Source organism: Eucalyptus grandis, chromosome 5 (genome assembly GCF_016545825.1).
Source record: "Eucalyptus grandis isolate ANBG69807.140 chromosome 5, ASM1654582v1, whole genome shotgun sequence".
NCBI lineage: Eukaryota > Viridiplantae > Streptophyta > Magnoliopsida > Myrtales > Myrtaceae > Eucalyptus > Eucalyptus grandis.
The window spans coordinates 40,805,340-40,923,396 of record NC_052616.1 but is presented as its reverse complement, the minus strand read 5'-3'; the positions used below and the strand labels follow the sequence as shown (position 1 = coordinate 40,923,396).

The 118,057-nt window shown below is 39.5% G+C and overlaps 7 protein-coding genes across 7 annotated transcripts; 2 read left to right on the top strand and 5 right to left on the bottom strand.

Moving 5' to 3' along the window:
• Nucleotides 1-16,864: 16,864 nt before the first annotated feature.
• LOC120293186 (ER lumen protein-retaining receptor A) lies at nucleotides 16,865-23,067 on the bottom strand. The gene is made up of 6 exons (XM_039312122.1): nucleotides 22,855-23,067; nucleotides 22,222-22,487; nucleotides 19,858-19,973; nucleotides 17,633-17,706; nucleotides 17,482-17,545; nucleotides 16,865-17,399 (listed from the first exon to the last, which is right to left on the bottom strand). The coding sequence occupies exons 1-6, from the start codon at nucleotides 22,943-22,945 to the stop codon at nucleotides 17,363-17,365; spliced, it is 648 nt and encodes a 215-aa protein (XP_039168056.1). The 5' UTR covers nucleotides 22,946-23,067; the 3' UTR covers nucleotides 16,865-17,362.
• A 10,030-nt stretch (nucleotides 23,068-33,097) lies between these two features.
• LOC120293247 (ubiquitin domain-containing protein 1-like) lies at nucleotides 33,098-37,274 on the top strand. Its single transcript, XM_039312267.1, has 4 exons — nucleotides 33,098-33,281; nucleotides 34,375-34,497; nucleotides 36,702-36,821; nucleotides 36,939-37,274. Exons 1-4 carry the CDS (start codon nucleotides 33,248-33,250, stop codon nucleotides 37,001-37,003), a joined length of 342 nt encoding a protein of 113 aa, XP_039168201.1. The 5' UTR covers nucleotides 33,098-33,247; the 3' UTR covers nucleotides 37,004-37,274.
• A 4,098-nt stretch (nucleotides 37,275-41,372) lies between these two features.
• LOC108959577 (TMV resistance protein N-like) lies at nucleotides 41,373-43,478 on the bottom strand. Its single transcript, XM_039313702.1, has 3 exons — nucleotides 42,979-43,478; nucleotides 41,854-42,477; nucleotides 41,373-41,751 (listed from the first exon to the last, which is right to left on the bottom strand). Exons 1-3 carry the CDS (start codon nucleotides 43,476-43,478, stop codon nucleotides 41,373-41,375), a joined length of 1,503 nt encoding a protein of 500 aa, XP_039169636.1.
• Nucleotides 43,479-62,146: 18,668 nt separating this feature from the next.
• LOC108957142 (disease resistance protein RPV1-like) lies at nucleotides 62,147-63,715 on the bottom strand. The gene has a single exon (XM_039313701.1). It carries the CDS (start codon nucleotides 63,713-63,715, stop codon nucleotides 62,147-62,149), a length of 1,569 nt encoding a protein of 522 aa, XP_039169635.1.
• Nucleotides 63,716-64,703: 988 nt separating this feature from the next.
• Nucleotides 64,704-65,458, bottom strand: LOC120293900 (disease resistance protein RUN1-like). The gene is made up of 2 exons (XM_039313700.1): nucleotides 64,768-65,458; nucleotides 64,704-64,711 (listed from the first exon to the last, which is right to left on the bottom strand). Exons 1-2 carry the CDS (start codon nucleotides 65,456-65,458, stop codon nucleotides 64,704-64,706), a joined length of 699 nt encoding a protein of 232 aa, XP_039169634.1.
• Nucleotides 65,459-65,572: 114 nt separating this feature from the next.
• Nucleotides 65,573-67,494, bottom strand: LOC104446952 (toll/interleukin-1 receptor-like protein). Its single transcript, XM_010060741.3, has 2 exons — nucleotides 66,535-67,494; nucleotides 65,573-65,654 (listed from the first exon to the last, which is right to left on the bottom strand). Exons 1-2 carry the CDS (start codon nucleotides 67,038-67,040, stop codon nucleotides 65,573-65,575), a joined length of 588 nt encoding a protein of 195 aa, XP_010059043.2. The 5' UTR covers nucleotides 67,041-67,494.
• Nucleotides 67,495-96,970: 29,476 nt separating this feature from the next.
• LOC104446963 (ankyrin repeat-containing protein ITN1-like) lies at nucleotides 96,971-99,529 on the top strand. The gene is made up of 2 exons (XM_039313699.1): nucleotides 96,971-97,666; nucleotides 98,711-99,529. The coding sequence occupies exons 1-2, from the start codon at nucleotides 97,100-97,102 to the stop codon at nucleotides 99,527-99,529; spliced, it is 1,386 nt and encodes a 461-aa protein (XP_039169633.1). The 5' UTR covers nucleotides 96,971-97,099.
• Nucleotides 99,530-118,057: the final 18,528 nt, after the last annotated feature.

Here is a 118,057-nt window from a genome sequence, read left to right as displayed (position 1 = left end):
CGCGTCTTGCACGAGGCATGTTTGTGAAAAAGCCGACACGAGCCCTGACCACCACCGCTTCCTTCGCCGATAGCTACGAGGCTTGAAACCATGGAGGGCCGCGCCCTCGCTGATCTGGGCGAGGGCGGCCGCACCCTCACCCGCCACGAGCGAGGGCTGCTGCGCCTCGCCTATGGTTGACGAGGGCGCAGGCCCTTGCTGGCCAAGGGGCGAGGGTTTCAGCCCTCGCCTAGATTTGGCGGGGGCGAGACGCCCTCGCCGGTGGCCGGCGAGGGCGCGGGGCCCTCGCCCGACCAGCTCGTGGCGGCGACCTCGCCGGCCAAGGGTAAGTAGAAAAGAAAAAAAAAAAAAAAGAAAAAAAAGGAAAAAATAATTTAAAAAATATGAAAAATATAAAAATTATAAAATTTGTTCACGTGGCGCCACAAAAGACCGCCAGCGGCCACGTCAGCAATTTCTAGCTTAAATTAGCCGGATGGACTGAATTGGTACCAATGTAAAAAGGTTTAGGACTAAAATAGTTCAATTAAAAAGTTTAGGACTAAATTGGTACCAATGTAAAAGGTTTAGGACTATTTTGATACTTTTCCCTTATTATTGTGTTACCGCTGAGCCATTCTTTGGTTCGCCGAAAATCCTCGCTTTGACATCCAAACAGCTTTGTAGCCTCAGTTCAAGTTCGCTTCGCTGGACCATATACAAAAAATAGCAAGACGCCGTTCAAAGAGAAAAGGACGATGTTGATGCATCTATTATCGACAGGTAACTTTGGATTCTCTTTGACTTCTGATTTAAGAACTAGAACTATGAGTTATGCCTTTTGTGTTTCATCGGCCATTGGTTCATTAAAGAATAAGAATCATGTCCTCGAGCTGTCACGCTTAAGAAGTTGATAGTCCTGCTTGATTATTATTGACATGTGGTAGTGGAAATAATGAGATTTTTTTTTTAACAAGAGTTTGGCAGTAGACAATGCTAGCTTGAACGCCTCCTGATTGACCCTTTAGTCGAACAAATAAATCATGTTTACAATGAGATTTTTTTTTTTTTTCCATATGAGCTGTGGATGTCACTACATTAACTTGTGCATGTGACAAACATTAACTTGTGCGTGCCAGAAAGCTCTGCTAGTTTTACGATTCTATGGCCAACATATGTGGATGGTTTAAATGTTGGAATTTTGCGAAAAATGGGCATAGGTAAAATTAAATAAAAACAATCTGCAGCAGAAGCAGAATACTCATGCATGAATTTCCAAAGCATGTTATGCGTATTTTAATAAGAAGGGAAAAATGTTAAAAAGTCACAATTTTTTTTTGCATTTGTGCCAATTTAGTCATAAACATTTTTGCTTGATGCCAATTCAATCATTTTCGGCTAATTTTGGTTGGATTTTGCTGACTGAGCGCTGGTTAGTTGATATGGCATGATCGGTCTTGACGTAGATAATTTTTAATAATATTTTTGAATTTTCTTTTTCTTTTTCATTTTCTTTTTTCTTTTTTCCTTCTCTTCCTTTCTCTAGCTGGTCGCCAAACCTCAATGACTAGCTAGAGGCAATGGCCGGCGAGGCTCACCTCGACCTCACCGGCCACTAGCGAGTTTGACCTCAATCTTGCTAGCCGTCACCTCGGGTCGATCATCGAGGTTCAATGACCGGCTGGAGAAAGGAGGAGGAGAAGGAAAAAGAAAAAATAATTAAAAATATTATTAAAAGTTGTCTATGTTAGCGTCGATCGTGCCACGTCGCCCGATAGATGCCCAGTCAGCAAAATTCGGCCAAAATTAGCCAGAAAGGTTTGAATTGGCGTTAAGCAAAAATATTTAGGACTAAATTGGTACAAATACAAAAGATTTAGAACTTTTTTTTTTAACACTTTTCCCTTAATAAGAAGCATTTGGAAATGAAAAAAGGAGGGCTAATTGCATTACCTTTGTGCCGTGCCCATAATAATTTGGCTCGACGTTCTTCGATCTAAACCACAAACAACCGATCTTGTAGCATATCTAATGTATTTAGGTTTTGATATTCTTTATTTTCTACCCTACAAATGTCAGACCTCTAGTTTCGACACATCATCAATCATGTGTTGAACTATAGAGAGAAATTTGAGAGAGTTCACCACTTCGATTATGCTAGCAGTTGTTCTTATGTGTGTCTTGTTTTATTGATGTCAATCATCTCTCGTTTGTCTCTCATTATCAATCTCATATCCAACTTATTTAAATCAGTTCAGCCATTAACTCTGAAACCGCGTCAGAGCATTAATTTGGCCATTAATTCTATAACTGTTATAGAGCATTAATCTAGGCATTAATTCTATAACTATTACACAATTTTAATTCGACTGTTAAGTCTGAAACCGCTTCAGAACATTAATTTGGTCATTGATTCTAAAACCATTTCAAAACATTAAACTCGCCACTGATTCTGAAATCGTTTCAAAACATTAAATTGGCCATTTCGAATTTGTTTCTTAACATCAATCTACCCTTTGATTTTGAAACTATTTCAAATCATTAGTTAGGCTATTGATTCTTAACTCGTTTCAAATCTTTACTTTGGTTTTCTGATTCCGAGCCCGTTTTAAAACATTAATCTTCAGCTCAACTATATTTGATTGCCGCAATTGCAAATACATTACAAATGTCTATCTCGTTCAAAGATCTTTTTGAATCTATTATGGTGTATGACATCCCTAAGTTTATCATTGAATTGGCATTAGGATTTGAACTAACACATTTATATAACAAAGAGAACCGACTATCCCGATCAATCTCCATGTCCTATGATTCATGAGCAACATTTTGCAATATGTCATGGCTACCTAGATAGTGTAAATGTTTTAAGAACATAATAAAACTGTCAGTTTCGGCTATCATGTAATTCAATTTTTCTATCTTACTATATCTCAATTGAAAAAAGGCCATGGAATTATTAGTTAAACCACCAATTTGATCATATAAATAAGCCCGATTGACATGTGTTTCAACGATATATAAACTATTCATTTTCGGTTATAGCCTCGGTCAAGGATTTCAATATTATGTCATAATTAGATCGCATTGGACATCATTATTGTATCTTGTATATAATAGGGAGATAGATTTCATATTGTGCACGCATGTGCCTTCTTAGATGAAAAAACTATGACTATTAGGTATAGTCAGTTCAATGAAGCGTAAATATTTGCACTTATGAACCATAGCCATCTAACATAAAAGTCAACATCACACCTCAAGTTTAGGAATTTGACACAAAACCAAAGCCTGAATAATTAGTCATTGACCCCGCCAAAAACTTCAATGTTGCTAATTGTTGTATGCATACTTGTCTAAGACAAGCACCCATATTCTAACTCAGGTATCATAATACCTAATGACTTATGACTTATTATCCCCGTGGGTATTTAATACTCAATGATGAAACTTGAGAACATGCTAATCTTAACAGGACCATCAAAATTCCTTCAATGGTTTATCGATCAAGAACTATTTAAAAACTTAGTTTAATTGTAAACTTCTCATTTATATTTTTAACATTTTAAAAATAGGTTCAGACACAACTGATCTTATAAAATGATCCATATAATTAAGATAATGAATCAATACATCTTTGCCATTAAATAATATAACTGAAATTCCTAATATGCAATTATTACATGGTTGCCTAGCCATATAGCAAACACTAAATACATAAAATTCACCTCACTAGGTCACTAAGATTGAAGGTTATGTACATGATGCTGGGAAGGCACGCTGAAAAATTCCACCAGGACGTAGAACGAGGTGAAATTCAACATAAAAGATATTGAAGAAAGCACGTGACTAGATAGGTGTGTCAACGCCCTACTTCACCACTCATAGTGGAAGTGCTAAATTTTCTACTATTGATATAACAAGATTAGAGGGTTGATGAAATCCTAAGAGACTTCTTGCATGTATTCAACAATACAAACTGGCTGGCCGGCCACCTCCCCTTTCGGGGAGACCTGTCATTTCCCCGTACCACGCCCCTGTATTTTAAGGGGGAAAGCGTCGTGGGGATCAAGACTGCCAGCCCTACCCCCGAAGGGGTTGTGGCCGGGTCTGGCATATTTTTCGTGGCCCAAATCCCTGTCTCTATCCAATTTTTTTCTAGATGTCATAGCCTTTTAAGGTCATGCTAAGGACCACATCACTCATAGTGGAAGTGCTAAATTTTCTGCTATTGATATAACAGGATTAGAGGGTTGATGAAATCCTAAGAGACTTCTTGCATGTATTCAACGATGCAAACTGATGATTTGACTGCCAATGATAATCTATTAGGCAACCATGCTATTCTAGTTTTATAGATGAACGAATGAGGAGGGTAATCCCTTCCTTAAATGAAGTAGTGGTGGCCATAAAGGCGAAATTCCATAAAAGTTAGAAGGATGCTCGTATGTTTGTTTGGCATCCACTATCGTGGATTTGACATGCAAGTGAGAGGGCTCAAAACTTATATCGTTGAATATTTCAAAAATTCAACTTTCATTTCATATTTCTAAAATTTGTTTCAAGTGGAATCCGTATTTGATGATGAGTTGGCTTTGAAATATATATGCTGCACCTAGCCAATTAGATAAGATGAGCTTTTTACCCATATATGAAAATGATATTCTTATCGTGTAGTGGCCAATAATCTGCATGATCTTTGCTTCATGAAAAAAGCACACCACGTCTTATCGCTAAGTCTTCGTCTTCATCACTAATGAGTTGGTTTCTCTGACTTCTACGTTTCAGAACTTTTATGAATTGACGTCGCAAGACTCTTTCCCTTTTTTTTATATAAAGTGCCCAAGGACGTGCAATTCGAATTCAACAAAAGGCTCGTTTTATACATAACAAGCAATTATATCCTCCATGATGCAGCTGAACTGGACTGAAATATGTACTTTTCAAAGAGCAATTAGACTCGAGAAAATCTATTTTCTTCCCCCCATAAACTTGCAATATATAAATTAGTTGGGTCTGATAATCTTGGAATCATCATCTTGAAAATTATGAAACCTTTCTTATTAATTTTCTTTTGGCCCTTCCCGAATTCGATCCCTAGCTAGGCTCTCGAGGAAGGTAGCTGATAGGCACCTCGCCTAGCCTCTGTCTGTCTCATCTACACGTCAAATTCAAAGAAACTACAGATTAAAGAGAAATCAATAAGTGGGAGTGGGACCCACTTCGCTTAAAAATGTAAATCGAATAAACAAATTTAATAATAATTTTTCCTTTATCATCGGCCTCGAGCTACTAAATTTGATTGAATTTCTTTATTACATGCTTAATGTTCAAGGTGCGGTCTACCACTCTAGACCGCATCATTATGAGTTATGTCATGAGTGTCACTTAGTGGGTTTTTTTTTTCTTTAATTTTTTTTTTCACATCATGGGTCAGACAAGAAGACAACCATGAAAGTGGTATTATCATTGATTACATAAAATTTTGGTCCTATCATGCTTGAAAAGCTGATTAACTATTGGAAATTTGTGTTACGCGATCCTTTTATTATGTTAACTAATTGAGTTTTAATTCGATTTTCAAGAGGCCAAATAGTTAGATGGCCCTCTTTATCTTTACATAGGCCTTACATTAAAAATTTGCAATATCGTATTAAAAAAAAGAAGACCTAAACCCTAATCCATACCTCCTCTATCTCCACTCCTCGTTCATTTTCTACCATTCCGCTAGGACCATAACGTCGCCATTGTCCTCGTCTCGCCCAGATCGGTGCGCCACTGCCCCTCCCTCCCTCTTGTTAAAGGCCATTTTCAGGTGTGAAACACGACCGGCGATGAAGTTGGGGAGGCATCGATGTCCACGGTGCTCGTCACAGAAAGAGAGACGTGTGTGTTTTTTCTGTGGATTTTCTTTTATGTGGAAAATTATTTTATTTCAAAATGGTCCTCTATCAACGGGAAAATATGCACGAAAGTGACTGCACTTTAGCACCTCGTGTCCACTTCCATTACTACGTGATAAGTTTTGCCTGGGGGCCGAGAGTGCATGAGGTGGACATTACAAGCGTGTAATAAATAAGAATGTCTGTACAGAAAAGTGATGGCAATTAGTTAATAGAAGCACGACAGACCATGCATATGTAAACTACTCGAGAAGCTCCAATCATGCGTGGCTGGCAAGTGCAGGAAATAATCATCAAGCTTCGCCGAGAAACTTGTCGACCACTTATTATTTAAAAAAAAAAAAAAGCGAATTCCGAGGGACCACGGGCACGTAAAACTATTCCAAAGTCTCCATGCATGAGAATTGGAGAAATGATCGTCGAAGAAGTTGACTTGGAACTTGCAAGGAGGGCAAAGAGAGGAAAACATCGTGGGTTCAACCCAAGAAATTGTCTTTGGAGTTAATGGGGGGGGGAATTTTGGTTTCGCTCTCTGATGCAATGGTACTTTTTTGTTTCCTTATTTGAGAAAGAGACCCCAAAGAAGAAGTCACAAAGTTAAGCTGCTTTAGGTTTATTCTTTAAGCTAATGATACTTTCACAATGATAGTCGAAAATACAAAGAAATACGCAGGCCTTTTCACCCCCATGACTTACCTGGATTTTACAAAATTGCCACTTCCTTTGCAATTTAATGCCCTCATCCGATTTTCTAATTCTCCACCCAACCGCCCGCGCCACCCCAAACCCTACCCAATCAATCTGACTCTAAGCTCGGCCGCCCACACCCCTTTTACTGCCAGCACCGTCCGCCACCAACTGCCATGCCGATCTCACCAACTCGTCGTCGGCTGTGCTTGACCTTGAGCTCTAAGCTCACAGCAATGGATGCTTGGGCTTCAAGCTCACAGCTGCCATGATTGCTCAAGCTTGACCTCTAAGCTCACGACCGTCATGGTGTCAAGAGCAAGTAACAAAAATCCGATTCTTACTTCAAATCACGTTGCTTTTTCGACGTGGGGTCTTTCTAACATAAGTCACATATGCATTCCAACACATGAAAGCTTGAATTTCGAGCTTGCCATGGTCACTCGAGCTTGACCTATAAGCTTGTGGTCATAGTGGACGCTTAAGCTTTAAGCTCATGGCCATAGACGACCGAGCTCAAGCTCCAAGCTCCAAGCTCCGATATGCTTGAGCTTCAAGCTCGCGTCCACCATGATCATTTAAGCTTTGTACGATATAGCTTGGAGCTCGTGACCTTGGCTGCTTGAGCTTTTGATTTTGGCATGGTTTATTTTATGGGCTGTAGATCTGGTGGAGTTTGAAGGAGGAGGAATTTTGCAGTCTGAGAGTGCACGCCACGTCAGCGGATGACGTGGCGCGCATGAACCACTGAATATTTTCTCTTCTCAGGAGCGAGAGAGCGAGAGAGAAAATTTGAAAAAGAAAGGAAAAAAAAAATCCACATCAAATGATATTGAATGACATTAATGTTAACAAATTCCTTTATTAGACTGATTTAAAGATGATTGGTGAAGCTTTTTAAAAAGTCGATTGACGATGCATTTAAACAAAACGACTAGAGGAATAATTTTGATTTTCAAGAAAAAATTAGAGATCATTAGTGATATTTACCCTAAATTTTTTTAAATTTTATTTAGCAAAGTAAGAATTTTAGCGGATCAGTTCACTCTATTGATTGAAACCCTCTTCATCCTTGAATCTGTAACATATATAGAATATGATGACACGTGTCACTAATTGATTATAAATGCTATTGTTCTCTATAATAAAGAATAAGAAAGTGTTGAGATCCCGTTGTGACATAAATTCAGATGCATAGAAGCGGCTGGAAATCTTATGGTGCATTTGGGAGAGCTTTAAAGATTATTTACTCAAGCTGTATTTTTTTTTTTTTTTAGGTCGGTCTCAAGCTGTACTTGTTCAAAACACAAAACCATTTGGTTGAGTGGCTTTCGGTGTATTTTTAACGTAAAAGTTACTTCGGTGTATTTTTTACAAAGTAACTTTTACGTTAAAAAAGTGAAAGTGAAAAAAATGGAAGGACTGAATTAGAAAATGGAGTGAAGGCAAACCTGATGGATGGAAATTAATCGTTGAAGAGGATTCAACCACCAAAGAGGCCAAGAGAGTGTCAAACCAGCAATCGAGATCTGGATTTAGAAGGTCAGTTTAAGATAGGGAGAGGATGAACAATGAATGTGAGGGCAAACGTGGAATATTAAAATATTAGTGAGAGCAAAGTTAGAAGAAAAAGAATTCATTAATCCTGAAAAGCAGCATTTTGAAAATGCTAAAGCCAATGCTTGCTGAATTATGCATTGGGTTAAAAGAATTTGAAAATGCTAACTTTGATTTAAAAGTCTTTGGGAATAACCAAATGCACCCTTTATATACTCATATATACTAGGACTCTATGTACCCATGATATACCTTTATGAAGCCACCTCTTTTTTTTTTCTCTTTTTTTTTTTTAAAGTATTAATATTGGATATCTAAACCATTTGATTTGGCAAATTCCTTACTAGTGTACCTAAATCGCCCAATCCATGTGCCCTAAGGGAGGCTCCATTCACTAGGTGGAAACTGTGACCTCAAGGTTTATTTGAATAGAAAACGTTATGATTTAAATACATGATCTATTGCATCCAAATCAATCACTCGATCAATTCCTTATATCAAAAGCTTTCGCCACCGAACGATACTGTGCATCATGATTAATCTCGCCACTCAATTATATGGATGAACATGTCCCTTAAGCATATTGGAGGAAAAGCCAAGAGTGCATGCATGCATGGAGTTTTAAAATAGGTCATTTACCACTCAGACGGAATGATTGGCACAATCTGTCTAACCTTAGGTCTTACGAAAACGATGGAGATCTACAAGTCTCGCAACGACCCTATGCAATAAGCTTCAAGTAGAAGGAAATCTAAAATAAATTGCCCCTGAATCTCAGTGGGGTCATGCTTCGTAGACAGGGAAGATTTTGGCAAAAGCAATTGGTACAAGTCGATATTGATTGATGGTAGCTTCCTAGACTAGAAGAACGTAAGCAAGAGAGAACGTGCGATGATGAGTCGATGACAACTTGAAAGAGGCCTTCATGATGGAAAATGATTTGTCTTCCTTGATTAAAAAAAAAAAAAAAAGGCGGGTGAAGAGCACAAGACGGTACGGATCTCACAAAAATCCATTGCTCAGGTGGTGCATAAGTCTAGTGGTCGAAGGGAAGTGAAATTTATATAGAGTTCTGATATGACGAGATCAAACACCCACAAATACGGGATGCCGGTTTAAAATCCTCGTCGAAAATTCAGTACAACATTCCGCTGTACACGAGTCGTGAGCTCAATTAAATCTTCGGACTGCGTGGACCGATGCGAACTCCATGTGATGCGATCCAATCGTCGAATGGTTCATAAGCATGCAGGGGTTGCTCTTGGTGTCGGAGCTTTGTTCCAAACTAATGTTGACCAAGGAAGGGGAATTTACCATTAAAAGTAGAGAGAAAAAGCAACATGATTTTACCACCGCCCAGCGGCCAGCGCTGGCTTCGGGAGGCTCTCTCCCCCTCACGAAGGGGAGGAGTTCGAATCCCAAAGGCGTCGTTAGGGATTCTTACCTGGAGTACTGTGGTGGTGGGTCCTGCAGTCGCTCCCCTAAGGTTTGCTCGCCGGATGTCGGCTTATGGGGTCCCCAGGTCACCAAAAAAAAAGCAAAAAAAAAACATGATTTTCGCGCAAAGGCTTTTTATTAGGTGAAGAAAAATTTGTTCGTAACTAAAGGAATACGCTAGGTACAAGCACCAAATGACATCAAATCTAATACCTAAATTTGGGGAGATTATAAAAGAGAATCCAAATCCAAACCCGTTAAAATATTTGATTGTATTCACATTCACTTAAAGACATGATCAATGAGTTCGGGGCAAATTATTGGGAAAAATTACAAAAAAAAAGTCTTTAAATATTGTAATTGTGTTGATTTAGTTTTAAACTTTTCTTTTACTCTACTTCGTTCTAAATCTTTTGCATTTGTGTCAATTCAATCCATTCAGCAAATTTTGACCGATTAGCGAGATGCTAAAGTGGACAATTTTTTTAATAATTTGTTTATTGTTTGAATTTTTTTATTAATTTATCATTTTTTTCTTTTCTTTTTCCTTTTTCCCCTCTTTTTATGTTCCTTCTTCCTTTGGTCGGTTACCGCGGGCCAATGGTGAGACTTGCCTCCGTTGGCCACTGGGGAGAGCGACTTACTAGGCTGGCCATGATGAGGTCAGCCTCACTATTGCTAGGTGAGGCTTGCCCTTGCTGGCCACTGGCATGGCCTTACTTAGTGATAAACTGACAAGGTCAACCCTTACAATGGTTGGACGAGGTCCCACCAAATCTAGGGAGGATCGGCCTCACCTAGCCTTAGTGAGGTCAACCTTGCTAGATCTAGTGAGGCCTCGCTTAGCGAAGGACTATCGAAGTCGACCCTTGCCATGGTTGGGCAAGGCCGAGTCTTGCTAGTGGCCGACAATGGTGAGCCTTGACATTGGTTGATGAGGCTAACCTTGTTGACCCATGCCTATGGCTGGTGGTGATGAGCTAGAGGAAGAAGGAAGGAGGGAAAAAGAAAAGAGAAAGAAAATATAAAAAAAAATAAAAAATTTCGAAATAAAAAATAAAAAAATTGCCTATGTCGACGTTCGTTGGAAAGTTCTCACCAACCAACCAAAATTGGCCGGATTGATTGAATTAACACAAATACAAATAGTTTAAGATTATATTGGCAAAAAAAAAAAGTTTAGAATTAAATTGACATAATTGTAATAAATTTAGGATTTTTTTTTTTTTTTGTAATTCTCCCAAGTTATCGCGTAAGAGGTATTATTTCAATATGGCCTAGTAAAAATTCTCATGTCATACCACCGGCCGTGATGGCTCTGTTGGATAAGAGCTCCGTTGATTCTTGCCCAAAGGTGAGGGGTTCAAAACCTAGTGGAGGCACTTGGTGTCTTAAGTGTGACGTCGGGGTGGTGGGTCTTCTGCTAGCGTTACTCCAGGATTTATCCGCTGACTACTGGCTATATGGAGTTCCCTAGGTATAAAAAAAAAAAAAAAATAAAATTATCATGTCATCATTTGAATGACAATAAAGATAGCTATGGCGCTCTCTTCGCTTTCAAGCAACGATGGAAGACAAAAATGAATTTGAAGCAAGTGAAAGGGAATAGGAGATGCAACACTTCACGATTTAACTTGAAAATGCATTTGAAGAGATAGAGAAATTCTCAAGTATCTTAGTATTGAAGCACCCGATTCTCCTCATATACCTTTTTCAATTGGCTTCATACTTCAATGAGTCACATAGGCATTGCACTAATATACTTGTGACAAATTTACTTTAACCTAATTTTTGTTTACCAAAAACTCTAAATTGGCACACTTGGGGTAAATTTACCTTGAACTAATTTTTGGGTCATCAAAAATCCTAAACCAATATGGATTTTCATATAGACTTATCATGTCAATTTACTTATTATAAATTTTTAGATAATCAAGGAAATTGTAAGAAAAATATTTTCTACAATTGATACATTTTCCATGAGCTAAGCACATGTGTTTATACAAGAGATTATAAGCCGTTAGAATCAATCAAATTGAATTTACAATGCCTTGATCTTAGCACTTGCTTGTTATGTGAGATTATTTCTTGACTTTTAGAACTTGTGTGATTAGGTTTGGTCTTGATTCCTTGATTTGTGCCATTATCCTTAACGCACCCTAGCAAGATGGCATTTCCATCGAAGATGCCAATCTTAGGTAGTAAATAACTTAACCGAGGTTTGGATGATGGCTTTGTGAGGGAATTTGCAAGTTGATCAGTGGTTGAGATATAGGAGACACAAAGAACTCCGTTTGCAACTAGATCACGAACGAAATGGTAATCTATGGCCATGTGCTTCATTCGAGAGTAAAATATCGGATTTGTGCATACATACGTGATGCTGATGTTGTCGTAGTACAGAGTTGGAGTGGTGACCGGTTGGATGCCAAGTTTGGACAATAGGTTTCGGATCCATTGTAGTTCTATTGTGGCAGTGGCAATGGTGCGGTACTCAGCTTTGATCGAAGACTAAGAAATTGTGCACTGTTTTTGCGAGCTTTGTGACACCAATTTAGGTTTGAGATAGATGATGAATGCAAAGGTGGATGATCAATCATCTACATTGCCTACCCAATCAACATTAGAGAACTTGTGAAGAATAGATATCATGGAGCATATTAGATATAACCTATGAAATATGCTTTCTTTTAAGTATCGGAAAAGTTGCTTAGTAACAGCCCAAGGTATGATGGTGGGACGTTGAATGAATTGTGGTAATTCATTGATGGAGAATGCGATGTTGGGTCTTGTGATAGTGAGATGTTAAAGGGCCCTCACTAAGACTTCGATACTCAATTACGTTGATTGTTGTTGTTGGATCATTGGAAGATAGGTTGATTCCCACAGCTAATGGAGTGCCTACCTTGTTGGCTTCATCCATTTTGTGTTTTTGTAGAAGCTCACAAATATACTTATGTTGAGAGAGAAGTATACCCATTTGATTGGGATCACTTCAATGCTAAGGAAGTAATGAAGTGTTCCTAAATCTTTGATAGAGAAATGTGTAGATAGTGCTACAATGAATTTGGCGATAAAAGAGCTGTCATTCCTGTGATGACAAGATTGTCAATGTAGACAAGGATCAATAAACCCCAAAGATTAAGTTATGTATACTTTATCTATGAGATCACCTTGTAATTGGACCCATGGTGTAAATGGACAAAGATGGATCAAAACGAGAGCTGCGAAAGTCACAAGTGTGTAGGAATTTATTCAATGCGTTATACCATGCCCTTGATGCTTAATCCAATTCATAAATAGTTTTTCTCAATTTGTATACATGGTTTAGTCGAGTTGGATCAATAAACCCCAAAGATTAAGTTATGTATACTTTATCTATGAGATCACCTTGTAGGAAAGCATTGTTGACATCAAGTTGCCGGAGTGGCTATCCTTGGTTTAATGCAATAGAAAGCACAATATGAATGGTTTTCGGTTTAACAGCGGAATTAAAGGTATCCTTGTAGTCAATCTTGAGATGTTGGTGGAAACCTTTAGCAACTAGACACGCTTTGTAGTGCTCAATACTATTGTCAGATTGGCATTTAATCCGGAAGATCCACATACAACCAACAACATTACTGGAATTTGTGTTAGGGGTGGACTCCCATGTTCCATTGTGTAGCAACCCATTAAAATCCTTGAACATGGCATGTTGCCATTTGGTATTCTGAAAGGCTTGAATAATGCATGTTGGTTCAATAGTGTCGGTTAGACGGTGTCTAATGGTGTGATGAATTTGTTTGGGTTTGAAGATATTATTCCTGAATCGAATAATCATTGGATGGTTGTGGTTTGTGGTTGGTGGAGGTAGTGCTAAGTTAGTTGTGGTGGTGTATCAAAGGATGAGGGAGGTGGAATCAATGGGATGGGTTTATGGTAGACAGTATTGTGTCATTTTGGTTTGAGTTCATCTCGTTTTTGGTAAAGGGTCAACTATTAGTGGGCTGAGTGGTGGCTAAGGTTGTGATTTGGGTTGAGGATGGTTGTTGGTGGCGTTGGTGCTGCAAACTAGAGAGGCAGCTGTTGCGTGGGGAGTAAGCAACGGATCAGCCACAGTTATAGGAGTTTGCGATTAGATCAACATTAGGACAGGAGACAAGGCAAGACTTGTTTGCTAGTTAGTGATTGAGAGTTGAATCCATATCGGATTCATAGATGGTAATGAGTTTGGAGGTGAGGAGTTTGCTGTGACATATGAAAAAAATGTGTTCATGGAACATAATGTGACAAGAAGTGTAAATATGTTTGGTTTGGGATTCAAAACATTTGCACGCACTTTGATAGAGTGAGTAGCCAAGGAATATACATGGATGAGAATGGTTATCAAGCTTGTTTTGAGCATACGGGCGGAGCCACAAATAGCACAAGCATATGAAAATTCGAAGATTGAGATGGTTCGGCTTTTGATTGAAGAGTTTTTTATATGAAAATTGATACTAAAGGATTGGGGTGAGTAGTCGATTAATGAGATATGTAGTGGTTTAAAAGGCATAGGTGGAAAAGATGCGTTATGGGGTAAAGTTAAGCATGTTTCTACAAAGCAGATATGTCATCGTTTGGCAGTGCTATTGTGTTGTGTGGTGTGAGGAGGAGTGGTGAAGTGAGAAATACCCCATATGTATTTTGTAAAATGGTCGACAAATGAAACGTAATATTTGAAACCATCAACCAAGGTGCTCGAAGTAGGACCCCAAATGTCGGTGTATAGGAATTCTAGTACATCGGTTTATAGGAGTTCTAGTGAATTTTGACTTGAGAGAGTAGAAACATTGAACGGCACATGATGACTTTTATTACATTGGCACGAATCACAATATAATATGGAAATGGATTTGAACTTAGGATGGGTAATGAAAATATCCTAACTACGTCATTTTGAATGGAGAGAGAAGAATGTCCCAAATGTCGATGCTAGTTATAGTGAGCCGCTTTCTCTCCTATGAATGCCACGGGTTGGTTTTTGTGTGGCGGTAGGGAGAGTGGCATCCAATAGACTCCGTGATTATGGTCGTCACGCAACAACGTCGCTCCTATTTGAAGATCCTTAACCAAAAAAAATGTGACAAAAAATTCAATGGACGTAATATCTTGGGCACAAAATTTAGAGACGGAAATTAAATTTTTGAGTAAGGGATGGTGCGCAAAGTGTGTTGGGTAAAACAATAGTATTTTCGAGAGATACAATTTTATTGTCCCAACATGCAAAATACTCAAACCTGTCCGTCGCAAACAACAATCTCATCCAGTCCTTCATACTCCGAGGGGAGATAGGTTTGCTAAGTCGTTGGTGACGTGATGGGACACTCTTGAATCAACAAGCCATTGTGGGGTTGAGCGTGTGGCAGTTGTATGATGCACAATAGGTTTAGCATTTGGACGGCCTCGAGTACAGTAGGAAGATGGGACACTCTTGAATCAACAAGCCATTGTGGGGTTGAGCGTGTGGCAGTTGTATGATGCACAATAGGTTTAGCATTTGGACGGCCTCGAGTACAGTAGGAAGTCTTGGTTCTGTGGTTGTATTTGTCGCAAAATTGACAAAGAGATTGAGAGTCATGAGACTGAGATGGATTGCCCCGCTAGGTAGGGTTTCTATGGGACTGTTGGCTGCCAGAGTTGTTGCGGGCAATATGAGAAGCACCATGTTCGTTTTAGGCACCATTCCAATGAGCAGTGAACAGACTAGAGCATGATTTGAGAATATATTGAGCTGTGACATGAATGAATTCTGTAGTTTTTTTTTTCATGCTTAAGGTAAGTTTCATAAACGACATGTTTGTTGTGTAATTCCTCAAATGAAAGGATTTTCTCTAGCACAAATTGCAGCTGCTAATTCTTAAAATTCAAGAACAATTCCATGTAAGGCATGAACAACAATATCATCATCTTTAAGGGGGTGTATCAATAATAGAGAGTTGGTTGGCATAACCCTTTAATTTTTGAAGATTTTCAAAATTGACCTCGATGGACGTGGGATTATGGACAATCAGCTCGAGTAACATTACTCGAGAACGAGATTTGTTGGCATAAAGGTTGGTAAGCTTTTCAGTGCCTCTTGAGAGGATTCGCTGAATGCAATCAGTAGCAAAATGAATTAAAACACTGAGCAGAAATGGCAGATAATAATAGATGGTCCTAGCGGATCCACAATGTGTGTGCTGCACTGGCTAATCTGAACGAATCAAGTGACGGACAATGGTGTGTGCCATCAACAAATCGGAGTAAATCATTCCCAATTAAAATGGCATGAAGTTGTGCTTGCCAAGAGCGAAAGTTGTTGGCCATGAGCTTCATAGAAATCTAGACAGTGTTGCCAATGGTGATGAGTCCGGTTGCGTAGGAGTTGGTGTTGTCACTGATTGAACTCATGGTGCTTGCTTCTTTGGCGTGGGAGGAGCTGAGTGGCTCAATAATAGGTGGGATCAAAGGCTCGATTGAGCGAAAAGGCTTTGATACTATATAAAGTTTAAGAGAATCGAGAGAATTAAGAGAAACAGATTTTTGCAACCGTGAACTGAGTACATGTATTTATCCAAGAGGTTGCAAGCCATTAGAATCAATCAAATTGAATTTACAATCCTTTAATCTCCAACACTTGCTTATTATGTGAGATCCTTTCTTGACTTTAGCACTTGTGTGACTTGATTTGATCTTTGATTCCTCAATTTATGCTATTACACTTAATACTCATTACCCTTGGTCATATACTAAAACTAATAAGGAGTAAATATATCACGAATATATCAATTTAGGGTTTTGGGAGCCTTCACATGTTTGACCAGTTTGTGAATTTTGATTTTGATGATCCAAAAATTAACTTGTGATTATTTTACCACAAATGTACCAATTCAAAGATTCTCGTGATAATAATCCTTTTCCCGATGACTTCACTGTAATTATAGAACTAGTCACGCCGACGGCTAGATTGAAAGTTCGCTGAAGAAGGTTTTGATCGATGAATCGACCTTGCATGGACGACGGCAACGTCATTCTCAGCCTCCCACAACCACTCAATTTCACGTGCCAATTCTTCTTCCGTAAAGCCAAAGGAACGTGCAAGTTCCTATCTTCCCTACCAAAGAGTCCAGACAACTCCCCATCACACCTCACTTTTTCAGATGGATGAGACACAGTCATCGATTTTGGCATATGGTTTGCAGCTTTTGTGCAGATTCCGAAGTGAAGGACCAGCCTAAAAACTGTAATGGAGATGAGACGTCCTAACCCCATCAATGGATTTCAATTGGAATCTGATATTGGTTTAGAAACTCCATTAAGCTTGCAAAATCTCAGGAAAGGTCATTCACATGCAAAACGAAACCCACCAAATCCTAGCAGAAATTTCCCTCTTTCATCCATCTCCTTTTCATTACTATGGTTCTTTTTACAGACCAAAAGGTGGGGCCGTAGATACATTATACCGAAATTACTGGTAGAACTTTTCGATATAAACAATGGGCACGTGAAATCAGATCATAGCTTTACAAGAAAGTGTGAAAAGTTGCAAACCTTCACCTCATGCATGTGGACGTGGCTGGCGACATCCGAATCGATGGATATCTCTCCCGTACAATCTTTTCATCCATCCACCCAAAATGGGAAAGCCATCAGCATCTGGGGCCGACTTTTCGAGTTTCCTTTTCCTTCCCAAACATTGTCATTCAGCATGTGATCCACAGCGATGATGACAACGACAACATGCGGAGTGATTTGCTAAAAGGAGTTCCAACCATTCAACAGCGTTCATTATTGGCTCAAGCTGGTAGCTGAAGCTTGGCATTGTTCTTCCAACTGCGAAAAAGGAGGGCATCTCACATCACTCGTACAACTATATCAGAGCAATAATTATCCGGGGGGGTTCCACTTTAACTACCTGATAAAGTAATAGTAGAAGAAATCCGCATAAAGAGCGCTCTGAACAAGCCCTGAGATGCAGGCTGATGAACAAAGAAAGATGATCAATCGTTCCACTTCTGAACAATAACTGCGATTAGTCTCCTGAAAGTTTGACAACAAAAGCTTACCTATCCATCGACTGAAATGCTGCTCAGTGAAATAGCGATATATCCAGTTGAGGATGTAGAAAACTCGATAAGCCCTAAAAGGCAGGAACAGAATTTAAGAACATTATATAATGCCAGAATACAGTGACACAAGATGAAGCAAATACAATTCTTTTAGCAAATCAAAGGAACCAAACCAATCCTAGAACCTCCTAATATGCAGCTTATCTCAGGAGACTTTCTATTTCATCCACTTTCTCCTTTGTGCTTGACAAACGAAAGAAATAAATGTGAACCAATGAATGGTTAAATACATCATATACTGGGACCTCCAATATAATATGAAGATAGAACAGGTTCAAATCTCATTGCCAATCAACATGGTTCAGTTTCTTGGATACGGTAACAGGCAAATACTACATTCAATACAAATAGATTGCAACTCAATCTATGGGACCTATTCTACACATTGTGGCATTGTTGCTGTTAGAATAAAATAGGTTACTGCAAGATCAGTTAACATGAAATTGTTGGCTTCAGAAGGCTTTATGCATAAGTAAAAAGGAGAGATGGCTGTCTTCAATACACTTACCATGATTTGGACTGTCTGGCAACTAGCGAGAGATGGAGTTTTTTTTTTTTTCCTCTCTTTTTAGTGATAAACTTTTAGGCACAAAGTACTTACCAAAAAAAAAAACTTTTAGGCACAAAGCCTAAAGATCATAGTCAATAAATGGAAGAGAAGAAACTAATGTGAACGTGGTTTGACATCAATGGACAGACACAACATGAGGCTAAGTTAATAGTTGATATTTTATATTTGAGATGGTTGATCCAAGTACTCATCATAAATTCTACTTTAACACAAAAATTTACAAGGAGCTGAATAAATGGAAGACTCCGGATGAAACACCACCAACTTTCATTGGCAGGGAGAGAGAATGCAGGGGCACTGTGACTCTCAACTGGTAAACACAGAACGTTATCTTTGCTAATCTAAAAATCGTTCGTATACAGCTCATCAAGGCCAAAGAAAGAACTATCCCTAGAAATTACTCCCACTAACTTTCAGGTTAAATTTTCTCATCAGCGACTTTCACTTAGCTCATTTAGCTCATCGGTGGAGCGATAAGATTTTCTCTTGTTAATCCAAAGAGTTTCATTCTCAATATATTAATGATTGACAGACTCACTTGAATAAGTTAGTATTTTAGGGGCGGAAAAAGGGGTTAAACATCAACAACATAAGCTAGAAACTGAATGTACTCCATGACCACCAGATGTTTGGAAATCTGCTTCAGGTTTTAGGTTCCACCAAGGCAACCATTGACACAAGGATAACTTGAGGGAATAGCCCACTTTTACAACTTCTCAAAGTTACTGAATTCTTTGATTTAGGATGATTATAAATTTGAATGTTGACAAAGGATTGCAAATGGAGTTCCACACGATAAAAGGAAGTCAAACTGCATCGCCACAACAGTTTTTTCTGTATCATTGCAAAGTTTGTTATTCGGTAAAAGGAAAGATCCTTGCATTTTCTTGGCCCAAGAGACTGCCCAAAGTTAATTGTGTCTTTTATCTGTGCTCAAATTTCGAGTTCAAATCATTACATCTTGCATTTGCTTGGCCATCTAGAGGAAGATGAAGTTGTATGCTTCGATAAGTTTCCAGAACACGTGGGACAGGGAACATATGCCTAATGGGAATTAGTCAGTGAATGCTTGGAGAAACTCCAAACACCCTGTTGTCAGCAAAAAAAGGGAAAAATGAAATGAGAAGCACTGCTTTAACAGCAAGACCATACATGTGATGATAAAAGATTTATTATGTTTGAGATGATATGTATTCCATGATCGAAAGGGTTTGGACAGATGAGGCTTGACCAAGTTATCAAAACACAAAGAAAGGACTCGATAACGTCACAAGATGGGCTTAGTTAAACCTTAAAAAGATAAAGATAGGCTCAGATTAGAAGAAAATTAACACACCAAATACAAGTAACAAGGGAAAATGTAGAAGTATGTTATCCAAAAAGAATAGGGGAAACATAATAATAGGGACCACAATACAAGGTTGTTCCAGGGATTAGACTTTTTCTCACCGAATATTCTAAGTGGATGACTATGAATAGGTAATTAGAGTGCCACCAGTGCAGAGGAACATCAGCAGAAAATAATGAAAGAGAAGCAAGAGAAACTCCACTTTTAACTGAAAGTATGTAAGATATTAAGAGATATACACACCCAAGAAAGAAGACATATTGCCCTGTTAGATTGTCAACATTCCCACTTCGTTGTAGTAAAACTAACTGGGGAAGAATTGCAACAGCCTCCAAATATATTGAAAACGCCCAGAAGATCTGCAGTAAAATTAATAAATGATCTCAGGTAGCAACTTAACGGTTCAAATAGGCTAGAACACCACAATCTCATAGAAGATCAGAAAAAGTCAGGGAATGTAATGCACTTAAAGTAGGATTTCAAGAAACACAAAACTATTGTCTAGAAAGCATTTTGATCCTTCTCCCTATTTCTTTTTCTGAATTCTATTCCAAAGGAAAAGATTCACGGATTCACTCACAGCGCATATTCCTATTTCTTGTTCCCTTTTGTTTTCCAAAGGAAAAGAATCATGCATAAACTCACAGATCACCAAACGAATGAATAAAACACAACCGCATCACTTCTTCTAGGCTTACAAACGTTGAAATCAACCATGAGGGGACAACAACCACTAAGCCCTTATGAAAAATGCTGTAACAGAGAAGTTGAAGGCTACTGCTTGAAGCTACATCAGAAGGCTACAACTTGTCCCTCAAAGGACCATGAAGAATCACAAGACCATCTGAGAACATCTGTTTCTCCCAGCATAAACCAAGAGGTGGTCCGGGAGAATCTTGAAACCAATCCATCAATTACAAGTTTTCTTTGCATAGGCCATTCCTCGCCCTCACATTGATATTGGTGGCTATAACAGCACAACAAGCCCCTAAAATGGTGGCACTAGGTATACACTTACACTGGAGGAGTCATCTTTTCCCTCAGAATGAAGCAATTATCCTGAGTCCCAACAGCAGAAACAACTAGCATAGACAGCCTTTTCTACATTTCTAATACTCTGTTTGGGGAGGAGAAGAAAAATTATGTTGAACATAACTGTAAACAGAGTTACAGAGTGGGTAGCAGTAGTACTAATATAAGCAAAATTTTTCTTTTTTTATTGCATCTTTGACGCTGAACTAGACAGTTTTGCACATCGTCACATAACCAGCAATCGTAATATCGCCTCCACTATTAACGAAATTTGTTTTCCTCTGAGGACACTTTTTTGACAGTCTCCTAATTTAGAGATAACCATGAGAATTGCTGGAGAAAGTGACAAGGACAATATATTATGCACCAGATATCACAAACCATGATAAGGGACATTGGTTCTATTTTACGGCACTCTAGTAGTTTGGAACATGAAAATTGACATTCCCATCATCCAATTTGGGACTTTCCATTGCTTTTCATTGAAAATATTGGAAATTTACTTCTAAGACAAGCAATGTCATGAAAAGACGGTTAGAGATTTTAGTATGTTAAGCAGTCTTTTAGATGTGCATAAAACATATTAGAGCATATATTGTCCAAAACACAGCTAAAAATGCAATTTTTAATTCAACAACACAACAAGATGTTGCCTACCCACTCCATAACACATTTCATTGCACAGAAGAAGCCCGCATCATAAAAAATAAACCTCAGCACGATCAAAAGGCCATTAATTCCACAAATGGCTATATTTATTCTACATAAATTAAGGCTGCCAATCAATTATATTCATAAACCCCTCCTGCAGCTACTAAGAGTGCATTTGGATTGACAAAAACAAAAGCATCATTTTGGTTTCCAGGCAAATTTTTTCTCTGTCGCCCAAATGAGAAATAGAAAACTTAAATTTTCAGGAAAAACTAGTAATTCCAAATAACTTTTACTGTCGACATTTGTGAGATTTCACAGGTTTTAGGGGTTCTATGCTAAATAAGAAATAAACTCCAACACTGACAAAAGCTAGAGCAAATAATTGACTCCAAACAAACACTATGTTCATGAGCAGATGCCAAAGTAGATAAGTTCAATTAAAGAACAAATGACTAGAGGTACAGCCTGTAAAATGTCTACTATCCAAGCAACTAATAAGCAAATTAATAAGGGTTTGCAGTGACGCATGGAGCGAGGAGAAAACAGTGAGAAAAATGGAAACCCAGCCAAACCTAGGAACGTCTCTGGTAAATATCGCAGTGAACTCAGTATCCAACCTAAAAATCCTCCCAAGGATATAAGCAAAGACAAGGAAGCACATTAAGGTAATCTAAAAAAGTAATTGCTAATGCGGAGTAAAAAGGGACCCGAAATGAATTCGATGTCACTAACAAACTGCAATGGATCGTGTGTCAAAACGGCCAAGTCCAACATTTGAACAGTAGATATGGAAAAAGCTCATGCAAGTCTCAAAAAGAGCCCAGCGAACTTTCTACATAAGTGATTCCAACCCCAATTAAACCTCTGTCTCCAGTCATCAGATTAATCCGAAACACGCAAGAGTCGAACAACAGAATTTACCTCCTGAAAAGTGAACTTCTCATGAACGAGAAGTGCCAGCACGAACACGGCCAACGCCAGAAAATAGTGGCGGAAGGTGTCGAGGTCCTTGTTATAGCTACGGCGCACGACGGGATGCGCCCGCATGCACCACACGATCGCGAGCGAGCTCCCGATGAACACCAGCTTCATCAGGGTATTATACACCGAGATGAAGTCCGTGAACAGATCCAGGTACCGCGCCAGAAACACCACCGCGTAGAGCTCCTGGGTCTTCAGGGACACCCCTGGTCAAGCGGGCCGCGACAAGATCTCAGCTTTCCGGGATTCAACAAAATTCAAAGAGAACCCACATAACAAATCGACCTGAAACCCAATACAGGCACAACCCTCAATGCAAGGAATTAGCAATGCTGTCTACCCAACTGCCCTAGAGAGCAATAAATTTAAGGAATTCTGCTGAATCTCGCAACCACAAGAATCGCCACTGAAACCCAGCAATACCCAACGAGTTCGGGCCTAATCAGACCCAGAGGGCGCCCGGAACGGCTCGAGCTTCCGCCCCTCCATCGACGGCTCCGACAGCACGCGACGGCGACGGCGACGGCGAGACGGGAGTGAGCGGAGAGAGAGAGAGAGGGAGGGGGGTTTTACCGGAGCACGATTTGGTGGCGTAGATCTTGAGGAGGAGGACGAGGATACTGATGAGGTGGGTCATGTCGCCGGCGAATCTGAACACGTTCATGGCTGCCGGCGCCGACGAGGAACCCTGCCTGAGCGAGAGCTAGAGAGAGAGAGAGAGAGATTGCAGAGGCGAGAAGCTCTTCGACAGGTTTTGGTGTGGTTGCTGCTTGTTGCGTGGAAGCGAAGGTGAGGAGACGGAAATCGAGGGAGAGAGAGGGGGAGGAGGGAGATGACGTGGCGGATGGGAAGGGCTTTTGGGGCCCACCCGCGGTTCCGTCGTGGCGATGGGCCGATGGCGACGGGGAGCGATGTTCGCCTGTGGATCGGCCCATGGGGTCGATCTCTGCACCCTCGCCGCCGACGGCCATCTTGCGGGCCGTTTGATGTCTAATCACCGCAGATTGATTTGTAAATAGACGGCTATAAAGTACCTTGATTAAACTGTGTCAAAAATCGAATCAAAAATTGAATCGAACCAAATTGAATTAATTTTTTTTTTTTTTTTGTTATTCTACTTTTTTATTCCTACTCTACACTCACCCTCAGACCCACTTCTGAAACTTACGCGTCCCCACCTCATCTCCAAAAAAGTGAGAATTTGAGCTTTAACTCCTATCTCCCTTTAGTTCGTTTTTAGTTCGATTCTTATTCGGTTTAGTTGTTATTAAAAATCGAAACCTTTTAACCAATGGGTTTTTATCGGTTCGGTTAACTCAACCAAACCGATAAATAATTACTCTCAAGAACCAAACCCCGTTTCTCCCCTCTCGTCTTCCGCTCTCCTCATGCACAACAGAGGTATGCTGACGACGAAGCTTCTGCAACCGACGCTATGGATCGCCCGTGCCACCGGCAAATCTATCTCATTGTCGCCTTAGCCCATGTGCCCCTCCCATTTGGGCTTTCCTGGTTGATTTTTTGCAATGAAAGTCCTCCATTACTCACGGTCAAAAGTCACACATCTAAAAAAAAAAATACTGTTTTACTTAGTAAGGTTGCGCAAAACGGATCACCCAAATCGAACACGCCTAGACTAGACCGGACCAACTAGTTTGGTCTGATTTCCGAGAATGTCAGTTTGGTTTACAATTCCTAAAAATGGAGCTGGTGTCAGACGGTTTGGACCGGATGGGACCCTAAAAATACTTTTTATTGTATTATATATTAAAAAAATAGTAAAATGTAAACTAAACACTATATTAATCAAATTCCAAGCAACGGAAAAAAAATAAGTGATTGGTTTTTTCAGATTGAATCGGAACCAGTTCCCGATCCTAGGACTAACTAGTCTAGTCCACGGTTCCGAATTTTTGGGAACCGACTATCCCTGTTACTCAGTTAAATATAGAGGCAACACAATGCTTGCGGATCCGACGTTCAATTCGAGCATGAAACGCATCGCACGGGACTCTTTCTTCGTGTTCGAGGGCACCCTCCGGAAAGGGCAATTTCAGGGTCTCTCATGTCTCCGTTGTGGGGATCGACTTGCCGACAGATGAACCCAGGAAGGAGCAAACCGAAATCCTTAATTCATTAATATTTGTAGATTGCTTTTGTTCCTGTTTCAAGGCTTGCATGGAGAGAAGCATCTTGATGAAGAATGGCTAGAAAAGAACCAGTGTGTTTCACATTTATTTATTTTTCTCTGAATCTTAATACAATTTCACTCGCGAAACTTTCGAAAACTCAAGTCTTAATCTCATCCAAGTCCATATAAGACTTATTAGTTGATGATATTTATATGCATATTTTGTGAAAAAAAAAAAACTTAAAGTTGCTGTTAAGTTCAGTCTTATTTCGAATTTGTATGCATGAAATTATCTCACAAAAGTTGCTCATGTTACTCTATATCATTTTCCCATGAAAACATTTCACGGGAAAATTTCTAATAGCCCTTGAAGTGAGGTTGTTTTAAGAAAAGCTCTCCCTAAAGTGAATCTGTCAGAAAACGATAGGAAAAGAGAGTGTTTTCTTGGAGAAATTGTAATTTGTATATTTTCTGTATGTTCATGTACATGAGCACTGCTCTTTATATGTTACAAGAGAAAAATAGGGAATAGAATATACACGATTGTACTACGATTACATTCCCTCTTTACCAAGCTAATCACAGATTAACAAAATTGATTAATTGGCAACTTAATCGATATGGAATCGATATATATATATATATATATATATATATATATATATATATATATTATTTTTTTGTGATCCAGAAACCTCGAAAGCCAACAAATGGCGGGAAGAACCTAAGATCGACGCAAGCCGCCACCACACTCATGTTAGCAGTTAAGTCACTCTGCGACGCAGGGGGATTCAAACCCCTCCCCTTCGTGAGGGGGAGAGGGCCCAAAGCCAGCAACGCCATCCAGGTGGGTGGTGATATGGAATCGATATTTGCTATTCATATTTCCAACAAATCTCATCTCAAATAAATTTTTAGAACGGAGCAAGTCTCAAATCACCCTAGAATCACCGGCTGCTCAAATTTTGTTGGCCGACAATCACGGGCAACATTGTGCAGCAATGGTAGGGCTTTCTATTTGTCATGAACCTTCTTGTTTAACTCAATTCCAAATGCAACTTCGTCGAAATAACCCAAAACCCTAAATACCCAAACAGCCTTGTGTCACGAGCCTAGAGGTGGACGACCCGAGAGGTTCCCCAAAGTCAACCCCAACTCGCCCATGGACCTCCTGCTGTCACTCGGATTCCCACCGACCCTTCTCCCCGAACATTGTAAGGGCGGGCACAACCGTCATTGAGTCACCTTCTAGTTTTCTGCATCGTTATTTATGTCGGTAGATGGTAAACGACATTATGTCGGTAGTTGAGGCGGTGCGATCTCGTCCACCAATAGAATTCTAGATCAACAGATGTAATCTGAGGCCCTCAGCTATAAAAGGGGTGACCTCCCTCATTTTGTAGTCATCCAATCCATTTCAGAATTATCAAAGTTCTATTCCTTCTCAGAGCTTCTCTCTCTAACTTTCTCTCTCAACGATCCGGGTAAGCGAGCGGGTAAGCGTTCGATCGAGTAAGGCTTGGCTTGGGTGATCCAAAGTTGCCCGAGTCGCCGCGCGGTCACGATCCCAATCGATCGGCCCGTGACAAGTGGTATCAGAGCAAAAGAGAGATCCGTTCGAGAGATCAAGGAGCACCAACTGTTCGAAGGAATGTCGAGCCAAGAAGCTGTCATGGTTGGAGAGGCCGCACAAGTCAACGAGAACCGCAGCCGTGCAAAGAAAAGAGATGCCTCGATGAATGCCGTAGCTGCGTTCGATGAGAAGATCGGGAAGGTTCGGAGCGCCGTGCTCGAACTCATGGAAGGTCTTGACGATGTGCGAGATCGGATCATGGAGGTCGAGAGTTCGCTCCGTGAAGACTTCACGTCATGCCTCAACGAAGCTACCGCGCCCTTACACGACAAGGATGAAGCCCTTGAAGCATCGATTGATGTGTTGAAGGAGCGCGTTCAAGTGGTCGAGGAAGAAGCTCCGCGTAGGGACGAGGTTGAAGCCATGAAGGCCGAGATCCAAGAGCTCAAGACCGAGCTCGCCCTGTGCAAGTTGAGCATTACCAATGGTGCTGTACCGAACCAAGCGGTGCCCAAAATTGAGGTGCCAAAGCCGAAAGAATTCAAAGGCGAACGATCCGCCAAGGAGGTGGACAACTTCGTCTGGAGCATGGAGCAATACTTTGGCGCCGTCAACATACACGACGAGTCGATCAAGGTAAGAACCGCTTCCATGTTCCTGTCTGATACGGCTATGCTTTGGTGGCGCAATAGGTGCGACGAGGTTAGACGCGGGGCCAATCCTGTGTGCACATGGGACGACTTCGTGCAAGAGTTCCGAGACTACTTTTTCCCCGAGTTCGCTTAACAAGAGGCCCGTAGCAAGCTCCATCGCCTCGAGCAAAGAGGCACAGTTCAAGAGTACATGAAAGAGTTCACCGAGCTCAAACTCCAAATTCGCAACCTAGGCGAAGAGGAGGCTCTCGGAGCGTTCATGGATGGACTCAAGCCATGGGCTTAGCTCGAGTTGAAGCGGCGGGACGTGAGTAGCCTGGCGCGTGCACTGAGCGTGGCCGAGTCACTCGTCGACCTCACCAAGACTGAACCAAGGAGTCGACCAAGGGATTGGAGGTCTGATCGACCTTGTGAGGATGAAGCACGAAGCACTCCCCGGGCTGCGCATGATCAAGGCGGCCGAGCCAAGGCATGGGGAGAAGGAACTTCTAAGCCATCCTTCCAAAGGGGTCGACCACTGACCGACTACGCGAGTAGGTACGATCAACCCCCGCCTTCTCCTTGCTTCATTTGCCAAGGTCCACACTGGACCCAAAAATGCTCGAAGAAGGGTCGAATCAACGCCCTCCTTGCCCTTGAGGAAGAGAAGGAGGAGCCCAAAGAAGACAAGCGGCAGATTTGGATTGGAGCTGTGAGAAATATCAACTCGGTCCAAGCCCGATCGCCGACCAAAGAAGAAGGAATCGCTCCAAACACCGACATGTTCTTCGTGGAGGTCGAAGTGGGCGGCCGAACGCTTTACACTTTGGTCGACACCGGCGCATCCAACATGTTCATGTCGACCGAGGTTGCAAAAGCCTTGGGACTTCACGTGGAGCCATCCGGGAAGTCATACAAGCCAATCAATTCGGGCGACTTCCATGGCGTTGGAGCAACACCCGACGTGGACGTCAAGATTGGAGGATGGAGAGGTCGAATGGCGTTCGGTAATCCCTCGACGATTATGATCTCATACTTGGCATGCAATTCTTCAAGAGTGTGGGAGCCATGATCGACATGAGGACAAAGTGCATGATGATCCTCGACCAAAAGTGCCCGTCGATGATCCCCATGATCAAAGGGGTGGTCGACACCAAGACCATCGCGTTGATCCGACGCCTCGACAAGAGCTTGAAGGCCGTCATGCGCATCAACAAGCTGTCTGAGGTCAAGCCAAAGGTCGAGTTGGATCCTACTCCGACTCACGACATGCCAATCCAAGCGCTCTTCCCCGAGGTTGAGTGTGCACCGCGTGCTCCGTCCAAGCCAAAGACCGAGCCGCGTACCAAATCCGACTTCATCATTGAAGGATGCGGTCCTTCGTTCGTGAGCGTCCGAGCGAAGAGAAACAAGCACAAGAGAGACCGTGCAAAGCCCGCAAGGCTGCTCGCCAAGCTGAGAGCGACGAGGACGTCGCTCGATTGAGTGGGGGAGAATGTCACGGGCCTAGAGATGGACGACCCGAGAGGTTCCCCAAAGTCGACCCCAACTCGCCCGTGGACCTCCTGCTGTCACTCAGATTCCCACCGAGCCTTCTCCCCGAACATTGTAAGGGCAGGCACAACCGTCATTGAGTCACATTCTAGTTTTCTGCACCGTTATTTATGTCAGTAGATGGTAAACGACATTATGTCGGTAGTTGAGGCGGTGCGATCTCGTCCACCGATAGAATTCTAGATCAACGGATGTAATCCGAGGCCCTCAACTATAAAAGGGGTGACCTCCCTCATTTTGTAATCATCCAATCCATTTCAGAATTATCAAAGTTCTATTCCTTCTCGGAGCTTCTCTCTCTAACTTTCTCTCTCAACGATCCGGGTAAGCGAGCGGGTAAGCGTTCGATTGAGCAAGGCTTGGCTTGGGTGATCCAAAGTTGCCCGAGTCGCCGCGCGGTCACGATCCCAATCGATCGGCCCGTGACACTTGGCTACAAGTCCTTCTTCTTCGGTCGAATCCGAAACCTCGATGGAACAGTTCCTCATCCCGGTGAAACCATTAGTCCGTGCTTTAGAGCCTGTTATAAGGTATTGATTTGTGCTTCCTCAAATCATTAATTTCTCGAGATCATGCAATAATTCATGCAACTTTCAAAGCATGTTTTACTTCATCGATTCTCATCTAAAAAAAAATCTCTACCTCTCTATTCCATTCGTTTCATGAAAATAACTTTGAGGTAACTTTTTTTGAATTTTCTGACGTTATTATCATGGAAAATGAACTAGTCAAGAAAAATATTTTTCTGCTATTGAAAAAAATACTTTTAAAAGTGGGGAAAATGTTTTCCATAGTTTAGAAAGCGAAAAATATTTTTCCATAACTTCTTTCAACCTACTTTCTTTCGCCAAACACATTTTTCATTTTATTTTTATGTTTTATTTTCTTTCAGGTTAATACCTTGAAAAATGTCAAACTGGTCTACTTATGACAAATTTACCATAAATTAATTTTTTGACTACGAAAAGCTCCAAATGATACACTTGTAACAAGTTTACCTCAGGTGATTATAAAAATCTCAAATTGGTACATTTGTGACAAATATTAGATTAAATACCCAAAAAACTACAAAAATGGTACAATTGTGACAAATATATAGTAAAATCCTAAGTTAGTACATTAGTCCACTTTACGTATTATTCAACTCAATAATTTGACAATAAAATTTAACAAAAATTAACAAAGAGTAAATTTGTCACAAATATATTAATTTGGGATAAATTTATCAAAAGTGTATCGGCTTGAATTTTTTGTAGTTAAAAAAAAAAATCAATTTAAGGTGAATTTGTCGCAAGTGTATTGGTTTAAAAGTTTTCAAGGTATTAACCCTTTTCTATGTCATTAAAAGTCAATTTTTAATTTTTTTTTTTCTTTTACTTTTTTTTCTTCTTTTTTTCCTTGGCCTTGGCCGATTGCCGGCCACAACAACGGCTAGTGACTGGCCACAAGCTAACTCAAGCCTTGTCAATGGCCGATTGCTCGGTCATCACGTGGCGGTAACTAGCCAAGGCCAAGGAAGAAGAAGAAAAGGAAAGAAAGAAAAAAAGAAAAAGGAAAGGAAAGGACAAAATTATAAAAATTGATTTTAAAAAATAAAATAATAGAAAAAAATATTGAAAATGAGTGCACGCAAGAAAAGATTTTCCTTACCCAATGGTGGAAAAATATTATCTCGTTCATTTTCAAATTTCAATTGAACATTGGAAAATATGATTATTTTTTTGGAAAATGACTTCATTAAAAATAATTTTTTGGAAACATCATATTTCTCGTGAAATGAATGAAATCTAAATATGAGATCTTGCAAAAAGGTTTCGTGAGGCATAAATTTTTCAATCTTGGATATTGTACTAATATTTTGAACCCAAGTAAGTAGGGAAAATCATAAACGATTGAAACTCTTTAGAGTAAACTTGACCAAGAAAAAAAAAATAACGAGCAATTCTAGAATCAAGCAGCACAAAATAAAAAATTTAGCACTCGATTTTTTAATTTTGTCAAATTCGATCTTTTCAAAGGACAGCTTACTATATGGAGAATTAAGATATATGGAAAATAAAATGACTTCACCGGGTAATGACTAGAAGAACAATAGGTTCCTCTTTGACGACAATTGATTAAGATGGTAGAACTAAAGTACAAAATTCTAACAAGATTAGATGCCGACATGACATAGTTGATTTTGACATGAAAGAAAACTTGTAAGCATGAACGATCGATAGTGATATGATAACACTTTTTGTCCATATGATTTCACACCCAAAAAAGAATAAAAATCAATACAAGGGCCGCCAAATTTGATGGAACTTGACATCTTTCTTGATTGGCTTGAAACTATCATTAGCAAATGAAGGATTGAGTAACATATCTAGTTCTTTTAAGTTTCAGCGATAGAGCGATTTGGTCCTCTAACTTTGATTTTTTTTTCTTCAATAGTGGAATTTACTCATTTAGTGCTATCGAACCTCTTGGTCAACCACTCTAACTAGGCCGGCAGATTAATTAATGACATGGCATTGCTTATGTGATGGAAAATGACGGGTCATGTCGATTTGGCTCCAAATGGGCAGAAACAATCGAGAAGAATAGGGTAAAAAAAAAAAAAAAAAAGAAAAGAGATGATAATTTGACAGTATTAGTTATAGCAGGTAAACAAAGCACTTGATTGCTTAAATAAAGAAGGCTGGAGGATGTGATTCCATGAAACAAAACTTTGAGGACCAGGTTGCGCAAATTCAAAACTTAGAGATTTCAATTGGACAAAATGAAACTTAGAAAATCAAATTGCACAATCACTAGAACTAGAGAGTTAAATTTGTACTTAACCTCATGCTTTATGAGGCAAGCAATGCACCACCGCCGACTTATATACGAGATAGACACGTTTAGATCTAATATGTATGTGCTGGACTACGTGTTTTATATATGTCGTACAAATGGACTACCAACATGTATAATTATCCAATTCTTGATTATATAAAGATAATTTAAAATGGGAAAAACGGCTAAAACTATGCTTAGTCTGCTGTATATTTCTCAAGTAGACTGCACACTGCGGACTCGCTGTCAAGAGTACACCAGATTCAACTAGGAGTACACCAGATTCAACTAGTTGCCCACCGTAGTCATGTCTACAGGCACACAATAAAAAAAGTGGTGCTGAGATATAGATGTTGTTCGCAGCATCATCCATCTTTGCCGACTCGGCGAGTTCATCGGCACATCCAGTAGCATCCCGGAGAACATGTCTCGGTTCGCATCGCTCGAATCTCCCGTCCTCGGAGGTCCTGAATTCATTAGGAACACGAAGGATGAAAGCGAGCCATCAGGCATGTATGTTATTCAAATACTTAAGTAAGGAGAAGCGAATCCGTCTTTAACTCAAAGAGTTTGAACATTAGATTCAAGATCAACTGTAAAAGCCATCTGCAAGAGCGTAAGTTTCTGCAACAATGACAGAAACTTTGCCTATGTTTCTAGCGAAGTCCTGCACCCATTTTACCTGACATTTCAAGAAAGCAAGAACAGAAAGTGATCGTCCCCAAAAAAACAGATGGAGTGAAGGAAATATGAGGGCTCGCAATATCTGTAAAAAGGGTGAAAATACAGGGGATAAATAGAAGGGGTAATCAGTTCCAAGCGCGAAGGTTTCGGATCAAGAATCTGGAAGTGAGAACCAAATTGGTTCTCTTATGTACCAGCCTAGAACTGAACATGGTTTGACTTGGAAAATGGGCCTAACTTTAAGTAACATAAGTACTATTTTAGTATATGTTTGCGCTAAAAAATGACCAACTTTTGATTATTATCGACATGTGATAGACTTTGTTGGGAGAACAGAATTTGGTCATTTATGAAGAGAATTATTGACAACTTGATGAGTACATAGCTTGAAGAAATCAATAAAAAGTGAAGTCGACAATTTAGAATGCAATTGTGAACATAACGGAGTAAAGCAACGGTTAAGATAGCGGATTTGAAGAAACCATTAACATAGTAGAGTTGAAAAAAATGTAATGGAGTCAATGTAATCGTTGATGTGGTTGTTTGTAACCACTATTGATAACTTTCATTGCCACATCATCCACTTTGAAGGGCCTTCCAAAAATCAAATAAATTTGCTTTCTTTAAGTTATCTTTATTTTCTTGCACCGTACTTTTATCTTTTAAACTCACATCATTGATTAAATTCGGCGTGTATCTTTATCTTAAGTGACATATCATTAATTAAATTCCAACATAATTTGTTTATGTTCAAGTTTGTAGAGTTTGTATTTTTTAGATCTTATTAATAATTAAATTTCGATATAGTTTGTGTTTGTATGGTTCTATCAATTCTATTTGATGTGAAGTTGTTCATTTTCCTACTTATATTGATATTCCCTATTCGAAGTCACTATAATCAAAGAATAACTTTCATTGAAAGGTGTGAGAAATTCCAACGAAACGACAAAAGATATTTTATGAAAAGTGCATGGCATAACAGTAAATGCATTGCCGAACTCTCTAACCTTTATGGTTCTATATCTAAAAACTCACTTGTTTTCTAAGCAAAGAACCAAAGAAAAAGGACCTAAAAGTTCTGGTTTTATCTCGGTAACCCGCGCGATTCGCAAAGACAACATAAAATCAACTTCCCGATTTCATACCCAACCGATCGGTCCCAATCCGAACCGGTCTGGAACCGACTGGGTTTCTTGGATCGAATCGCCCATTTTTCTCTTTCTGGCAGAAAAGAAAAATAAATAAATAAATAAATAAAAAGAAGAAAAAGGGAAAATTAGACCATAGGAAGACGACAAAATGACCTCTTGCTTACGTGGACACAGAAAACCCACTGACCGGGCCCCACCTCCCCACCTCACTCTCTCTCTCTTCCTGCCTTCGTGACTTTCGCTCCTCTTCTTCTCCTCCCCTTTATGTACTTCAGCTGTTCGGCATAAAATCCTCCGAAACCCGCGTCGATTCCACCGCCCCGATCGCCGCCACCGCACCCGCCTCCCTCTCCGCCGCGCCGCCTCCGCCGACCGCCGCCTCCACCGCCGCCGCCGCCTCCGCCGCCGCCGATTCGATGCGATGGGCTGCGCCGGATCTCGGCCCAAGGGAGACGGTACGGCGCCCCGACGCTCTCCGCGGCTCTGGATTTTCCGTGTCGCCGGTTCCTGTTCGGGTTCCGTCGATCCTTTTGTTCTTCGAGTGCTGGCGTGTTTGAATTCGGTCTGCTGCTGGAGCGTTGACTGTGTGACCTAGAACGCCGATATCGGCGATGATCGAGTTTCTTTTCTTGTGCCTTAGCGAGCTCGGTGACTCGATTGTTTGCCTGCTGATTTTTCCGCGCCGTCGGTTTCTTGATTTCTAGCCGTGTCGTTGCCTGTTCAGGGCATGTGGTTCGTTAATTCGGTGATTGTGGATTACACACTTGCTGCTGTGAATCGGATAGGCTGTATTCTTTCAGGATGTGTGACGCATTGGTCGGCTAGGGTGTTTGTTTTTTTTTTCGGGAGTTGAAGAATTAATGAAATCATTTGAATCTGTATGCGAAACGTTGGAACAATTAACGCGAACTATGCATTTTGACCAAACTGTGATTTTGATGGAACCAGTGAATAGTTCAACTTTTTACTCTGTTGGTCTTACAACTTGATCTGCTGAGCATTTGAGAAAGAACATAATTTGTTTCTAATGGAGCCATCAAGAAAATGTAGTTTGCATATGGCTGCATGTGATTCTTTTCATGTAAAGCTCGAAAGGGTTTGAGCCTACTACTGGATGCCCCCTGATATTCTCCTCGCTTCAATTAATGGCGGTGGGCAGCTATTCTTCTTCACTTGAGCAATGTTGGAAGTTTACATCGATCAATCTTTACTCTGTGACATTCTTTGTTTATATAGGTTGTTAAAATTGGTTGCCTAAGTGCTTCAGATAATTCTCTTCTCATGACAGTCTTGCATTGGATGGGGAAATTGATGTCTAAGAAATTTATAGACATTAACACTATGTGAAGTCCTTGAAATTATCTGTCCAACAAGTAAAGTCCTTGAAATTATTTTTCCAATAATTGGTATCAGAAACACTGTTTAGCATTGCGTTTTAGATATTGTTCTGCCTACTGCTAACACATTTAGTGCACTTGTCGCATCATTTAAAAGGGAAGCTGAACAATTAATCGCATAATAACTTATTGCTTGTATGGTTGCTGACAGACTCTTCTAAGAAAATTAGGAAGCCAAAACCTTGGAAGCATCCTGAAGCAATTACAAGGACACAACTGATGAAGATGCGTGAGGAGTTTTGGGACACTGCACCTCATTATGGTGGGAGACAAGGTATTTCTAAATTGTTAGGATAAGATGGTGTTAACATAATGCACGGTCACCACCCTTCACCTTCACCCACCCACCCAGTGCTGTGGGAGAGGGGAAAACTATGCTTTGCACAATGAGTAGATCATACCTACGTGAGTTGTAAGTGCTATTTTTGCTTGAACACGTTTGAGCAATTTTCTTTTGAATTCTTAAGTTTCTCACATAAATGTGCTGTGTATCATATTTATCATGCTGTTGTTGAGTACAAAATTATAGGTAATGCACATTACACGAGAAATATGTTTTCCATGGGAAAGCAGGGCATGGCTTATCTTCTTATTTTGGGGGAACTCATCGGATATTTGTGGTCTTCTTGTGACTAGATATATTTTTACTTGCCATACTCAAGGATTGCAGTTGTCTTTATTGCTATAGAGGGAGGGGTGGGATTTGAGTAACCATGGCCTCTATATACATGCATCTATTCCTTAGAAAGTGGTCACTATACTCTGACACCAGATGTTGGTATTGGTGATGTTGTTATTTAACTCAGCAATGCAATAAGTTACCTTAGTGACATTGTTGCTGTATGGGAAGCTTGCTAGCTGCAAATTCTTTTCTATTTATTTTATGGAAAAATGGTTGTGGAATGTAAAGTCTCCTATGTTTTACTGCTCGTTTATCAAGCATTGAAATAACTTGAAATACGAACAGCAATTGGATAAAGCACATACATTTAAAGGTCGCAGATGCTTTTTTGTACCTTATGAGTTGTACAATACTTATCACTAAAAAGTGGACTGCATGAATTATTCAGAATTAGGGATCCCTTTCCCAAGAATGTGCTTACCTATTCAGTTTTCAAAATGAAACTTGTAGAGGCTAGAACTATGATGAATGATAATGTCCATGGGCCTACTTATTCAGTCATTTTTAAACTTTAAGTGATGTTATACTTTTACACTTCCGGCTTGAGTAGTCTATCCTCTAACTTGAAGGCTGACACTGTTTTGCTTTGCCTTTGTCAAGCTGCAGCTGTTCTCCTACACACTGTCATCTTTGATTACCCTAAGTGATTTGAACATTTAGTAGGTTTTGCACTACATCTGTCACACTTAACCAATTCAAAGGGGGATTTCTGTGATTCTTGTATGTGGTGGGGTGGGTGTATGACCCACCTGGCTTTTTTTTTTTTTTTTTTCTTTTCTGGGGGTGGGGGGATGTGGGTGTAGGGATGAGGGGTTGTTTACATGTCAGGACGAGGCAGTCTATTACATGAAATGAACTTTCTTTGCTGTTGAAATGATTGTGTGGGATGACAAGTCTTGAGGGTATGCTTGTTACTTCAAGTTGCTAGACCCATGCTTACGTTGGATGCCTTAAGTATGATACTATTTAGAAGATGTAGCACATATCAAATATCAAAAGGTCACCCATAAAATGAAAGGTTTTTTGTAATTCAAAAATAACTTGCTATTAATATTGTCGACTAACATTAATAAGTGATACCCTGTTGATATGATTATCTGGAGATTTCTTTTCAATCGGTGAAAGTGCCTAAAAACTACCAAGCATGTTATCCTTGAAAATAGGTTCCAGCTACGTCAGCTCTCACTGTAGCCAACGCCAATTTGCTTTGAGTCGTAATGCTTTGCATCCGTGACAACGCGGTAGTAGTTTTTTTATTGACTGACCAGATGTATTGCAGCATAAGCTTGCGCCAGTTTAGTAATGTGATGAGAAACGGACATTCCCTAAGGCTTGTAAGATTTTTGAAGCATTGCACATCAATATTCCTTGTCTACAATTAAGAAACCTTCGTAGCAACCTGCTTCTGCATGCCACCGTGGAGTATGATGTGTGTGTGTGTGTGTGTGTAAGAGAGAGAGAGAGAGAAAGGGGGGTTGGTTTCTAGGTGTGGATGGTACCAACTAGTCTTAAGCACATAATTTGTGCATATTTTTTGAGATATATTTTAGCTGGAGCACAAGTTCAAGCCTCATCTTCTGTGCATTTTCAGTGGTGAAACTTTTAGAGAGATTGAAGATGGTGAAGGAGCTGACGTGAATTGGCATGTCAATATCTTGATGACGTAGTTATGTTTTCTGTTGTATATTACCTGACTTCCCCTCAATCTCTATAGTAATTAAATCTCTCTCTGTCTCACTACCTCTCATTTCATATCACTGTTGTAGACTGGTTAAGCAATTTAATTCTGCTTTCAGAGATATGGGATGCTCTGCATGCAGCAGCAGAAGCAGATCTAACGCTTGCCCAAGCAATTGTGGATAGTGCTGGCGTGATTGTTCAGAGAGCTGACTTGACAATATGCTATGATGAAAGAGGTGCTATGTTCATCTATTCACAGTCCCCCACCCGCTTCTCGCCCACCACCACCTAGAAATCTTTCCATCTCTACCGTCCTGTCCAGCATCTAATTCATGCGATGTTGATTGTTGCAGGTGCGAAGTACGAATTGCCCAAGTACGTTTTGAGTGAGCCGACCAATTTGATTGATGAAAATTGACAATGGAGGTGGGGCAGATTTTGCTCAGCTTCGTGTGTAAATCCTGTGAATTGATATTGATAGTTTGGTCAAACAAATTGCATCAAAGTGGAGGTCATTCAGGCATTTTAAATACAAATGTTACGAAACTTCTGCCTCACGAGATGTATAACTACCACAATTTCATATGGTTTGTTTCATTAGTACCTGAACCTTCTAAAGAAACACGAAAAGTAATCAATTCAGGTGATTGTTACAGTGGAAAATCATGACATCCTTGAGTGCTAGACCATTGTTTTCTCAAACTTTTTTACTGTTTCTCAGGCACATCGACCTTGTAATATTATCTGTCTGTTATGTTGGAGTTGTTGATGGCCCCTAAAATTCCAATGCTCCAGATTCATCTCGTACCTCCTTACAGTTTCAGATGTGTTTTGAAATTAGAAAACCAATAACTGAATAGACTAGGGACAATGTAGATTTTCCAATTCACAATGGGGAAAATGTGTTAAATTGTGCACAAATCCGTGTGAAGTTGAACTTAGCGTTACTTGTACATTCATTCAGAGCCTTTAATACCAAATCTGCCCAGTTTGTTTCTCTTGATTAAAATCACACGTAGAGTGGAGATACCTATCTGTAGCAAGAGCACGTAGTTGCAGATTCGCAGTACTAGTTCCTCTTACTGATTGATCATGATGTTTTGATTACGGTCATGAGATACGATTGTATGACATTCTTTTGATGGCCTACAAAGCGAACATTTGGCCCCTCAAATCTCAAGTCGAAAATCCTCATCACGCTACTAGCCGTGAGTCGCATCCCCCTATCGTTCATTCGTCTCTACCCCACATTTAGGTCAGAGTTGTCCACCAACCAACGACAAAAATTCCCCTTCGATTGATAAAAAAAAGTTCCCTTAACGATTTGGAGATCCATTAGACATGGGTATACAATTTCGTGTATTGTTTGTTTTTGGTTGTCATTTAATTGGGAATTTAACCTCCATCAACTATATCTTCCCGTGAATGGACTCCCCACGTTTTAGGGAATGGATACATAAATGACATTAAAGGTCTGTCTTCTCATATTCTGATAAAAAAGCGATAAAGAAAGAAGTTGTGAATTTGATGGAACCGACAGAAGTGATATTGACCTTGTTTTTGCTGACACAAATCAAAAGTCAATTGGTTCTAAGTGAGAATCGACTCCTAAAGTTTTGCATCTATCAGATAAATTCAATGTATAAATTCAGCATGAAAAAGGTATTAAATATAATATTCACCATTTCCATGAGCCACTAAGATCGATATCAAGCAAAGAGTACGGGCATATGTCATAAGAGGTAGAAATAATTTCGTTGGTATTTCCTTCTCTCCGCTCAATTGCAAGAAATCTTATCAATTGGATTTTTAAATTTTAGCCTTCAAAAGAATTTGGACAATTTTATGGATTCGAAATAAATTTTAAAAGAAAAAACTCTACAGATGCGAAAAAAAGTACATGCCTTTCTAGGTGGTGAAAACATTGTTGGAAACACTATAAATTTTTTCATAATAATGACAAAAATATAAGACACAGTCTAAGATAAACTACAGAACTAAAATGTCACTAAATAATTGATTGGCCGCCACTTGGTCAACCTAATATGCGTGGAGAGTCAAGGACAACACATCCAATTATGACAGACACTCAAAAAGTCATAATCAAGAAGTCAATATACATGAATAATTGCACTAGGATCACGAATTATGGTGTCCAATTCGAAAGGTACTTATCGATCAATCTTCGAACTAATCTTGTCAATTGAAATTCTACCATTCCGTCGTTAATATATAGTGAGGAATTAAACCTAGTGGCACTAGAATTCCCAGTCTCACGCTCCTCTTTCTCTTTTCTTCTTTTTTCCTGGACTTCACATTCCTCATACGTGGTGACTCTGCCTTCAAACGGATTTTCTTCTAAATTCGGGCAGCCACAAATTTTTAAAAAGCACTCCTCGGGTACTTTCGAATTAAATACATTAAGGAAACTTTTCAAAGATCTGCAATCAGTAAATTTCAAATACTTGAGAGTCTCTAATTCATCCAGGCCCTTAATTGCTAGAAGTTCTTCACATCCTTGAATTGACAAGGACTTCAACCTTTTCAAAGCCGAGAGATCATCTAGACTTTCAATCTTAGGACAATAAGTTATTGCCAATTGTTCCAACGACTCCACCGAAGCAAGACCTTGGATGGCAGTTAGATTAGGGCATTCATACAGACTCAACAGCTTCAACCTCTTCAAACTTGAAAGACCGGCAAATCCCTCGAGAAATTCTAACCTTCTCACTTCGAATTCAATCAATTGTTCAAGCCCATTGAGTTGAACCTCCTTCCAACGACATTGATAAATCCGCAAACGTGTCAAATTTCTCAAGTTGCAATGAAATGACAAACTAGTTATTGATTCATGATCATGAAGTGTCAATGTTGACAAAGATGGTGGAAGGAACGCGAGGGATTGTCGGCATGGACCATCTTGGAGGTACAAAGAACAACTCCCATCATGACCACAATAACTCAAATTAGCCAATTTAGTTAGGCTTAAGAGATTCTCAACCCAACGCAACGAACTTGATCCAAAGCTTAAACTTATCAAACTTGTGGGAAGCTCACACAATACTTCAAGTTCGCTGCAACCATATAATCCCAATCTCTCTAGGCGAGGAAGTAGTTTAATCGTCTTTGGAATATTTCTAAGACGGGTCAACTCCAAGTTAAGGACTCTTAAAAGCGATAATTCCCAAATGCCTTCGGGAATACCCCATTGCAGAGACTGGCAAGCCTCGACATGTAGTTCTTCCAACTCTTTTAGCTCAACAATGCTTCGTGGTAGCTCCTTATCAAAGACTCTGAAATATTGATGACTTTTAATTTTCTTAGGTCTCCAATAGATTCTGGTAATCGTCGACATTGTGTTCCCGAGACATCTAACTCTTGTAGTGATTCCAAGTTCCCAATTGAGATAGGGAGTTCCCTTATTTTAGTATATGAAAGAACAAGAGACTTAAGTTCTTGTAGGTTCCCAATGGAACTAGGAATTTCTTCGATTTCTGTGCATCGCAGTTGAAGTAGTGACATGTGCTTTTGGTTACCAATGGAGTTTGGTAATCTTGTGATGGTAGTATACGAGAGATCCAACTCTATTAGATCCAACTCTATTAGTGACGCGACTCTCGCAAATGATTTTGGCAACTTCCTCAACTCTTTGCAATTTCGTAAATACAAGTACTCAAGCTTCTCCAACCCTCCAATTCCTTCCGGCAATTCCCTAAGACTTGTACACCCATTCGCATTGAAATAAATCAGGCACTTAAGCTTTTCAAGGGAACCATCAACTTCAATTAGATTACTGCAACCATTAAGGATTAATCTCTCTAAACTCGTATGATGAGAGAAGTCTGGAGTCTTGGTCATCTCTTCGCAACCGGTGAGATCCAGAACTTTAAGCTTCTTGGCAACCTGTTACAATAGCTAGACGAGAGTAAAGGGAAAATTCCATGCGAATATACAGGCAATAAATGGTTATGTTGGAACCGACTTGCAATTTAGTTGACTCATTTTCCTCATTTAACCCACATAGATCCGTTAGTGTAGTACTAACACTTATCCAACCCGATCCACATATATCCACCTATATGTCAATTCAACTTCTTCGCCGTAATGTGTTATTTAATACAATATAATTATAAATGGCCTCGGCTATGACAGCAGCTTAGTATTTCATGTGAATGGCCCTTATTAATCCATTCATGAGCCATTTTATTTACAATAGGTTGTTGCCTATATAGCCAAGGTATAGTCAATTTTAGTTAAAAACATAAAAATTGCTTGAGACAATTCAATAGAGATAAATATTAACAAATATATAGATGGATGGTACCTTGATTTGACTCCATCCAGCCCAATCCTCTGTTATGAAACTATTAGAAAGATCGAGAACTACTAGATTGCTTGGACGAAAATTGATGGCCAAGAGCTCTCGAGGACATAAATGCCAAGTCATGTATCTTAACTCTAAGAGTTGATTCTCAAAGTCTCCATCTAAGTGCCCCCAAATTAATTCGAGGAACCTTATGTTTGGAAGCCTTGAAAACTCTTCGCTTGTATAGGTTCCTGATGCAATTCCATCTAAGCAGCAGATTGATTCGAGGGCTAACGGGACTGCTTGAATGGCCTCTAATTCATCTCGCCCTAAGCAGAGTGCTACAATGGCTTCCTTTCTCTGCAATTCAATGGTAAAGTAACACATCAATAAATAAAAATGTTTTCAAACTCTCTCTCTATTAAAAAAAGCTTGCTAAATAAATGAAATATTGAGTAAAGTTAGAATTCAATGGCCAAACTTATTGTTGCACCTCTTTTGTTCTTATGATATTCTTCGCCATATCAGGACACGACAACCTGCTTTGCCTTCCTAGATTTCTCAACCCCGTATCTCCACAGACGATTTTCCTCCCGAGATCTCTCAGTTGGTCATGCATCCAGAATTTGTTGTCATCAGTTATCTTGATCAGGGACATGCAGACAAGGACTTGAATCGAATACTCTGGGAAAAACCTACAATCCTTCCACATGTAGGATGCATTTGTCTTGTCTTTGTCCACAAACATACAGGCGATATCAAGAAAGATCTGTTTTTGCTCATGACTCAACACATTGTAGCCGATCTTCAGCTTGTCTTGGACCTTCTCGTAAGGTATTTCTTTCGATGGTTCAATACATCTATCCATAAGGCTTTGTTTTGGCGATGAAGTAATGAGCCTATAACTTCAAGAGCCAAGGAAGTCCTCCGGTCGTAGAAACTACTTGTCTCGAAAGACTAACATAATCATCTGGAGGAAGTTTCTTTTAAAAGCACGCCTACAAAAAAGCTCAAGTGATTGAACATAATCCAATGGCTTCACTTCGTACTCCAATGTTTGGTAAGCTTTTAAGATGCTTTTGTTCCTAGTTGTAATAATAATTTTGCTTCCCAAGTTGAAAGAAATGTGCTTGATGGCTAGTTTCTCGAGTTGTTCCTCATTACCCACATCATCCAAAACGATGAAAACTTTCTTGTTAGAAAGTCGCTGCGCAATCATTTTGATCCCATCATCAACATCATTAATTACGTCACGAAAGCCTGAACCAAAAATATCAGATAATAGTTGTTTCTGTAAAGTCATGAGGCCAAACCTGAGCGACAACTCTTGAACATTTCCCAGAAAGCAGCAATGACTAAAGAGTGAATTTAGCTTATTGAATGCAACCTTAGTAAGAGTCGTTTTACCAATTCCTCCCATTCCATGAATTAGAACAAAGCGCATGACCTTGGAGTCCACGTCCAACAACTCCACGACAGCTTCCACTTGTTCATCCATTCCGACTATATGCTCAGCAACGTATTTGTCTTTTGTCTTTAGCTTCATCACAATCTCTTGTATCACCGATTTAATGAATTTCCAGTACCTGCCATATAAGTGAATAATCTAAGTTGAAATTGTAAAAAGAAAACATCAGGGCGCACGGAAAGTGGTCGCATCAACATGGCTAGTACGGCCTACTAAATCAATTAGTGCACCCAAAAGGAAGAGGCCTCTTAGGTGAGTATGATTTAAACAAATAATCATATAGCGAATAGTTTGAACTTTTTATTATATATTTGCTTCTGAAATGCTAACTCTACCAACCGGCGATTGACATGGATGGATGGGAAGCTTGCTCCAATACCATGAAAAATCTCTAGAAAAGATATATAAGTTACATCTACCAATGAAAAGAATACCGGGTTCCTGCATTTTTTGTTTTTGTTTAATTTGGATGAATGACTTGGTTACCAAAAATAGTTATAAAAAAAACACACATGGTATTCATTCAATTTCAAACCACCTAAACCAGATCTATCCAAACTTGGGTATAGAGTGAAAGTCCAAAACATAAGTTATAGAGTACTTTACCACACCTACTTACCCTTGGTTTTTCAGTTCCCATCCTTTGATTTGGGCAACGCTTCTGAGGGCATCCTCCCATTTTAACCTTCTCTGGCGACCGAACATATCTTCATGCTTCACCAAAGCGCTAACGTACAATTCAGACTTAAGCTTGACATCGCGAGGCTCCACGTCATAGAAAATCGGCAAAATCTCCTTCTCGGATGGTTTGGATTTCTTGCATTCCACCATGTGTGCGAGCTCATGAAGGCACCATGCACTCGAAGCATAACCTTTAGAGAATATGGGTATGTAGATTTTCGACTTTTTGATGGCTGTCGATAGCTCATTGCCTATTTCTTTACCGATGTGGAGTTCTTCCTTGTCGAAGAAAACACAGATATTCGCATCTAGCATACCGTGGTACAGGCAATCCGTAAATCCTTGACGAGTATCTGGTCCTCTGAAATTCAAGAAGACCTCATAATCAGTCGCCAACGGCTCACCGCCTCTTATCTCAGCCTTCGAGCTCTTCCCCATGTCCATTCTCACAACTATTTTCGGTTTCCTCTATCAGAGCACTCATTCACTTGGCCTTTGCATAAAAAGTAATTGAGTAGCCACTGCAGACTTTCATTATTGTCCCTCGTCAAGTCGACGTCAACTATTAAATGGCGTAAGCAGTCCGTGCAGCTTTTTGCCCCGATGGACTCTGTTTCTTGTACACTTGACTTAACTCACGATATGTCAGTCATTCTCAGAGGAAACAAAATATTGAGGAAATTACAGTACTTTTTTTTTTTGTAATCAAGAAACCGTTGGAGACTCCCTTCCGAGGTCACATTGCCTTCCAATGCTCAGTGGCATCATCGGATGTTGTCGCAAGTACTATTTAGACGTAAAATCTTGGGAGAGGCTAGCACATGATCCGATCATCATGACCCTTCACTTAAGACGTGTATTGACAACACAGGAGTTTGAATCCTCGATCTCAGCGATGAAGGAGAAAACGCATAACCAACGTAACTACCCACTGGTGGGTAGGAAATTACAGTATTAGTCCATGGCATTCCCGAGATTTTTTTTTTAATCCTTTACTATGCTTTGTGTTTTTTTCTTTTGGCTGGGCACAGACAAATCGAGATTATTATTTTATTTTACTTCCTAACTCTAGGATTTTTGTGAAATTATTTTCAAACTCATATGGCATTTTTAAATAGATTTATGATTGGATTTATTTTACTTGAACAGTAAATGTTCCCGTTTTAGCTAATTGGTTTCCTAGATTTGTTTGAAGTGACTTTTATATTTTTATTTTATATTTTTATTTTGCGGCACTTGCACCTTGACTTTCTTTTATCTTAAGCAATTGAAACTTTCATATGAAAATATTGACATGTACATTCACCTATAAATCTGTCATAACTCTCCAAAATTTAAATGACAATATTACTAAATTTGACGGGGCTCACTTTTTATAAGGCCAAATTAAGAGGTCCTGATCTCTAGGTTGTTTTATGAATTTTAATGGTTTGAACTGTTGGAAAGATTGCCTCTTTGAATTCAGAGGTGAAAATTAAGTTTTTTTTTGTCCTTTTGCACTTTTTGCGCCTAGTGATCGGTTCCGGACCTTCTATTAAGCATTTCGAGTTTTGCAGCTATAGTTAGGACACCAGCAGAAAAAAAAAAATTTGCCGTGGAAGCAGCTAGAAATTGAATAATATTTGCAATTCTAGTACAATTTAAGGCCTTCAATTTTCTGAAAAAGGAGCCTGAAAGCTTCCCAATAAAAGTGGAAGTTTCCTCCATGGAAAGAAATAATAAGCGCCCATTATCAATCTTGAAATGCGTAAGATAGAATCAGATCCAACAATTTGCACATAAGATGAGTCCATGTCCATTCATGGTATCGGAAGGAAATATCCCCAGGAGATTATTTAGCAAATCCACAAAAAAATAAAAATAAAAAAATCACGAAGCAAATCATGTGCTCACAAAGGACAGAGAAAAATCTCCAATTTGATCCAATTCTACTGGGAGCCTATGGTAAGAATCAAGAGAAACAAAAATAATCTGTAGCAAGTATGTCATCCCAAATACTAGGTTCTCCTAATTTTCAAGGGGACAGCCGTTCAGTCATCAAAATTCTTCTTCGAATTTTGATTCATACCATAAAGTCATCTAATAGCAGAATTTTAATGCACATATAGAATCTTAAGTTCAGCACAATGAATCGGAATCGAATTGGCAGACAAAACAACTTTGCATGGGACACATAAAAAGCACGACAATAGGGAAGAAAAATTGGGCCCGCGTGAGAAAAGACAAACCGGCAAAAGCAACGGAAATGATGTGAACTGGCAGAACTCATTGGGCTATCATGAGCATCGGGAGTAATCGATTCCTGATCCCGTCTAGTTCTAATATAAAATCAGAAATCGGACTGGGTCCTGAAAATCGGAAGTGCGGATTGGATCAGTTGATCCTAGGACCGGGAACCAGACCGTACCACTATTCTAGTCTGGTCCAATAGAACTAGTCACTTAATTTTTCTCACAACTTTTTTTGTCATTACTTTTTTTTCCCACTTCTTAGAACCAAATTAACATAGTACTTAGTTCACATTTTACTAATTTTTAAAAAATTATAAAATAAATAAGTATATTTAGTCCGTCTTATTCGGTTCTTCTTTGGAATCAAGAATCGAACCGCTTGGACACCGATTTCACCAGATCAACACTTCTGGGAATCGGACCAAACAGGCCGGTCCAGGCGGTTCTCGATTTAGACTGTCCGTTTTGCACACTTCTAACGAGCATGAGATGCTTGACCGAGTGTAAAAGTATTTTCGCTTGAGGGTTTCCTCTCTCAGAGCACCTGATCAATGAAAGGGCTTGTTCCCTTTGCAATTTCCAAAAAAAAAAAAAAAAGTAATAATAATAATAACTAGCCACTACTGACTTCCGTTTACATTACGGAGACCAATATTCCTCAAACTTTCGTTTGCCTATCCAAAAGTGAGAAAAAAGAGAGAGAGGATATTTCGAGTCTACGTCGACTCTAGAAAAGGGAATTAGCTTTTTCCCCCAGGGGGCGCCACTCCTTTGGAGTGACTTTCGAGCCTACGTCAACTCGCAGTAACGCAAATTTCGTTCTCATCGGAGAAAAAGAGTAAAAAAGATTGAAAATTTGTGATATTTTCGGAAATATTCGAGTCTTTTTTTTTTTGTCGGAATTTCCGAGTCTACGTTAACTCTAAAATATGCTTTGTTATTTTATGGGTCACAGACAAATCAAAATTGCAATAGTATTTTATTTAAGTAACTCTACGATTTTATCAAATTTTTTAATAGATTTATAATTAGATTTCTTTAACTTGAACCTCAAATTTTCCTTATTCTATTTGCTAATTTATTTCCTAGATTTGTTTTGAGTAAATTTTTATCTCGTCTTTATATTCTTTTATAATTTTGCCGGTTCGCAACTTGACTGTCTTTAAACTTATGCAATTAAAAATCATTACTTTAAATGAATTTCCTCTCTCGCCTATGTAGAGAATTTCCTCTCTCGCCTATGTAGAGATTTTCCTCTCGTCTGTGTCGAGTTCCGTTTTCTTTATCCATTTCTGCTTCTGGGTTTCTTGATTTCCTTCAGCTCATGGAAGGAATTTCGGACGATGGCCTCCTTACAACTTGTTTTCCATCCATCCTTTCGTGGATGTAGACTTCTGTCCACCTGGGTCCTCTCCATCTTTATTCTTCTCTTTAGTCATCCTCTGGTTTCTGGTCTCATCGTTCTCTCAAACTTGTTTCTTTTCTGTTGTCTCTCTCAAATTTCTGTACTTTTCACCATGCATGTTCCCGATCTACCATTCTCTCTTTGCATGGATGACTTTTCACTTGGTTCGTGCTCTGTTCTCTGCTGATACCACCCTACAGTAGAGTTTCTCTTCGGATGGCGTCTTCATCTCAAGGAGAGGAAGCCCGACTTGCCGCTCTTTGCAGTCGGTTAGGTCGTTTATGGACTCCTAAGCCAATTGAAGTCTGGGATGACGAGGCCCCTGCAGCAAAGCTTGAGGAATGTAAGTTATGTCTAATAGGGAAAATTCTCTCTAATTCTATTGTCAATATCCATGCTTTTCAGCATACAATGAATCGTATCTGGCGCACAGAGAATGTTGAAGTTTCACCACGGGAGGAAGGTCTATATGTTATCAAATTTAACTCGGAAGCAGCAAAACAACGTGTGCTAGATACTGGTCCCTGGCTATTTTCTAGTAATCTGATCATCCTTAGACCCTGGACCCCGAATACCCCCTTTCACTGTTATGACTTCACATATTGTGCATTTTGGGTCCAAGTATTTGGCCTCCCTCTAGAGCGATGTACGCCTCAACTTGTTAGCAAGGCTGTGAGTGCAGTGGGCAAGGTTCTGGAGGTCCGCATCGAATCTAAGGATAAGTCACCAATCAGAGTTGTTCGAGCAAAAGTGGAACTCAGCCTCACAGAGCCTTTAAGACCTGGAAAACTTATTCGAATAGCGGGGAAAAACATATGGCTCGACTTCCGTTACGAACGTATACCCCACTACTGCTATTCCTGTGGAATTATTGGTCACTATGCATCATATTGCAAGGATATTCCCTATGAGGATGCTAAATTTGATAGCAGGGATCAACTATACTATGGTCAATGGCTTCGGGCTGATGTTAGGGAACACAGCCCTTTCTGGCAAGCTTTTTACGACTCTACAACTCCTCCAGACACTTTTGAAGACACCGTACCTGAAACTCCTCCATCAGGTCAACCCTTACTCCCTGCTGCTCCTTGTGAGATCCATCAACAAACCCCTCCAATGGAGGCTCGACCAACTCAGAAGCTGCATTCCTCACCAGAGCCTATGGTCTTGTTCCCCTCCCACCCTGCACCAGCACAGCAATATGATTATTTACATTCCACAGCAGAGGCTTCTTCCTCTAAGAAATCAAAACATTCACACTTGATTACAAAACCAAATCCCACAAAAAAGGCTAAGCGCTTTTCGCCGTATCACTCTCGTTCCATCCCACTTGATACTCTTGATGAGAGTCTGCTCTTAGATACACCCATACTGGAGGCCCCAAGGGCCGAGGATTGGGCTGTGGTGGCTTGCCCGAAAAAGCCACCTATGGACAAATGAGGATATTAAGTTGGAACTGTCAGGGACTAGGCAATGCCCTGACAGTTCAAGCCCTGAGAGCCTTAGTGGCTCAAGATCGGCCTGATATTAATTTTTTGATGGAGACTCGAAACCAGGAACAGGTTATTATAAATATACAACGACATCTGCATTATCCTAATAGATTTGTAGTTAATCCTATCGTTTGGCTAGAGGCATGGTTCTTTTTTGGCGGGACTCTGTTTCCCTCTCAGTTACTGCTCACAGTTCCTATTTTATAGATGCTATATGTTCTGATGATCGATGCATTTCCCCTATGTGTACTACCTACCTACATGCTCCTGCTGTCTATAGCCAAAGACTTCCCTTCTGGGCTGAATTGAGGTGGCTCAGCCTCTTACATACTCTGCCTTGGCTATGCATCGGTGATTTCAATGAGGTTTTACATCATTGGGAAAAACTTGGGCAGAAACCAGCAGATCAGTATCGCTTAAACTCCTTCAGAGAAATGCTACATGATTGCGCTTTGTTGGATATGGAGTCAAAGGGATGTGCCTATACGTGGGTTAATCAGGGTTGTGGTGATGCTATCATCAAAGAAAGACTTGATCGTGCATTATGTACAGTTGACTGGCAAGTGACCTTTGCCAATGCAGAAGTTATAGCCTTACCTTTATTGCATCGGATCACAGTCCACTTCTACTTACCACTGATCTAAATGCAGCCAAGAAGAAGAGATTATTTACCTTTGAATCTTTCTGGCTGCAAGATCCCGATTGCCATAGGGTGGTTTCCGACACCTGGTCTTCTTCCGCTCTCGAAAATGCCACAATCTCCAAGAAACTCCGGGCTACATTGGCTGCCTTGTTGCGGTGGAGTAGTAATACGTTCAAAGCGGGCCATTGTCAACTTACTATCCTTCAGCAGCAACTTCAGCAACGCACCAACCAACCTGTCATCAATCATAATAATAGTCATATCAACTCTCTGAAGACACAAATTCAGAACATATGGTCTCAAGAAGAACACTACTAGGCTATGCGGTCTCGCATTAAATGGCTGCAGTGTGGGGATAAAAACACGAGATTTTTTCATGCTACGACTATCCAACGCAGGAAAAGAAATACCATCGGTACCCTGAAAGACAGCAATGAGAACTAGATCCGAGACCCCAAACAGCTTAAACAGATGACTTTTGATTTTTTCAGGGACCTGTATACTTCCGAAGGCCCTAGGGATTTTCATCCAATTCTTGCTTAATGTCCTACGGTAGTTACAGTTGACATGAATGCTTTACTGACTGCTGAACTTACTCGGGAAGAGGTAAAACAGGCTACCTTTCAGCTGGGCACAACCAATGCCCTGGGTCCTGACGGCTTGAATGGCCTCTTCTATCACCAGCACTGGGATATTATTCAGGAGGACGTTTATCGTATGGTCCACACTTTCTTTAGTTTGGGAGTGCTGCCCGCAGAAATCAACAGGACCTCCATCTCACTAATTCCCAAGACTCCAAACCCTGAAAGGTTAGATCAGTTTCGTCCGATTAGTTTATGTAACTCTAGTTACAAAATCATATAAAAAATCTTAGCAAATCGCCTGAAAACTTGTCTACCTAAGCTAATCTCCCAAGAACAGAGTGCCTTCATCTCAGGCAGACAAATACAAGACAACATACTCATTGTTCAAGAGGTTCTACATCAAATCAAAATTCGCAAAAACAAGAAAAAGTTTCAGGGAATATTGAAAGTGGACATGAAAAAGGCCTATGACAGGGTGGAGTGGGATTTCTTGGCTGCCTATCTTTCTCAGTTGGGTTTTCACGCTAAATGGATCTCCTGGATTATGCACTGCGTCTCCTCAACATCTTTTAGTGTTAAATTTAACGGCGAACTGCTACCTACCTTTCAGCCAACTCGGGGTCTACGCCAGGGCGATCCTCTCTCTCCCTATTTATCCTGATGGCTAATCTGCTCTCCTCTCTTATCCTACAAGCTGTGGATATGGGCTCTCTAAGGGGTATAAGACTCAATCGATGGTGTCCTGTTTTATCTCATCTACTTTTCGCTGATGATTCTATCTTTTTTGTGGAGGGTACAACTAGCGAATGTCAAAATCTCGGTAACATCCTCAATCAATACTTTGCTTAGCCCTTTGGTCAAGCCATTAATAGAAACAAATCAGGTCTCTTTATGGGAAATCATGCCCTCGGCCTCTTCTAGTTAACTGGCTAGTGAACTTCGGGTTCCTATTTTGGAAAAATCTGGTAAGTACCTAGGTTTACCTTCCGATTGGGGTTCTTCAAAAAATAATATGTTTGCTTGGCTCTTTGACCGGGTTAATGCAAAACTGGAAGGATGGAAAGAATCTTTCATTTCAAAAGGGGGCAAGGAGGTTCTTTTAAAATCGGTTGTTCAATCACTACCTCGGTACACTATGTCTATATTTAAGATCACGGTCTCAATCTACAGATCCATTGAACAAAAAATTTCCAGGTTTTGGTGGCAATCAAATAACAATAAATCTGGCATTCATTGGAAACAATGGGATCTCTTAAAAGCCAAAAAAGATACTGGAGGTATGGGGTTCCGAGATTTCCTGACCTTTAACAAGGCTCTCCTGGGCAAACAGGCTTGGAGATTGTTTCAAGATCCTTCGTCCTTGTGGAGCCGTGTCTTTAAAGGTTTGTACTTTCCTTCCAAATCCTTATGGCATGCTAACAGAGGTCATAGACCTTCCTGGGGTTGGCTAAGCATCCTGTTAGGAAGAGATTCTATTAGTCCACACCTTCAATGGTCAGTCGAGAATGGCCAATCAATAAAAGTCCGTGAGGATAGATGGTTACCTGCTGGAATTCTAGGTGGTCCTGCTCTCCGCGATGAACCCCACACCGTTGCTGGTCTGATATGCCCCTCCTCAAATGAATGGAATATCGCTCTGCTCAATCATTTCTTTGATGACTCTACTGTACAACAGATACTCCAGTTAAAACTTTGGCCACAATCTACAACAGATAAACTCATATGGACAGGCACACAGGATGGCATCTATTCTGTCAAGAGTGGCTACAACGTTATTCATCAATCTACACACCAGCAGGTACATCCTCAGGCTTCATCTTCCTACCAACCACCCAAACGTGTTTGGCAAAAGATATGGAAAGCACAAACGCCACCCAAGATTCGTAATTTTTTATGGTCAGTATGTCAGAATGCATTACCAACTAGGGACAATCTATTCCGCAGAAGGATCATTCCAACTCCAATCTGTGGTCTCTGTTCCTCTGCCTCCCCAGAAACAACAGAACACCTCTTCTTGCATTGCCCTTGGACTCAACGCATTTGGACTCATTCAAAAGTACAACTCAATATTTTTGCTTATACCCCTACCCGAATGGACTCATGGTTAGCAAATTTCCTCAATCAAAACAGAGGCTTACCAGATTTTGAGCAGGTCGCAAGCCTTCTTTGGGAAATCTGGAAGGCGGAACAACTTCATCTTTCGCCGTTTCGGATGTCCCCAGATCAGATTATCGATTCTGCTTTTGCCCTGGCCTCTCTCCAGAAATGAGTCCATCAAAAGGATTCCAAGGGCCATTCCTCTTGGCTGAGCCCTAATCGGTCTTGGCAACCCCCCCTCCCGGCAGGGCACGATGAAGATCAATCTGGACGGCTCCTTTCCCACGGCGTCTAACAGAGGATCGATTGCTAGTATGACCCGCGACCACTCGGGTAGACTGCTCGATGGAATCACTCGCTCTGTCTCTGCCTCCTCTGCTCTCGAGACTGAGATCCAGGCGTTAATTTTGTCTCTTAACGATCTGATTCAGCACGAGTTAACAGATTCTAACCTGCTTGTGGACTCCGACAGCATCGTCCTCGTTGAAACCCTAAATCGGGGTCGCCTGCCGACGTGGGAGTGCCGCGCCCTCTTCGCCGAGTGCTTTGATCTCCTTCGCCGATTCTCTCATATCCGTGTACAGATCAACGTCGTCGGGAGGCTAATACCCTAGCAAATTGGGCAGCGAAGGCCCATGGCCGCGGATCCCTCTCTTCCGCTTGGTTTGTCTCCCCTCCCCAAGTCATGCTCGATATCCTCTGTAACGATGCCCTTGCTCAGGGTTTCTTTGTATTTCCCATGGGACTCTTTATCAATATATATTATCTTTTCTGATAAAAAAAAAAAAACTTATGCAATTAAGAATTTTATGTGAAAATGTTGACATTTACGTTCACCTACAGATTTTTCACAATTCTCTAAAAATTAAAGAATATTACAAAATTAGGTGGAAAAGCAAAAGAGTTGTTCTTACTCTTTGAATTTGGCTGTGAAAATTCAGAGTTTTTTTTTTTTTACACCAACTAATATGTTTGACTGCCAAAAACTCCAAACTGATATATTTGTGACAAATATACCTTATGTTAAATTGGATTAATAACACAAATAACTGTAAAAATGGTATAACTGTGACGATAGCTGGTAAAATCCTAAACTAGTACACTAGTACACTATCGCATGTTATTCAACTCAATAATTTGATAGTAAAATTTTAAAAAATATTAACAAAGGGTAAATTTGTCACAAGTGTACTAGTTTAGGGTAAAATTGTCAAAAGTGTATTGGTTTGGGTTTTGGTGATAAAAAAAATTGGTTTGGGGTAAATTTATCACAAGTGTACTAATTTGGAGATTTTAAGGTATTAACCCTTTTCTTATTTTTTTTTAAAAACGAGTTTTTAATTTTTTTTTTCTTTTATTTCTTTCCTTTTGTTCTTTTTCCTTGGCCTTGGCCGATTGTCGACCATGGTAGCGGCCGGTGACTGGCCACAGGCTAACTCGAGCCTCGCCAATGGTCGGTTGCCAGTCGTCGTGTGGCCGGCGACCAGCCAAGGCCAAGGAAGAAGAAGAAAAGGAAAGAAAGAAAAGAAAATGATGTAGAACAACATTGAAGCGTCATAAGAGCGGCCGGTCCCACAAATTAAAGAGGATTACGTGATCTTCGAGATTACAAATTGATTACAATATTTGATTCACATGTTTCCCTTAATTTGTTATTATCAGATTTGGTAGTTGTGTTTTGATAATTTTCCCTTTTATCAATATCTTTTCCTTTATTTTTTTATTAGATTTAAGTTATTTGGTTATTTTCTAGATGGCGACCTCCTTATAAAAAGGCGCCTAAAATATTGTAATCTTCACTTCTTTATTCAAAATAAACACCATCTTTTGGAATTCTTTCCAAGCATTGCTTTCTCTGTGTCATTTGGTATCAAAGCAAGTTTCTCCTGTGACGATGGCTCATAACGTTAATGACAATTTCCTCGTAGCTGAAGGCCATAGAAACGAGCCTATTACACGGGATGTGTTCAACCAATTTGCGGAGCAAATCGAACGGAGGTTTCAAGAATTACTTGTCGCCATCCGACGTTTGTCTACCAACCCCATACACATAATCTTCTAGGTGAACATGCTCAGGTAGCTCGAGACTCGGAAGCAACTATGGAACGTGGGGCAAATCCCTGACAGAGACGACAAGCCTATGTCAAGGACTCTGAAGGAGAAGAGTTCCTAGATCGGCCTGCTCGTGGAGGCCACCAGAACAGGGGATATCGACGAGACCCCAAGCAATATCAACTTAAGGTTGATCTTCCGACCTTTAATGGTAATTTGGATATTGAAGACTTTTTGGATTAGCTTTGGGAGGTTGGGAAATTCTTTGATGCCATGGAGATTGAAGAGCATTGTCAAGTAAAATTGGTGGCATACGAATTGAAGGGCGGCACCTTAGCATGGTGGGAGCAGACACAACCAGATGTCGATAAGGAAAAGCTCCCATCCGAACATGGAATCGGATGAAGGAATGTTGAAGGTTCGGTTCCTCCGAACCGATTATGAACAATTATTATTTCAACAATTTCAAAATTGTAAGCAGTTAAGCCGATCAGTCCAAGCTTACACAAAGGAGTTTCTCTGACTTTCCGCCTGTAACAACCTGGCTGAGTCAAAGGCATAACAGACCGCCAAGTACATTAATGGTTTGTGACTTAATATTCACGGCCGTGTTTCACTACATCGTCTGTTCTCCATTAAGGATGCTCAAGAGATGGCTTGAAAGGTTAAGATGCAATTAGAGAGAACTAGCCTCATTAATCAGGCTAACAATTGTTCAGCTTGGGATCATCTGGAAAGGGAAGACAACTAGATGTTTCAAAATCCTCCAACCAGCAAACCAACATTATGAATCGAACTCCGAGAAGTATTACTGGGGTGTGCAAGGAACCAGTCATTGCAAACAACCGTAATACCAATCAGAATGCCTAGAACCTGTACGCTAAGCCACCACCGATCAAATGCTACAAATGTAATGAAGTGGGACATCGTTCGAGTGATTGTCCACGGCGGAAGATGGCCAATGTTGTCGAGTACAACGATGACATATACGAAGATGACTGGATTGATAAGGAAGAAGTGGAGGATGAGGAGGGCGAGCATGTCAACTGTGTTGTTAGGAGACTATTACTCGCTCCGCGAAGAGAAGACATGCAACGGAATAGTCTTTTCCGTGCCCATTGTACCGTCAACGGCAAAGTTTGCGATGTTATCATTGACAGCAGAAGTTGTGAGAACATAGTGTCCAAGGCTTTGGTAGACCATTTACAACTAAAGATGGAGTTACATTCCTCCCCTTATACAATCGAGCGGATTAGTAAAGGGGTCGAACTCAAGGTGACACAAGTATGTCATTTACCTATTTCAATTGGAAAGTCCTATAAGGACACCATAATTTGTGATGTAGTGGAGATAAATGCATGCCATGTCCTACTAGGACGACCATGGCAATACGACGTTGATATCACTCACAAGGCTCGAGAGAACACCTATTCTTTTGTGTGGAAAAAGACGAAGATTATTTTGAAGCCAATGAGTAACACTCCCCAGGCCCCAAAGAAGCAAAATGCAGGGATTATGCTAAATGTCCGTAAACATGAGGTCATCTACGGGCGAATGCCACAACATACACTGGATCTTGTGCCTTTGCCCAGTGTCTCAGGATATAGTAATGCAGTTGAAAACCTAGCAACAAAATTAGAGGAGATACAAGAGGGTGTGAAGCAGCAGTTAGAACCTTCCACTACTATTTACAAAGCTGCTGCAGATACACATCGTCGCCTCAAGGTATTTACTGAGGGTGACGAAGTGGTGGTCTACCTCCGCAAGGAACGTTTTTCTGTTGGTACATATAACTAGCTGAAGCACAATAAAGTTGGTCCCTATCGAATCGTGAAGAAAATTAATGACAATGCCTATGTTGTTGATCTTCCTGGTGACCTCAACATCTCCCCGACATTCAATGTAGCGGACCTATTAGAGTATCATCCTCTAGATACTCCTACTTATCCTAACCATAACTCGGGGTGGAGTTCTTCTCAAGTGGAGGAGACTGATGTAGAACAACATGCTTTTATGGAAACATTGGAGCGTCATAAGAGCGAGTAGTCCCACAAATCAAAGAGGATTGCATAATTTTCGAGATTACAAATGGATTACAATATTTGATTCACGCGTTTCCCTTAATTTGTTATTAGATTTCAGATTTGGTAGTTGTGTTTTGATAACTTTCCCTTTTATCAATATCTTTTCATTTATTTTGTTATTAGATTTTGGTTATTTGGTTATTTTCTAGACGGCGACCTCCTTATAAAAAGACGCCTAAGATATTGTAATTTGCACTTATTTATTCAAAATAAACACCATCTTTTGGAATTCTTTCCAAGCATCGCTTTCTTTGCGTCGAAAAGGAAATGACAAAAGATTAAAATTTTAAAAATCGATTTAAAAAAATAAAATAATAGAAAAAAATATTGAAAATGAGTACATGTAGGAAAATATTTTCCCTACCCAATGATGAAAAATATTATCTAGTTCATTTTCAAATTTCAACCGAATACTGGATAATATGATTATTTTCCTGAAAAATGACTTCATAGAAAAAAAAAATTGGAAACGCTCTCTTTTACGCAAAACAAATGAACTCTAAATATGAGATCCTGTGAGAAGGTTCCGTGAGGCATAAATTTTTCAATCTTGGATACTGTACTTATATTTCAAACCCAAGCTACGTAGGGAAAATCATAAATGATTCGAACTCTTTAGAGTAAACTTGACCAAAAAAAAATAAAATTTAAAGAGCAATTCTGGAACTAAGCCGCACAAAATAAAAAATTTAGTACTCGATTTTTTTCGTCAAATTCAATATTTTCAAAGGACAGCTTACGATATGGAACATTGAGATATATGAAAGAAAAAAAAAAACAACCTCACCGAGTAATGACCAATAGGTTCCTCTTTGACGACAATTGATTAAGATGGTACAACTAAAGTATAGAATTCTAATAAGATTAGATATCAACATGACATTGTCGATTTTGACATGGAAGAAGACTTGTAAGCATGAATCATCGATAGTGATGTGATAACCTTTGTGTCCATCTTTCACACCCAAAAACATTAATATATATATATATATATATATATATATATATTATATATTACAAGGGCAGCCAAATTTGATTGGAACTTGACATCTGTCTCACAAGATTAGATATCGACATAACATTGTCAATTTTGACATGAAAGAAGACTTGTAAGCATGAATCATTGATAGTGATGTGATCACCTTTTTGTCCGTATGATTTCACGCCCAAAAATATAATATAAAAAAAAATCAATACAAGGGCAGCTAAATTTGATTGGAACTTGATATCTTTCTTGATTAGCTTGAAACTATCATTAGCAGATGAAGGATTGAGTAACATATTTAGTTCTTTTAAGTTTCAGCGTTCAAGCGATTTGATCCTCTAACTTTGATTTTTTTTTCTTCAATCAAGTCCTTGAATAGACTGGAGTCGTGGAATTTAATCACGCAGTGCTATCGAACCTCTTGGTCAACCACTCTAACTAGGCCGGCAGATTAATTAATAACACGGCATTGCTTATGTGATGGAAAATGACGGGTCATGTTGATTTGGCTCCAAATGAGCTGAAAACAATCGAGGAGGGATTGTCTACATGTCAGGACAAGGCAGTCCATTACATGAAATGAAGTTTCTTTGCAGTTGAAATGATTGTGTGGGATGACAAGCTTGGGAGTATGCTTGTTACTTTAGACCCATGAATGATCCTATTTAGAAGATGTGGCACATATCAAATATCAAAAGGTCACCCCATAAAATGAAAGGTTTTTTTTTTTTTTTTAAGTCAAAAAATAACTTGCTATTAATATTGTTGACTAACATTAATAAGTGGTACCCTGTTGATATGATTGTTTGGAGATTTATTTTCCATTGGTGAAAGTGCCTAAAAACTATTAAGCATGTTATCCTTGCAAATAGGCTCAGGCTACTTCAGCTCTCGCTGTAGCCAACACTAATTTGCTTTGAGTCACAATGCTTTGCACTCGTGACAACGCAGTAGTAGTTTTGTTATTGACTGACCAGATGTATTGCGGCATGAGTTTGCGCCAGTTTAGTAGTGTGATGAGAAACGCACGTTCTCTAGGGCTTGTGGGATTTTTGAAGCATTGCACATCAATCTTCCTTGTTACGATTAGGAAACCTTCGTAGCAACCTGCTCATGCAGGCCACCGTGGAGTATGATGTGTGTGTGTGTGTGTGTGTGTGTGTGTGTGTGAGAGAGAGAGAGAGAGAGAGAGAGAGAGAGAGAGAGAGAGTTGGTTTCTAGGTGCAGACGGTACCAACTAGTCTTAAGCACATAATTTGTGCATATTTTTTTAGATATATTTTAGCTGGAGCACGAGTTCAAGCCTCATCTTTTGTGCATTTTCAGTGGTGAAACTTTTAGAGAGACTGAAGATGGTGAAGGAGCTGACGTGAATCGGCATGTCAATATCTTGATGACGTAGTTATGTTTTCTGTTGTAGATTACCTGACTTCCCCTCAATCTCTATAGTAATTAAATCTCTCTGTCTCACTACCTCTCATTTCATATCACTGTTGTAGACTGGTTAAGCAATTTAATTCTGCTTTCAGAGATATGGGATGCTCTGCATGCAGCAGCAGAAGCAGATCTAACGCTTGCCCAAGCAATTGTGGATAGTGCTGTCGTGATGTTCAGACAGCTGACTTGACAATATGCTATGATGAAAGAGGTGCTATGTTCATCTATTCACAGTCCCCCACCCGCTTCTTGCCCACCACCACCTAAAAATCTTTTCCATCTCTACTGTCCTGTCCAGCATCTAATTCATGCGATGTTGATTGTTGCAGGTTCGTAGTACGAATTGCCCAAGTACGTTTTGAGTGAGCCGACCAATTTGATTGATGAAAATTGACAATGGAGGTGGGGCAGATTTTGCTCAGCTTCGTGTGTAAATCCTGTGAATTGATATTGATAGTTTGGTAAAACAAATTGCATCAAAGTGGAGGTCATTCAGGCATTTTAAATACAAATGTTACGAAACTTCTGCTTCACGAGATGTATAACTACCACAATTTCATATGGTTTGTTTCATTAGTACCTGAACTTTCTAAAGAAACACGAAAGGTAATCAATTCAGGTGATTGTTACAGTGGAAAATCATGACATCCTTGAGTGCTAGACCATTGTTTTCTCCAACTTTTTACTGTTTCTCAGGCACATTGACCTTGTAATATTATCTCTGTTATGTGGAGTTGTTGATGGCCCCTAAAATTCCAATGCTCCAGATTCATCTCGTCCCTCATTACAGTTTCAGATGTGTTTTGAAATTAGAAAACCAATCCCTGAATAGACTAGGGACAATGTAGATTTTCCAATGCACAATGGGGAAAATGTGTTAATTGTGCACAAATCCGTGTGAAGTTGAACTTAGCGTTACTTGTACATTCATTCAGAGCCTTTAATACCAAATCTGCCCAGTTTGTTTCTCTCGTTTAAAATCACACGTAGAGTGGAGATACCTATTTGTAGCAAGAGCACGTAGTTGCACATTCGCAGTACTAGTTCCTCTTACTGATTGATCATGATGTTTTGATTACGGTCATGGAATACGATTGTATGACATTCTTTTGATGGCCTACAAAGCGAACATTTGAACCTTCAAATCTCAAGTCGAAAATCCTCATCACGCTACTAGCCGTGAGTCGCATGATCGCATCCTCCTATCGTTCATGCGTATCTACCCCCAATTTAGGTCAAAGTTGTCCACCAACCAACGACAAAAATTCCCCTTCGATTGATACAAAAAAAGGTTCCCTTAACGATTTGGAGATCCACTAGACATGGGTATACAATTTCGTGTATTGTTTGTTTTTGGTAGTCATTTAATTGGGCAGTTAACGTCCATCAACTATATCTTACCATGAATGGACTCCCACGTTTTAGGGAATGGTCAATATACATAAATGACATTAAAGGTCTGTCTTCTCATATTCTGATAAAAATGCGATAAAGAAAGAAGTTGTGAATTTGATGGGACCGACTGAAGTGATATTGACCTTGTTTTTGCTGACATAAATCAAAAGTCAATTGGTTCTAAGTGAGAATCGACTCCTAAAGTCTTGCATCTATCAGATATATTCAATGTATAAATTCAGCATGAAAAATGTATTAAATATAATATTCACCATTTACATGAGCCACTAAGATCGATATCAAGCAAAGAGTGCGGGCATATGTCATAAGAGGTAGAAATAATTTTGTTGGTATTTCCTTCTCTCCGCTCAACCGCAAGAAATCTTATTAATTGGATTTTAAATTTTAGCCTTTAAAAGAATTTGGACAATTTTATGGATTCGAAATAAATTTTAAAAGAAAAAACTCTACAGATGCCCAAAAAAAAGTACATGCCTTTCTAGGTGGTGAAAACATGGTTGGAAACACTAAAAAATTTCATAATAATGACAAAAACATAAGACACAGTCTAAGATAAACTGGAGAAATAAAATGTCACTAAATAATTGATTGGCCGCCACTTAGTCAACCTAATATGGTGGAGAGTCAAGGACAACACATCCAATTATGACGGACACTCAAAAAGTCAAAATCAAGAAGTCAATATACATGAATAATTCCACAAGGATCACAAATTATGGTGTCCAATTCGAAAGGTGCTCCTCGATCAATCTTCGAACCAATCTTGTCAATTAAAAGTCTATTGTCCCGTCATTAATATATAGTGAGGAATTAATCCTAGTGGTGCTAGATTCCCAGTCTCACGCTCCTCTTTCTCTTTGCTTCTTTTTCCTGGACTTCACATTCCTTGTACGTGCTGACTCTGCCTTCAAACGGATTTTCTTCTAAATTCGGGCAGCCGCTAATTTTTAAAAAGCACTCCTCGGGTACTTTCGAATTAAATACATTAAGGAAACTTTTCAAGGATCTACAATCAGTAAATTTCAAATATTTGAGAGTCTCTAATTCATTTAACTGCTAGAAGTTCTTCACATGCTCGAATCGACAAGGACTTCAGCCTTTTCAAAGCCGAGAGATCATCTAGACTTTCAATCTTAGGACAATAATTTATTGCCAATTGGTCCAACGACTCCACTGATGGTTTGTTTAATTGGTACCTGAACCTTCTAAAGAAACACGAAAATTAATCAATTCAGGTGATTGTTACAGTGGAAAATCATGACATCCTTGAGTGCTAGACCATTGTTTTCTCCAACTTTTTACTGTTTCTCCGGCATATTGACCTTGTAATATTATCTTTCTGTTATATGGAGTTGTTGATGGCCCCTACATTTCCAATTCTCCAGATTCATCTTGTAACTGATTACAGTTTGAGATGTGTTTCGAAATTTGAAAACCGATCCCTCAATAGACTAGGGACAGTATGGATTGTGTCCAATACACAATGGGGAAAATGCGTTGAATTGTGCATAATGCTGTGTGAAGTTTGAATTTAGCATTATTTGTAGAGTCATTCAGAGCCTTTAAAACCAGATCTACCCAATTTGTTTCTCTTGATTTAATCAACACGTAGAGAGGAGATATCAATTGGGCAAACCAATCTGCTTAAGGAATATAAAGAGATTGTGGATGGCTAACAACATAGAAGGCCTCTTAAAATTATCTATAGCAAGAGCTCGTAGTTGTAGGATTGTAGTACAGTTCTTCTAAACGATTATTTATGATGTTGTGATTATGGTTACGGAACACGATTGTATGACATTCTCCTACCGTTCGTTCTTATGTTGCACAAATTTGGGTCGAAGTTGTTCACCAACCAACGACATAATTCCCCTTCAACTGATAAAGAAAATGTCTCGTATTGCTTTGGAGATCCTTTAGACGTGGTTACCCAATTTCCTGTATTGCTTGCTTTTGGTAATCATCTAATCGTGCAGTTAATCTCATCAACCACGTCTTGCCATAATGAACTTTCTACGTTTTAGGAATGATGAACATATAATTGATATTATGAAGAATGCACCATTATTAAAGGTACGTCTTACTATATTCTGACAAAAATGCAACAAAGAAAGAAGTTACGAAATTAATACGACTTATAGAAGTGATATTGACCTAGTTTTTGCTGACATATCGCAAGTGCAAATATTTTTCTACAGAGAAAGTGAAGATATAAATTAAAACTCAATTGGTTCTAAATGAGAATCTACTCCTAAATTTTTTATCTATTGAGAATATTCAATTGTAAATTCAACGTGAAAAATATGTTAAATGTAATATTCACCAATCTTACATTAGCCACTAAGATCAAATTAAGAGGTACCATAATGTCGTTGATATTTCCTTCTCTTTTCTGAACTTTAAAATATCTCATTCATTGGATAACTTTAGCCTTAAAAAAAAAAAAAATCTGGACAATTAAATGGATTAAAAAAATTCTTCAAATGTGAAATAAAGTACATGCCTTTCCAGGCTTTGACGACATTGTCAGAAACACTACAAAAAATTTCATAATAACGACAAAAACACGACGACACAATTTAAGATAGATAAACTACAGAACAAAAATGTCACTAAATTCTTGAAATCTTTGTTTTTCAATAGTGAGGAACTAACCCAAGGCACTAAAAAATCCCAGTCTTACACGCCTCTCTTTCTTTTCCTTCTTTTGCCCCCGACTTTCTGTTCCTTGTACGTGCTGAACATGCCAACAAACAATCTTGCTTCTAAATCTGGGCAGCCGCTAATATGTAGTAGGCACTTGTTTGGTACTTTCGAATTGAATAAGTTGGAGAAACTTTTCAATGATCTGCAACTGTGAAAAGCCAATATTGTGAGAGTCTCTAGTTCATCCAGGCCCTCAACTGCCTGAAGCTCTACACAACATCCAATTATCAAGGTCTTCAGCTTTTTCAAATCCGATAGATCATCTAGACTTCCGATCTTAGGACACCGCGATATTTCCAATTTCTCCAACGAATCCAATGAACCGAGATCTTGGATGGCAGTAAGATTTGGACACATCTTCAACGTGAACAGCTTCAAACTCTTCAAACTTGAAAGACTAGAAAATCTCTCAAGGAGGCTTGAGTGACTCACTTCAAATTCAACCAACTGTTCAAGCCCATCGAATTGAACTTCCTTCCAATGACAGTTACCAATGTAAAAACGTGTCAATTTTCTCAAGTTGCAACAAAATGACAAACTAATTGTGTGATTTTGCAATGACAATGTTGAAACACATGGTGGAAGGACCTCGAGGGACAGTTGGCATTGACCATCTTGGAAGAAGAAAGGACCACAGTTCTCTGCATGACCATCATAGCTCAAATCCTCCAATTTAGTTAGGTTTGAGAGATTCGGGAACTGCCGCAATGAATGTAATCCTAAGCTTAGGCTTATCAAATTTGTGGGAAGCTCCGGTAATACTTTGAGTTCGCTACACCGCCCTAAACTCAATTTCTCTAGGTGAGGAAGTAGTTTGATCTTCCGTGGAATATTTTCAATAGGGGTGTATTGCAAGTCCAACACTCTCAAAAGCGATAATTGCCAAATGTCCTCGGGAATTTCCCACTTTAGATCGGAGCAACCGTTGGCATGCAGCTCTTCCAACTCTTTTAGCGCAACAATGGTCTGTGGTAGCTTTTTTATTGCAGTACCCAAAATCCTGATGATTTTTAATCTACTTAGGTCTCCAATAGATTTAGGTAACTGCAGGCATTTTGTGTTTGAAACGTCCAACTCAAGTAGAGATTCCAAATTACCAATCGAGAATGGAAGTTCCTTTATGTTAGTACCCGATAGAAAGAGAGATTTAAGTTCTCGTAAATTCCCAACAGAATTGGGAAGTTCATCGATTTTTGTACATTCCAGTTTAAGAATAGACAAGCGGTTTTGGTTACCAATGGAGTCGGGTAATCTTGTGATGGCCGTATCCGAGAGATCTAACTCTACTAGTGATGTCACTCTCGCAAATGATTGGGGTAGCTTCCTCAACTTTTCACAACTGCCTAAATACAAGTACTCGAGCTTCTGTAACCCTCCGATCCCTTTGGGCAACTCCCTAAGATTTTTGCACCCATACGCATTGAAGTAAATCAAGCACTTAAGCTTTTTGAGGGAACCATCAACTTCAATTAGTTTTTCACAATACCCAAGGTTCAATCTCTCTAAACTCAAATAATCGGAGAAGTTTGGAGTCCTGGTCATGTTGCTACAATGTGAGATATCCAAAACTTTAAGCTTTTTAGCAACACATTCTGTAGCAAAATGAGAGTAAAGGGAAAATTCCATACGAATTTAGAGTTAATAAATGGTTGTGCTAGAACCTAGATGTAATTGGGTTGACTCATTTTCCTCATTTAACTCACATAGATCCGTTTAGTACTAACACCCAGCCAACCTAATCCACATATATCCACCTATATATCAATTCAGTGCAATTTAATTTAATGGCCTTGATTACGAGATCAGCTTAGTTTTACTTGTGGAATGGCCTTGATTAAATTTATTCATGAGCGATTTTATTTACAACATGTTATTGCCTATATAGTTATGGGTTAGTCAATTTTAGTTAAAAACATAAAAATTGTGTGAGACAATTTAATGGAGATAAACAAATATAGAGGCGATGGTACCTTGAATTGACTCCATCCAGCCCATTCCTCTGTGATTGAACCAAACATCGGTTGAAGAACTACAAGATTGCTTGGATGGAAATTGATGGCCAAGAACTCTTGAGAGACCCCTTCGCAGGTCATGTATCTTAACTTTGAAAACTTATTCACAAAGTCTCCATTGAAATTCCCCCGTTAATATGAGGAACCTTATGTTTGGAAGCCTTGAAAACTCTTTGCTCGTATAAACTCGTGTTGGTTCACATAAGCAAATTGCTTCAATGGCCTTCTTTCTCTGCCATTCAATGGTAAAGTAACATCAGTGTAAATGACAAATGTCTTCGTTCCCTCACCCCCTTCTTTTTTTAGAAAGGGCTCCTAATTAATAAATGAACTATTGAAAAAAACATAGAATTTGATGGTCGGACATATGCTTTTACCTCTTTTGTTCCTATGATATTATTGGCCATCTCGAAACCCATAACCTGCTTTGCTTTATTGGATCGGTTAGTCTCGTATCTCCACGAACAATTTTCCTTCCGAGATCTCTCAGTTGGTCGTGCATCCAGAATTTGTTGTGATCAGTTATCTTTATTAAGGACATACAAACAAGGACTTGAATGGAATGATCCGGCCTAAACCCACAATCCTTCCACATGTAGAGTGCATTCGTCTTTTCCTCATCCACAAAGAGACATGCGATGTCGAGAAAAATCTGTTGTTGCTCATGATTCAAGGCATTGTAGCTGATCTTCAACTTGTCCTGGACCTTCTCAGGAGGTATTTCTCTCAAATTGTCTATCACATCGTACCATGAGGCTTTGTTTAGACGATAAACCAATGAGCCTATGACTTCAAGAGCCAAAGGAAGTCCTCCAGTCATAGAAATTATTTGTCTCGAAAGATTGACATAATCATCTGGAGGAGGATTCCTTCTAAAAGCATGTCGACTGAAAAGCTCTAGTGATCGAACATTATCCAACAGCTTCACTTCATACTCCAAAGTTTTGTTGGATTTTATGATGCTTTTGTTCCTACTTGTCATAATAACTCTGCTTCCTAAGCCGAACATAATGTGGTTGATGGCTAGTTTCTGGAGTTGCTCCTCATCATCCACATCGTCAAGAACGAGCAAGACTTTCTTGTTAGAAAGTCGTTGCAAAATCACTTTGATCCCATCGTCAACATCGTTGATTTGATCTTGAAAGCCCAAACCTAATGTGTTAGACAATAATTGTTTTTGCAAGTTTATGATGCCAAAGCTGGTCGACGATTCTCGGACATTTCCTAGGAAGCAACATTGATTGAAAAGGGAATTTAGTTTGTTGAACACCATCTTAGCAAGAGTTGTTTTACCGATTCCACCCATTCCATGGATTAGCACAAAGCACAAGCCCCGAGTCCATGTCCAACAACTTCGAATGGCTTCCCTTTGGATCGTCCATTCCAACTAAATGCTCATAACGTATTTGTCTTTTGTCTTCAGCTTCATCACAATCTCTTGTAGCACCGATTGAATGAATTTCCAATGCCTGCCACATGAGTGAGTTAACTAAGTTGATATTGTAAAAGATGACCTCAGGACACTCAACATGTGGTTGCAACCAACATGGCTAGTGCCACTTATTTAATCGGTTAGTGCAACCGACGGGAAGAAATTTTTATGTGTGTTTAGAACACGATTTCTCAGTGATTTAAACAAATAATCACATACAGAAAATTATGACCTTTTTTTTATTTATTTGCTTCCAAAATGGTAACACTTTGACATAGATGGATAGGACACTTGCTCTAGTTCCATGTGAAAATCTATCGATAATGAGAGAGAAGGTAACTTTTAAAGATGTGATCCACAATTTACAAACACAAAGATGTATAAAATTAGATCAATCAATGAAAGAATGCCCTCTTGTCTATCATTCAAAGGATAGACTATTAGATGTAGGCATTTTCCCATGTTAAAGGAAGCAAGGCATTGCTAATTGATTCCTAATCCCTTTTAAGGCAGTCTTGGTAGCTAGGATAAGAGCTAAGAAGAAATGTATTGAAAGTTTTCACACTTAAGATAGTTAGAAGCAAAGTACATGAAAAAGCTAACCCACCAAATTGGAGAGCTAAAGTTTCGACCAAAAATAAAAATAAATATTGGATTGCCCCCATCTCCCACCTCTAAACTTACCCCCCCAAAAAAAAGAAAAGAAAAAGAAAAAGAGCTAACTGATTGCTTACCCGGTTTTTGCTTTATTCGGCTTCGGTGAATGACATAATTGATTCGGTTATCGAAAATAAATTTGAAAACAAACATGGTATTCATTTTCAAACAACTTAAACGAGAATTCATCCAAGTTTGGGCATATAATTAATGAAAGTCCAAAGCAAAAGTTAATGGAGTGCTTCAGGATCCGTGCATACCCTTGCTTTTTCAACTCCCATCCTTTGATTTGGGCTACACTTTTGAGGGCATCCTCCCACTTTTGCCTCGTCTCGCGACCGAACTTCTCTTCATGCTCCTCCAAAGCGCTGACGTACCGTTGAGACTTAAGCTTAACATCGCGAGGCTTAACGTCGTAGAAAATCGGCATAATCTCCTTCTCGGATGGTTTGGATTTCTTGCACTCCACCATGTGCGCGAGCTCGCGAAGGCACCACGCGCTCGAAGCATAACCTTTAGAGAAGATGGGTATGTAGATTTTCGACTTTTGGATGGCCGCCGGTAACTCATCAGCTATTTCTTCACCGACGTGGAGCTCTTTCTCATCGAGGAAAACATGGATGTTTGCTTGTAGCATTTGGTGATAAAGACAATCCGTGAAGGCTTGGCGAGTGTCCGGTCCCCTGAAACTCAAGAAGACGTCGTAGTCAATCGCCGACGGCTCACCACCGCTCGTTCCAGCCTCCGAGCCGTTTCCCATGTTCATTCTCACAAGTATTTTCTTCCGAGGGTTTCCTCTCTCGTAGCACTTGAACAAGAAAGGCTCGTTCACTTTCCCACCACCGAAGTTCGTTTATATTACGCTTCGGACCTCTCTTCCTAGAACTTTCCCCACTGTTTTTCACATAAGAAAAGCAAACCAATCCGAGTCTTTGTCAACTCTAAAATGGCGTAACCAGTACGCGTAGCTTTTTGCCCCCCGGTGGTCTCTGCCTCTTGTAGACTTGACTTTGGCGAACGCCCGACATGTAAGGGCTGCGACCGCCGACTGCAACGCCGAGATGGAGAACCGCAATGCCGCGATGGAACGAAGGCGAGGCTACGACGGCAAAGGGGGAACGGAGGCGAGGCAGCGGCGAGAGAGGTAGAGACCGAGCAAGGGAGAGGAGAAGGCGATTGCTAGGGGATTGCGTTTTCAATTTTAGGGAGAAGAGCAAGGAGAGAGAAGACAGCTCTTGGGGAAGAAACGAAAGCCTCGTGCAGCGTGACTTCAATATTGGGAAGTGACAGGCGCAGGCGGTGCGTGGGATGGAGGAAGAAAACAGATGGTGAAATAAATGGGTGGGATCCATTTAGTCCAAAAAAATATTAAATATTAAATAATTTTATTAATACATAATAAAACTAGAAAATAAATAAATAGGCTGATTAAAAAGTTATTTTGAAAAATAAAAGCATTAGATGTTAAATAATGATAAATAATGATAAATTTTAATCATTGTAAAAAAATATAAATTTATTTTGACTCTAATCTTTCATTACTTATTTATTTCATTGATAACTTTTGTTAAAGTCAAAAAATGCCTTTCTAATTTTTTATGAATAAATTTATTAATGTTATTAGTATAGATTTATTATAGGCTCTTTTTATTATTTATTTATTTATGAATTTGAATAATTTAATTAATCATGTATATATATATATATATTCATTTAATATACTGATGTGTCTAACGTGTTGGAATTCTCTTTTTCCTGAAAAATGACGTGTCGGCGCGTCGTTCGTGTTGTGTGTTCGTGTCGGTCTTCAAGTCGTTTTCAGTGGAAATAAAATATTGAGGAAATTACAGTACTAGTCCTTGTTTTCTCCATGATTTCATTTTCAGTCCCTAGCTTTGCTTTGTTTTTGACAGGCACAGACAAAAAAGATTACAATTTTATTTTACTTCCTTAAGTCTAGTATATTTTTCAAACTTAAGTGATGTTTTTGAAATAGATTTTTATTAGATTTCTTTTACTTGAAGAGGAAATTCTCCCCTTTTATTAGCAAATTTGTTTCCTAGATTTGTTTGGAGAGACTTTCTTGTGTCTTTTTTTTTTTTTTTTTGGTAGTGTTCGCATCTTGATTTTTTTAAACTTAAGCAATTGAAACTTACACATGAAAACGTTGACATGTGGAAGATTTCTCCAAGCAATGCCCATTATCAACATTGAAATGCATAAAACAGAAAGAGATCCACCAAGAGTGCACATGATAATTATTCTATTTTTTTCTGTTTTAGAGAGAACAACTTTCGAAAAGAAATCCGTGGCAATTTCATTTTTCTATTATTGGAACAAATTTTTAGTTTATAAATAAGTTTCTAATAGAAATGAAAAGTAAAAATTTTCTACTTTTCTATTTTTTAGAACAAAAATTAAAAATAAAATCTCTTCTCATCGCTGGGTCCTCGCTACAAGCTAGCCGCCCACCCTTTCGCTTGCCACCTCCCGCTGCCTGCTAGCTATCGTCCCTCGCTTTGGCCGCCTCTTCTTTGCTCACTATAGTTGGCCACCCAAAAGAAGAAATTTTGTGTAGTTACCAAACGAATTTTTATTACAAGAATGAAAATTTTATATTAAACATGTAAAAAGTCTATTTCTTGCTAAAAATTGATTGCTAGAATAGAAATCGCACACAACATGAGTCCATAAGCAAGCAACAAAAAAAAAGAAAAAAAAAAAAAAGAAGAAGGGATCACGATGCGAATCAAGTACTCCCAGAGCTAGATTTTCAAAAGAGTCACTTACATAAAAAAATCATTAAAAAATTTAATGAAAAAGTTAAATGAATAAAAATTAAGAAAAAATAAAAGAAAAGGGGCATTGGCTGGCAAAAGTAGCCTGGCATGGTTAAAAGCACAACAACAGAGAGAAGAAAAAGGTGTGCACCCGTGAGAAAGGACATACTGGCAAAAGCCGTGGAAATGGTGGGGGTGTAACGAGCACGAGATGTTTGACCCAGATGCCTTTCTAAACTGAAGGTTGACCGATGGTTGGATTGTGGGCGCAGCTAATTATTTCTCACGAGGAAGTAAGCAAAAGGAAGGTGGCAATAGCTCCGCCGATTCAATGGGCTTGAAAAACGAATGGAGTTTGTTTGCAGTCGTGTCGAGCCTATTTTGGTAATATTCTTATTTGGAGAAATAATTTCTTTTTGAAAATAAATTTTTTTTTTTTATTTTAAAATTAATCTTCTTTTCGGACAACTTTTTTTTTCCCATCATGGGAAGACTTATCTTTTTTTCTCTTTTCTTCTTTGGGACGGTCTGCTCCCGTGTTGGGGGGCCGAAGGAGGGCTCCGGTCCATGATTGTCGGCAGCATCTCTAGTCTCTCGTTTCATTGTTCTAATTGGTGGCGGTGTGATTTTCTCAATCATTGCAGGGCCGCGTTTGGACCAAGGGTCTGAGAGAGGGTAGCTATCTTTGGATAGTATTTCTTATTTTTACCGATTTTCAATTAGTATTGACACATGGTAAACTTATTAAAGGGCTAATTTTTACAAAAAAAAATGCCAATTTTACCTTGATTGACAATTTTGGCCTGAACCTTCTTTTATGTCAATAAAAATCACAAATTTTATTTAGTCTCAAATCTAGCCCTGTTAATTGAAGCTTGAGATCTTATAAATTGTGACAAGCACTTTGGTAGGGCATGGTTTTAGATTCTCCCTTACTATACTTCATAACAAAATCAATTTATGTATTAAATGAGATTGATTGATTAATGTCCATTTGAAGAAATTTTGAAGTTTCAAGGGAGGGCTTGGGCTTGCTCTAGGAAATAAGGTTTTTATTATGAATTTGGTAGATCTTGTCCATGGTGTCTCTTGATGGGTGGTGGCCCACGTCCACAACTTCATATTATGACATAGCAGTGGAGGCTCGCTAGAGAGATTCAATTCGGAGATCTTTTTGACTTGCCGGTGAAGTAAACGAAACTATAAATAGTTTCACCATTATTTTTAAGTTGTAGCTAAAAAAAAGGACAATGGATAGTGATTTAGATTCGAGTAGCAAGCAATGCGGATTTGTTGCTGAGGTGAAATAATCACATTGGAGAATTAAGATTTCAAGTCAACAGGATTAGATTTGAGATTTAAGTAAAAGTAAATATTTTTTATAGACCAAAAAAAGTTCATCGCATAATTTTTTTTTTCTATGAGCAAATTTGTCATTCTCAAGGTAACTTAGTACTTGGTTTTCTAGTTAATGCATTTTTTTTTTTATGTCATATCTCAAATCTAATGTTTTCATACAGATTCTGCATAGGGATCGCAAGACGTGCAAATTTGCACAGTTAGGCATTGATAATCGAATATTTGTGTAACTATAATTGCCATTTAAGAATAGAATTTTCCTTGAATTAGTGTAAATGCATATTTAGTACATTAAGATCACATTTGTTTGTTTTTTTTTTTGTAATCTTAATCTCTATCTTGCATGGATCATATGCAATGAAAAGTATAAAAATAAAGTAATTACAACTTGCATGTTAGTAATTTAGATTGTGTCTTCATTTCAAAAAATCACAAAAAAAATATGTTTAGGGGTTTATTTGGGGGAATTTAGATATGTTTCCATTATATTTGTATTATTCTCCAAGAATTGTGTTCCATTTAGAGTGCATTATGCTAAATTCTCATAATTATAAGAAGGATTTTTAGGAAAGCAACTTATTTTGACAAGTTGCATCCGCAATTCTGCATATATATCCCTCGACACATTATACATCTCAAAAGTCTTGCACAGACTTCCCATTCACCACTCACTGGGTCTTACCTTGAAGCTCGACATCGAGGCCTTATGTCATTTTATCAAATGCGGCTCGGGTTTTCATCTTATAGTTTTAGATGTGATTCCAAATGTGAAAACCAATCCCTGAATGAAATGGGGACAATATAGATTGTCCAGTGGATAATGGGCAAAATGTGTTGAATTATGCACAACTCATGATCAAACGAATATTTTGATATTATTCAAGGATACATATAGCATCTGTAAAAGCACAACACATCTTTGTGAAGTTTGTATTTAGGGAAAATTTCAAATAAATACCCAAAGTGCCATTATTTTCTCAAAAGAGGACATAAAGTGAAATTTGTCTTAAATAATGACTCAAAGTGCCATCATTTTCTCAAAATAGGTCTTAAAGTGAAGTTTGTCTCAAAGAAGGACCCAAAGTAGTCATTTAATCTCAAAGAATGACCTCACTCGTTGGCCGGTGAACGAATCTTCAATGTATATTTCGGTGGCCTGATTACGGTATTTTCGTCCATTTTTTTTTTTTCATTTTTGGTTGCCCTATTCATCGTTTTCTTTGTCCCCTGTTCACTTCTTGCCCAAATCAAGAACACCAGACTTAGGGAAAGGCTAGCAAGCGCCGGCCGCTGGTAAGGGCCGGTGAGGGCTCGACGCCCATCGCCGGCAGCGAACAAGGGCTTCACGCCCATCGCGATAGCGGGCAAGGGCCATCAAACCCTCGCTGGCCATGGGGGAGGGGGGCCGTCCAAATTGAGGCCCTACAAGAAGGTCCTCGAGGGAAAAAGGGTAGCCGAAGAAGTCGTCAATCTAGGAGCGATGGTAGGAGGAAGGGATGAAGAAAGCGACACAGGCATCCCAGTAGTAGTCCTAGCAGAAGACGAGGTTGTTGGTGGAGCAGCGGGTGGAAGTGGGGGAGGTCGCCCCTCATGACCATCAGCGAGGTCACCCCTCGCCGACCTTGGGTGAGGGCTCGCCCACCTCACCAGCCATTAATAAGGGCCAACGAGGGCTTGCAAGCCCTCACCCGTGGCTGGCGAGGGCCGTGCCGACGGGGCTTGACAGCCCTCGCCGGCCCGCAATCAAGGTCACCCTCGCCGGATCTGGCGAGGGTCGACCTATAAGCCCTTGCCTACAGCCGATGATGGGCGTCCAACCCTCGCCAACCCTCACCAATGGCCAGCGCTCGCTGGCATTTCCCATGTCCGATGTTCTTGAGAAGAAGACGAACAGGGGACGAAGGAAATGATGAACAGTGCCACCATTGACAAAAAATAATAATAATAATAAAGAACAAGACAACTAAAAATTAAAAAAAAAATTTAACAAAAATATCCCTGAACAGGCTACCGGAATATGCATCGGAGATGCATTTATTCACTAGCCGGCAAATGAGGTCATTCTTTGAGATTAAATGATCACTTTGGGTTCTTATTTGAGACAGACTCCATTCCAGGTCCTCTTTTGAGAAAATGAAGGCACTTTGGGTCTTTATCCGAGACAAACTTCACTTCAGGTCCTCTTTTGAGAAAATGATGGCATTGTAGGTCCTTATTTGAAAATTTCCCTTGTATTTATCACTACTTGTAGATTCATTCAGAGTCTTCAATAACAAATTTCTTCAGTTCGTTTCTCTTGCTTAGGGATTGAGAAATGTCATGCACAGAGGGGAGATAACCATTGGGAAAAACAATTCCAGTCGAGGAGTATAAACAGATTGCTAAGGGCAAACGAAATAAAAGCCCTCCTAAAATTGTAGATAGCAAGAGCACGTAGTTGTAGACTTGTAATAAAAGTTCTTCGAAACGATTGATCACGATGTTCCCATTGTCTACACTCGTTGAATACGATTCGATGACGCTCATCGAATTTGCTTGCTTTTGGTAAGCATACAATGTGAACATTTGGTCCCTCAGATCGCAAGTCGAAAATCCTCGTCACATGACTAGTTGTGACTCGCATCCTACCATGGTTCGTCCTTATCTCGGCCAAGTTTGAATGAAAGTTCTCCTCCAACCGATGACGAAGATCCCCTGCAACAATTCGGAGATCCAATAGGCACGTGAATACAATTTCTCATATTTGCTTGCTTTTGGTAATCACCTAATCGAGCAGTTAATCTCCTCTATCTTTCACTAGTACATCTTGTCAAGAATGAAATACTTCCCCTACGTTTTAGTGAATGATCAACATGCATAAAACCAATATGAGGAAAACAACAATAATTGAAGGTCCGTCTTACCATCTTGCAACAATAAAAATAAAAAATAAAAGTGATAACTAGGATAAAACTGATAGAAGTAATATTGACCTTTATTTTGCTGATATATCATAAGTGAAGATATTTCTTGGAAAAAAAGAAGTAAGATCTAAAACAAAAATCAATTTGCTTCTAGAAAGGAATCAACTCCTAAATTTCGTGTCTATCATATAAATTCAATGTGTAAACTCAACGTGACTAATGTGTTAAAAATAATATTCACCAATCTTGCATTAGCCACTAAGATCAATATTAAGCAAATAGAACGTATATATGTTATAAAAGGCAGAAATAATGCTGTTAATATCTCCTCTGTCTCCTTAACTGCAAAAAACTCATCAGTGAGATTTTTAATTTTTAGCCTTAAGAAGAATATGGACAATCATGTAGATTCAAACAAAATAAACAATTCTACGGGAACCGAAAAGTATTGTACATTGCTTTCTATGACGGGGGAAACATTGATGGAAGCACTACAGAAGTTTTCATGATGATGACAGAAACATGCGAAGCTAATTAAGATAAATGACAGTACGAAAGGTCAACAATACTCGGATTGATTGATCAGAACAACACACACCAAATTATGACGAACGCTCATAACCAACAAGCCGAATACAGGTGGAGAATTACACAATCAGGAATTAGCTACTCAAAATCATCCAAAGTATGACCAGTCTCCGAGTCAATCGTTTCTTCGCTTGAATACCACAACGAAGGTGTTTACTTATAAGCGGTATAGATTAAATGAGTGATAATGTGGAGATCCAGTAATACGCGAGCCTGAGCCTGAGAGAATGGCCGCCTCATCTTCACTCCTCTCTCTTTTATTCCCTCTTTCTTCCTGGACATTCCGTTGCTTGTGCATTCTGTCTTTCTCCGTAAACGAACTCGCTCCTAAATTTGGGCAGCCAAAAATTGTTAGTGAGCACTCGTCTGGTACTTTCCAATTGAATACATTAGGGAAACTGGTCAATGATCTACAACCGATCAATTTCAATTCTGTGAGCGCCTCTAGGTCGTCCAAGCCCTTAATTGCCAAAAGCTCTTCGCATCCTCGAATTTCCAAGGACTCAGGCTTTTTCAAACCCGATAAATGTTCTACACTTTCAATCTTAGGACACGTGCATATTTCCGATTGCTCTAACGACTGCACTGAACCAAGGCCATGGATCGCAATTATATGTGCGCAATAAGTCAGCCTCAACAGTTTCAACCTCTTCAAACTCGAAAGACCAGCAAATCCCTCGAAGAGTTGTAACGGTGACACATGGAATTCAACCAACTGTTCAAGCACATCTAGTTGAACTTCCTTCCAACGAGGTTCAAAAATGTGCAAACGTGTCAATTATCTGAAGTTGCAACGAACTGTTTCTTGATTCATGATTTACTAGTAACAATGTTGACAAAAATGGTGGAAGGAACATGAGGGGTTGTTGGCATGGGCCATCTTGGAAGAACAATGGACTGTTCTTAACGGGACCACTATAGCTCAAATCCACCAAGTTAGTTAGGTTTGAGAAATTTGGGACCCACCACAGTGAACTTGATCCAAAGCTTAGGCTTATCAACGATCGGTACGTACGGCACCCCGATTGTTCTCTGCGGCTCTATATTTTCCATCTTGCTGTTCCTGTTGGGTTTCCTTGATCTTTGTTCTTCGAGTTTTGGTGTTTTTGAATTCGGTCTGCTGGAGCGTTGACTGTGACCCAGAACGCCGATATCAGCGATGATCGAGTTTCTTTTCTTGTGCCTTAGCGAGCTCAGTGACTCGATTGTTTGCCTGCTGATTTTTCCGCGCCATCGGTTTCTTGAATTCGAGCCGTGTCGTTGCCTGTTCGGGGGATGTGGTTCGTTAATTCGGTGATTGTGGATTGCATCGGGTTGGTGGAAGTCTTTCTAGATTACACACTTGCTGCTGCGTATCGGATAGGCTGTATTCTTTCGGGATGTGCGACACATTGGTCGGCTAGGGTGTTTGTTTTTTTTTCGGGAGTTGAAGAATTAATGAAATCATTTGAATCTGTATGCGAAACGTGGGAACGATTAAAGCAAATTACGCATTTTGACCAAACCGTGATTTTGATGGAGCCAGTGAATAGTTTCGACTTTTTACTCTTTTGGTATGACAACTTGATCTACTGAGCATTTGAGAAAGAACAGAATTTGTTTCTAATTGTTGGGATTAACGGATCCCCAAAAACCGGATTCGACACTAAATTGAACCCCTAAAATGAATGCGGAAGACGAAGCCCGGGAAAATCACGTATCACCGATCCTAAAGCACACCACGGATTCAAGCGTAACTTGTTAGCCATAAATTAAATACCAATGTTGAAGTGAGGAAGAGAATTTGGCCCTATTCGATCCGATGACACCAATTTGCCTTAGAAGAGGAGAAGAAAGTGGCCTTGTGCTTACTATTTCTTCTATTTGAGAGAGAGAACGTTGGAAAGAGAGGGAGACGTACGTACGTTAATGCCAAAAGGTGCGTTCTCCCTCTCTCTCCTCCCTTTTATACGACCCTCCATCCATGGGCCCTATTTCTGTGGGCCGGGCTTTTAGGCCCAACATGGGCGGACGGGCCAACTTAGGCCAATGCTCATCACATAAAACCATCATCTCCCACTCGCGCATGATGGGTTGAACAGAATTTTCTTTTACCTCTCTTCAACATTCATACTGGTGAATAATCCGTGCGACCAACATACTTTGAGAGCTCGTTGCCATATATCTGTTAGGAATATATAGCAGTTCATAATGAGCATCACATCCTGAGTAGATTTAGTATGCAGTACCCTAGATCGATCGATCACGTTTATATCTCTCTTGATCTCTTTCAAACAATGATATATATATATATATATATATATATATATATATATATATATATATATATATATATATGTATTCACAATTATGATTATCACAAAAACAGTCATAATTGGTTAACCGGTGAATACAAAACTACAATGTTATTCTCCAAATTCGATCTTCCTCTTTCCTTCAAACTCTCAATTTCAGTTCAGCTTGCTTTTCTAGAAATGTCCCATTAGATTGAATCAAACTCATAACCATTGGCAACATCCTAAGATATCAAACACTAAATAGAAATCTTAAGAATAATTAAGAGTCGTGAGGGGACTAAAAGATTGAGGAACTCTTTTCCTCAAGAGTCTCACACGACATAAAAATTGAGATCAAACTTTTGCCACTCTTATTGGTCGTCTCATACATACGTAGTATGAAATACGTATTACAGTAATAACTCATTTTCCCATGGAGCGTATATCTACACCTTTCAATACCGTACATATGATAGTTCAGACATACCCAATGTCTAACTTGAGTTCACATATCTACTCATTCACAAAATTCATCAAAACTCACATCTGGCATCATAGACAGATAAAGTAAAATATGTGGGTTATTTTACTTTCGGACATAGTAAGTATTATGTCCTCATCTTAACACTTAGTTAAGGTGACATACGTATTTTCAGCTTGAGCTCTCGATTATCACCTAGATAATAAGCTTAAAAACAGTCTCATCTCTATTTATCACACAATAAATAGAGGCGATTACCCGTGTGAGTGGGCTAATCTTATATCTGTCCGACATACTTTCTCAACTTAAAATAATACACTAAGCATTAAGATGCATAAAGATCAAACAAAGATTCATAGGCATTAATGATGAAAAACATAAATTCATCAAATGTGAACACTTCAGGGAAATTGCAATCCAGTACATCAGACTCTACGCAATCCTAGAGATTTCATATGGCCACAAAACACATCTCTAGGTATTGGCTTTGTCATAGGACCTGCTACCATTCTATGCGTAGATATGTACTGTAAGTTCGCATCATTTCGTGCAACCATATCTTTGACAAAATTATACTTGGTATCTATATGTTTGGTATTGCCATGATATTTTGGATCTTTGGTGTACGCTTTTGCTGCTTGGCTATCACAGTTAACTAACAATGAATCTGCAGCACTTCTAATAACACCTAAATGATCCAATAATCTCTTAAGCCAAATATCTTCTTATATTGCTGTTGATAATGCCATGAACTCAGCTTCCATCGTGGACAAGGCTATACACTTTTGTTTCTTACTGCTCCAACATATGGTGCTATTATTCGGTAAGAAAACAAATCCAGAGGTAGATTTTCTTTCATCTAAATCTCCTCTCCAATCAGCATCAGAATAGCCTTAGAGTCGCAGATCCTTTCCATAATAACTCAACGTATGATCAGCAGTCCCCTTTAGATACCTTAGTATTCATCTTAACGGCCTTCCAATGTGCTGGACCTGGATTGGATTAGTATCTACCCACCATTCCAACTGCAAAAACATATGTCAGGTCTTGTACACATCATAGCGTACATCAAGCTCCCAACATCACTAACATAAGGAACATGTTTCGTTTGCAATAGGAGTGTCTATGGGTTTACAATCTTGCATACCAAATCGTTCAAGAACCTTATTTATATATGTTTCTTGCAAAAGAGACAACGATCTCTTCGAATGATCTCTTGAAATCTTAACTCCAAGAGTATATGTAGCCTTACCCATATCCTTCATCTCAAAGTTGGAAGACAACAAACTCTTGACAGTATTAACAAATTCCATATTGCTTCCGGCAATTAGTATATCATCAACAAATAATGATGTGATCACAAATTGATCTTTGGATCTTTTGATATATACACAATGATCCTTATCTATCATTGTAAAATCATATGCCATTATGGTATTATGAAAAACGTATATACCATTGTTTCGATGACTGCTTAAGGCCATATATCGATCTTAAAAGTCGACATACCTTATCTTCTTGGCCTTCCACTATGAAACCAGCAGGTTGTTCCATACATTTCTTCCTCTAATTCTCCATTGAGGAAAGCAGTCTTTACATCAATTTGATGTAACTCAAGATCCATACTAACCACTATTGTCAGAATAATGCGAATCAAAGTAAATCTCACTCAAAGAGAAAATGTATCTTCATCATCAATTCCTTCCTGTTGGGTTATACCCCTTCGCCACAAGGCGAGCCTTATGCCTTTTTATCGAGCTATCAGTCTTTCGTTTTATTTTGAGAACCCACTTGTTCCCAATAATTTTGCGTCCTTTTGGAAGATCAACCAGTTTCCAGACTTGGTTTGATTTCATTGACTCAATTTCCTCTTCCATTGCATGAATCCATTTTTTCTTACTAGGGCAATTCAGAGCTTCATTAATATTTCTTGACTCATCCTCATCTTGCGGAGTAATCATAAAAATTTCCCCTTCAATGTCAAAAACATCGACGGGGAAAACTTTGACGACTTGTTCACCGTATGGGAAATTTTACACTTAGCACATCATTCCCCATTATGCTCCCACTTGGATTAGATAATGATAACGTTGTCTCATCATGTGGTTGCAATTGAGAATGAGTTGAATTAAATTCATCACTTCTCATATTACTCCCACTTGGACGAACTCTACTAATATCATTATCTTGATCCAAGGTTTCAAATAGGGGTAATCTTCCCTTATTTCGCCCTTCTTAGGAAATTCATCCTCTAAGAATGTGACATCCCGTGATTCAAATTTAGTTATACTCCCATTTTCCTGATCACCTATGAACACATACCCTTTCGAGTATTCGGAGTATCTCATTAAAATACTCTTTTTTCCTTTAGGACCCAATTTCCCAAACTTGTGAGAGGACTCATGAGTATAGGAAGCACAACCCCATGACTTAAGAAAACTTAAGTCCGGTTTTCTACATGTCCATAACTCATATGGAGTGGAACTAACTAATTTGGAAGGCACCCGGTTAAGTATTTATGCAGCAGTTAACTACGCATTACTACAAAAAGTGATATGTAAGTTAGCATGCGCCATCATGGACTTAACCATTTCCGTAGGGTTCTATTTATCCTCTCTGCAACACCATTTTGTTGAGGAGTATCTGGAATAGACAACTGTCTTTCTATTCCATTTTCACCACATAATTTTCTGAACTCATCAGATAAATATTATCGACCTCGATCGGATCTCAATGCTTTTATTTTCTTGTCTAATTGATTTTCTACCAAGTTCATAAACCTTTTGAAACAACTTAATGCTTCAGATTCATGAGAAATCAAATAGACATATCCGAATCGAGTATAATCATTTATAAAAGTGATGAAATAAACAACCCCATGCCTTCCTCTCACATTCATTGAACCACAGACGTCAGAATGGATTAAATGCAGAGGAAATTCAGCTCTTTTACCTTTTCCAAATGGTTTCCTTGTCGTTTTCCCTACTCGGCAATGCTCATATATGAGCAAATCGACTTTTTCAATGTCGCCCAACAAGTCCTCTTTGGCTAGTCTATTCATACAATTATTAGCCAATATAACCAAGTCTAGCATGCCACACATTCACATCATTATCATATGAAGTAGAAGACGTGAAACAGGGGAATAACAAATATTGACATCACTATAGTCAACATTTAGTACAATAAAACCATCAAGAAAATGACCACAGCCATAGTAATTTGTATCCAAATACAAATCTACACCGCTATTACAGAAGTTCACACTAAAACCAAGCTTAACCAACACCAAAATAGACACAAAATTTCGACGAATCTCTGGAGCATATAGAACATCATGTATGAACAAGTTGCGTCCACCACGCATGTTCAATTGGCAGATGCCAATCCCTTTAACTTCAGCTCTGAAGTTGTTTCCCACATAGATCCACTTAGTTCCAGTTGGTATTTGTCGGAATTCCACGAAAGATCCTCTATCCTTCGCTACATCGTCTGTTGCTCATGAATCTACAGTCCACAAAGGATTGGATTCAGCTAATAATGCAGAACTTGACACATAAGCAAAGTTCTCAAATGTACAAGAGGTGTTTACCTTCTTTGGCTCACGACAGTTGCGAGCATAGTGACCCTTCTTGTTACAATTGTAACACCTCACCCTTAACATTTTCTTCACTTGAGGACGTTTTCCTCTCTTGTGTTGGTTAACTCTTGATCTCTTGTTATAAGGACTTGAAACTTTGCATTCCCACATATTGAATGAATTAATACGCTTGCGCTTAGAGCTCAAAGCCCTTTCTGAGCTAGAACCAGTATTGAGAATATCTATTTTCGGCTCACATGCCGTTAAGCGGTCCTCTACCAGCTCAAGGTGGCGCACAACATCCTAAAGATATTCCTAACATGGTTAAGAGCTTCTAGTGCTTCTTGCTTTTCCAGCACATATTGAATCTTCATATTCAATATTTCACAATTGTTGCCGTTCATATCAGCAATTGCGTTCTTAGTTGCTGAAACCATCAATCTGAACACATCAGACATACATGCACGAATAATTAATGCATATCATTTATGCATCCACTTTGCACAGATCCATCATATCAATGAATAATTTCAAGTAAGGTTTCAGAATCAAAAAGTCACTATGTTTCCAATCATCTTCCAAAAATCCTAACTCAAAATTATCATTAATATAATTGTCTTATACAAAATAAATTCTATGAAGTTACAAAAACTTCTATGAACTACCCATAGCAGTCAACAATAACATAAAGCAAATAATATCTAACATCCAATAGAATAATAATGCTTTCACATAATACAACTATCCATTACACTAAGTAATATATACAAAGAAAAATATCAACATAGAAAGAGATATTCAACACTCAAAAACATCTCAAACTAATCTAAGAAATGAATAGGGAAAGTCCCTTCTAATTTATCAATCAAAATATTTGAGAAATTTGAAGGCACATTTGCCAACCATGGAAAAACTTTTGGAGAGATCTCATGTCGCCTTCAAGGCGCATTCACTCTGCGCCATGTGGCGATCAATTTAAAGGTTGAAGTTTTGGTTAACTCAATCCTATAGTACTCTCTTACAAAAGCTACCACTAGCCTCCTATAACCCGGGACCACGTTGACCTCCCATAGCCAATCTAACACTGTTTGCCATTCAGGTGGAAGAGTGTTCATCAAAGCCCCGGCATAAAATAACCATTCCAGATGATTTACTGTATCATCTGATTGACCCTAACCACGTGTGATACTAAATTACCGTCATGCCACCGATAATCAACTAACTCTGTAATCAGCCTTTTAAGTCTTTCTTTTCCTTCGTTCGTTCTTGGGATTATAGGTATCCATGCATAACGCATCATAGTTCCTACAACAAATGCAGAACTAAAAATGGATAACTCTTAATCCACAATAAACAAAATGGAAAATACATAATTTTCCATGATTCATGCAACAAATACAGAATAAAAAATTGATTACCTCTAACCCACATACCCATAATTGAAAAAGAAACAAATTCCTTTCTTCTTTTTTTGGGTCAACGGTCAACGGTCAACGGTCGTCGATCGTCGGATCGGACGGACCGGTCAGGCCGGGTCGGACAAACCGACCGCATGTGCCGGGTGCGTGCGCGGGCTAACGTCACGCAGATGTCAGCCGGCACGTGCTGCGCGCGTGCCAAGCATCCGCGGGTCGGGTCGGGTCGCCGGTCAGGTCGACAGCCGGTGATCGCCCAGCCATTCGTCGTCGATGCTGACGTCATCCCAATGGTTACTGACCGTTGGGTGACGTCAGCACGCGTCGGTAGGCCGACCGGCGCGTGCCGGTTCGCCGCCGGCGTCACGCACGTGCTGGTTCACCGACTGGCGCGTGGCGCCCACGTGCAGCGGCTTCTGGCCGCGCGTGTGGGAGCATGCGGCATCGCCCGGCGGCGCACGACATGTCGTCGGACTCGTCTCGACGAGCCCTTTCACCCAATGCCTTCAGAAATCGATTTCGACTTACAGAAACTCGAAAAAACGAACGAACAGTGCTCGAGTGTCAGGATTTCTCGCCCCGATCCGTGTCAGCTGTATTTCTTTGCGAAAAATCAATTAAAAAAACATGAAAAGGGTCGGGAAAACATGAACTAGGGCTCTGATACCAATGTTGGGATTAACGAATCCCTAAAAACGAGATTCGACACTAAATCGAACCCCTAAAACAAATGCGGAAGATGAAGCCCGGGAAAATCATGTATCACCGATCCTAAAGCACGCCACGGTTCGAATGTACCTTGTTAACCACAGATTAAACACCAATGCTGAAGTGAGGAAGAGAATTTGGCCATGTTCGATCCGATGACGCTAATTTGCCTTGGAAGGGGAGAAGAAAGTGGCCTTGTGCTTACTGTTTCTTCTATTTGAGAGAGAGAGAACGTTGGAAAGAGAGGGAGACATACATACGTTAATTCCAAAAGGTGCGTTCTCCCTCTCTCTCATCCCTTTTATACGACTTTTCATCCACGGGCCCTATTCCTATGGGCCGGGCTTTTAGGCCCAACATGGGCGGACGGGCCAACTTAGGCCCATGCCCATCACATAAAACCATCACTAATGGAGCCATTCATAAAATGTAGTTTGTATATGGTTGCATGTGATTCTTTTCATGTAAAGCTCGGAAGGGTTTGAGCCTACTAGTGGGTGCTTCCCTTGATATTCTCCTCGCTTCAATTAACGGTAGTGGGCAGCTATTCTTCTTCACTTGAGCAATGTTGGAAGTTTACATCGATCAATCCTTACTCCATGACATTCTTTGTTTATATAGATTGTTAAAATTGGTTGCCTAAGTGCTTCAGATGATTCTCTTCTCATGACAGTCTTGCATTGGATGGGGAAATTGATGTATGAGAAATTTATAGACATTAACACTATGTGAAGTCCTTGAAATTATCTGTCCAATGAGTAAAGTCCTTGAAATTATTTTTCCAATAATGGTATCAGAAACATTGTTTAGCATTGCGTTTTAGAACGAGGCAGTCCATTACATGAAATAAACTTTCTTTGCTATTGAAATGATAGTGTGGTTTGACAAGTCTTGAGGGGTTGTTTACATGTCAGGACGAGGCAGTCCATTACATGAAATAAACTTTCTTTGCTGTTGAAATGATTGTGTGGATTGACAAGTCTTGAGGGTATGCTTGTTACTTCAAGTTGCTTAGACCCATATGCCTACGCCAGACGCTTTATGTATGATCCTATTTAGAAGATGTGGCACATATCAAATATCAAAAGGCCACCCATAAAACGAAAGGTTTTTTGTAAGTCAAACAAATAACTTGCTATTAATATTGTCGACTAACATTAATAAGTGATACCCAGTTAATATGATTTTCTGGAGATTTCTTTTCAATTGGTGAAAGTGCCTAAAACCTACCAAGCGTGTTATCCTTGAAAATAGGCTCAAGCTACTTCAGCTCTCACTATAGCCAACACTAATTTTCTTTGAGTCACAATGCTTTGCATGCGTGACAATGCGGTAGTAGTTTTGTTATTGACTAACCAAATGTATTGCAGCATGAGTTTGGGCCAGTTTGGTAATGTGATGAGAAATGCACGTTCCATAAGACTTGTGGGATTTTAAAGCGTTGCACATCAATATTCCTTGTCTACAATTAAGAAACCTTCATAGCAACCACTGTGGAGTACGACACGCACGATTGACAGAGGGAGTGGGGAGGGAGTGAGGGAGGGAGGTTTCTAGGTAGGCACATCATTTGTGCATATTTTTTGAGATATATTCAAGCCTCATCTTCTGTGCATTTTCAGTGGTGAAACTTTTAGAGAGACTGAAGATGGTGAAGGAGCTGACGTGAATTGGCATGTCAATATCTTGATGACGTAGTTATGTTTTCTGTTGTATATTACCTGACTTCCCCTTATTCTCTGTAGTAATTAAATCTCTCAGTCTCACTATTTCCCATTTCATATCACTGTTGTAGACTGGTTAAGCAATTTAATTCTGCTTTCAAAGATATGGGATGCTCTGCATGCAGCAGCGTAAGCAGATCTTGTTGGGTTTTCATGAATCATGTATAAGAAAAATTAACAAAATTAACGCAACAGAAACAAAGATATATTTTATACATGATTCTTTTAAGGCATTGTTCGTGCGTTTTAATCGAAAATCTGAATATAAAAAGGGCGTTAAACGAATTACCTCTCGAAGCACGCTTGAAACAAGTCGGTTCGGATGTTCTACAATTCGAGTCCCACAAGTGTCGGACCTCTAGTTCAGACACACCAACAATGAACATCGAACGAAAGAGAGAACTTTCGGATATTCACCACAATGATCGTGTTAGCAATCTTGTGGAAATAATCTATTGTATTCTTGATGTATAATAATCACGGCCCGAACGAGAGAATTGTTTTTCTTCCTCGTGTCTCGAAGACACAAGAACACACACAATTTTTGCTCTTTGTTTTCAGCAAAGCATCACTCGTATGTCTCTAAAAACACAAGACGCACGCCCACAGAAAATCTCTCTACGTTGCAACCTTTTTGCAGCCTTTCTTTTTAAAATTTATACACGAATCAGCAACAGTTGCCGATCGTGGGATCAGCAACCGTTGTTGATCCTCATTCTCATGCACGATCGAGCACGATCGTGCATGAGTGGAACGGTCAGCAATCGCTAACCATTTATGCACGATTTCGTGCGTGCATGTGCACATATTCGTGTGAAGTGGTCAACAAAAATTGTAGACCATTTCCACTTTAATTATTCAATTAATTAATTAATAATTAATCTGTCACGCCTCGATCCTCGGACACACACACACATCCTTCTCATTTGTTCGATTTTATAATGCGATATCCCAGGACTATGTATTGCCAACCCTTTTTTTTTATGAAGCACATGCGGAAGCAGTTATAATCCCCAGACAATAAATACAATGTGATAGAAAAGTAATGCCATAATTTTCATATTGAAACTTATAACCAAACTTTTATACAAAACACAAACCATTCATTTCCATCATTGGAATTCCTTTTCCATTCACACACCATTCTCCCATTTCTCTCCTTCCTCTCGGCTGCACACCACCAACCTTTCAAGTCATTCAAGTTAGTTCTTGAGGTTTGCCAAGGTAAGTAAGATCCCTATGTCTCCTCTAAGGCGGTAGTTTCCATTGTCAAGTCTAGTTAGGTGCTCATCTATCAAAGCCGTGGATATGATGTTTAGTTTCCATTGTCAAGTCTAGTTAGGTGCTCATCTGTCAAAGCCGTGGATATGATGTTGGATCTTTTGTATGGTTTTACTTATGTTTTTGCTTGAACATGTGCTTGAGTCGTGTATGTTCGGAATGAAAGCAAGGTTCATTCGAGTTGAGTTTATCGCAAGGCAAGGTCGCCTCAAGCCATAAAGCCTTGGTTTCAACATAACTAGGATGCCGGGTCCAAGTCTCACTTGGTGTGGGAATCACCCGAGGCTGCAAGGTCCTAAGTCGACATTGAGGCGTGTCGATCTTATGCCTTGATCGGTAAGGGGATCGTCCAAATCCAGGAGATCTGGGTAAGGCACCAAGCATGTCGATTTCTATAGTCCAAATGGATGCAAGGACTTTGTGCTAAATGAAAGCACGAGTCGAGGGTTATTCTTGATGCATGTGCATTCACATCGGGTTGGAGCCGAGGTTGTCAAGCTTGGGATCTCAGTAAAGTGAGGTATACCCAAGCCTCGAGGTCTTGGATCAGTATTGAGGCGTACCATTTCCGAGCCTTGTCCGATGTAGGGATCGACGTTAAGTGGTTGATTTGAGTTACGGACCAAAGTCGCTCCCAAAACACTTGTTAGCAAAGTATGAGAATTCATGACACACACGAACGAATGAGCACGCCTTCGGGCCATACATGTGTCGACTAAGAGATAAAATAAGAACCCGCTTGTATGATGCATTTATGCATGCACTTAAAGAGGAAAATATGCCAGTCATCACACAGCATTGGTGGCAATGCCTCGATTAAGCTATGATGCCTGGGTTTTGGACCCAGAAGCCTTGAGAAGCTAGCCCCGAGAAGCATCATTCGAGCTAAGTGGCCTTGGTTGAGTTAGGAAGCCTAGCAAGAAGCTGGAAGCCCCAGTTGAGTCAGGAGGGTCTGGTCGAGCTAGGACAACACCAAATGAATTTGCATAAATGCCGGTATTTGCGTAAGTATGATATGTTGGTATATTTATTGATAAGCCAAAGGTAAGTATGCATTGAAGCATGTTGCAATGGACATTTGCATCTAGTCAAGGGTTGCAACAAGTTTGCTATTGATCTACCATTGACGCTGTCTGCAAGTGTTGTACTTGTTAAGCTTCGATGATGAGATGCTTTCCTAGTAGAGAACTAGGAATTTTACTTATTGAGTTTCCCCAAAACTCATCCCTCATCTTTCAGTCTAGTAGGCATGGAAGTCTCATGTCAATATTGAGAGCTGCAGTCACACTAGAAGAGATAAGACTTCCTTGGCCTATGTGGAAAACGTGTACTGTGATGTAAAAAAAAAAAAAAAAAAAAGAGGGCCTGTAAAGAAATGGGCTTTTAAAAGTACTAATATAATATAAGTCAGTGTGTTCAGTGTGATGTATGTCCTAGTCTTCCAGCTGTTGTTTGTCCGGAGAGTTATTTGTTCACGTTTCCGCATGTGCATGATAATAAGATTAAAAAAAATCGGCACAACGATGAGTCTGGGATATCACGAAATAACCCTTGTCACTCGTGACCCTGGAGATGGAGTTAGGGTCATAACATGTTGAGCATTAAAAAAAAAAAAAGTAAAGTAATAAATTAAAATAATAAATATTAATTTTTTAAAAAATTATCTACATCGATCTACCGACTAAGCCATGTTGGACGACAACATTCACGTCGGATTTTCCGCCGAGACAAATCGGAATTAGCACTCAAGTGATCAATTTTTCAAATTTGTGACACTCAAATGAGCGATTTTTTTTTTTGGCACTTAATTGAGCACCGTACGAAAATTTTAGCATTCTTAGTGTTCTTATCCCCAAACTATTGCTTATCTAGATTTGAAGGAACATACAACTAGAGATGGTATAAGAGATTCCACAAGGAATGACCCAAGCTATTTTATCTAGATTTGAAGGAACATACAACCAAAGATGGTATAAGGGATTCCACAAGGAATGAGTTTCCCTTTTGTAGGCATCAAATAATAGGCACAGACATCACAAAGTTCAAAAACACTACTAGCAAAGTTAATCATGAAAAGCATATAACAGGGGCTTGTTTAGTTCAAGTTTGACCTCAATTAGTGCATTCCAGTGTTACTTCTTTGCAGACTATACTCTTCCTGACTAATAAAGGAGTTAACCCAAACATTATGAACTCCAAAAGTGTCATAGCACTTGCCTTATTAACACAAGGCGAAAGCGTGGAAAGAGCCTCCGAGATTGTGGATTATGTTCCTCAAACTCTAGAGAATCACAACCCATCCAAATGAATATTCTATGCGGATAACACGGTCACCGCCTCTCATCACCTGTAGGCAAAGAAAAAAAAAAGGAAAAGAAAGCAAAAATGGCAAAACAATATGAATAAGACGCTAATAATGATGGCAATATTATTAGCGACCGTGGCATTCAAGCAGTTATGACCCCACCTGGTGGTATTTGGCAATATCATTTCGATGGCAATGAAAAGCATCCGCACATATTGCGGGCGACTCTCTAATGGCTCAAAGATACCCGGATGAGTACTCCATGTTCATAGCTTGTAACATGATTAGCTTTGTCGAATCGCTTAGCATCATTATGCTTCTCATAAGTGGTCTTCCTTTAACGCAGCGTCGGATCTTCATGGGATTACAATGTTGACCATGTGGGTTGCGATAACCTTCACAGCGGCGACTTCTGCAATCTCCATATTAGTATTCACACGGAACAACAAAAGGAATACTGCATATCAAATAGTTGGGATTGTAGTGTTGGTGTGAGCTATATTGATGGCTCTTCTTTTCAAGTGCCACCTTGTATGCTTGATCTTGAAATTGTTATGCAAAGTCCTGAAAGTGATACTCAAAGTCCTGAAGTTCATCTGCAATGCCTTGAAGAAACAGAAGCGAGAGGATGTTATAGTTTAGTGGTTGTATATCACTACAATGTGTTTATCCCAAAAGAAGTGCACTAAGCCATGAGACCATGAAAGATTAGATTATATATAGTACGTGCCATTCAGTGTGCTGACCATACAAAGTATCGACAATATATTAGAGAATGCATGTATGTGTGTATGTGCTTGTGAAGATAATGAATGTTTAGAGTGTGTTTAATGTAAGTAAAAGATGGGGTTTACAAGTATAATGGATGGATGTTTTACTTGATTTGACTTGTGGCGGTTACAACTAAGGAAACCCCCGGCAGTAGAATGTACCGAATTAGTGCATGTAGAGTGTGACATTTGGATGTAAAGTCAAAATGAAAAAAAAATCTTGGCCATTGGGATCGATTTTGTGTAACCGGGCTGGTCAAAGCGGCAAGTTATTGACGTTGTAGAATTGTAAGTTTTATCATTAGTTGGGGGAAATTATGACAATCAAGGATTATTACTTATGGACATGCTCCGTTGATTATGGGCTTGAAAGAAATGTTGTGATCGTTTAAGTAAGTTACTAAGAATAGACATTGTTTGCATTTGGTCTATGTAAGTTGACATGTCGTGTTTAGGAAATTGAGGAAGGCACCTAGGGACCAATTGTTGGCAACACTGTTTGCATTTGGTCTATGTAAGCCAAGTTCACGCATTTGTATATGTCCATATTTGTAAGGAAAGGTAAGGACCGGTGTTGATATATCCCTGATTATTCGGTGAAATTATTGCAGAGATTATGGTCTTTGATCTTAGCCAGTCATGTCTTAAATTGTGTGAAAAAGCCTGGCCGTCGTTTAAGGGAAGAACATAGTTGCAATGAAGCATTGTGACAACAGCGAATTTCAAAGGACGTCAAGTCACAAGGGGACATGTTGAGACTCACCACCTCTCCCTCTTCCATTTTCCAAATCTCTCTCTATGGTTCTCTGATCACGAAAATTTTTCATGAATTGGACATCAAAATCCCAAGAAAGTTGAGCAAATTTCAATTACCTTCGTTGGAGATAGATGAGCAAATGATACGGAAGATGAGTTTCAGGCACACCACTGAAAGTTGGAAAAATAAAAATGATAGACTTATGAAAGTAGATGTCAATAAAATTGTGTAAGACCCAGTTGATCATCCCATCAAGAGAAGAAGGATTGCTAAACAGAGACGAACCTCTCAAGTCTTTCTATAAAGGCTTAATGCAGTGGCTAGAGTCAGAAGAAGACATGGTTTATTTGGATGATATCAATGATGCATATCAACTTAACTCTAAAGATGATGTTGAAGAAGCAATTGAAGCAAAAGGAGAAATAGGGATAGGAATAGCAATTGATTAGACAGAGGAAGTCATTACTATAGAACAACAACAAAAGGATGTTGAGGATTGACTCCAACCAACTGATGATCAAGTTAGCATGATAAATGTTGATGTCACGCCCCGAACCTCGAGTGTGCATACATCCCTCGATGATTGATGAAATTGCAATGTTCCAGGATGCGTCGCCGACTCATTCATTTTATTGCACATGTAGAAGCGAATAAAAAAAATCTCCTGACAGTAAACAGCATGGGATAGAAAAGCAGGATAACAAATTCACAACCAAAACACACTCTTATAAACAAACTAGGTTATTTACAAAACTAGTCTGTCTACCAAAAAGGTTGGCCCTCAAAAAGGAAATTGCCCCATGACCCACTAGCCGAATATGTTCATCAATCCTTTGGACTCCATAGGCTCCGGGGGCGCCGGGTCCACCACAGCACCATCAAAAGGGTCAGCTGTACCCTCACTAAAAGCGGCATCGACTACCACAACAGGGATCTCAAAACCCTAAAGGGGACCAACTCTATATTCATTGAGCTTGCGGCAAAACGACGCTTGAAATCGATGAGGTACCCTCTGAGGTAGGCTCTCATTGACCTAGACGGTGGTCACTACGAGCTCATAGACCTAGTGGCCTCCGGGACTAGGGAAGTCAGTAATCAGCTTAGTAACCCTCCGAGGCTAACTATAATGTACCGGAGGGGCCGCCATCTAAGGACCTGAAAAGATTGAGCCCACGATGGGGTGAGACAACGTCTCAGCAAGTCCACCCCTTAAACTTCAATTAGGAAGAAAATACGCCTAGGGGTGTCCTAATCACACAACCACACAATCACAGAGACTCACCTTATCTCAAATCCTCCCTACAGGTCAGCACAATTCAAATACACAATCATATACAGTAATCAAGCTCAATAATTGGAACACCACCACTTTCATCTCAGTAAATACAAGGGTCCTGATTGTAAGGCCAAATTGTTATGACGCGTTTCATACTGTATTATACAATTTTGTCCCATAATCAGGCGCATCAATTTCACCCAACATGCATTCCAATTTTTAATCATGGCCCAACGAGACCTACTCGACGTTCAGCAGTCTTCTGGCGTAACCAGGCATCGTCTCACCCCACTGAGCACGACAACGTCTACATGAGACGGTATTCAACAAAGGAGCATCGGTCTAGAATCTACTGCTACCGGCATCCGTTGACGAGGGACGTCCCATATAGGGGCACGTCCACCCGACTCACTTCATGGACGGGTTCTCTTAACCAACACACGATCATTCAATCTAGACCAAGGGCACCGTGCATTCCACTCAAATTCCTTGATTAAAATAGTGAACTTGGCCTTTTTTTCTTCATATTAAAAATACACGGTAAAATAATCGTGTGTGGGTACACGGTCAATTTAAACCATAAAAATTGATACCCTTCCTTTTAGAATCCCACTAATTGATATAGTCTTTAAAACCATTTTCCGTGTGAAAACCCGACACTTGAGATTTTCTAATTAAATATCTTACAATTTTGGAATAAATAACCAAAATTCAAATCGCCACTCAATTTGCACAAATTAACACTCAATTGCATAAACTAAGTACACCACTTTGCATTAGCACGAAATTCCAGTGTCGACTATCCCGGTATAATTTTTGGAAAATAATAAATAATTAAATAAATTACAAAAATAATTCAATAATGCAATTTAAATACAATAAATACCAACTTAGGCTGGAAATGCTAATCTAACCACCTAAATAGGCCTAGAAAATTTATAAACCTATCTAGATAAATAGTACAATATATCCGGCCCTTAATTAGTCTATTCTAACCACCCAACATGCATAATTAAACCATTAAATTACTAATATAAACTAACTAACCAAATAATCCCTAATTAGCCTAAACTAATTATCCATTAAGCATCATTAACTCCATAAGCAGAGTTTAGCAAGTAAACTCATCGGTTTAGCGGGCCGGTGAGTCCACGGCAATGGCGACGCGGAGGTGAGTAACACTCGAGCCTGCAGCAACACCAATAGAGGTCCCGACGAGCCTTAAAATGGGCCTAGAAGTCCTCGGCTGGGTTGAGCTTTGGCCTTTGGTCGCGGCTGAAGGAGGCGGCTTGGCTTGGCTATGGTGGCTTAAAAACAAACCAAGCGGGTAGTAATGGCTACAGCAGGGGACGGCGGAGGCAGATGGCAGCTAGACAGTGATGGATGGCAGCTAGGCGAGCTCGAGTCGACGGCCTAGGAGCGGACGATGGCAATGGACCGTGTGATGATCGCGAACGGGTGGACGGGCAGTGCGCAACTTGCGGGCAACAGTGATGGCACCTGCACGATAGCAGGGGGCGATTGACGGGCAAGGGCTACTTGGCTCGGTTTCTCTGGATTTATTTGAGCTTTCAAAACACTCAACAATGGAGAAAGGAGGGAAGTAGAGGAAGAAGAAGGTAGCAGCTGCCAATGGGGACCCAATATACCCCAAAAGTCTTCACAAACTATCCATTTCATCATCACTTGTCTCCACCAGCCATCAGCCTTATCCCTTGCCTCTTTTCCTTCACAATACTTCCCTAATAAGCCATTGAAGAGGTCCAAAATGTTGTTCCCCCCTGGCCTACGAATTTTGGACCATTTCCCTCGAAATTCACTTCAATTCTTCTCCAATTGAGCTCAAATTGGAGTCCAAAAATTCAGCCAATGTGCTATCATCCATCTCATGATTTTTCCTCATCAATTGAACCAACTTGACGGCCGAAATTACGACAAAAAACAGTCCTTCGAATTTTCCGGTCCAAAATATCCTTACTTTGAATTTTCACTGAAATCTCGGATTTGCAAAAAAAAATCTTCGAAGGATGAGTCAACATTCCTAAAATGAATTGTGACATGACAAAACTTTCAATTTCTGAAATTGGGTTTAAATTTGCAGTTAATTTCAACTGGGCGCGATTTTAGCGTGACCAAGCCTTTCGAGTAGCTTTTAAGAATTTTTAGTTTAATTGACCCGTGGTCAATTATTTTTTAGCCACATTGTGCATCTTCGACTCATTGGCAACTCTAAATTTTCGTGAAAATCTCGAGGTTTCAAATGTGGGCACAAGATACAGAAATGATAGAAAAATCAGTTTAGTGTCGTTCGACGAGAATTTTGCAATTAGGTGGAATCACCCACACTTCAATCACATACCTCAGTTGAACCAACCTATCTCCAATCTCTGATGGATTTTGATAGTGCCATCTTGACCTTTGCCAATTAGTATAGTCAAGCAGTCGATTTTTGGTCAAATTTTCAAGTCTAATGTGTTAAAATACTTTAACGGCTTCACTAAATAGATTAGTTATCTTGTGAGTGATCAGCTCAGAGAAAAATGCTATGGGCGCATCAATGAAAAGCCTGACTCATTCAATTGAAAACAAAATTGGAAAATTAGGATGTCACTGTTGATCTCACTCAAGACTTAGAGAGTGTTGACTATGTTGCTGAGCATCAGGAGTCTGCTAGAGACTTAGACATCACTGAGCATCAGGCACCTACTTAGGACCAAATCATTGTTGGAGAGTAGGGTTTAGTCTCAATTATAGGTGTTGCTGAAGCTGAATCCTCTCAAATTATAACATCAATCCAAGGGGAGCTTGATCATGCCGAATATCTTATTGAGCCTCTACCTAAAAACATTCCCACAGACTCCACGAATGTTGCTAAGAAAGGAGTTGTTGACAATGCCAATGCTGTCCAAGAAGGTCGAGAATTACCTAATGCAATGATTGAGGCTCTTCTTGATCTTCAGATTCTCAAGAAATCTGTGTAGACACCAATTTGGCTCTAAAACCTAATGTTGATGATGCTCCTGTTGTTGAATTACCTTTCATCCCCACTGGAACTCCTAGCCTTACTTAGTGAGCAAATTGCTAATTTGACTTGGTTGTTCAGGATAAAGGGAAATGAGTTGCAAGTGTTGAGAGGGAGTCTAAAACTGCTAGACAAAGGCAAGATAACATCAATATGGTGATGAAACTTGCATTATAAACTGACCCTTCAAGAATTCTTGCTAGATAGCACTAAAGACAAGCTATTTCTGCGAACTCAACTCAGAATGATAGAGCATAAGGACAGGATGGAGAACGAGCTGAAGAATTTAACTATCTTTCTCAGAACTCAGGTTGAAGCGTTGGACAACATAATGACAATAATCGAGCATATTCTGGATAATATGCAGTACTATGTTCTTGTTTAACTGCCTTAAAACACAGATTTTCATCTCCTACTTCAGCTCCATCTCCAACTCCCATTCTAGACCTTGACCCAAACCAACCATCCTCCTCCAAATAATTTTCTATGTTTGCATTATTTCTCGAAGTTTTGATTGTTTTGTCATTTGATTTGTAATGTTTGTAGATCTTTTTTGTTGGACTAACCTTCATATTTTGGTTTGTCTATTATATTATGCTATATCTAGTATCTTTTTTATTTTTGACAAAAAGGTGAAGAAGGACCAACAGATCTGAAGATACAAACTTTATTGCACTAATGCTACTTACAAAGGTTTTTCAAAGACTCTGAACATCGCAAAAGTTAAGGGGACTAGTTATAAATTGTTCTTATCCCTTATCTTTTATTTTCAAAGCTTTAGCTTTAAGAATCTTGCCAAATTTTCATTTAAATATTCTTATGATTTAACTACGCATCATTTTCATATCTGACTTTAATCAAGAGCAATTTAAATATCAAATTTTTATCTCTTTAAGAAGTTTTGCTTGAATAAATTTTCTCATTATCAAAAAGGGGAGATTGTTGAGAAAACATTCCCTAAGCTGTTTTGATGACTGACAAAACTTAGCGAAGTTGATTCTATTATAAACTATTTTCAAGTGGAAAGTTCAATTAGACATGATCAGACGATGTCGATCAGAATCATAGCCATGATTTATTCTTCATTCCTTACATATTATGTCAAACAGCTGGGAAGGAGTCATATACACTCATGCAACAGCTAGTCATATACACTCATGCAACAGCTAGTGGTGACTGGTTAAATTCTTTGCCATATTTATAAAGAGTTTCAAAAGAAAAATCTTCCTAATATTAATGGAGATTCAACCTTCCTGGAATTTCTCACTAAAGACAAAACATTATTTCCATTCATAAACACCCAATTTTTGGAAATTCGAACTGTTATATGGGCAATAGAACATATGGGAAGCTCCACTCTCTGCGATCCTAAAGCAATTAGATCTTCTCAACCAGATCCAGGACCAATGGGTAGATTGGCTGGATAATCCTCCTAGAGATATATCCAATGGTCAACTTGGACTAGAAGGAGTATAAGAGGAGGTTTCAAAGTTGAAGGAAATAGAATTTGCATTCGTGAGAATTTCGAAGCTTTTAATTTCAAAGTTTGAAGAGTGTTTTGTAATATTATACATTTGTCTCTGTGAGAATCATTGTGTAACCAATTAGAGGTCAAGAGTGTATGAGGAGTGATACACACGAGCTTGAGCCTAGATAGCTCAGGTCTTGTAACATTCGATTACTTCTTATTAGTGGATTCCCGCCAATTGGCTGTAGTGCGAGAGAATGGACGCAAACTTGCAAAAGCTGAACCACTAAAATGTTTGTGTGCAGTTCTCTATCTCTTATTCCTTTTATTTATTGCGATAGAATTATATACCGGCAAGATTTGACCACTTTACCAGAAGTTGTCTTGTTGCAATATTTGTTTAAATTCTTTCACTCCCACATAGTTATCTATTCATCCCCCTCTAGGTGATAGTTTTAGCTATAACACCATCCATGAAGAGGCCAATGCAGCTGGGCACCTGCTTAAAGTCTCGAGATTAGAAGGGGAAAATAAAACTTAATGCTTTCAGATGTGTGCTCTGAAGGGCTAATACGCTGCTGTGAACATAGTGACATAAGAGAAGTCCTCACCGTAGCCATCGAAATGATGGACAGGATCAAAATCCACAGCATGGGGTCGCCCAACCAAACATGCCTTAATACGTCCCCAGCAATGGGCGCGGCGGCTCTCCATCCTCCTAATGTACATTGCTCGCCACCTCTGTTGTTAAAAGTTTGAATGTCAAAATAAAAAGATCACGTGCCGATGAAATTTCTATATAGGTCATGAGAGGAAGAATCGGGACTTTCTCAAAAGTTCTTCGCAATATTTTCTGAATGCAGGGGAGCAAGTGATCCGGGTATGTAACATGCTTAATTTGTCACATGACTTGGTTTTCTTGCTCTTACTTTCCGGGACAGATCTTAGTAGGGCAAATTGATTCAGACTACTTTGGCTTTCCCTTTTCCAATTTACGATCATTTCTTTTTGCTGATCAAACCTCTAAGTATATGATTCTTTGGGTAGACCCACGACATGCATAAAAACACACCGCTGTTCAAACAAAAATGGGCAATCTAATGGAAAGCAAGACTGCTGTTTTCTCATTGTGCTTAACTTTTTTGCTAGCTTGAAATCATTTGCGACTATTTCGGTGGAAAGACTTAATGCACTAATGACGCTATCACTCGTTTCAAGCATCGCCCTAACAGAATTGCTGATTTGCGGAAGCGTGATGTTGATACTACTTGATAGTTTGCAATTTGAATGTACAAGTGTATATGTATGTGCGAGATATTTGGCAGAGAAGGACAAGGAATAAGGAGATAGCCGTTTGTTGAATGATATGGGAGGAGGAAATATTATTTTATTATTCTATAGAAATGATTTTACAAAAGACGTTGGCGGAGTACATTAAGAGATAAAAGCTTTATAAGCTCTCCTCCCCACTTATCTCCACGATCAATCCAAGCTCTATCTAAAGAGCCCATCCACTGCCTCAGAAGATTTTCACCACAATTGCCAGCTCTAACTAAGCTAGAACCACAAACTTTACCTTCCTCCCAAGATTAGATTTCTCGTACGATACATATAGTGTTCTCTAGTATTCACAGATATTTCTGCATGCTAGACTATTCACAAATTCCAACAATCCAGAAAGTTGAATAATCTTGCTAAAGAATTAGGTAATGTGCAGGCTCAAATAAGACTATAACAGGATCACGTCTGAGGATTGTGCCAAAAAAGTCTGGTCGTGGGTTGAGGGAAGAACATCGTTGCAATTAAGCAATGCGAGAGAAGCGACAATCAAGGGAATCGTCAGTGCAATTTACAGCGAGGACTTTCGAACAAATTATAATTCGTTTACACACAAGCAAAGACAAAGAAGAGACTGCGGTCTTTTTTTAATGTACATGACCGGTCTGCGCTGCCAAGAATGACTAGGTCTATAGAGCTGCCAGCGACATCTACCAAGCGTTTGTATTCCGAAACATCCGAGGCGTTTCATCTAAATGAGAAAACCATTCCTATGGTGGCTTGGCGTCAGTATATAGTCAAGCCCCCAAATGGAGTAGTTAATATTCCCAAAGTCCCATTTTAGAGAGCCCAACATGGAGTCTGAAATTTACGAAGCCGCTGTGAAAGGAAATGTGCATTCTTTGCGTCAGTTGCTTGGAAAAGATAAGCTACTTCTTGATCGAATCATGATCGGGAATCACACTGAGACTCCTCTGCACATCGCAGCCATGCTTGGACACCTGGAATTCGTGGAAGAGGTCCTAGCTCGGAAGGCTGAGCTAGCGAGAGAGCAAGATTCTCAGAGATCTACGCCTCTTCATCTTGCAGCAGCAAAAGGGTACCTTAACATAGTGACAAACTTGTTAAGAGTCAACCCTGAAATATGTTTCGTCCGTGACAAATACGAAAGAAACCCTCTTCATGTCGCAGCCATGAAAGGTCATGTGGATGTGTTGGAATTCTTGGTTAGAGCAAGACCCAATGCAGCCCATAGTGTCATCGAACATGGCCAGACAATCTTGCATTTATGCGTGAAGCATAACAGATTTGAAGCTTTGAAGCTTTTGATGGATATCTTGGGCGATGATCAGTTCATCAACTTGAGGGATGAATATGGCAACACAATTTTGCATTTGGCTGCTTCAGATAGACAAACTAAGGTATGTTCACCCAACCAACCAAGTCTCTGTACTAGTCAAATTCAAGGAGCTTATCAACCAAAAAATGAGGTTTTAGGATGTAATGACATCTTTGCACTAATAATTTGTTTGACATGATCCTTAAACAATTCATAAATGTTCGATTTAGTCTCCAAATTTCAATTTATTTGATATAGTCTCTCAACTTTTCATAACAAAGTCAAATAAGTCATTCGATACAATTTACAAATTTTCACAATGGCATAATTGCTTAGATTTTAGAATATCTTTTCATTTCAATCAAAGTTCCCAAATCGATAAAAAAAAAATAATATTTTGTCTTTTTATTATCTCTTTACTTTGTCAAATATTACTATTGTTCCATTTTAGTGTATTTTAACTTATAATCTCTATAATAGTAAAAAGGTTAGAGTTATATTGGATACATAATCCTTTCAACTTTAAAATGAGTATTTTCCTAATAATATTCAACAATGATAATCATATATATATATAGAATTTTCGTAGTTATATTACTCTAAATCTCGTTCCTAATTTTTTTATAGATTAAAAATTCAATTTTTCCTTTTTTAATAAATAAGGAAACTAAAATAGCAGGAATATCAACCCAATACAACATTAAATAAGATTCCACTTTTGCCACATGGGGTCAAAGTAAATGGACTATTTGTGTTATTTTCCTTTCTAGGATATCTAAGTGTCCTAGAAATTTTTTTAAAGCCAAATGGCCTCCATTTATAAATCATTGAAGGTTATGATATTTGGAAGAAAAAAATAATTAGCACCGATAATTAATGACAACTTTACACTTCACACTATTTTCATGCTAATTTTATCTAGATCAGAAGGAACAAAAAACTAGAGATATCAGGATAGATTCAATAGGGTATGGGTTTCCCTTGTGAAGGCATCAGATAATATTCACAAACACTACAAGACTGAAAAAACAGTTGTTTCAAGGTTCATTTTGAAATAGATATAACATGGGCTTGTCTAGTTCAAATCTGACTCCAATTGGTACATTATGTTGTTACTCCTTTGCAGACTATAGTCTTCCTGCTTCAGAAAGGAGTAAATCCGAACATTACTAACTCTAGAGGTTTCACAGCACTCGGCCTATTAGCACAAGGCGAAAGCACGGGAAGAACCTCGGAGATTAAGAATTCTCTTCCTCGAACTTTAGAGAATCATGAGCCATCCAAACAATTAGTCCATGAAAATAACACGGTCACCACCTTGCATTCACCTATAGGAGAAGAGGACAAAAGGGAACAAGAGGACAAAAGGGAACAAAAGGACAAAAGGGAACAAAAGAGAAAGTGGCAAACCAGTATGCATAAGACGCTAATGGTGGTAGCGACATTGCTAGCAACCATGGCATTCCAAACCAGTATTACCCCGCCTGGTGGCCTTTGGCAAGAAGATTCCAAAGGCGAGAAGGGTGTTAAGGCACATACTGCGGGTGAGTCCATAATGGCAGATAGGCACCCATCTCGTTACAGGTCTTTTGTAATATGTAACACTGTGAGCTTCATCGCATCGCTTAGCATCATTATGCTTCTCGTAAGTGGTCTTCCTCTAAGGCAGCGTCGTATCACCACGTGGATTGCAATGCTGACTACGTGGATTGCGATAACCTTCATGGCGGCGACTTATGCCATCTCTTTTTCTGTCTTCACACCGCCGAAAGAACTGGAAACTTTCGTTGACGCAATTGGATGGGCAGTGCTGGCATGGCTCGGATTGATGGCTCTTATTTTCCTATGGCACGTTGTTCGCTTAATCGGGAAATTAGTACGCCAAGTCCTAAAATTTGTACGCAAAGCCTCAACAGAACACAACCAAGAGGGTCTTACGGTTTAGTGGTTGTATATCGCTGCAAATTTGTTTGTTCTAGAAGATGCACCCTGAGCCCCAACGCTATGCAAGAGGAGATGTTATACGGTGCATGTGTTGTTCGGTGCACTGATTGGACAACTTAGCTATGATGCATTCTAGTATGGTATGTGCTTGTGAAAACATTAAGCGTGTTGAATCTATTTAAAATACGGTGTTTAGATGTATAATGGATTGTTTTTTTTTACTTGAATTGATTTGGAGCAGTTACAATATGACTTGTTGGATTCAAAGTCCAAAAATCTTAGCTGTTGGATCAATTTTAATAATTGTAACCTGAAATTGACAATTAAGGAAATTTGTTCCAGTGGAACTGTAAATTTTACGCTTAAGGAAAATCATCGTAAGGATTATGGGTGCGTTTGATTTAGTATTTTGAAAGTCCATCATGAAAATGCAAAGTAGTTTAGCATAAAGGACTTTGGGTAAATGCAAAGGTCGTTTGGTAAAATATACTTTGAAAAACAACTTTGAGAGAAATGACGTTTAGTAGAAAGCACATTTGAAAAGCCTTTTGAGTGAGTTATATCCACAACTTCATATTATGACGAAATAGTGGAGGTTGGCCACAGAGATTTAATCTGGAGATCTTTTTGACTTGCCGGTAAAGTGAAGAAGACTATAAATAGCTTCACCATTATTTTTCAAGCTGTAGCTCAGAAAAGAAGATGATGGATAGTGATTTAAATTCAGCTAGCAAGCAATGTGAATTTATTGTTGATGTGGAATAGTCATGTTGAATAATTAAGATTTCAAGTCTACAAAACTAGATTTAAGATTTAAGTGAAAGTTGATTTTTTTATAAAACGAAGAAAATTTTTTTTTAGCAGACTTAACTTTATTTTTTTAGTAGAGTTGTCATTTAAGGTAAAGTTTATTTCGATTACAAAAAGAAGAAGATTCCTAGTCCTTAGCATGACCTTAAAAGGCTACGCCGAGTCGGAGCCCTCCTCGAGGCATAAAATTGAAGAAAGGGTAAACCGCAAGGGGATTTGAAACCAAATTTGGGAACTTCCCCCTGGCCTGACTGAGCTCTACTTCCCTGGTTGGGTAACCAATCCCGTAAAGAAGCCCAGGTGCGCATCTCAAGATGAAGGCAGCTAGTTGGTCCTTAGCATGACCTTAAAAGGCTACGCCGAGTCGGAGCGCTCCTCGAAGCGTAAAATTGAGGAAAGGGTAAACCGCGGGGGGATTTGAAACCAAATTTGGCAACTTCCCCCCGGCCTGACTGAGCTCTACTTCCCTGGTTAGGTAACCAATCCCATAAAGAAGCCCAAGCGCGTATCTCAAGATGAAGAAAAACAATCGCGCTCTAGGAAAAAATCTCAATATCGTATTTGTTTAGAAGAAAAACAAAAATTGCGTTTTCATTATGGTCTTACAGAACGACAATTACTTAAATACGTTCGTATCGCCGAAAACCAAAAGGGTCAACGAGTCAGGTTTTACTACAATTACTTGAAATGCGTTTGGATAACATCCTTTTCCGATTGGGTATGGCTTCAACTATTCCTCAAGCCCGCCAATTAGTTAACCATAGACATATTTTAGTTAATGGTTGTATAGTAGATATACCAAGTTATCGCTGCAAACCACGAGATATTATTACGGCGAGGGATGATAAAAAATCGAGAGCTATGATTCAAAATTATCTTGATTCATCCCCCCATGAGGAAGTGCCAAAACATTTGACTCTTCACCCATTTCAATATAAAGGATTAGTCAATCAAATAATTGATAGTAAATGGATCGGTTCGAAAATAAATGAATTGCTAGTCATAGAATATTATTCTTGTCAGACTTAAACCTAACTAAAATAAGAAGGGTTCGGACAATTTGACCCAAGGACGTAAGATAATGGGATTATCCAGGGATTTTTCTCCCATTAATGTATCATAATCAGTAGGGAGATTTCATCCCTTATCCGCTCTTTCCGGTATTTGACGTACCATAGAAATGAAATTAGTAGAGTTGTTATTTAAGGTAAAGTTTATTTCGATTACAAAAAGAAGAAGATTCCACCAGGAATTACGCCTCTCTCTCTCTCTCTCTCTCTCTCTCTCTCTCTCTCTCTCTCTCTGTGCGCGGCTAGAATGTCGGATTAACAAGTTTTCCTTTTTTCCTGTTGTTGCCTTTGTATTAGCATTAGCATTAAAAGTTTTAATTTCTAGATATCTCAACAATTAAATTAATGGATACTTTTGTTCTTTAAATAATCACAATATTCTCCATTTAGGAAAACTTAAAGTAAGCTCTTGTAGAATAACTTAATGTCAAATCTAAGAAGCCGTGTTGATATCTCTTTTATTAGCAAAAACAAAATTTCAAAGTCAGCTTAATTAATATATCTAAATGAAACCAAACTATGTATCTCAGTGGTAAGTTAATTTGATTTCTTGCACATTGTTTTGTAATAAATTGTTATTGACTAGATAAAATATTTAAACAAATGTTAATATTCATTTTTACATTGATTTTTGAATTTTTACTATCACAATACATTTCTTAAGATCCATTTATTTTGCGAAAATATTTCTATTGAAAAACATTCTCCAAAAATTTTTAGTGTTTAGATTGCCTAAGAAAATGAATTTAATATAAAGTATTCTCATAGTTAGCGGAAAATTTATACTTAAATTCAATATAATGAATTCTTTAAAAAAATTATAAAACATTTTTAGAAATATAGCAAGACTCGGGCACTTGGAGTTTTCTGATTATTCCTTTGAGATATTTTCAATTGTATTGTAAAAAATGAATTGCAATTTTCTTTGAGACAAGGGATCTCTACATAGCATTTCTTATTCCTTGGGCACCTAGATATTTCCAAAGTGTCACTTGCATTGAAAATAAGAAAAATTCCAAATAAGAGCTTCAAATGCTCTTATCTTCTTAAATTGAAGTGGACATTATTTCAAATAAGGGCCCGAAATACCTTTATTTTCTTAAATAATGGCATAAAGTGCCCATATCAGTTTTAAAAAGGGTTTGAAGAGAAATTTTGCCTTTTAAAATTTTTATTTTTTTTTCTTTTATTGTTTCTTTAATCTTTTTTTCTTTTCATTAAAAAAAAAAAAAAAATAAAACAAAGGTGGGAGTGAGCCTCTCTCGCTTGTGGCCATCGCCCCATTACCGGTGGGGCAACAATGGCAATGGGGGGAGTGCCCATATCAGTTTTAAAAAGGGCTTGTAGGGAAATTTTTCCTTTTAAAATTTTTAATTTTTTTCCTTTTATTCTTTCTTTAATCTTTAGAACGCAAAAAAAAAAAAAAAAAAAAATTTGTGCCACAATGTGTATAATTTAGGGTTTTTGATGGTATCTTTCCATATATATACTTTTTACATATAAAATGGACTAGGCCTAGACAAATTAAGATCAAGAAAACAACCACATGCAGCCTCCCCTATTTGCACTTCAAGCTTGGGAGGGTCTAGCGGGCTGTTAGGCGTATAATTACCTCTCTTGTCAAAATTTCACGTCTTAATTATGATTCGAAGTTTCAATTTAAAAGTATAGTCTTGATACCTTTGAGTCTAATATCATTCTCGAAGCTTGGGACGATTATAGAAAGTAAATGGTATCAAGGGTCGATTACAGAGAAAAAATGGATAATGAAATAGTGTCTCCCCAAATATTGCTTTCGTCAAATAAGGAGGAAGAGAGGGGAAAAAAAGGAAAAAGAAAAAAAGTAATGAAAAATTCGAAAAAATAATGATGTATTAAGTAGAAATGTCCACATGAGTAATTTCCGGCCTAATTTGGCTGGATTAGCTCAATTGGTATTAATATAAAAAATTTAAAATTAAATTAGTCTAATTAAAAGTTTATGACTGAATTGGTACAAATACAATAAATTTATGACTTTTTTGGTACATTTTCGCATAGTTGGTCCCTATAGTGTTTTTCCGAGATGTGCCCCGCTCCTTGTAGACTTGACTTTTGACAAACCAACGATATGCTAGTTTTCTTGTTACAATATTAGTCCTTGGTTTTTCCAGGATTTCACTTTTGGTCCTCGACTATTAGGGGTGAGCGTGGTTCCCGGTTCTTAAAGGACCAATTCCGGTTCCCGGTTCCATTTTTCCGGGAACCAACGATCCCGTTCGAACCGGAACCGGTCGCGGAATCGGAACCGGAACCGTCGCGGATCCGGTTAGGGTTCCAACAGGAACCCCCCTCCCTCGAGACTCCCAAGACTCCCGACCCTTTCACTTTTAGTTTTTCAAAGTCTTGTCGGATGCCGCTTTGAGTCTCACTGCCGGACGCCACTCGCCCTCAAGGCCACCGCCGCCGAATGCCACTGGATGCCAGTCGCCGACGTCACTCGCGCGAACCTGACAACCGTCGTTGCCGTGCTCTGCCTCTACCAGTCGCTGCCATGCTCTACCTTTGCCGGTCGCTGCCGTGCTCGCCTTGATGCCTGTTGTCGACTACCCGACGAAGGCAAATATGAGCCGAGCTTGTCTACGCTTGAGACCCACCGCCTCTGCTCACACCGGAAGCCCCGACGAGCGAAGCCCGACGACGCCGATTCTGTTGTCTCCACTCGCGACCCACCGCCTCTGCTCGCGCCGAAGCCTCGACGAGTAGAAGCTCCGATGACGCCGATTCTGCTGTCTCGGCTCGCAACCCACCGCCTCTACTCACGCCGGAAGCCCCAAAGAGCATAAGCCTCGACGACACTAATTCTGCTATCTCCGCTCGCGACCCACCCCCCGCCGCTTGCACCATAAGCCTTGACAACGCCGATTCTAGTGTCTCGCTCTCGACCCACCGCCTCTGCTCGCACCGAAGCCCTGACGATGCCGATTCTGTGTCTCCGCTCGTGACCCACCGCCTCTACTCGCACTAGAAGCCCCGACAACGCCGATTCTGGTGTCTTCACTTGCGACCCACCGCCGTTGCTCACTCCAGAAGCCCCGACGATGCCAATTCTACTATCTCCGCTCGTGACCCACCGCTGCTGCTCGCGCCAAAAGCCTCAACAATGTCAATTCTGCTATATCCGCTCGTGACCCACCGCCTCTCGGTCACTAGGTCTCCGATTCTAACCCACGACGCCGTTGTTGCTGTCTCCACCTTTGTTCCGACGACCCGATGCCAGCAGTCGCGATGCTCGACATCGTTGCTCCGAAGACCAGCGACCAATGTCCCTGCTCACTGCTTAGCACCGGATGCCGCTTGCCCGGTGAAATTGGATTTCTGGACCTTCTCTCCAAGGGTATGATTTCGGGGTAATACCATCAAATGCTGTGAATTTCATTGGTACAATCTCGGGGTAATACTAGCGTAGGGAGTGAGTGACTGATTCGGTGATCCTTGGACTTGCTTAGTGATTATAGTTCTTTGGTGTCATTTTCATTGTTTTTGGAGTTTAAATTCTAGATGAGCAAGTTGTTGGCAACAAATTTTGAGTTGCCATTTGTATTTTGTAGCATCATTTTGCTGGAAATTAATGGAGTTCTGAATCTGATGTACCATATCTTTATGCCAACAATTTCAAATTGATGGAGTTCTGATGGCATCAATGATGGGGTGGCTATTATTTTGCTCCTAAAACGTGCAAATCTAACTGTAGTTAATTTTCTTCAGTTAATATGTGTGGCAAAAACTCTATAACGTAGCATTATTGGTAAAATGGTTTAGATTATCATGTCTACCACTTGTGCCTACAAGGTGCATGCTATTATTGTGACGATTTAAGCTTTAGTGCACATATATTGACATATGTGGGCACAATAATTATAGTTAATCAAGCATCTCATTTCCTCTTTGGAAACTTCTTATTAGTTTTGATTATGTATGTTCAAATTCTTGACAGTTGGCATTGGTATATTTGCTAAGATGTGAGAAATTACTGTATAGTATGCGTGTACATTATAGTTCAAAAAATAAAAATAAAAAAAGGAACCTGGAATTGACCTTGGAACCTGTGACAGGGTAGGTTCCAAGTTCTCGGTTCTGACGGATAGGTTCCAGGTTCCAAAAAATGAGGAACTTATACCCGAGGGTAGGTTCTAGGTTCCAAACGGAACCGAACCAGAACTTGGAACCACTCACCCCTATTGACTATGCTTTATTTGTTTTTAACGAGGCTCTGACAAATCGAGATTGCAATTTTGTTTTATTTCCCTAACCAAGAACTTTTACAGATAGTATTTTCAATATAAGGTTATTCTATTTCTTTTAGTTGATGAGTAAATTTTCTTATTTATTAGCTAATTTGTTTCCTACGTCTGTTCGGAGTGACTATTATATTTTTTTTCTTTGCTTGTTATTTTTCTTATTTTTGCGGCGCTCGCACTCTGCCTTTCCTTAATCTTTTGCGATCAAAACTTTTGATAATATAAATGTTGCCATGTACATACACCTATAATTATTTTCACAATTTTCTAACATTTGAATAATAATTCAAAATTTGGCGGAAAAGCAAAAATGTTGTTCTTACTTTCTACAAAGGCCAAACAAAAGCCTTGATCGCTAGAAGTATGGTGGGTTCTAATAAAAGTTCTCTAACCAACGTAAAACGTGTTTTTTTTTGTTTTTTTTTTTATTGTGAATTCGATGATGAGCTGAACCCTAGATCCATAAAGTTGATCCAGAATTCCTCTTCTTATAAGATCGTCATCGTTAGACGGTTGCATAGATACACTTGAGAAAAATGAATTAATTCTGCAATAGAGCAATGGAAGATTGCACCATTCAGGTGAAGCTAGACGAGAGAATAGTTCGATCATGTCAGCTTCTAATGGAAACACCATTATAGTCTCCCCACTAGCACCTAGTTTATATTATATTATCTTCTCATTAAAATTTCAGATAGTTTCTCGTGTTGTTTTTAGTGATTGTGTGTCATGAACAATTTGATATCGTCCTAAAGGCATTATATACACACATCGCGGGTGGTGAAATTGGAAACTTGCTACGACCATGAACTCCTACTAGCATGAAGAACATGTCAAACAATCACAATTCTATATGTCGGTCACATCGATCACATTGTCTGCATGCCTACACCTCATCCTATTTAGCACTTAAATATTAGATATACTCATGTTTGATTGGCTTATTACATCATCGGTCATTATCACGAACTTTAACCGTCACAGGAAATATCTTGCTTGTTCCCCAACATGAAATGATAAGCATCTTGTGTGTATTTAATAAGTGATGCATGAGCATCATCAAAGACATTTGTGCATGAACGAGTTTCCTTACTACATCCTTTGTCCAATCAATGAGCCGAGGTAACTTTCCATTATGCTGAGTTAATACCATTTTGCCAATGTCCATGTTATCAGCATAAGTCAAATGCACAACGGGGAAAATGCATTAAATTGTGCACAATGCATGATCAAAAAATAAATTATTATATTGTTCACATCTGAACTTTTGCAGGTAAAACGGACATGAAAAAAAGGGAGAGAGCCCCAGTCCAATAGGGTCACTTTTCTAAAAGGACCTGGTCCGGTCCGCATCAGCTTAACCAAGCCCGATTCACTATAGCCCATTACTTCGACCCAGTTCATTAAGCCCATAAATTGATCAGGTGCAAGTGCTTTTCTTCATCTTCGTTCCCTTCAGTCATCCTGTATCCGCCAGCAACCGCCACCGTAGCCGTTCCGCCGTCGCCAGTTCGGCCACGGTGGTAATTCCTCTGTGGCCAAGGGAGTTTGAAGTGCTTGAAGATTATTCGTTCATTGGTCGTCATCTCTCCCTTTGATCCGATCGCTATTTGCGGTGGACATCAGCAATTTCAAGGTAATTATCGTCTATGCTCTGTTTCGGTTTCCCTTCACGCGAAGCAGAGGCTGAGAGCTATATAGACAACTGCGATTGAAGTTGTTTTTGATATTTTGATCTTTTATTGTTGTTGATTTGATGATCTAAAAGTGAATTATTTCTTTAATTGTGCGCTGAAGCCCCTCGACTGTAATGTACGTCACCTGTTCGATGATGTACCTCAGTGACCTCCAGATTGATTTACTCTCACCATTGATCAATTAGGAAGTTACTAGTGCGACTTGAATGTTATTGCTCGAGACATTGACCTTGCAACATGATAACCACTCTGTTCTATGGAGTCCTTCAATCTAGATGCTCTGATTTGTTCGGTTCGACTTTGATTTTGACGATTCAATTCTTATCATGTTTGATTGAGTTGTGCTTTCGCAAATAACCATGCACGAGTATTTAGGATGCACCTAGGGTATTAAAATGAACAAGACCATATGATTCATGTCTTTGAAATAAAACAATTTTGGATACCGAAAGAGGTTAACCAAATGTCAGCACAATCAAGTCCCCATCTCTAAATTTCTTGTTTTGTAGGATGAGATTTCACTTGGCTTTTAACCGATTTCAATAGATTAGTGGCAGCTTCCATTAGGTAAAATTATCTCGTTAATCATTCGAATATATTTCCCAACGTTACGCATGGTTAGGGTTTCAGAAAACCACACCAAGTAAGAGTAAGCACCTCGATTTAGAGTGATTGCACGTTCCTATTCAACAACCGGATAAAATCGCTTGGCTTGCTCGAGGGGGTCGCGATATTTATAAATTGTTGATAAATATATTATTTGTAACAGTTCATTTCAAAGTCTTCGAGTATTAAATTTACCCAATTCGTTTCTCTTGATTAACGTCATGCATAGAGCGGGCAAAACAAAGCTGGTCGAGCAACATAAACAGATTGCTGATGGCAACCAACATAAAGCCCTCTTAAAATTATATAGAGCAAGAGCATCTAGTCGGAGACTTGTAGAGAAGTTCTTCGAAAGGATTGATCATGATGTTCCCACTGTCTGCAGTCATCGAATACGGTATGGACCGACGGAACTGATATTTGACCTTGATTTTTGCTGACATACCAAAATTGATTTCAATCGAGAGCCAAACTTGCATATTCTTAGTTTGTCAAAAGTTAAGTCTACAAGGAGCGGAACACATCTATTTGTTTTTTCCGCATAAACACTGACTTGTATAGCAAAGGGACTATTTCATGTGATGCCAAGAAGAAGCAATCATGTGTTAGTCCAAATACCTCAATATCACATCGTATAAGCATAAACTAAAATACGTTCTGTATTACAAATATTGTTATTCTTAGAATAGGATTCTAAGAATAATTAGAGCTGGTTTCAGTACATGTTAGTTCACACAGAATATTCGTTAAGAGTGTCTTGAAGAATATTGTTAACAAGGATCACTGTACCAAATTTCCGATGTATTAAGTTTCCTTTTTTCAAGATGCTCCTCGCATGACCCTCGAAGGATCTCTTTTTTATTTTCTCTATCAACTCACCGACAAAAGAACAAATTTCATATTGCAATTGGTACTTTTCGTGTTGGATGTGGACACGCGCAAGATTAAGCAGGAAAATTGCCAGTAGCTGTCTGAATTTGATGGTTGGCATTATTCAAAGATTATTCAACTAAGTGAAAGTTCTAGAAAAAAAGGCCTTAAGCTTAATTGCAGTCCATATTTTATGCAAAAAAAAAAAAATGGTTGGCATTATGTGAAGACACCAGGGAAAGTTGTGGGAGAGAACTCTCTAGCCTAACATAAACGAAAGTCAGTGCAACTCCTCAGTCCATGGTTTTAGATTATAACTGTACTGCCGTGACATCAAGGCATGTGAGGAATTTGTCCCAGACATACTTTGTAGATTTGGTTGATCAAACCTAAGTAGGTCCTTAAAAGGCCTATGGAGAAACAAGGGGAAGAACCCCTCCGGGGTGAGAGAACCCATGCCCCTATAACAAAATGATGGAACTTACCCTATGGTGGACTAAGTCAGCTTATTGATGTCGGGCTCTCTTTAAGGTGTTCTCGACGTAAAACTGAAGGGATAAAGAAGGTACCACACCTCAATAAATATAATTGCTAGGGATCTCCGCATAGGATGTGGACCTAGGCAAATCCTTATAAGGCCTACAGGGAAATAAAGGGAAAAAAACCCTCTATGGGAGGGTGACACCTTAATGCCCCTATTGCAAAATGATGGGGTAGGTCAACTAATGATTGTTAGCCTCTATTTGAGGTGTCTTCTGCCATTAAACTCATGGGATAGATATAGCTTTCATGCCTTGGGAAATATAGTGACTAGGGACCTCTCCATAAGACTCGGCCTTAAATTGCTTCGTCTAAGTAGCATATTTATCTAGGGAGGAGGAAGAAAAAATATCCCCCCAATTAGGAACTTGAGGGATGCGTTAAAATGAGGAACACAGTCTTATCAATTCACTAGGATTACTTGGAGAAAAAGAAATAATACAATGCGGAATAACCGTCTTCTGTCGTGCCTACCGTTGGGGCATCGCGAGTGGTCCGGTTAGTTGATGATGGTTTGATGCGATCGTGCCACGTGGGAGAGAGAGAGAGAGAGAGAGACAATCACGCATGCGCTGGTTTCTGAGGAGGATAAAAATTCGGGAACACCCGCCTGCTATCGTGCCCACCGCTGATCTGGTTTACCTGGTGATGGTTCGATGTGGTCGCGCCACATGGAACCGTGAGCTTTGGTCAATGGCTCGATTCCTTGGGTCTTTTCAGGGGTCAACTCGTCTGCGGTGGACGCGCTACAGAGGACATGTAAGCCAAAAATCGAAAAATCAAAAAGCTCTTTTTGTAAAGTTTCTCTTAACTTAAACACATCCTTAATCTTCGCCTTCTTCATTTTTAAACTTCAGATCATAATTGATTACATTCATCCTTCGAATTGTCTTATTGCCAAAAACTTTTATTCCATGCATGCGCACCCTTTTCAAAAAATGATCGGTCCAATAAGTGGCGAGCCACGTGGCAAATAGCAGTAGTTGATCTTGTGATACCCCAACATTTGGCTCATCATCAAACACGGGCTTTTATTTATGAGAAATAAATTGGTTGAAACTAACATGTGATCACATGACACAAGCATAGTACAAACTTGACCAACTTGAGCATCAACATTTTTTAGCAGATTGAGTGTGGGATATTTGATGTCATTTGGGTACTTATTATAGTATTATTGTCTATGTTGCCACCTAATCTACTTGGAGTATTGCCATCCATTCAGCAATATCTACTAATTAATGATGTTATTTATTTCATTTCTTTATTAATCTATGACCTTGAATGAAATAGCAGTTCACTGCACATTTAGAGGTAAAGTACTGTTTTGGATTCTCAAGAATACCACTTGATAACATGTATTTTATATAAATCACATAACTCTTACAAATTTTCAAATGAGCAATTAACAACTGGGGTATTCGTGGTCAAATTACCATTAAATGTCAACCACAGTCTCCACAAAAATGTTGCCTTATAAGGAGCTGCTCAATATCACATTATCGAATCCATCGTCTTTAGCCTTGTGGATTTCGACCCCATCATATGGGAAAGTACAATCTCCATGACGGAGAACGTTCTCAACCAATTTTGGCAACCGAGTTTGCAATGAAGGGCAAGAGGAGGCCATCCAGAAAATTCTAGTGGGGCAGATTGGTTAGGCCAAGGTGGGATTGGAGGAGTGGATTGAAAATCTGCTGGTCCCATTCTTTTCACCAACTCTGGACGTGGTCGCCTGCCACTAGGGGTGTGCAAAATACCCGGGATCCGCCCGGACCGCCGGAACCGGACCGGAACCGCCTGGAACTGGCGGGTCTTGAGGGAACCGGTCCGGTTCCCGGTTCCGTGGGCGGATCCGCCCGCGCACCCACCCGGACCGGATAGGAACCTTTTTAATATTAAAAAAAAAAAAATTACTAAAAGAAACCCTACATCTCATCTCACTCTCTAGGAACCTTTACCTTTGGTCAAAGAAAATTTAACCATCTATGGTTATTTGCAAGTAGAAAATGAGAGAATGTTGCATTCCATCTGTTCGCGTTTTTTTTATCTACGAGATACATTTATAATTACAACAAATGAATCTTTGTTCCACATACTTAAATTTGATTTTTCTTTTTTGGCTTGCTTTGATGTCACGTAATTGTTTTATGTTGAAAACCAAAAAATTTCACGTCAAAATCGGTTCCATGGATCCACCCGGGAACCGGACCGGACCAGCGGTCCAGGTTCCCGTGGATCCACGCAACAAATGGGTGGATCCCGGTTCCAATTTTTCGGAACCGGTCCTTAGCGGGCGGTTCCCAGTTCTAGGTCGGGAACCGCCCGCCCGGACCATGCACACCCCTACCTGCCACCATCGGCAGGAGGCCGAATGTTGACCTGACACATAATAATAGTAATGATAAATAGAAAAATAAAAAGGAGGGCTTAATTTGGTTTGGGCCTAGCTTTTAGAGCCTACTGAAGCAAATGCCGAGCCTAGTTGCTGCCCAAATCCACCGAACTCAGCAACTCAAGCCCAATTCATCCAGGCCCTATCCGCTCAACAGTTCAGCCCATTCCATTCATCAGAACGACTAGCTAAAACCCATCGACTTTGGCTTTCTCGGACGTCAAGGTGCGACACATATTAATGTTGATGAGTCCTGGTCTCTGCCATTTTCCGACATTCTAGATCTGCAAATTCATTGCTCTGTTCTTCTCTGTTTTCCCGACCGTGAAATGCAAGGAGCTACTGTTCAAGCTTCATAGCCAACGTAAATCACAACCGGAGCTTCCTTTTGTTGCTATGATTTGCAACTACGATCAGGACCTCTTTTTATTTAGGTCAGACATAATCCCTTTCAGTGTTCTGTTTTGAAAAGAATAGCGGAGACATTATATTTTACAAAGATCGAAATCCATTAGATATGAGTTGACTGCTGATATTGGTCTGATTTGAGTCGAGATTGTGAGTCGGAGTTCGAGATAGCCACGATTTGTTCCCCATCTGGTAGAAGTTCGATGAAATGTCCATGAAAACTCGGTGCAAGCTAGCTTCGTTTTTGGCTAATCTGAAAGTATATTGACCTGGATTAAATGATGTTACCCGATTTTAAGTCATGGAAATATGATTTTAGCTATTTTGTGATGCTCGAACTTGTTTCTGAATCACTGCCTTGCTCTGTTTTGTGTTCCATGAAACAATGGCGTTAAATGTTGAATATCAACGAGAAAGCAGTCGGAGTTGAGGTCACGTTTATGGATTCTCCGAAAGCGTTTTGAGTCGGTTTCCTTGTGGTGGTTCTACTGCACGTTTTCATTTGCTGCTTGTCATGGCAAGCTGTGGTTTTGAGGTAAAAAGTGCAATGAACAATGGTGGCCGAAGGTTGACGGTGGTGGAAAACGTATATGGATTAACGGTGGAAGTGTTTTTTTGTTCATTCTTTAATATTTGTGTTTTGAGGAGTTCTTGGTCTTGCGAAGAAGACGATTGTAAGTAAAAAATAAATAAATAGGAATAACAATAGGAAAGTAGAAAATGAAAGAAAAAAGTATGTTGTTCTAAGTATGTATTGCCCAAAGTACATTTTGAGCTAGCCAACAAAAATGATTGATGATAATCAACAATAGATGCAGGGTAGAATTTGCTTGGCTTAGTGTGTAAATCCTTTGAATTGCCATCGATAATTTGGTAAAACAAGTTGCGTCAAAGTCATGCGCATTTTGACATTTTCATCATGCACACTCCAATACAAATGTTATGTCACTTTTGCCCTATAAAATTTACAACTTCCACAGTCTCATATGGTTTATTTCATTAGTACCCAAACCTTTTTAAAAAATGCAAAAAGTAATCATTTCAGGTGATTGAACAGTGGAAATCAAGACACATCCTTTATTGCTAGAACATTGTTTTCTCTAACTTGGTGGGGGCGTGTAAGGCACATATGATAGCATTTGCTTATTATGTGGAGTTGTTGATGAACCTTGCATTTCCAATGCTCTAGATTTCATATTATAACTAATTATAGTTTCAGATGTGATTCCAAATGTGAAAACCAATCCCTGAATAGAATGGGGACGATATAAATTGTCTAGTGGATAATGGGCAAAATGTGTTTAATTATGCATGACGCATGATAGAAAAAATATTTTGATATTATTCAAGGATACATACAGTATCTGTAAAAGCACAACACATCTTCGTGAAGTTTGTGTTCATCACTACTTATAGATTCATTCAGAGCCTTTGAAAACAAATTTGCTCAGTTCGTTTCTCTTGCTTAGGGATTGAGAAATGTCATGCACAGAGGGGAGATAACCATTGGGAAAAACAATTCCGGTCGAGGAGTATAAACAGGTTGCTAAGGGGAAACTAAATTAAAGCCCTCCTAAAATTGTCCATAGCAAGAGCACGTAGTTGTAGACTTGTAATAAAAGTTATTCGAAATGATTGATCATGATGTTCTCATTGTCTACACTCATCGAATACGATTCTATGACATTCCTTTGACAGCATACAATGCGAACATTTGGTCCCTCAGATTGCAAGTTAAAAATCCTCGTCACATGACTAGTTGTGACTCGCATCCTACCATGGTTCATCCTTATCTCGGTCAAGTTTGAATGAAAGTTCTCTACCAACCGATGACGAAGATCCCCTGCAACAATTCGGAGATCCAATAGGCACGTGAATACAATTTCTTATATTCGCTTGCTTTTGGTAATCACCTAATTGAGCAGTTAATCTCCTCTATCTTTCACTAGTACATCTTGTCAAGAATGAAATACTTCCCCTACGTTTTAGTGAATGATCAACATGCATAAAACCAATATGAGGAAAACAACAATAATTGAAGGTCCGTCTTACCATCTTGCAACAATAAAAAAAAAAAAAAAAAAAAAAAAAATGTGATAACTAGGATAAAACTGATAGAAGTAATATTGACCTTTATTTTGCTGATATATCATAAGTGAAGATATTTCTTAGAAAAAAAGAAGTAAGATCTAAAACAAAAATCAATTGCTTCTAGAAAGGAATCAACTCCTAAATTTCGTGTCTATCATATAAATTTAATGTGTAAACTCAACGTGACTAATGTGTTAAAAATAATATTCACCAATCTTGCATTAGCCACTAAGATCAATATTAAGCAAATAGAACGTATATATGTTATAAAAGGCAGAAATAATGCTGTTAATATCTCCCCTGTCTCCTTAACTGCAAAAAACTCATCAGTGAGATTTTTAATTTTTAGCCTTAAGAAGAATATGGACAATCATATAGATTCAAACAAAATAAACAATTCTACGGGAACCGAAAAGTATTGTACATACCTTTCTATGGCGGGAGAAACATTGATGGAAGCACTACAGAAGTTTTCATGATAACGACAGAAACATGCGAAGCTAATTAAGATAAATGACAATACGAAAGGTCAACAATACTCGGATTGATTGATCAGAACAACACACACCAAATTATGACGAACGCTCATAACCAACAAGCCGAATACACGTGGAGAATTACACAATCAGGAATTAGCTACTCAAAATCATCCAAGTATGACTAGTCTCCGAGTCAATCCTTTCTTCGCCTGAGTACCACAACAATGGTATTTACTTATCAGTGGGCAAAAGAACGCTTCAAATGCCATAACTTTGGCCAAAGAGATACTTAAGTGTCATAACTTACGAAATGTACACTTAAGTGCCACATTCGAAGAAAAACGAATCACTTGAGTGCCACTCCGGCCAAAATGCCGACGTGGCATTTTCCGCGAAGCGCGCCCAAAACGATGCCGTTTTGCACGCGACATGGCGAAATAATGCAAAAACGGTGTCATTTTGGGCTGACATGGTAAAAAAATAAAAAATAAAAATAAAATTTAATTTAATTTTAGTTAAAATATTAAAAATAATAATTTTAAAATTAAATTTAGTTAAAATATTTAAAAAAATTTTAAAAAAAAAAAAACTCTAAAAAACTTTAAAAATTTAAACAATTTTTAAAAAAAAAAAGGAACGGGGAGGGCGGCTGAGGGATCGGCCTTCAGCCACCGCCGTCGTCGCCTCCGCCGCTAGGGAAGGGCCGGTGATGGCGGGGAGGGTCGGCTGGGGTCGCCGAGCCTTGGCCAAGCGCCGCGAGCCCGGCCGGCGGCAAGGGCGCGAGCCCCCCAGAGATCTAGTGGCGAGGCTCCCGACCCTCGCCTAGATCCAGCGGTGAGGGCTCGCAGCCCTCGCCACCGGTCGACCGGCGAGGGCCACCGACCCTCGCCCGAATCCCGCGCGAGGGCTCACGGCCCTTCTTTGGCTGATCGGCCGGCGAGGGCCGCGAGCCCCCGGATCCGGCGGCGAGGGCCGCCGACCCTCGTTGGATGCGGGCAGGGCCGCGAGCCCCCAAATCCAACGGCGAGGGCTCGTGGCCCTCGTCCCGGATCCGGCGACGAGGGCTCGCGGCCGGTCGGCCCTCCCTCCACCGTCGCCAACGCTTCTGGCGGGGGCGGGCGGCGGCGATGGCGAGGGTTGATCCTCGGCCGCCTCCCCCGTTCCTTTTTTTTTTTTAAGTTTTTAAAAGTTTTTAGAGTTTTTAATTTTTTTAATTATTATTTTTAAATATTTTAACTAAATTTAATTTTAAAATTATTATTTTTAATATTTTAGCTAAATTTAATTTAATTATTTAATTATTTAATTTTTACCACGTCGAAAAACGATGCCGTTTTTGCATTATTTCGCCACATCAAAAAAAACGACGTTGTTTTGGGTGTGCTTCACCGAAAAATGCCATGTTGGTATTTTGGCCGGATTGGCACTCAAGTGATTTCTTTTACTCCAATTTTGGCACTTAAATGTACATTTCATAAGTTATGGCACTTAAGTGTCCATTTGGTCAAAGTTATGGCACTTGAGAGGTCCGCACGTCCTTATCAGTGGTATAGATTAAATGAGTGATAATGTGGAGATCCAGTAACACGCGAGCCTGAGCTTGAGAGAATGGTCGCCTCCTCTTCACTCCTCTCTCTTTTATTCCCTCTTTCTTCCCGGACATTCCGTTGCTTGTGCATTCTGACTTGTTCCGTAAACGAACTCGCTCCTAAATTTGGGCAGCCAAAAATTGTTAGTGAGCACTCGTCTGCGACTTTCCAATTGAATACACTAGGGAAACTGGTCAATGATCTGCAACCGATCAATTTCAATTCTGTGAACGCCTCTAGTTTGTCCAAGTCCTTAATTGCTAGAAGCTCTTCGCATCCTTGAATTTCCAAGGACTCAAGCTTTTTCAAACCCGATAGATCTTCTACACTTTCAATCTTAGGACACGTGCATATTTCCAATTGCTCTAACGACTGCACTGAACCAAGACCATGGATTGCAGTTATATTTGGGCAATAAGTCAGCCTCAACAGTTTCAACCTCTTCAAACTCGAAAGACCCGCAAATCCCATGAAGAGTTGTAACGGTGACACATGGAGTTCAACCAACTGTTCAAGCACATCTAGTTGAACTTCCTTCCAACGACATTCAAAAATGTGCAAACGTGTCACTTATCTGAAGTTGCAACGAACTGTTTCTTGATTCATGATTTACTAGTAACAATGTTGACAAAAATGGTGGAAGGAACATGAGGGGTTGTTGGCATGGGCCATCTTGGAAGAACAATGGACTGTTCTTAACGGGACCACTATAGCTCAAATCCACCAAGTTAGTTAGGTTTGAGAAATTTGGGACCCACCACAGTGAACTTGATCCAAAGCTTAGGCTTATCAACGATCGGTACGTACGGCACCCCGATTGTTCTCTGCGGCTCTATATTTTCCATCTTGCTGTTCCTGTTGGGTTTCCTTGACCTTTGTTCTTCGAGTTTTGGTGTTTTTGAATTCGGTCTGCTGGAGCGTTGACTGTGACCCAGAACGCCGATATCAGCGATGATCGAGTTTCTTTTCCTGTGCCTTAGCGAGCTCAGTGACTCGATTGTTTGCCTGCTGATTTTTCCGCGCCATCGGTTTCTTGAATTCGAGCCGTGTCGTTGCCTTTTCGGGGGATGTGGTTCGTTAATTCGGTGATTGTGGATTGCATCGGGTTGGTGGAAGTCTTTCTAGATTACACACTTGCTGCTGCGTATCGGATAGGCTGTATTCTTTCGGGATGTGCGACACATTGGTCGGCTAGGGTATTTGTTTTTTTTTCGGGAGTTGAAGAATTAATGAAACCATTTGAATCTGTATGCGAAACGTGGGAACGATTAAAGCAAATTACGCATTTTGACCAAACCGTGATTTTGATGGAGCCAGTGAATAGTTTCGACTTTTTACTCTGTTGGTATGACAACTTGATCTACTGAGCATTTGAGAAAGAACAGATTTTGTTTCTAATGGAGCCATTCAGAAAATGTAGTTTGCATATGGCTGCATGTGATTCTTTTCATGTAAAGCTCGGAAGGGTTTGAGCCTACTAGTGGGTGCTTCCCTTGATATTCTCCTCGCTTCAATTAACGGCAGTGGGCAGCTATTCTTCTTCACTTGAGCAATGTTGGAAGTTTACATCGATCAATCCTTACTCCGTGACATTCTTTGTTTATATAGATTGTTAAAATTGGTTGCCTAAGTGCTTCAGATGATTCTCTTCTCATGACAGTCTTGCACTGGATGGGGAAATTGATGTCTGAGAA

What these genes read in the sequence shown, in the direction of transcription:
- LOC104446952 (XM_010060741.3), bottom strand. Translation starts at nt 67,040, where the DNA reads ATGAACATGGGAAACGGCTCGGAGGCTGGAACGAGCGGTGGTGAGCCG. An exon ending in TGGGAGTTGAAAAAGCAAGG is followed by an intron (nt 65,655 to 66,534) that starts GTATGCACGGAT and finishes CTCATGTGGCAG; the next exon opens with GCATTGGAAATTCATTCAAT.
- LOC104446963 (XM_039313699.1), top strand. Translation starts at nt 97,100, where the DNA reads ATGGAGTCTGAAATTTACGAAGCCGCTGTGAAAGGAAATGTGCATTCT. An exon ending in CTTCAGATAGACAAACTAAG is followed by an intron (nt 97,667 to 98,710) that starts GTATGTTCACCC and finishes ACTCCTTTGCAG; the next exon opens with ACTATAGTCTTCCTGCTTCA.
- LOC108959577 (XM_039313702.1), bottom strand. Translation starts at nt 43,478, where the DNA reads ATGGGGAAGAGCTCGAAGGCTGAGATAAGAGGCGGTGAGCCGTTGGCG. An exon ending in TGGGAACTGAAAAACCAAGG is followed by an intron (nt 42,478 to 42,978) that starts GTAAGTAGGTGT and finishes CTTATATGGCAG; the next exon opens with GTACTGGAAATTCATTAAAT. An exon ending in AACTTCCTCCAGATGATTAT is followed by an intron (nt 41,752 to 41,853) that starts GTTAGTCTTTCG and finishes CCTTATGGATAG; the next exon opens with ATGTATTGAACCATCGAAAG.
- LOC120293186 (XM_039312122.1), bottom strand. Translation starts at nt 22,945, where the DNA reads ATGAACGTGTTCAGATTCGCCGGCGACATGACCCACCTCATCAGTATC. An exon ending in CGCCACCAAATCGTGCTCCG is followed by an intron (nt 22,488 to 22,854) that starts GTAAAACCCCCC and finishes CCGCTTGACCAG; the next exon opens with GGGTGTCCCTGAAGACCCAG. An exon ending in CAATATGTCTTCTTTCTTGG is followed by an intron (nt 17,707 to 19,857) that starts GTGTGTATATCT and finishes CCTGCCTTTTAG; the next exon opens with GGCTTATCGAGTTTTCTACA.
- LOC120293900 (XM_039313700.1), bottom strand. Translation starts at nt 65,458, where the DNA reads ATGGTGTTCAACAAACTAAATTCCCTTTTCAATCAATGTTGCTTCCTA.
- LOC108957142 (XM_039313701.1), bottom strand. Translation starts at nt 63,715, where the DNA reads ATGACCAGGACTCCAAACTTCTCCGATTATTTGAGTTTAGAGAGATTG.
- LOC120293247 (XM_039312267.1), top strand. Translation starts at nt 33,248, where the DNA reads ATGGGCTGCGCCGGATCTCGGCCCAAGGGAGACG. An exon ending in ATCTCGGCCCAAGGGAGACG is followed by an intron (nt 33,282 to 34,374) that starts GTACGGCGCCCC and finishes GGTTGCTGACAG; the next exon opens with ACTCTTCTAAGAAAATTAGG. An exon ending in TCATTATGGTGGGAGACAAG is followed by an intron (nt 34,498 to 36,701) that starts GTATTTCTAAAT and finishes TTCTGCTTTCAG; the next exon opens with AGATATGGGATGCTCTGCAT.